The 139425-nt window shown below is 41.3% G+C and overlaps 15 protein-coding genes across 22 annotated transcripts in view; 4 read left to right on the top strand and 11 right to left on the bottom strand.

Annotated features, from left to right (window-relative positions):
* Positions 1–868, bottom strand: part of LOC115692134 (choline-phosphate cytidylyltransferase 1-like) — a 5542-nt gene extending 4674 nt beyond the window's left edge. For both annotated transcript variants that reach the window (XM_056303867.1, XM_030618897.2), the window contains exons 1-2: positions 727–868; positions 1–159 (exon numbers count right to left, since the gene is read on the bottom strand). The exon at positions 1–159 is cut by the window's left edge and continues 213 nt beyond it. The gene's annotated coding sequence lies outside the window, so the exon portion shown is untranslated. The remainder of the gene's footprint in view (positions 160–726) is intronic.
* On the bottom strand, positions 689–1778 carry LOC115692108 (glycine-rich RNA-binding protein 4, mitochondrial). Of its 2 annotated transcripts, XM_056303868.1 has the most exons (5): positions 1566–1778; positions 1379–1447; positions 1185–1291; positions 937–1107; positions 689–875 (listed from the first exon to the last, which is right to left on the bottom strand). In XM_056303868.1, the coding sequence occupies exons 1-4, from the start codon at positions 1720–1722 to the stop codon at positions 967–969; spliced, it is 474 nt and encodes a 157-aa protein (XP_056159843.1). In that variant the 5' UTR covers positions 1723–1778; the 3' UTR covers positions 689–875; positions 937–966. The 2 variants fall into 2 exon arrangements, with proteins under 2 accessions (XP_056159843.1, XP_030474725.2); XM_030618865.2 differs by having other exon boundaries at positions 689–1107.
* Positions 1779–3248: 1470 nt separating this feature from the next.
* On the bottom strand, positions 3249–4199 carry LOC115692122 (VQ motif-containing protein 22). The gene has a single exon (XM_030618887.2). The coding sequence runs from the start codon at positions 4107–4109 to the stop codon at positions 3498–3500; it is 612 nt and encodes a 203-aa protein (XP_030474747.1). The 5' UTR covers positions 4110–4199; the 3' UTR covers positions 3249–3497.
* A 2612-nt stretch (positions 4200–6811) lies between these two features.
* LOC115692110 (copper-transporting ATPase RAN1) lies at positions 6812–14739 on the bottom strand. The gene is made up of 9 exons (XM_030618868.2): positions 14286–14739; positions 12739–13353; positions 11977–12406; positions 11511–11836; positions 9938–9996; positions 9133–9475; positions 8239–8436; positions 7879–8136; positions 6812–7551 (listed from the first exon to the last, which is right to left on the bottom strand). The coding sequence occupies exons 1-9, from the start codon at positions 14607–14609 to the stop codon at positions 7075–7077; spliced, it is 3030 nt and encodes a 1009-aa protein (XP_030474728.2). The 5' UTR covers positions 14610–14739; the 3' UTR covers positions 6812–7074.
* Positions 14740–21282: 6543 nt separating this feature from the next.
* Positions 21283–39983, top strand: LOC130135186 (thioredoxin O1, mitochondrial-like). Of its 2 annotated transcripts, none has more exons than XM_056303720.1 (6): positions 21283–21538; positions 22150–22215; positions 22360–22410; positions 22544–22623; positions 22777–22821; positions 39750–39983. In XM_056303720.1, exons 1-6 carry the CDS (start codon positions 21334–21336, stop codon positions 39846–39848), a joined length of 546 nt encoding a protein of 181 aa, XP_056159695.1. In that variant the 5' UTR covers positions 21283–21333; the 3' UTR covers positions 39849–39983. The 2 variants fall into 2 exon arrangements, with proteins under 2 accessions (XP_056159695.1, XP_056159694.1); XM_056303719.1 differs by lacking the exon at positions 39750–39983 and adding an exon at positions 24127–24312 and having other exon boundaries at positions 21285–21538.
* On the bottom strand, positions 31184–33232 carry LOC115662266 (ankyrin repeat-containing protein BDA1-like). Its single transcript, XM_030584431.2, has 2 exons — positions 32576–33232; positions 31184–32054 (listed from the first exon to the last, which is right to left on the bottom strand). The coding sequence occupies exons 1-2, from the start codon at positions 33158–33160 to the stop codon at positions 31407–31409; spliced, it is 1233 nt and encodes a 410-aa protein (XP_030440291.2). The 5' UTR covers positions 33161–33232; the 3' UTR covers positions 31184–31406.
* A 20626-nt stretch (positions 39984–60609) lies between the features above and the next one.
* Positions 60610–62326, bottom strand: LOC115662265 (ankyrin repeat-containing protein BDA1-like). The gene is made up of 2 exons (XM_030584430.2): positions 61714–62326; positions 60610–61479 (listed from the first exon to the last, which is right to left on the bottom strand). The coding sequence occupies exons 1-2, from the start codon at positions 62296–62298 to the stop codon at positions 60715–60717; spliced, it is 1350 nt and encodes a 449-aa protein (XP_030440290.1). The 5' UTR covers positions 62299–62326; the 3' UTR covers positions 60610–60714.
* A 6773-nt stretch (positions 62327–69099) lies between these two features.
* On the bottom strand, positions 69100–72071 carry LOC115662267 (ankyrin repeat-containing protein BDA1-like). The gene is made up of 2 exons (XM_030584432.2): positions 71428–72071; positions 69100–69960 (listed from the first exon to the last, which is right to left on the bottom strand). Exons 1-2 carry the CDS (start codon positions 71851–71853, stop codon positions 69199–69201), a joined length of 1188 nt encoding a protein of 395 aa, XP_030440292.1. The 5' UTR covers positions 71854–72071; the 3' UTR covers positions 69100–69198.
* A 2788-nt stretch (positions 72072–74859) lies between these two features.
* Positions 74860–78078, top strand: LOC115662268 (thioredoxin O1, mitochondrial-like). The gene is made up of 6 exons (XM_030584435.2): positions 74860–75131; positions 75718–75811; positions 75956–76006; positions 76136–76215; positions 76370–76414; positions 77699–78078. Exons 1-6 carry the CDS (start codon positions 75033–75035, stop codon positions 77795–77797), a joined length of 468 nt encoding a protein of 155 aa, XP_030440295.1. The 5' UTR covers positions 74860–75032; the 3' UTR covers positions 77798–78078.
* A 10744-nt stretch (positions 78079–88822) lies between these two features.
* LOC115692117 (ankyrin repeat-containing protein BDA1-like) lies at positions 88823–91778 on the bottom strand. The gene is made up of 2 exons (XM_030618885.2): positions 90887–91778; positions 88823–89685 (listed from the first exon to the last, which is right to left on the bottom strand). Exons 1-2 carry the CDS (start codon positions 91469–91471, stop codon positions 88918–88920), a joined length of 1353 nt encoding a protein of 450 aa, XP_030474745.1. The 5' UTR covers positions 91472–91778; the 3' UTR covers positions 88823–88917.
* Positions 91779–104417: 12639 nt separating this feature from the next.
* Positions 104418–107251, bottom strand: LOC115692141 (protein RGF1 INDUCIBLE TRANSCRIPTION FACTOR 1-like). The gene is made up of 4 exons (XM_056303893.1): positions 106966–107251; positions 105908–105982; positions 105593–105733; positions 104418–105137 (listed from the first exon to the last, which is right to left on the bottom strand). The coding sequence occupies exons 1-4, from the start codon at positions 107131–107133 to the stop codon at positions 104736–104738; spliced, it is 786 nt and encodes a 261-aa protein (XP_056159868.1). The 5' UTR covers positions 107134–107251; the 3' UTR covers positions 104418–104735.
* Positions 107252–109499: 2248 nt separating this feature from the next.
* LOC115692115 (protein FAR-RED IMPAIRED RESPONSE 1) lies at positions 109500–114807 on the bottom strand. Its single transcript, XM_056303825.1, has 6 exons — positions 114605–114807; positions 110985–113305; positions 110483–110737; positions 110259–110386; positions 109964–110027; positions 109500–109887 (listed from the first exon to the last, which is right to left on the bottom strand). Exons 2-3 carry the CDS (start codon positions 113253–113255, stop codon positions 110657–110659), a joined length of 2352 nt encoding a protein of 783 aa, XP_056159800.1. The 5' UTR covers positions 113256–113305; positions 114605–114807; the 3' UTR covers positions 109500–109887; positions 109964–110027; positions 110259–110386; positions 110483–110656.
* A 2197-nt stretch (positions 114808–117004) lies between these two features.
* LOC115692112 (uncharacterized) lies at positions 117005–125727 on the top strand. Its single transcript, XM_030618871.2, has 9 exons — positions 117005–117152; positions 118217–121230; positions 121325–121405; positions 123185–123337; positions 123500–123663; positions 123762–123909; positions 123999–124121; positions 124863–124950; positions 125248–125727. The coding sequence occupies exons 2-9, from the start codon at positions 118270–118272 to the stop codon at positions 125436–125438; spliced, it is 3909 nt and encodes a 1302-aa protein (XP_030474731.2). The 5' UTR covers positions 117005–117152; positions 118217–118269; the 3' UTR covers positions 125439–125727.
* Positions 125728–126145: 418 nt separating this feature from the next.
* Positions 126146–132781, bottom strand: LOC115692113 (potassium transporter 11-like). Of its 5 annotated transcripts, none has more exons than XM_030618875.2 (8): positions 131719–132781; positions 131156–131381; positions 130614–130859; positions 129765–129815; positions 129414–129674; positions 129172–129339; positions 127731–127985; positions 126146–127230 (listed from the first exon to the last, which is right to left on the bottom strand). In XM_030618875.2, the coding sequence occupies exons 1-8, from the start codon at positions 131860–131862 to the stop codon at positions 126191–126193; spliced, it is 2391 nt and encodes a 796-aa protein (XP_030474735.1). In that variant the 5' UTR covers positions 131863–132781; the 3' UTR covers positions 126146–126190. The 5 variants fall into 5 exon arrangements, with proteins under 5 accessions (XP_030474735.1, XP_030474734.1, XP_030474733.1 ...); XM_030618874.2 differs by having other exon boundaries at positions 126146–127236; positions 131719–132778; XM_030618873.2 differs by having other exon boundaries at positions 126146–127236; positions 129414–129815; positions 131719–132780.
* A 4884-nt stretch (positions 132782–137665) lies between these two features.
* The window catches only part of LOC115692107 (peroxisomal 2,4-dienoyl-CoA reductase [(3E)-enoyl-CoA-producing]-like), a 2529-nt gene continuing 769 nt past the window's right edge, over positions 137666–139425 (top strand). The window contains exons 1-4 of the mRNA XM_030618864.2: positions 137666–138038; positions 138145–138304; positions 138535–138704; positions 138799–139018. Of these exons, the coding sequence (XP_030474724.1) occupies positions 137853–138038; positions 138145–138304; positions 138535–138704; positions 138799–139018 (736 nt within the window). The 5' untranslated portion in view covers positions 137666–137852. The remainder of the gene's footprint in view (positions 138039–138144; positions 138305–138534; positions 138705–138798; positions 139019–139425) is intronic.

Below are 139425 nucleotides of genomic sequence, written 5' to 3'. Positions count from 1 at the left end.
CTCGCTCGCTCTCCATCGACGCTAACATGGAATATTCCTCTGCATGTACGGTACTGCGTTGATTGACCGCTTGACTCAGCTCATGCTTTTACGTGATTGGCCGTCCGATTTAGAACCAAAAGATCTCGTCCGTCCAAGCAATCTTAAGACATTCCCTGACTGATAATTTAGTAACATCTAACATTTATTACTGATCCCAGAATTGTAAATGTTACAATGGATTGCAAAAAAAATTGCGGCAATCAAGGAAATTATTTTTAAAAAGGTTTGATTAATTTATGAACTTAAAAAATAATGTTACCATCATTTAACCAAATCTATTGAGAATAAGGAAAGATTTTACGATAAATTCGCGTTGCTTATTATTTCCCAAGTGAAGTAACGATCATTAAGACTTTATAGCTTGCGAGAACCTGAGGTAATTGATTATCGATAAAGGTACATTAGTAGCCGTCATTTACATGGACTTAAAAGGTAAATCACGACTATCGAGAGCCAATTACTGTTCTTTGGCTTACGATGATTCGAGATTGGCACTGCTACTGCATCGGTTAATTACTAAGGCGATGGCATTCTTACTTTACCAACTATATACCTAAGCTACTTCTCGAAAAGGAGAAAGTAGCAAGCTGTATGTTCAGTTGAGATTAGGACAACTTCAGACAAATTACTATCACGGAAGGTGGAATTGCAAAGAACATGAGCTATGAATTATCACCTCCTGACCTTGTTTTGCTCTTGCTTAGGCATAATTGCATAGAAACCACCTCTTTTTTCCTCAAAACAGTATTGGACAAGGTTGGTACAATCCGGACACTATGAACAGAACAGCAAAAGAATGTATTGTGAAGTCAAGAATGGAACTGGAGATACAGCACCATCTCGCATGAAGGGCGAAGCCGATGCTTTGCATTACATCACATAGCTCGATCACAGGCTGCTGGGCTCAAGAGGACCCCCGACCCGTTATTCAGCCGCCTGATCATTTGTGTGCGGCGGAGGCGGAGGCGGAGGCGGAGGCGGAGGCGGACCGCAAGTGCGAGGCCGGTCGTACGCTTCCTTCCCGGGCTTGGCGATCTCTACGTAAATCACCCTGCCCTCGAGTTTCTGCAAACGAAAGAGATGATGAAGATGATGATGGGGCAATGGATTGGAAGAGAGCGGAGGAGGGGATGGTGAGACACCTTGCGGTCCATGTTCTCCAGAGCAAGCACCGCATCGTCTTGGCAGGTGTACTGAATGAAGGCGTACCCTCTCGACTGTTTGGTCGCTTCGTCCTTGGGGACTTTGACTGTAACCAAGAACCAGATCAGACCCACCACAGACATTCGCATTCCAAGCTCGATAACGCAATCAAATTTGGAACAGAGGCTTTTACCTTCAGCGACGTGTCCGAAAGTGGAGAACTCCTTGAGCAACCTGCTTTCGTTCAGGGAATAGGGTATATCTGGCGAAAGAAACAGAACCCAAACAAAGCTTCTTCAATAAGTATGCGCGATCTTTGATCAATTCTATCCTCTGTAAATCTACCTCAAGAGAAGAGATGTGGGGGAACATTCACTTACTCCGGACCATGATTCGGCTGGCGAGAGGGTAGTCGAAGAAGGAGGCCCTCACTCTTAGGTCCTTCCTCTTTCTGCTGAATTTGTCCGAGCTGGTGGAGCCATAGGAGGCACAGGAGAGGGACGGAGGAGCGGGGATTCGGGTTGGTATTGCCCACATGACTCGTGAGAGAAAATGGAGGCCACCCAACTTTGGAGGGAGTTGCGCAGTTGCAGAGACAGAGGCAGAGACAGGAGAGATGGGGTTCTTTGTGGGTGAGCTCAGCTCCAAGTGTTACTGGGCTTAGGGGTTAAGCTGAGGCCCAAGTTACAAAAAGAAAAACAATCTTTCTTTCCACCAAAACATACAAGGAAAGATGGAACGATTTCAAACATGGCAAATATGAAAATTCATGAGGGAACACAATCCCATTTCACTCTAAGGGAATTAAACATCTCTGTTTAGGTTAGATTTTATGACTGGATCGCCAGTGATGTATAGAACAGGAAGAAGAGCACACGTGCTGCAATGGAGCTTTTATGTTTGTGCGTACGACCAAAGTGCCTCCACAACTTCACATACTCTTCTTCTTTGTTCTCTGGGTTTGCCATCTTCACATACTCTTAAGCTTCACTATACGATGATGCATCCATCCTCAAACTTCAAACATGGAAAATATGAAATTCATGATGGAACACAATCCCATTTCACTTCAAGGGAATTAAACATCTCTGTTCAGGTTAGATTTTATGACTGGATCGCCAGTGATGTATAGAACAGGAAGAAGAGCACTCATGCTGCAATGGAGCTTTATGTTTGTACGCAAGACCAAAGTGCCTCCACAACTTCACATGCTCTTCTTCTTTGTTCTCTGGGTTTGCCATCTTCACTTGCTCTTAAGCTTCACTATGCGATGATGCATCTCTCCTCAAACTTCTTGTAATCGCATGCAGTTTTAATAATAAGAGTATGAACCAATAGCAACAGCAAACTATTGTGATCCACAAATGCGCTAAGCGTCTCAAGAATGAAGGGAATACTTCAAGTGATGAGTTTCAAATCGATTAGTACTATTCATCCCTCCACAAAAGCTCTCAATTCTCACCTGTCGCACAACGCGGGACCGAGAGATGTTGCCGAGAGTGACTTTTGTTGATTGTTGTGAAATGACGCAAAAACTAACGGATTTTACGATTCGAGTCCAATGCGAGATAAGAAAAATTACTAGAGAAATCAATGATGAACGATAAAGACACTAAAAATTTAAGTGATTCGGTCCAAGTGCCGAAACCTACTTTTTGGGATCGCTAGCCGCCAAGTAATCCGTCATCCCTCAAGTGTTTCCCAATCCCCAATCACACCCAAATCAAACCACATATATTATTCCACAATCTCTCACCGAAAAGTCAATTAGAAACTCACAAAAAGAAACCCTAATACTCGTCTTGTTTGATCCGGTGTCTGTTCACCAAGTAAAATTTTATCTTATACATATACATAATAGTTGAATCCAAAATAAGAAATCTCTTTTAGTAAATATTTTCAAACTAGAAAACTACTCAAATTTGGAAATCTAATTGAACCAAATTTCTTTTACAAGCTCAAACTCGAGATATGTTCTCAATAATGACTAATCCTCACAAAGAGAGGCACATTGGCGTTTATGTTTGTTGATGTAGGAGCTGCGAGAAACTCAAACCACTCTCTCGTGAAATAATAATTTTACAATCGTATTTATCAAAGAAAAAGAACAAAAGACAAAGTAGTCATGCCATATGCAAATCCTACGGAAGCCAGAATTAGAGGCATATATAAGTAAACTACATCTTGAGTGCTGCAAAGAAAGACTGTGCAAAGACTAAAGATTCTGAAGAACCGGTGTAGGTTCAGTACATGCTAACCAAGTATGTTTTAGTTGGTTGACATCATTGTGGGTCAAGAATGAAGCTAGCTAGCTAAACTTGGAAAGGGAGATCGTCCATGGGATACCCACTGAGGATATCCTCCGTCGCGTCCATGAAGTTACCAGACAGCGGCATGGTCGAAACAAAAGCATCATTAGTGTTGGTTACCTCATTGAACGAGGAATTAATCATACTTGCATACTCTGATTGCTCCTGGTGCAATTGCTGTGATGGCCTAGCTTGTTGCTGGACTTGGACACCATAGGAATAATTGTTCCGAAGAGATGCCTCCGCAGAAGAGACTACCTGATGCTCATGCCCCAAACCCATGAAACTCAAGTTGAGCGGGCTGCTGCGATGGGTCGACCCGAAAGAGATGGAGGTGCTCGGGCAGCCAGTGAATTGCTGGACCAGGGATCTGAAGTTGGTGGTGTTGGCATTAAGGATGGTTGTGGGAGTCCTCCTTGATGCTCTTGATCTTCTTCTGGTTGGCTTTGATTGACTCTTGATGATGTTGTTGTTATTACCGGTGGGGTTGGTGCGATCTTGATCGATGTTGTTGCTTGAGCTCATGGGGGTGACAATGGTGGAGTCAACAAATTCAGCCTGTGGATCAACGCTCTGCTGGTAATACTGAACCCACTCATCACCTGTGTTGGTCATGACTCGATGATCTTGATGATCTCTTTCTTATTCAAAGTTTCACGCCACTTGTCTTGAAAGGATTAATTAAGAAAGAGCAAGGCCTGCCATCCAAGGCATTATATAGTGATTTAGAAAGGGACAAAGTTGTGTTCAAAGGTAAGACATGTAAACTCTTTGACCATTCCTATGAGACTGAGAGAGATTGATTTAATGGCAAAAGGGATATGGATAAATATGTGAGGCTTCCAGGAAGCAACATCTGCTAACATCAGTGAGGTCATCCCTCGTCTCTCCCTTCACTATCTTATGCTGTATGTTTTGGTATGTGTTTGGAATTTTTAAGGGTTTTAGTCAGAATAATCTTAATCAGAAATCAACGACTGATGAACGGTTTCAGGAACTTTTTCCATACAGAATTGAAACTTCGTTTCCGTAGTTGTTAAGAGTTGGCGGAAAATAGGAATCCCGCAGCTAGCTTTCAGAGTTCACGGGGAAACCTAAAAAATTTTGAGCCTGTCATTCACATATAGCTTGCTACTTGTCTATGCCTCGCCCTCTCTATCTTCTTCCTAATCCTTAAAGTGTAGATGTGATAAATTATGATCCTATGGTTCATTTCACATTTGCTGTTGTTCATGATATGTTGTAGCACATTCGTCTTGGCAACGTATCATCTGCAAATAGAATAACTAGAGCTGCGCGTACGATTTCTTAAAAGCACAAGCAACATCCCATGTAATAACTTGTTACATTTAATCAAACACCTTTGAAAAAACCAAAATTACATCTTTCATACGCTTGTAATTGCAGTGATTTCTAGATTATCGATGGCTCATGTGATTGCAATTATTAGGGTGAAGTTCATATGTTGATGTCCATAGTTATGCGTAAATAAGTTCTAGTTACTCAATCACATCACAAATACACAGCTTAACTTGTCATCCAATTGATGTACATAGGGTTATGTCGTCCCTTAATATACTAGTATAATTAAGCAAGGTCAAAGCATTATCTAGAAAGATGGAAATGGTCCAAAATGAGGCTGTGCAAAACACTAGGAGAGACTATAGCTTAGAAAGCAAGCATATTAGATATGTGATTTGACCAAAGGGCTACACGCCTTATCCCCTGCCAAATCACACCGAATCCTTTTAATTATAGACCTTTCACATCAAGTGAATTTCCCTCGTTTTTAACAAATCTCGGATTCTCTTTTCACATGTTTCACAATCCAAATTAATTAAATAAATCGATCCTTCTTAACAATAATTCTAGATTATATCAAGACTTGTACCGCATTAAGAGTTCTAATTACAGCTGAATGGGCTTTCTGTACTTGCATTATCAAGACAGGGTGGCAAGGATGGAATTGGATGCTCATAAAATTTCAAGCATGATGTGATGTATCATGTTATAACTGTGGCGACCGTGACATACAAAGCCCTTTTTTTTTCTATAAGATATACAAAACCATTTGGACCCAAGTTCAATTCTCTCTTGTATGCTAAGCTACACAATTTACTAATAAATTTTCCCTTGTTCTCTTTTAGGGCTTCAATATTCTTTGCACATGTCTTTGACCATTGGTTTTGACAAGAATGTGAACGCGATGACCTGAGAGCACAAGCTGACGCGGAGGATGATGCAATGAGGGCACTAAATATATTGTCTGGAATCATATGCCTTTATGACCAATCCTCGAGTCCGTCGACTTGGTCGCTTTCCTGTTACCTAAATGCGTTGATTATTAGGAAGTCAGTCTGCGCAGAGTTTGACGTTTATTGTGCCCTAATACACTATTTGTTTTCGTGTCACGTGTAATCAACACTCCGAAAATCAAGTGCTTGTAACCCGGTTGACAAGAACCTTACAAAAAAGAAAAATTCTTCGTATGACGCTTAATTGATATTTACATGAGTAAATGTCGTGAAATGGAATGATACAAGGGCGACAATTGCACATTATCACAGGCAAAGTTGATGTTGGTCTGCTCTGACGGAACAGTCAAACTTCAAGAAAAGAACGCCGAAAGTTGAAGACTTTGGAAGTTGGGATTTGACCACCAAGTGTGGTTCCCACCAGCTATTGGTGCGTGCTTTCTACACAACTATTCTCTGAATACGCTTCATTCGTTTGAATGTCCAGATACAATCTATTACATGGCGTAGTATGTTAATTTTGCAGACGGGTTCTGGCATACCTGTTGCTTTAAAGACCAAAAGGAGACCTGGGTCTTATTTTGGTCTTAGGCAGCGTTCATGTCCACCAACCTCATCAAGTTTTATGTGCATTGGAGTCTTCCTGGTTTAAACAACCTGATGTTAACAACTACGCCTAGGAAGCGATCGTGCAAACTCGTTATCGGCAGTGTACAAATCATAAGCAAACTTATGAGGGTGGAGTCGAGTCTACCTTAAGATTTCATAATTGTCTGCAGACCACGTAAAGATCTTGCGGCTCTTGGCGTTCTCGTTCAATATCTTAGTCAAAGGATGAGTTGAACTGAAAACAGATGCATGACGATAGATCTCAGGTTTGTTTCTGACTGATTAAACTTGAGCAGTTGCAGATTGCAATTGCAGCAAACTGACTCCTCCAGGTGCAGGCATGGTGGTAAGTTAGTGAAGAGAAGAGCACAGAAAGGGGTTTAAGCCAGATCTTTTCTTTCTTCTCATTCTCTGCAAATCAACCCAAGGGCAAGCAGAACAGAAACCCCAAAGGAGAGAAAAAAATTTACAGTATATTTTATGCATGTGACATTTACATTCAGTGGGGTGGAAAAATTACACCCCCATCATCATAAAGTGAAAAGAATATTTAAAAAGTGCACAAAATTGGGATACTCATTTCCATTCACACACATTGTATCCCATTTTGTGTCCTCACTCACTAAGCTGAAAGCTACAACAACATTCTTATCCCCGCAATTTCCTTTCTTTTTTTTTCCCCTCTGAAAAATCTCTCTATTATTCTCCTTTCTTGTCTACTCTACAGTTATTTCCAGAATAGTCGTGAGTCTGGGCTTTTTGTATCTTCTAAGGAGTAAAGAAGAGCACACAACACTCACAGACGAGAAAGCCATGCACGCACCAGCCACCCACGGCGGCAACACTATCCTCAACCAAGGGAAGAAAACACCGGCCGCAACCGGTATCGCAATCACGTTGTAGGCCATTGCGAAGACATAGTTCCAGCGGATTCGTGCAAAGGTCTTCCTAGATAGATCAATGGCTGTAATCACATCTTCTAGGTTGTTCCTCATAAGAACATAGTCGGCAGCTTCTATTGCTATGTCAGTCCCTGCCCCAATAGCCATGCCCACATCCGCAGCAGCTAGAGCAGGAGAGTCGTTGATTCCGTCACCAACCATAGCAACAATACTCCCATCCTTTTGGAATGAGCAAATAACTTCCGCTTTTCCTGCTGGCATTACCTCCGCCCTCACATCTTCTATGCTGACCTGCACATGGATGAGAAACATCAGACGTTGAGCATTAAGCACATAAGTAGGATATTTCCCATAGACAAGATGATTAGCCATCAAACACAAATATAAAGATTTGTTTCACTCAACGTGAAGTTATATATCAAATCTGTAAGAAAAATAGCACAAGGCCAAATTATCCATGTCAAATCTCTTGAATGCTTTTAAGAGGTTGAGCCAAAATATAGGCACATATTGAGTTGTGAGAGAAAAGTAAGAAGAATTCATATGTATTATCCACCAAGTCCGCAAACTCCTGCAAATGCATTTAAAACCCTGGATAGTAGAGTGATCTCTACGCACCTCCTTGGCAACAGCCCGAGCTGTCCTCCAGTTATCCCCTGTCACCATTACAGGCCTTATACCCATCTTCTTGAGACCTTCTATAACCACAGCAGCTTCCCTTTTCAGCGGATCTGCAACCCCCAGAACACCGATCAAGGCATCACCAGATGCAACAAGTATGCCTGTTTTTGCACTTTCTTCAAGGTCTACAACAAACTTTTCCACATGAGTTGGAATGGCAATTCCACTTTCAGCCAACAGCTTCCGATTGCCAACCTGTCAAAGTTATGTGTCCAACAAGTATATTAACATGCTATCAAAAGGCATATTATTGAGTTCAGCAGCAAAACTTTTAAATCTTCACTTCCGAAAACTCACCAGTACTCGCTTCCCTTCAATAAAGCACTGAATTCCCTTTCCTGGAAGAGCAGAAAACCCTGTGACATCCTGGAGCCATCCAGAAATCTTTGACTCCTTGGAGTTTGTAGCGTCATCAGTTTCAGAAGGATCATCAAAGAAATGGAAATGGCGAGCATACTCCACAATTGCTTTCCCCAGAGGATGTTCACTGCTAGCCTAGTTGAGATAAGTATAGAAAACAATTAAAAAGAAATGTCGAGAACAAAGTCCAGAATATCAGCATATAACAAATCATTTAAACCACAGCCTACATCACCAGATAAGCCAATGCAAGCAGAGTTCTGCAGTATGACCTTGGGCACTTGAAAGTCTACAGACCAACTTTAGGTCCACAACAATTGCAGACTAGGAAAGTTTCTATTTAAAGTCAGCTTTACCACGAGACTAAATGAGCATCTAAATTAGCTTAACTTACTGAAGCAGTTAGGTATCATGTTCCAGGGCAATGATATTGCAAATATAAAATGCATGCATAATTCTACAAATCCATTACCCAAATCATGATTTAAGTACCCGTTTTCGTTAAATTTCCGTAGGTGATAGTACTTTTTCAAATGTTTTCTTAAGGGTTGAGGATTAGTAGAATTTGTCCTAAAATAAGCCCTGTGCAAATCTAGATGGTTCAAGATATGATCCTCACAAAATCAGTTCAGACTCTCTATACAGTGATGACATTATAATAACAGATGTATATGGTCCTGTTCTATCTTGGCGTTGAGTTTTCTAAAATGTCTGCATCTGCAATTCCATTTGAACAAAGTACTGCCATGTGTGTGGATTTCTCTCTCTTTCTGTTCTTTCTCTCCAGGATAAAGGGAGAGCAGGGACTTGAATAAAAGAAAAAATACTTACCTCTGCAGAAGCCACCAAATTGAGGAACTGTCCGCGGTCCATCTCGTTGAAAACTTTTGCCGTTGTAACAGTGGCTTTCCCCTGTGTAAGGGTGCCTGTTTTATCGAATATTACATACTTAACCTTCTGGGCACTCTCCAAAGCCTCTCCACCTTTTATCAACACACCATTGTTAGCACCAACCCCTGTTGCCACCATCACAGCAGTAGGTGTTGCCAACCCAAGGGCACAAGGGCAAGAAATAACTACTACTGATATTGCGAACATCAGGGCAAGAACAAAGTAATTGCTCTTATCTGGCAGCCACTCTTCTGGATAAGCTCCAAAAGCGCCAGCAACATACCTGTAGACAAACAAAGAGGGCCTTGGTGATTATGCACACCTATCACATATTATCCAGTGAGAAAACTACATTAGCTTTTGCGGTTTGATCCCTGATTTTTAAAACCGAGATTTAACTCTCTGCTGTTCATTTTCGTGTAATTTTGATACTCTGACCTTATTTGCGTTGAGTTCGGGTTACCATTCTCGCGTGTTACAAAAATATGGGGTATTAACGGGTCATATCTTGACTGTCTATATAGTTTTGGTAACTATGTTGTGATTCAGCTAAGCCATGTGGAAGAATTATGAACCAAATTCAACACAAATAGTGGTGAAAGATCATAATAGCACAAAAATGAAGGCTTAAAGAATAGTTACCAAATTACAGAAAAGGCCAGCTAGGGACTATGAATGTTGTTTTCTCTTATCTAATCATATAGAAAGTGGACCAAAAGTAGAACAAGTCAGGTGTTGTACTCACCAACCCAAAAATGTAAAAAAGGACAAAGCAACAACAGTGGGGACAAAGATGCTAGCAATCTGCAAGTAGAAAGAACAAATTAATCCACAAACCAGAGAAACTGCAAGTCAACAACATAAAGCACTCTACATTATATGAAGCTGCAATTTGCAACCATAAAATTCTAAAGTTCATAGAGCAGATAGCTTTATTATCGACCAATGCCCCTTGATAGTCTGAAATTTGCTTTAAAAAGAAAATGCGCAATGCACATGAGTGCTGGAGTCAACAATTTAAAATAGTGACCCGAAAACCTCGAGTGCCATCACAGATAGTCATACTTTCTCTTTTCTATTTAAACTGCCATCAACTACCCTTCTTTACCCCCCTTCTCTCTTTCTTCTCAACATAGAAGACCACACAAGCAAAGATAGCCCCAAAAACACTAGAAATAAAGAACACCAAGTAATACTCATTCACCAAATGACCAAACTGGTTTTCCTGTCCACTCCAACATCCCAAACTTCGCCCTCCCATCAGCTCTCATTACTACTACTAAACCACCATCCACATGTCAAATAAAAACACCTAAATCTGGGTATTGATTATGCTTTTGATCCATACCACTAGCATCAGAAAAGGGGCTAACATCTCTAAGTCAACACTAAATGCCTTCAAAACCTCTATCAACTTCAAAGGAGCAACCCAAAAACAGCTGTCCTCATCGTTATTCATAATGCCAACATTATATCAAGCAAGGATACTGCCGAAAGATTAAGTCTTCAGATGTCTCCATTTCAGACCTTCTCAAAGTCCTAGACCAGAGAGATGCAGTTGAAAATAAATCCAGGGTCGATTGAATAGTTTGTTTCAGTTGAGATGATATTCATCTTCACATGCATTGGCACCTTGCAGATGTTATCTTCTAGTTTCCGTTGGATATGAGAGGGAGAAAGTGGAAAGTGACAGAAAGTGAGTGCATCAGCATTACTTTGTGTAGAATGTCTTCATCATTTATGTCAAGGCGAGGTTAACTGTTTCAAGCCATATGCCATTAACATGACACAACTATATCTGCTTCTTACATTAATTGTTGACATATGGAACCGATAACGAGAGATGATTCTAGCTGCAATTCGGAACTCTCAAATGACCCTGGACCTCATTATCTATCATTCCAGGAATACAAATGCTCAGCATATGACATTTAAAGACCGGAAAGCCAGAACCAAAAACCGACAGAATTTTAATAAACTGCACATAGAAGAAAGTTTCTCACTGTAAAAGAACTTGGTCCATTAGCACTACTATCTCCTCCAAAACCGATTATTAGTAACAGCATGAAGACATAATTCTCAAAATGCTCCTAATAATCAATACAACATATCCAGAACGCTCAAATCCTTCCAGCATTAATTTCACACGATGATTAGAATACTCCAGTACCGACTTCACACTACAAAAGGATTTGAAGAGTCACACAAAGGGCAAAAAAGTCATTTGCTATGAGTACTAAAGCTTTCATTTACCAAGATTTATCTAAACAAGGAAATTTATCAAATATGTCAGAACTTTGCCTTGTTAAAGTACTTACAAAATCAGCAAACTTCTGTATAGGAGCTTTGGACATCTGTGCTGTCTCAACCAAGCTAATGATCTGACTCAAGACCGCATCACTTCCTACTTTGGTAGCTCGAATGTGAAGGGCACCGTGTAAATTGATTGTGCCTCCAATGACTGACAAATTGACCTCCTTCAGAGCAGGGACAGATTCACCAGTTACCATACTCTCATTAACATAACTAGATCCCCATTCTACCGTGCCATCAGCAGGAACCTTTGTACCAGGCAGAACTTTCAATATGTCACCCGGCTGAATCAGCAAAGCATCTATTTCTCGTTCACCTATACACCTTCCTCCTGCGACATCAATAATTTACTCCAATTTACTATCAAAAGAATTCAATCTGCCACTCAGAAAAAAACGGTGCCATAATTATTAGGTTGAGCATCGAATATCTAAAGCTACTCTCAATTTAGTCACAAGGAAGTACAATAACCTTTGTCCTTGTCAAGCAGCAATGCTGTTGCAGGTGCAAGTTCCACAAGCTTTTTGATGGCATCAGATGTTTTCCCTTTTGCAAGAGACTCCAAGTATTTCCCCAAGAGTACAAAAGTTATCAGCATGGAGCTTGTCTCAAAGTACGTAGGAGACCAAAACCCAGTAAGTGCACCATAAAGAAGTGCACCAACAGAATAGAAGTAAGATGCCGAAGTTCCCAATGCAACCAAGACATCCATATTAGTTGAACCATTGCGCAGAGCTCTGCCGGCTGCAACATAGAAACGCCTGCCGATCACAAATTGCACGACGCTCACCAATGCCCACTTCAACCAATCACCCATTAAAAAAGGTCCACAACGCCATAGCAGTAGAGAGTAGACCATTGGTATTCGAGGACAAACTACCCGAATGAGAAAGACCGGAATCTACAGCCAATACATCAAGCACAAACCGTTAAGACTTAAATGAACAACAAAAAGGAAAACGTTGACAAGAAAGCAATGTCTAAAGTTTGGACCCTGAATTAATCCTTCACCCACATATTACTCTAAACATCCTTAGAATGAGTGATCCCGACATATATGTTAATGACCATTGATCGAGGAAGTAACAATTCCATCGAAGAAGAAAACATGCATCCAAAAGGAAGAGCCTCCTCTTCAAGGCGACCACACAACAGAAACAAGAAGGTGAGAACACATCTTTCTCTTAGTAGTGTGGAATGATAAGGCAAAGAGGAAATGGAAGAGATACTCACACTTAAAAATAAGCTAGATGTGAAAAGCCGAAACATGTTAGCTGTTTCTTCAACATCTTTAGAGGTCATCCTTGAATATGGGCTCATCACGTGTAACTTAAACTTGCCACTGCTCGCTTCCTCAATTGAGTCAACTAAGGAGCGGGAGGTCACAACTTCAGGATCAAAGAGAATATCGAGTTCTCCAGACGTCCCATCAAAGCGAAATTGTCTAACACCCTTTAAGCTGCTTAGTATGCCCTCTAGAAAATGCACATCCATCCCACTGAATACCCCAGTGACACCAAGAATGATCTTATCCTGTTGACTACTCTGCACCAGTGAAGCTTCAAAACCAGCATCTTCAATCGCTTCAACTATATCATCTTTACTTATTACGGCAGGATCGTACTCAACTTCACCTAATGATGTCGCCAATGCAACTACTGCTCCCTTGACACCAGGAAGACTTCTCAAGATACCTTCAACAGAATTAACACAGGCTGCGCAGGTCATTCCTCCGATAGTGAACTGACCCAAGAGAGTTTTTTGCTGCTTTGTTTTTGAAGAATTTGGTTCAGGCAGAATCTCTGCCTCAAAACCTGCATCTTCAATTGCATTCTTGATGTCTACTTCCTGAATCACGATGTAGTCACAAAAAACTGTCAAAAATAAGGAATAGACAACTCAGCACTTAATAAATAAGCTACAAAAGCAAAATTAGACAACAAATAGGCTAAGTAATGTCTTCTGCAGAGTTAAGTCACAATGAAGCATCTGCAGCCCACGTTGATTCAAAAAGAAGTGTTGGCCATGGCTCGATAAGTTAATCCCAATTGATTTGAAATCAGACCCATTATTAAAATTGCAATGAAACCCGGGCCATAATAGGAAAGTCCAAATTGGACTCTTGCCAACAGGACCATGGGCAATGCGAAAAGTTCACACTTTCCGCATTAGCAGTAAAGAGAAGGAAGTCATGTTGTTGCTCCAACACCACTGGAAGAGACATGAATTATGTCTCCCAATATCATACAGATGTAACTCGAATAGTTTAGTTTACCGGGAAAAGAAAATCCACAGAAACTTTTCCTTGTCAATGTTAATGAAGCCCATCGGCAGAATAGGTGAATAATCGCAGAATAAAAGTAAGGAATGATCCACGAAGGTTTCACCATTAATCTCTGTGACCCAGGCAAGATGCAATTGCAATGGAAATCTAGTATTTGAAACAAAGGGGTAATGCCAACTCAACCAAAAGAGAAGTACGAAGACTAGGACACTAACCAACAGCTGAAGTTGGAAAATTAACTTAAACAAAGCTGGAAGGAGGCGATCCTCCCGCGATTACCTGATCTAATTGCGAGGAATAGAAAGAGCAAGCAAAATTGGCTTTGATCAGAGGACTGAGCTCACGAGCTACTAAAAAAAAACCAACTTCCCAAGCTTCGAATGCACAAACCAACTAAGTCTACCAGCGATCCACGACCCATCTCCAAACTTCGCAAAAGACGCACAAAGCAAAAAGAGGAGGAGGAGGAGCAGAGAACCAAGGAGCATCAACCGACCTCGACCAAACCAGGATCGTAGACAACGTCCGCCTTGCTCTGCAGCAGGGCCACGGAGGCTCGCAAGACGCCGTCGACGCCCCGGAGAGCTTCCTCCACGGAATTCGAGCAAGCGGCGCAGGTCATCCCGGTCACCCTCACCTGAACCATCCTCATCCCTCCCTCCCCGGCGCTCCCCGGGGAGTTGTCCTCGTACGAGTCGAGGAGCCTCACGTCCTCGAGGTCGCCGCCGCCCCCCTCCAGGTCCTCCCCGCCGGCGTTGGCGGCGGCGGCGCCGCCGCCGTGGAGCCGCGACAGCTGGAGGTCCGCGAAGCTCGGCGCCATCGGTAGCCGGAACCGGTACCGGAGCTCGGGGATCTCCCGATCGGAACGCGAAGCGAAGGGGGAATCGACTGTTCGACGCTCACCGGAGTTTCAAAGGGGCGGGGGGAAAAGAGGAAGACGTTTCTTCCTATTTTCTGGCTCCGAGAGGGAAGGGGAGGGAGAGACAGCGGCCACGTTTTAACGGGGGCACGACCGGTGGATGCCGCAATTACGGTTGTGCCCCTCCGGGGGAGTTGTTTTTTCCTCCGCATTGACCATCTTGCCCTTCCAATGTGTGTCGTACTACCAGTGGTTCTGGTTCTGGTGGGGGAAGTTGTACTGCAAAGTTCGTGGGCGGTGACGATGGATACGTGTGATAGTTTTCGGGTTGAGATTTACGAAGAGTTTGGCGACAAATTAATTTCTTTTTTTTTTCCTTCTTGACAAAGAAGCCCAACCTTAAATATTTAAATTAGTCATAAAATGCAATCTAAATTTCAAGTTGAGATGCCTAGAATGATATATCATCTATACTTAATCGTGAAAAATCAAACTCATACAATAGCCACGGGAAGGGGAGAAAAAGAAAACGAACTTGATGGAAGGATCGCGGGCTTTTTGAATTCGATTTCGACGTCCATATATTATCTTTGTGATTGTATTAGCTACTTCCAAGGTTCTTAGCATGTTCATCGAAAAGATTTTTTTTAGGAAAAGGAATGCATTTTTCTTCTCAATAATTTAACGGTCTAAGCTTCTAGATAGCCAATGGGTAGCATTTATTATATTAAGAAAACGGAATTTCTCAAAGAATTTTTATTAAATGGCAAGCCTCTGTGATGTCGAAGGAGGAGTGGCGGTGTGCAACCAGTGCAGTCCGTTATGGGAAAGAAAAAACCGAAAAAAGGAACATCGACGTGGGGGATTAAAGTGAGAAAAAAGTGGGGACTTGCTATTCCGGTGAGGGGGCGAATTTAAGAATTAAGGAAGAATTTGGGTAGGGGGGAACAGGTGGAAATGGGAAGAGGGTTAGATGAGCAAATCCCACCCGACAAAGTCGCATTGTTTTCTTACCTTCTTTTTTATAATGAATTTGCAGAGATGGGTCCCTGTCGTCGGACCTAACTGATGTAGACTCTCTCTTCTCTTCTCTTCTCTTCTCGTGGTGGTGTAGCTGCTGCTGGTGGTGTTGTTGCTTTGATGCTGAGTCAACAACAGCAATTTCGTTCGATGAGAACCGTGGGAAAAAAGGTAACGAGGCTTTGGGTAATTTTCTTTCGATTGTGTTTTGAGGGAGATGCTCAGCCACGCTTGGGAGGAGAGAAGACGAGACAAGACATGGCTTTGCCTTCAAGAAATCGGGGACGTTCTTTCTCCAATCCCCATGTTTTTCTCCACCAAATGATGAGACACAAATTATTTTCGATAATGAAAATATTTTTTGTTAACTAATTATTTTAATCGATACAAATAATTATTTTTTTAGGAATATGTTTTACGAACCATTTATTTTCCGTGAAATAAATGAGCTCCTTAGGATGTTAGAATTGATAAAAGCGAATTATCTTTTTGTGCTTCTCAAAGCATATCGATAAAAAGTTGTCGGCTCGAATGAATCGGGTGCGGTTGAGAGAACTGCTTAAATAAGCTTTCGAAAGGACTTAATTGTTAGAAACGGGAAATTAGAAAATATAGCGAAAGTATCTATCGTCGCGGACACACTCGTATGATTTTATCGACAAATGTTGCGTATACTCATTTTAAATGTCTAAAATATTATAGGAACGGCGATTATCCGACGCTGTTTTTTCAAATTATAAAAACCTCGTGTCAAAAGAGGGAAGGTATATTTATTAGCGCATTAGTTTGTTTAGGCACAATTATCGGGGAATTTATTATAATAAATATAATGATTATAATAACTATGATAATAATAATTATTATTATGTGATTAACCACGCGCACACACACGTTTTTTTTATGGGTCACGTGCCGGCAATGTGGGTGGGCCCATGTCGGAACGAGATGCCTCCAAAGAGACCACGGCTGGCCACGTGACTCGCATGTCCTTTTTCTTCATTTGAATAATGCCAAAAAGAAAAGAAAAAATTACTGCATTTAATTAACGAAATTGAATTTTTTTTTTTGTAAAGTAATAGTAACGCGTAACTTGGTCTCAATAGATTTTTCAGCATCCCCCGTCTATTTGAATAATCACGAAAATTATATAACGTTAATTCGTAAATCGTTCATATTCATCTTGATTTTCCCATGGAAAATGCTCGCAATGGAGGGGATCGGACCGACGGACAAGGGTATTTTGGGTGTTACGGAAGATGCCTCGAGTGATTTTCTCCTCCTCTTCTTACCCTACGAGTTTCTTCGCCGGCATTGTCAAAAGGGCGTTTGACCGTTCTACCCTCCTAGCTAAAACATACGTCTTCGGTGTTGATCTCTTGACAAACTCATGCCCAAAGACATGTTCAAAATCACTTTCTCCATGTTTCTCTTTTCAAGACCACATACGCGTGTATTGGCGTATGTATAGCTGCGGGGTCCTCTTTTCAATCACAATTATTAAAAAAAAAATATGAAGGTGGTCGATTCAACGCATTCCCGCGTCTAATGAACAAAAATTCGACACATGACTTGCATATTCATGATCGACTTAAGATAGTTGATGAGGCTTATGATCGTGCGATATCAACTTCTTTTAGCTATGAAATGATCTAAGGGTGCATATGCGACGGCCTTGTGCTTTTTAGATAGTTTTAATGCATCAAGGAAGTTATTATTATCCTTATCTTGCATTCTATGATCCTACACTTCAATCTGCATTTATCAGATAGCCTGGATCCGACGTTGATTTCCGAGGTCCGTCGTGAATCCAACGGGCTAATAAAGTGTCGAAGGAGCAATTATTATAGTCAAAGGAACGGCACCTAACATCAAGCAAGTAGTTAGTACTGTCCCGCGAGGCAATGAACACACGCATTGCCTACAAAAATCATGTGGGCAAACTCATGCTTCTCAAGTGTGCAATAAGTTCGAAGGAAAGCTCTCTTACTTTCCTTTTCTACATCTCTGTGGGTTTGCAAAGCACTTCCACTTTCGCGACGGATCACAGAGCTGGTCAATGGACTTTGCTTTTTCGCGAGTGCTTCTTATCTGCAAAGAGAAAGACAGTAGGCCGAAGTGAATGTATATGGAGCGCCGTGTTCATCGTGATCGTCGTGATGATATGCAGAAAATGCGCTCCGAGGTGGCACCAAAGATCGTGCCGCTTTTTATCTTTAGCAAAGCTTGATCTGGTGGGAGGGAGAGAAAGTGGGTCAAGAGCAAATTAAGAGCGACGACACTGAAATTTAGGAGGAATCAAATCGCAAGTTCTCGGATCATGTGGACGTCCTTGCTTTTAGTGGAAGTTTTTTATGGCATGCAAAAGCTCTGAGATCTCATGGGCCAATAAGGGAGGTGGGTTGAAAAATGACATTGTTTCCACTTAGCAAAAAGCAGATAGAGAAAGCCCACAAAAAAAAATTTCGGAGAAAAGTGCATTGGGAGTCCTAAAACTCGTCACGAACATATAATTGGGTCCTAAATTTGTCAAAAAAATATAAGTCCTGAAATCGATTGCAATTTTTGAAAGTTTTAGAACTCGATTACACTTTCGTGACGAGTTTTAGGACTTCCAGTGTACTCATCTCTAAATTCTACGTAAGGGAGAGAGAGAGAGAGAGAGGAGGGAAGGGAGGGACCTAATTCGATGTCACGCAGCACGTCAATACAAAAGGCCATAAGAAAATGGAACTCCAAATCCTCCCACCAAATTCAGCTTCATCTTCTTCTTCTTTCTTGCGTGTTCCTTGGCTTTTCTAATGGCCCCCACCCACCACCACCACCCACCGATTCTTTTGCCTCGGCCCATGGTTTCCGAGCTGGACCGCACGTTCTGTCCCGTCCCTCTCTATTCTATGACACGGTCTTCGCATAACTTCCGACGATTTCAAAGCGCATAGGATCACCACCGCGGTCAAAATTTAATCCGACTTATAAGGTATTCTTTGAGAGTCTCCGGGTAGCCATGTACTCTACACTCGTTGCTCCTGAATTAAATAATAAGCAAAAACTCGCGATTTCTTTTGAGTGGTAGGAAGAGGTGGCGTGCAAATTTTCTAACTAAATCGATCTAGTAGTTGGGCAACGACTCAGTCCTATGTCTCCTATCCTTTTGTTAACGTCGTCTAGTACTTTCCAAACGGGAAACACAAAGACGCAAGGGTAATCTGGGCAGCTCGGATGCGTTTCGAACCTTAAACAAAAGTAAGGATGCGCTTTGTTTACTGGAAAATAATTTTCGGAAAACACTTTCCTCATTTTCCGTGCTTGGTTTGCTTAGGAAAATAAGTCAACGAAAAATGTTTTCTTACCAAAGCTTAAATTCAGGGAAAATGATTTCCCTTTAAAAGAATTGGAAAATGTTTTCCAAAGAATGACTAGCTATCGAACGCATGCCTTCCGACAGTTTCAAACTACGTTGGATCACGATCTCGGTGGAAACTTAATCGGTCCGTGAGACTTGTAATGTATTCTCGAGTCTCCCGATAGCCATGCACTCTACCCTCGTTACCTTTGAATTAAATAATAAGCAAAAACGATTTTTTTTATTTATTTTTAAAAAAATCATTTTTTATTTTAAAAATCGAATTATTTTTTTCTTTCTTTTTCTTCTTCCTCAGGCCGGTTGCCGGCCACGAGCGACAGGAAAAGGCGGCATGCAAATTTTCTAACTAAATCGATCTAGATCAGTCCTCTCTATCCTTTTGTTAACGTTGTCCAATACTTTGCCGGGTGGAGGAGGAGGAGGGAGGAGGAAAAAGAAAAGGAAAGAAAAGAAAAAAAAAAGAAAAGAAAAAAAATAAAATTAAAAATAATAATAAAATTTCAAATTTTTCAAAAAGAAAATAAAAAATAAAAAGAAAAGAGAAAAATAAAAATAAAAAATAAAAAGAGAAATAAAAAATAATTAAAATTTTGATTTTTTTAAAAAAATCTTTTTTCCTAAAATAAAATCATGAGATTTAAATCATTTTTAATGAAATTCAAACATTAGAAAATGATTTTCATTGCGGATTACCAAACAAAAAATAACTAAGCATATTCATGGAAAATGATTTTTTGAAAAATATTTTCCTTTATCATTGAGTTTTCTGTGAAATAAATGCACCCTAAGATTGATTTTGTGCATAATTTCTATACCAAAGCGCATACGCAATCAAATGAAGTCAAATCAGCCGGTTCTAATGATAGGTTTGTAATGACAAGAACAAAGACGAAGGATTAAACAAGGAAGAGTAAGTGGGGGGGTGTGGACCATACGGACGTCTAAATCAAAGCTTTTTCCAATGTGGAAAAAAGGGTTGCCGGAAAGACGGTTGGGCGACTTCCCCTTCCTTTGTAATTCACACCCCAAATCTCTCTGGCCAACCACTCTTGTTGGTGTATGGTCAACCACCAGCTCCAAATTCACCAGAAATTCCTTTCTTTGGTTGTAAATTTTCAATGTCTTTCATTTAATGCGCCAGTCGTTCAATAAAACGACAATGATCTTCCTCACCACACACGTCAAGTTAGGTTTCACCCGAGGTTGATTCTTCTCAACTTTTGGGATGGTACATGAACATCCAACCTCTCTCTCTCTCTCTCTGTGCTCCTTCCTCCCGGATTGAACCTTTTGTTTCCCATTCTCATGGCCGCACCTCGATTCCAATCACTCTTGTCTCTTGTCTTTTCCCACTGTTCCTATCGAACTTGATAGTAATGGCTGTCAACATTTGGAGGCATACTTTGATTTCTCTTCCTAAATCTTATCGAACCTGATGGAACGATAAGACCCTCGATGAAACGGTTGTTATGGGATAGACCTGTCGTTATGGGGTAGACCTGATTATTGAGCCCAGCCTAACGTGGGCTTGGGCTGCATCAGTCCTGTCCAATCCTGCCTAGCCCCAGGGCGGCGTGCCTTTTTTTGGAGCTCGGCCGGCCCACGGATGACCATGAGGCCTACGCCCACGCAATTATATGGGCTAAAATTCTCTTGATATGATTTGGAAGACATAATTAATCCATAAAATGACAAGGAGTGTTGAGAAGGGGAAAACAAGCAAGTGTCATGGGTTGCTGAGCAAAATCAAGTTGTCGATTGTGTGGATCGACGAGGGAGAGAGAGAGGCGTAAGATGACGGAGGGTGCCACGCAGGTTTGGGACAGCCATTGTAGTGAAGCCACGGCTTTGACCGCTTGGAACGGCGGAGGAAGGCGCGGCTTGGCCAGGCTCACCGAAACATACCTATTTCCTCGGCCAAGCCCGGCGATTTGGTGGGCGGGCCCGTTAGCTGCTAGGCCCTTGATGAGGTCTACTTGTAGGAGAAGGAGAGATACAAAACCAGTGTTCCAAGTTGCTAATCAATCCCAGATTCCCAGAGCGTGAAAATTTGGCAATTCCAGGCCCCAAAACTCATACAATTTACACAATCCCAATCCAAATTGTGTGATTGGGCACCTAAAATGCAGCCACACAAAAATTGAGCTGGGCCGACCGATATCCAAATGGGCCCAGGCCCAACAAGACACATCTCGCCCAAATTCTGGCCCAAATCATTTCCATCAGCTTTGCTTTCCTTCTGGTTTTCCTGCACGCCTTCTCTCTCTCGCTCCCTCTTTCTCTCTCTCATACATCGCTAGAATGAGGAGGTGTGCGGCGCTGTTGCGGCGGTCGTGGAGCTCAGGCGGCGGCGGCGGAGTCGTGGGCCTCCGCCGGCAACCCCAGTTCCTCCTTCGTCTCCCAAGTTATGCGGATGACGCACAAAGAGCCGTCCCTCCCATGGTCGCCTCTGCCTTCGCCGCTATCTCTCTTCCCCGGACCTTCTCCTCAGCTTCGTCTCCTTCAGGTGCGCTTCCTCACCTCTCCGTCCCAATTCATCAACACCCGTTTCGCTACATTTCCCTCTCTTCCTTCCCTTTTGATTGCTTTCTCAGTCTATTTCTTGACGTGCGCCCGAGTCTTGCATCAGCTATTTGAAGTTGGTGGGTCGGCACCATTTGTATTTGGGAATTCGTATACTCGCGCTTGAAGAAGAAAGATTGAACTTTTGATTGCGATTCGACCAGTTGGAGTTCAAGGCTCTTCCTGCTTTCCACGAACCAAACTTCCTATCCACACTACACGATGTGCATTTACCAACTGTGGTCTCTTGTCTACATTTCTCCCTCTTTTGGGGAAGGGAGTTACAACATGAGGAAGGGCGATAGTTGGAATCGGGGTCAATGCGTGAAATTCATGCTCGCCAATTGCCATCATAGATAGTCTTGCTCGTACTTTTTTGAAAAGGCTGACAATTCGTAGCATTTCTGTTGGTGGCTTATTTTCCCTCTTTGAAAATGTAAGCTCGTTTTAGCTCACCAAGGGATGTGTAGTGGATAGTTCCTGCCTCTTAGATGAACTGCATATTCTGAGTGGCTCAAATTTGGTGGTCCACTAAGGCCAATCTTGCAATCTCAGGTTCTACGAGCATGCACCTTGTCAAGTCAGAAGAACAGTTCGATGGTGTGCTTGCCAAGATCAGAGGTTTGTTCTTCTTCTGGTGTCGACTCCTTTTTGTTTTATGGCTAGACATGTATGACACAGAGGAGATGGGATCGCAGTTCTTACCTCTTCGAGGGCCCCCAAAATACGAAATATCTTATGCTTTTGTCTGATTGGTTTTGATAGATGAGTCTGCACCAGCAATTTTGTACTTCACTGCGGCATGGTGTGGTCCTTGTAAGTAATCTCAACCATCTAGGAATTTGGCAACGTCCTCCATTAACTGGCACTTGTTCCTCTTGATTATCCTCTGTTACTTGAATATAAAAGGTTACTTTAGCCTTAACATTAATCTGCCTGTGTCTTGCAGGCAGATTCATGTCCCCTGCCATTGAAGCATTGAATGAGAAGTACCCTCATGTGACTACGTATAAAATTGACATTGATCAGGTAATGCCTTTTGCTTTTTCTCTGGTTTCCACATTGTCCCTCTAGACCACTCTTAATCTTAGTGGAAGTTCTCTATGGTGATATTCACGGCTTTCTCTCTATGATAGAAATGCTTTCTACTCTTGGATGCTAATATTGTTAATTTGTCTGCAGGAGGGCATTCAAGACAAATTGATGGAGCTGAGGATCGACTCTGTGGTAAGACAATGTTATGCATGTTATTGGATGCTATTTTCAAGCAATGTATACGGTTTTTTTAATTTCACTAACAAAGATAATCTGAAGATTGCGTGTCTGATTGGTGCTGCAAATGGAGGAACGTTCTCAAAACTCAAGCTCGTCTTGGGAAGAATTTTGTGACTTGCAGCCTCCTCCTTATCTATGCAAGAAAATTCTCTATTGTGATCTAAAATGTCTTGCATACTGTGGTCATGGATGGTGGTTCCTTCTGATAGAATTTCTATCTTGGTACCGAGATAACAGCTCGTTTCCGTTATCAAACTGCCCATACACCAAAGCACCAAATCCTTTGCTCCAGTATGATTTCATGAGCCCACACCAGTTGTTGCTTCAATCCATACTGTCCACATCTAGTGCTTTTCAACTGCACAGCATTTGAACACGCTTATCAGACCTGATTGACTTTATGATTTCCTGGAATGTATCTTTACTAAAGCAATATGGAGTTGGTCATTCTTTCCTTGGCCATGAGGAAAAACTGTTTTATTGTTTTCTTTAATTGGAGCTATTACAACTTCACTACAGCTGTGCCATTTTTTTAGTTTTTCATTTGATTTTTATTTTGGTGCTTGGGGGTAGAAATGGGGCTGCCTGGGGGTAGAAATGGGGCTAGATACAAAATCCAAGATATAGAAAAAACTGACATGAACAGTGTTCCTGGAAGTGCATGACACCCTAAAGTTGCACAAAAAACCCAAAGGAATTGAAGACCTAGTTTAATTAACTGGAGTCCAACAGGAAATGTTCAGGTTTTTTCTAGTTCAGGTGGAAGTTCTTTTTCTTTTGGCTTTAATTTGTTCTTGCTATAGGTTGTTTCATTCCATAAGAAACAGAAATGGTCGGACTTGGAGTTGAACTGAATTGTTGCTGCTTCAAATTCTCAATTGTATGTAGATTCTTCGAATTTGTTTCAACTCTGTGATGTGTCAACTTTGGGCTGATGTGGTGCAGTTAGGGTCACAAAAGAGAATTCCAAAACTAAAAAGAAATTGGGTCAGTTTGGGTTTGCGCAGAAATTGATCTGGCCTCATTGACACCCATCAAGTAGAGTGAGAAGTACTATGAGTTAGGCATGATGAAAACTTGGGAAGCATCATCATCGTTTTCTGACATTTTATATCCTAAACTATGCATTCTGATGGATTTTTTTTGAGAAATGCCTGTGGGAACTGTGGGGGAGTTAATTTTCTTCTTCGGCTTCATTTAACTCTCATCTGTGTGGTTCTTTTTTGTATGGGAAACTGATTTTACATTTTGCTGCAGCCGAGACTTCATTTCTTCAGCAAGGGGCAGAAGGTAGATGAAATTGTGGGAGCTGATATTGAACGCTTGAAGCATACAATGGATAGGCTGTATAAGTGATTCTCTTATGGCCTCTTGCGCTATACGGATGTGTTTGTGCATATGGGCTGACATAACTGCTCCTACCCTATTGGGCCTTAGTGGCTGCTAGAGTTTGTGAGGCAACGACCATATCTGTCGTGTCGGTCCCGAGAGTTCTTGGACTTCTTTTTGTCATGTTTTTCATTGGTTAGGATTACCCAGTGTGAAATAACATATGATTTCCCGATGAAAGCCACTAATAAAACAGGGGGAACTTTCTCTTGGCTGCCTCTTTCATGCATATAACTAGTGATAACTTTACCTTAGCTGACCATCATGTCAAAGACGCCTAATATGTGGATGTGGATACGTTAGTTTGTAGGGGTTTACATAGTTTGGATTGGACCCAAAACTAACCTATTGGATTAGAACAGTTCCAACCCATATCGAAACCACATTTATCTTGCAAGTTCCGTGTGTAGGATTCAGGCCTCATTGCATTATGGGACTTCGAGAGAGTGCCCCGGCATAATGTCATCTCTTGTGCTATTCTCGATTATGCCCATTTTTCTTTGGGTCAAAAATTGGATTTCAAATAGTTGACGGGGGCTTGTAAGTCTTTGGATTTCCTTTTTCTTCTTTGAGAAGTATAGTAATCCCATCTTAGGTTGCAAATTGATGTAAGACGGAGATTACATTGGAATACACTAAGTGGGAGATCCTATGCAACAATGATATATGGTCATGAACCTTCAATCAGTTTTTTGTTAAGACCTTGGAAGATGGCGACCTTCTACAGTTGATCTCATTGGATGACAGATTATCCATTTAGAAATTAATAAGAGGTCCGTTTGTTTGATAAAAAATCATTTTCGAGAAAATATTTTCAGACTTCCTGACATTAACCGAAAGTGAATTGAACCATAAAGAGAATGCATAAAATCCCGTTAAGATGAGTCCGGTGACCTCAGTGGATCTCGGGAATTCAATTATAAGGCACGTAAAGTTGGCAAGGCGGAGAATGCATTAAAGAGAATTGAACCATGAAAGTGTCGGGCGCTAGTGTCGTAATGGTGGGCCAGATTGTGTCGACGGAGGCAGAAAAAACCATACTGTTGAGGAAGCTTCAAGCCGTTCAGGATCATGTTTCTACTCTGGAAATCGTCCAAGTGAATCCCAATGGAAGATGTTTTTTACTCGTCAAGGATGTCGAGAAGGAAGGTTTTTACTCTTACGCTCTCTCTATCACAATTTTTTAGCTTTCCTTCTTGACGTACGTCCTTGACGGTGTAAGCTATTCGCAACATCTTGATCACCACTGGGATGCACTTGGAACATTTCCAGAGCGGAAACATGATCACGGCTGGAAGCTTCCTCAACAGCATGGTTTTTTCCGCCTCCATCGGCACAATTCCGGGTCACCATCGTAACGCTAGTGCCCGACACTTTCATGGGTCTTTCCCTATATACACGTTCATGGGATATTCGTAAGCTCTACAATCTGCTCTCGCTCCAAAGGACACTAGATTTTGGAACTTGCCAACCAAGACCTCTAGATCATGCCATCCAAGCCTCTCACAGAATACAGAAACCATTGAGGCAAACCGATTACATTTTCTTGTAAAGCTTGAACCATTCCTCAGGCCACTTTATATGCTTCTCAAACTTCAGCCACAGGAGCTTCCTTCATCACCAGATTCAGATCGTCATCTAAAGCTTCGGAGTCTAAAGCTCCTACATAGTGATTTGCATATTACATGCAAAAAGCATGTAATGCGAGCTACTGAGTTCTTTTTCTTCCATGCAGCAAATGCATCTTTATCCCTTCTATGTTGTGCAGTATTTCAATCTTCAGGTTCTTCCATAACTTGATTAAGAGCTTCTAGTACTTCTTGCTCTTCTTCAATTTTCATATTCCAGATTTCATAATTTTCGCCCTTTCAATTTCTCTCCCTTATTGAGCTCAGCTACGATATTCTTAAATGCTAAAGCCATTGGTTCTGAACACATATATGCATAATTATTAATCTCTAACATTTATGCATCTATTTTACACAAACTAATTACATTAATGAATAATTTCATATAAGATTTCATATTCGAAAGGTTACTTTGTTTTCAATCATCATCTAAAAATCCTAATTTGAAATTATCATTAATATAATTCTTTATGCAAAATTAAGTTCTTTTAAGTTATTAAAACTTTCTAGAACTTCCCACTCATATATAACATGAACAAGACAATATCAATATAAAAACAACGCCATTGAATATTCAAAACTAAATATTCCATAAACAATGCATAAGTCTAAGAAGAAAGAAGATACTAACATAGAAAAGTTCACTAATGACAACATATTCTAAAGAAATAGCATCAATATTTCTTAATCTTCATAAAAACAGGGATAGACTCATAAAATTCCTCATGAAAATCAACAGTGGAGTTTGTTAACCAAGGGAAGACTTTTGCAAATCTCTTAGATATGTGCCAGGTCATATTCATCGCTAGTGTTGATGTCTTTGTTGCCCCAATCTTTATATACTTTTTCAGAGAAGCTTCCACAAGTATCTTATGTTGTGGACATTGGTCGGGTTTCCATAGTTCATCAACAATGGCTTGCCACACTTCAGGAAGGGTGTTTCTCAAGGCAACGACCCTGTTACGATCTCTCATAATAAAACCCTCCCAAATTATATTTTGGATCATTTCATTGACCTCAATAACATGCTCTAACATGTTAACATTACCATCTCATCGATAATTGGCCAATTCTTCTCTTAATCTTAGCAGATTCATTCTTTGTTCCCACTTCCTTGGTATTCTGGGACGGCGTACGATAGTTACCATTGTTTATGTAACGAAAACAGAATAAAAGGATTACTCATAATGCATGGAACAACAAAATATTGGGAACATCGAAGACATCAACATGCAAAAGTCTCGGGATCTACTCCCACCGAGGTTAATGAGATTAATAAATTATGTCACAATTTAGATAATTTCAATATAAACACAACGACATCAACCATGCCCCAACTGGAGCTCCTACGATTTTTTTAATAATTAAAAAAAATGGAGGGCAGAATCGTAATTTCGCGGAGAGGGGCAACAGGCGTATGCCATGCATGGGCATGTACCATCGTGCAAGTGCGTGCCACACGCGCGCCGACAACGAGACAGCCGCTTACGGCAGCGCATGGGGGAGCGTGCGGCCTCCCCTGGCGATGTGCCACCCCTCGTTTTTCTTGTCTCAATGAGAACTACCAACCTGTGTAATTAAAAATGATTTTTAGTGGACGAAACTCCGAGAAGTGGCCCCGAATAGTATGGTCGAGTGTTGATTTCCGTACCCGAGTGGCCGTCGGAACGGTTTGCAATTTTCGGCTGATCCTTGTTTGATGAACAAGCCAATTAACAGTCGAGAAATAGTTCTGATACCAATGATGGATACGTATTCCTAAATAAAACGAAACTCGAACAGTTGAGAAATAGTTCCTAAATACCGAAACTCGAACAATCGATAAACATGCCTAAGAAAATCTACAAATACTAATCGAATAGGTATATCATACAACGAACATGCCTTGTTTCCACAAATTAAAGGCTATCAATTGCAGGCGCGAGAGTTCCTCGTTGGATCGTATGTCAGGGAAGAGAACAGAACGCCGTTTTCTTATCTTTTTCTTAAATCACCCTATTCTCACTATTACGATCTTTTCCCTTTTGTTTTTGAACTGCTAAGGGCAGTTACACGATCCGCAAGTAACTGACATAGCAGTTACTTGAGATGGGCTCCCATGATGGGTCATGAGCTGGGTTAGCCCAACACGGATGGCCCGCACATCCATAAACCCATAATCCATCATAAACAAATGCATACTCGCGAAGCGGGGACAGAAGTCAGACATATGCCTCCGTATTAAATTAACTTAGATTATGGCTGGCTGGTCCTTGGAGCACATTGAATTTCAAGGTTCAAGAGTGCAGTACTAAGATTGATCATACAATAAGGCAGGACCACCGCATTAGCTGTTTTGTATCCTCATCTATGCTGCTATTACTGGCATTCCTTTGGAAGCTTCTAAGGACATACTCCTCATCTATTTACAAGTCCTCAAACGATAGTCATCACAGTGCTTTCTAGGAAAAGTATGAATCATACTGTCGAAACATATCATGACTCTTAGACAGGGAAAGCATAAGAACTGCACCTGCAAGGCTGCACCAATCTTGCCAAACTGAGGGCAACATTGCACGCACGAAATGCTTTCTCATCTGGAAGCACGTGGTCGTTTGAGATTCCGGACTGCTTTTGCAATTTACCATGCGATCCTTTTGGGTAATTGTCGAATCTTGTCTTGAGCACGTGCTCGACCACCTTCGGATTTGTGGTAATGACATTGCCAAGGACATGGATGTGAGAATGGTCGGGGATGGAGATTTTTTTAGGGAAAAGTACCAAAATAGTCATAACCTATTGGCAAAAAGTATTAAAGAAGTCCTAAATCTATTATATTGGTGCTAATTTAGTCCTTAATGTTTTGACCTAGTGCCAATTTAGTCCTTATGGTTAATTTTGACCGGTTGTTGACGTGGAAGCCGGCCAACCTACGTGACACAGCCGATACTAACGTGAACAATTTTTTAATAATATTTAATAATTTCAATTTTTTTTTCTTTTTTCTTTCTTTTTTTCCTTTCTTTTTTTCTCTTTTTCCCCCTGCCCAAGTGAGGGGAAAAAAAGAGAAAAAAAAAGAAAGAAAAAAATAAAAAAGAATTTTTTTTGAAATTTATTAAAATATTATTAAAAATGTCACTTCAGTGTCGGTCGTGCCACGTAAGCTAGCCGACATTTACGTCAGTAATATCCGGCCAAAATTAGCCGCAATGACCGAATTGGCACTAGGTCAAAATGTTTATGATCAAATTGACACAATCAAAAGGTTTAAGACTAAATGCGCCCTAATGCAATATGTTTAGGATTTTTCTGACACTTTTCCCAAACCTATTACATTGGTACAAATTCAGTCATAAACTTTTCAATTTGACGAATTTAGTCTTAAACCTTTTCACATTGGTACAAATTCAGTCCATCCGACCAATGTAGGCTGAAAATTATTGACATGGGCCCCAGTAGTACGTAGCCGGTGTCGACGTGGACATTTTTAATAATTTTTTTGAATTTTTTTCTTTTTCTTTTTTTTCTTTCCTTCTCTTTCCTCTGGTAGTCGGCACATGCCATGGTTGGTGAGGCCAATCCTTGCCAAAGCGACACCCGGCAAGGTCGCCTTGGCCTAGGCAAGGGTCGGCCAGCTAACCTCATTGGTGGTCGCCTTGTGCCGGCCACCAGCGAAAAGAAGGGAAAGAAAAAAAAAAGAAAAAAACTTCACAAAAAATTATTAAAAATGTCAAAGTTAGCACTGGCCATGTTAGGGTCACCGGCGTCCACATTAAAAATTTCTGACCTAAATTGGCCAGGTGGATTGCATTGGTACCAATGTGAAAAGGTTTATGAGTAAATTAGTTTAATTGAAAGGTTTAAGACTGAATTGGTACCAATGCAATAGGTTTATGATTTTTTTAGTACTTTTCCCAATTTTTTGAGGAGATGAGCATACCGGTCCGAAAGGTTGTTGAACTCATTCGCCCAACTAGACGGATGATATATATTGCAAAATGTGGCATTGGTACAAAAGTTTGTCTCAAATACAAGAGAAATACATAGAAGATCAGAGGTAAAGAGATGGTGAACAATAAACCTAAGAGGAAGAAACAAGAAGATGTCTGAAGCTTATGAAACAATGAGAACTAGATGGACTCCATAGACGATATTTCTTAAGAATGAAAAAGAAAGATTCACACTGGGAAGGAAAATTTAAGTGGGGTAGCTGCAATTTGGAGTGAAAGATCTCTTAATTATACGAGAATCCTAAAGTCATTGAGATAAATATTTTGCAATTTCTCGGTCGAAATATTATCAACAAATGCAAGAATGTTCTATGCTAACCAACAAGGAAGCGTCTTCGCGTAAGTGGCACTCCTATTACCTGCCTTATCGGATGACCAAATCTAATGCGATAAAGCATTTTGAGGACACTGCACTAAATCAGCTACTTGTGGGCACATATAGTACGAAAGTATGAGAAACATAGCCTAAAAGAGCATCCTCAATAAATTCTGATTACAAGTTAGGTGATGGCTCTTGGTAAGCTATATATAACCCACAAACGTGCCTGTGACGAGATGGAGGAAGAGTAGGAGTTTCCTTTTCTTTTTTTTTTTTGCCAAAAGGAGGAGTTTGATGTTGAATTAAAGTTCAATCATGTCCCCACAGACCCGAGGAAAATGAGCCATTAAGAGGTTGCGAGGAAGTCTCCTAACTGACTTCAAAGTCAACGAGACGGATTGTTTGGGCTTTTAGTTGACGCGGTCTTCGTGACAATCACCTACAAATATTACTAGAGTGATCATAAGCTTACACCGTCATTTAAAAAAAAAGACTTACACGAGCATCTCAGACACCATTAATATGAAAGAGTGGAGAGTTACAATCTTAAAGTCAAAGATGGATGGGATCATTTATGCGCAATAATTTATTTTACACCGGTGATGTATGCTTTAATTTTTTTTTGTTGAAATATTATCTCACGTCCCTTGACATCGGGTCCTAAATACTTTATATATTCATATAGCCTCCCTCCACCTATCAGCTTAAACTTTTGGGTTGGACTTTCTATCATGGTATTAGAGCTGGTGTCATGTTATCTCTTATAGAAAAAGTTGTAATTTTCTTAAAACAACCAATTCACCCCAACCCCTCTTAGTTGTTATGTTAGCTTTATCACTCTGGTCATTCGTGTTTTCAAGTTGAGATTCGGTACTTTTCCAGCGCGTTATTTTACGAAGTTGAATTAGGAAAAAAGCTATTCGAAGTCTTGACTTCAAGCAAGATAAAAGGTCTTTAGGGATTAGGGATATATATACCAGATGAGTCCATTACACGCAACAAATAAAAAGAGTCTAGTCTATTTCTTGCAAACCTCGAGACTAGCAGCATGGTTCATATACATTCGCGACAAGAATAATTAAAGTGAATAATACTAGTGAAGTTTCTGATACTTTGATTGTAGGAAGTTGCCGACAGGTCTCCTTGTGGCATCGATTCTATCTATATCTTGGATGTGCTTTGCCCCCACGTACAAGGGGATAAATAAAGCGGCTACTTGCGAGTACTGGTAATATTCCATAACGGCACTCCTCCGATCTCAATGGGCTCCGGGAATGTGGGAAAGGTTTTAGAGAAGGCCAAAATGCCATAGGCTAATACGCAGTAATCCTTGCGCGCATAGGGTAATAGTGTCATTATAAAGGCCAAGATTTTCTTCAGCAATGCGAAAATAGCCAAAATGATGAGGGCCACGAAAGTATATAGCAGCCAGCCCTCCGGTATCAGGTTTCCGGCATGATGTGGTTTTCCAGTAGCAGTACCACTGGAATTGGTGGCAACGACAGTGGAATTGGCCGTGGGATTCAAGGAGGAATTCTGCCAGTATCCTTCCAGAAGAGTGAGACCATATTGGAAACCGAAAATCACCATTAAGACAGACATTAGAAATATAATGTTGCGAGCGGATTCATATCGGATGCCAAAAGAACATGCCAACTTCTCAAAGCGATCTAGATCACTGCCAAAAAACTGTGACAGAGAGAGGGTAGGAGCAAAATATTTTGCACGACGTCCTTCCCAGCGTAACCTCTTTGCGACACTTTGATCGCCGCTAGGATTCACTAGGAAGATTTCCAGAGCCGTCTTATCTTGGAAGTTCTTTGCATCTATGCTCGTATACCCAATCAACAACTTGATGATCTGGAAGAAATGCAAAGAAAACAAAATGAAGTATACTTTGTCAGCGGCTTCTGATCAGACTAAGTCTTGCTGATTGTTTCAGGAAGAACTCGCCATCCGTCATCCCGTATTCTGGATGATAGATTGTCGCTCTCTTTTCCATGTCGATTGTTTATTTATTGTTCTCTCTGTCTCTCTGCCATATGTACTATGACTCAACTGAACCACAGAAGGAAAAATAATTTACTTTGACTCAGCTTCCTCTTCTCCTGATATTTTCTCTTGGAACAGTTACATGAGTTGGATTGGGCATGACTTAGGTCTGGACACTATCGGGTATGAGTCGTTAAAACTGTATTACCTAAAAATAGATCAATATAGCATAAATGGGTCAATTTGAAACTGAATTCATTTTTGACCCATCCAAATACAATCCGACCCGCCCGTTTGAAGATATATTCCTAGATTAAATTATGCAAGGATCGAACAATAGAAGCACGAACAACTACGAAATCGATGAATTGAATCAGCATGAACTATACCTCGGGTTGCTTTTCGGATATAGCAATATGTAAGACGGTGTTACCATCTTGATCTTTCCAGTCCAAGATTTTTGTCAAATAGACTCGCTTAAGCCATCCAAACAAAACCTTGAATGCCTTGAGGTTGTGATTCTTGACAGCAACGTGAACTGCAGTTTCGCATTGGCTCGTCAAGTCTTCGATGGACGATTTGCAGGCAGTTAGGAATTCGGCCAAGAGCTCCAACTCATTGTCTCCTTCTTTCTCGGTGAGATAATGTAAAGGGGTGATCCCGCGTCGTCCTCGGACTCGGATCAACTTGGGGTCGAATTTCATCAGTGCCCTTGCGGTTTGATAATGCTCATGCTGCAAAGCCAAGTGCATGGGGCTGTAACCCTCTGGATTCAGTATCCGAGCGAACGAAGGCTTCAAGATGGCCATCTCAATGGCCACTTGGGTTTTCCCGGCGGCTGCGGCGATGTGGAGAGGGGTATTTGGGAAGGGGCCCTTACATGCACGATCTAAGAGTTTTGGCTCCTCCACAATGAACCTGTGGAGCTCATCAACATCATCATGTTCTATCGCTTGTTGAAGCCGAGGGTCCATTGTTTTGGCCAGGGAAACGTAGGAGAAGAGGGGCTTTGCTCGTTGCTGGTCGATGGAAGTGCGAGTACCCAACTTGCAAAATCATAAATAGTGCTACAGTCAACGAGAATTTAATTCGGTGGGTCAAGGCTTATGACTTATGCCGCAGGAACAACTCATCCGATTGGAGGGTCTTTCTCCGTCAGAGAACTTCCATGCCAAGTTTCGCCATGAGTCGGCCAAGTCATGAAGATAATTTAAAATTAATCCAAGAGGTGCAATCAATCCTATGCCAATAATTTGCGGTCCGACAATCTTTTTCTTTCTTTTTTTATTTAATGTTGTTGGGTGTCATTTCTCCCCAATTGCATGAAGTTGGGGGGAGTAACAGCTGAGGCTGTCTTGATAAATCACCACTACACCCGCCCTGGTACTCAATGATGGGAACTACTTAAACCGTGCGGAGTATAAGAATTCCAATGCTTGAATTCAACTGACAGCGAACTCCACTTCTAATTAGAGTTTTTTTTTTTCACTAAATTTCATGAAGTCTTCAAGTGGCCAAAACAAAATCTTAAATCGTCAATCGACCATCTGCCCAATCTTTAAGCCCTATTTCTACACATATCCCTATTGCCGTCTAGAAGAGTAAATCGATGTCCATCAACTGGTTAGGCCTTAGAGGGTTCTTCATAATTTGTTCCTCTTTAATGTAATTGGCAATTGAGTTTTCCATTATGATAAGATCGGATGGCCGCTGTAATAGTTCACTTGCTTTTAATCTCAAAGCTTATATGTTAGAACATGATTCGGAATTTAGCTCGTTAACCCGACCTGACCCGAATTAAACTGCGTTCATGTCGGAGTAGCAATCAAGATTTGAATGTCCCTACTTGAACTTTGTATTGGGTCCAAGTTTGCTCGAAACACGGCAATTGCCTTTTCGAACTGGAGTTGGTTCTGTTATTTCCATGGTGGAGTTCGAATTGGACCTTGACCGCAAATAGAGACTTAGAGTGCGTTTGTTTGAGGAAAAGTATTTTTCGGGAATTCGTTTTCCAGACGTTCACCCGTTTGGTTCGCCAAAAATGGTAAGTCAACTGAAAACACTTTCTGGTTAAGAAAAATATTCATATATAAAATTAGAAAAGTGAATTCCTTAATTTAAGAAGGTGAAAACACTTTCCTGAATTGCTCATTTTGAATTTGTTTATATTTTTGCTTCTCTTTTCTTTCTTTTTTTTCTTTTTTTTTTCTAAGAAGGTAAACATTCATATATTTTCCGTTCTCAAAAAAATAATTTAAAAATAACAAATAATTTGAAATGATAATTTTTTTGATAATTTTCTCCATTAGATTTTCATCACCAAACAACTGAAAATACTTTCAAAGTCTTTTATAGGTTTTAGTCAAATACCGAAAAGTAAACTCATTTTCTTGAAAAATGACTTCCTGAAAAGTATTTTTCAGAAATGGTACATTCTCCGCGAAACAAACACATCCTTGGAAGGAAAGTCCATTGCTGCTAGAAACACGGCAATTGCCAACATTGGAGTCACTTGGGAAACTTCCTTGCAACATCACAACGGCTCATTTTCCTTGGGTCTTTGGGGACCAAAAAAGGAAATTCCTTTTCTTACGTCTCCATCCCGTCACACCAACCTCAAATCACGCCAAAGTTGAAAGGCATCAAACCGAAAGATGCACTTTTTGACATGTCTAAAGCTCCGGGAATTCTACGGTCCAATCTCACTTTCTAGCCAAACGGCACCTTTCACTATATTGGTCTTCAATTATTTTCATATACGCCATTGGTGATCACTAAGGAAGAAGGAAATGAAGCGGATGTATAAGGTGGTATTTGCACCATCGTCATCCTTATCTCTTAGGATGACAATGATTGATGAATATAGTTCACTGAATAAGGTGGTATTCGCGCCATCGTCATCCTTATCTCTTAGGATGACAATGATTGATGAATATAGTTCACTGATTCACAACGAAACATTGATTTTTGCCTCGTGTTTTTGGCCAAACATAGCTGGTGCAAGAGAAATTTTGAATGACTCTCAACTGGAGCTAATGCATTGATGAAATAATACTCATGCATTGGTTTGTGGACATTCAATTCAAACGCAAGCGAAACGAATGTCTACGCGCACGAAACTAAAGAGGAAGACTCACCACTCTCAAATATAAGAATGGTTATATAACCGCATTATATGGATGCAAATTCCATTATAGCAGATACAAAATTGGTGGATTGTGTATCCACCTAGCCACGGCGAGCAACAAAAATTGCACCCTGTTGTTACATTTCGATGGACAATAAAAAAAAAGGAGAATAATACTCGATATGATCGTTATCCGTATAGTGATTTGGTAATGGAATTATATTATATAGATAATAAATTATAATGGAACGTAGTAGGGTAGTGGATGAATTTATTCAAGACGGGGGGATTTCTAGGAAAGAGGAGCCCTATGTGGAATTCCTTTTCTCCTGCTGGTTAGAGACAAAACAATCCCAGGGATGACTTTATACCACTCCTTTCATTTTTCGTTTTTACCATCCGCGTCATATGATAAGAATTACGTCAAACTCTCGATGTATTGCTCATTGCCTCACTGCTGGTGCATGATGTCGAGTTATCGTCCTTGAACCGTTAATCACGATGAAGTATTAAGTGGTGATCTTCCAATCCAGGAGTGATGAGCTTGGTTTGACATGGCCGTGATCAATTGACATCTCGATGAGCTCTCCATTCTTAAGCCTTTTAAGTTTCATATGACTGTGAAATCCACCCCATCGAAATTGTATAGGATGCTTGACAGTTCTGTACCTCCATCCAACAAATGATCCGCGTACATACAAAGTTTTAATAAGTCATTTTGACTAAAAGATTAAGCAATTAATTAAAGGTGTGATTCGAAACATTTTCAACCTTGTAACAGTACAGAAAACGGTCATTGATCAATTTGTATTTCGTCTAGCAAGGTTGCCATCTTTAATCATTCATCTCATAATTTGGTGTTTTAGCATACCCACGATCGGGTGGACGATCCATTAAGTTTTTGTAGAAATATTTTGTTATCAATTATAACAAATGTAAATGATTTGACATACATTAAATTCGTAATGGTAAGGTCAATGGGAATACAATTTGGCCTCTTCTATATGTATAATTGTTTTCGAGTCCAAAAAGATAAAATAAAAATATACATAAAGCATTGTTCTTTTACTTTCCTTTCTACGTCTCTATGTGTTTGCAAGCACTTCTATTTTCGTGACAGATTACAAAACTAGTCAATGAACTTTGAAATTTTAGATATTGACTTTTCATCATCAACGCCTCCACGTGAAAATAATGTAATTTTCATTACCAATGCTACTTTATAGTGAGATACACATACGAATGGTATCTACATACGAAAGTTTTAATAAGTCATTTCGACTAAAAGATTAAGCAATTAATTAAAGGTGTGATTCGAAACATTTTCAACCTTGTAACAGTACAGAAAACGGCCATTGATCAATTTGTATTTCGTCTAGCAAGGTTGCCATCTTTAATCAGTCGATCTCATAATTTGGTGTTTTAGCATACCCACGATCGGGTGGACGATCCATTAAGTTTTTGTAGAAATATTATTTTGTTATCAATTATAACAAATGTAAATGATTTGACATACATTAAATTCGTAATGGTAAGGTCGATGGGAATACAATTTGGCCTCTTCTATATTTATAATTGTTTTCGAGTCCAAAAAGATACAATAAAAATATACATAAAGCATTGTTCTTTTACTTTCCTTTCTACGTCTCTATGTGTTTGCAAGCACTTCTATTTTCGTGACAGATTACAAAACTAGTCAATGAACTTTGAAATTTTAGATATTGACTTTTCATCATCAACGCCTCCACGTGAAAATAATGTAATTTTCATTACCAATGCTACTTTATAGTGAGATACACATACGAATGGTATCTACATACGAAAGTTTTAATAAGTCATTTCGACTAAAAGATTAAGCAATTAATTAAAGGTGTGATTCGAAACATTTTCAACCTTGTAACAGTACAGAAAACGGCCATTGATCAATTTGTATTTCGTCTAGCAAGGTTGCCATCTTTAATCAGTCGATCTCATAATTTGGTGTTTTAGCATACCCACGATCGGGTGGACGATCCATTAAGTTTTTGTAGAAATATTATTTTGTTATCAATTATAACAAATGTAAATGATTTGACATACATTAAATTCGTAATGGTAAGGTCGATGGGAATACAATTTGGCCTCTTCTATATTTATAATTGTTTTCGAGTCCAAAAAGATACAATAAAAATATACCTAAAGCATTGTTCTTTTACTTTCCTTTCTACGTCTCTATGTGTTTGCAAGCACTTTTATTTTCGTGACAGATTACAAAACTAGTCAATGAACTTTGAAATTTTAGATATCGACTTTTCATCATGTAAGCCTCCACGTGAAAATAATCTAATTTTCATTACCATTGCTACTTTATAGTGAGATACACATACGAATGGTATCTATGTACGAAATACTACGGTGACAATCTTAAAGATTTTGATATTTCTTATCGTTGATTCCTATAAAAAGAAAGATCCTACTTTTACTAAAGCAAGATACCGCATTTAGTTGAAGTTAAGGCGTGCAAAACCCTAGATTTTACGGGCCAAAGGAGGTGCATCGATAAATGACATTGTTTCCACTACCCCATGGCATGAAGGGCAAAGAAAGAAAAAGAGAGCAAGGCATCCAAAACTCCAAATCCTTCCACCAAATGCAGCTTTTTCTTGGCGTGTTCTTTGGCTTTCTAACTCACGAATGCGTAGGTAAGCGCCAGTGATGTGCTACAGAATGTAAAACTAAAAGATTTGGAGATATGGCCGACGTGTGAGTTGATATGGCCGCTCGGCAATTCGGCTGGCAGGCCCATGGGTTGCTAAACCCATGATCAGGTCAACTGTGGGAGAACGAGGGGTATAAAAACACTGTTTGAAAAAGGTAATTAATCAAGATTTTAGAGCATGAAAAAAGTGGTAATTGCAGGCCCAAAACTTATACAATTGTACTATCCTCATCCTCATTGTGTGGATGGGCAACTAAATGCAGCCACACAACAATTGAGCTGGACTGACCGATGTCCAAATGGGCCGGGCCCAACAAGACACATCGCACCCAACTTCTGGCCCAAATCATTTCTATCGGTTTTGCTTTCTTTCTTGTTTTTCATGCACACCTTGACTCTCTCTCTCTCTCTCTTTCTCATCGCTAGAATGAGGAGGTGTGCGACTCTGTTGCGGTGATCCTGGAGCTAACAAAGTTAATCTGAAGATTGATAGTCTAGCTGATGCTGCGTATCAAGGAATGTTCTCAAAACTCAAGCTCGTCTTGGGAAGAACTTTGTGTCTCGGAGCCTCTTTGTTATCCATGAAAGAAAATTCCGGATTGTGTTTTAAAGTTTCTTGCATACTGTGGTCATGGGGGTGGTCACTTCCGATAGAGTTCATATTTTGGTACAGAGATAACAGGTCTTTTCCTTTATTAAACCGCTCTCACACCAAAGCACCAAATCCCTTTGCTCCAGTATGATTTCATGAGCCAATGGCTGTTTTTGCTTCAATGCATACTGTCCACATCTATTGCTTTCCAACTGCACAGTATTTGAACACACTTATCAGAGATAATTGACTTCATCATTTTCTGAAAGGTACGTTCCTTGGAGCAATATGGAGTTGGTCATTCTTTCCTTGGCTAGCTAAGAAATCGTTGGCCATCAGGAAAATCCATTTTAGTATCTTGATTAATTTGAGCTATTACCAGCTTCACTTCAGCTGTGCCGTCCTTTGAGTTTTTCATTTGATTTCTCTTTTTATTTCTGTTTTATTTCTTTGGTACTTGGGGGAAGAAATTTGGCTAGATACAAAATTCAATATATGGAAAAATGGACATGATCAGTGTTCCTGGGAGTGCATGACACCCTAAAGTTGTACGAAAAAAACTGGAAGGAATTGAAGACGGAGTTTATGAACTGGAGTCGAACAGGAAAAGTTCAGGTTTGATCAAGTTCCGGGGGAAGTTCTTTCTCTTTTGGTTTTATTTGTTCTTGCTATAGGTTGATTCTGGCCATAAGTGGCAGAAATGGTCGGGACTCGGAGTTCAACCGAACTGTTGTTGCTTCAAATTCTCAATCATACTGAAGTTCTTCAAGTTCGGTTCCACTCTGTGATGTGTCGGCTTTGGGCTGGTGTGGTGCAGTCTTAATGTCACAAAAGAGAATTCCAAAACTCAAAATAAATTGGGTCAGTTTGGGTTTGCGCAAAAAATTGATCTGGCCTCGTCGACACCCATCAAGCAAAGTGGAAAGTGCTATGAGTTAGGCATAATGAAAAAGTTGCAAGCATCATCATTGTTTCCGGACATTTCATATCCTGAATTATGCATTCTGACGGATCTTTCTTGAGAAATGCCAGCGAGAACTGTGTGCGAGCCAATTTTCTGTCTTCGGCTTCATTAAACTCTCGTCTAACTTTTAACTTCTGTGGTACTACTTTTGTATGAGAAACTGATTTCGAATTTTGCTGCAGCCGAGACTTCATTTCTTCAGCAAGGGGCAAAAGGTAGATGAAATTGTGGGAGCTGATGTTGAACGCTTGAAGCATACAATGGATAGGCTATATACTTGATTCTCTCATCGCCTCTTGCGCTATACGGATGTGTTTGTGCATATGAGCTGACATAACTGCTCCTACCTATTGGGCCTTAGTGGCCGCCGGCCCTACATCGGAGGGCATCACATTGTGTAGAGTTTGTGAGGCGGTGACCGTATATTTCTGTCGTGTCGGTCCTGAGACTTCTTGGGCTTCTTTTTGTCATGTTTTGTGTTATTTAGGAGTACCTAGTGCGATATAACATAGGGTGAGCATGGTTCCAAGTTTTACCCTAGAACATGAGAACCTGACTAGTAGAAACATGTAAGTTCTAGGTTTCAAGGTATGCAGGATAGGTTACAGATTCCAAAAATTAGGAAACATATTTCGACGAGTAGGTTTCAGGTTCTAGGTAGGTGGAACCTGGAACCTGAAACCTAAACAAGTTTTTTGTGTTTTTTTTGTCTATATTTTCGCGTGATTCTGCTGTGTTTCATAGCAGTAGATGATGATAATATAATCTGGAACCACTAGTTTGAGCTTTCATTTTATAACTTAGTAATGTTTCATATTTTTTGTGTGTCTAAATATAAGTTGTGGTTAGTAGATTATAGAAGTAAGTGGTGGTCATTAAAAATGATGATTCACTACAATTGTTCAATTAATAATATAGGTGGAACCTGAGTAGACTGTGGAACCGACCCTTGAACCTGTAATAGGGTACGTTCCAAGTTCCAAGTTCCAAAAAATAAGGAACCTATTATCATGGGTGGAACCTATACAGAACATGGAACTGCTCACTCCTAGTATTGATTCACGCAATGGCTTCTCATATTAGTTATATTTATTTAAACCGTAATTTCAGGAAAGCTAGTATTTTGTATTCTTTTTAATTAATGACAAGTTTGTTCAATATTATTGCATTCATTTTCGTTTTGATGAAATAAATAAATAAAAAGAACCTATTAAATCCTAGAACCTACCCTGTCAGTTCCAACAGGTAAGTTTCAGGTTCCAAAAAATGAAGAACTTGTACCCAATGGTAGGTTTCAGGTTCCATGTGAAACCTGTAAAGAATGAACCGCTCACCCCTAATAGAACACATGTTTTTCTTGTTGAAAGCCTCCATATGAACGTTTGGAACTTTCTCTTGGCTGCCTCTTACATGCATAACTAGCGATAACTTTGCCTCAGCTGACCATAATGTTAGAGACGCCATCTATATAGATGTGGAAATGCTAGTTTGTAGGGGTTTACACAGTACGGATTGGACCCAAACCAAACTTATTGCTTTAGAATAGTTTCAAACCATATCGAAACCACACTTATCACGCAAGTTCGGGGTGTACGATTCAGGCCTCATTCAATTAAGGGACTTCGAGAGAGTGCCCCAGCCTAATGTCGTCTCTTGTGCTGTTCTCGATTTTGCCCATGTTTCTTTGGGTCAAAAATTGGATTTCAAATAGTTGACGGGCTTGTAAGTCTTTGGATTTCCTTTTTCTTCTTTGAGAAATATAGTATCCCATCTTAGGGTGCAAATTGATATAAGACTGAGATTACATTGAAATACGCCAAGTGGCAGATCCCACGCAACAATGATATATGGTCATGACCCTTCAATCAGTTCTTTGTTAAGACCTTGGAAGATGGCGACCTTCTTCAGTTGATCTCTTTGGATGAGAGATTATCCATTCATAAATTAACAAGACTTATGGTTCGTTTGGTTGATATAAAATCATTTTCGAGAAAATATTTTCAGCCTTCCCGACGTTCGGATAACTGGAGACCGGAAACTAATAGGTGGATAGAAATTGTAAGAATTATGAGGCTTGGAAATTACATGGTTCAACCGCAAAGCTCTGTCATCCACTTTTCTTGTCTTCTGCTATTTCTCATTAAATTGTCGCATTCATCAGCGCTATTTCTGTTTGATGAACACATCAAACAGGAGTGTACTTAATTTTTTTTGTATTAAACAGGAGGAAAGGGGAAAAGGATCTTTCTAATTATATTAAAGACAATTGAAGAGATAAAGGAATTGAAAGATAGTCCATTTCATACTACTAGTAAGAAGAGTCTTCTTCTTGCAAACCTCAAGACTGGAAATATAGATTATATGCACTCGCGACAATAAGAGTTAAAAGTATATAATATTGAACAAACACAACACCAGCACATGAAGTAGTTTTGAAGTGGTCAAATTTCAGTTTTACATGTCTTCAATAATGTAGTAGTGGAGTCCTAGTTTGTAGGGATTTGTTTCTACACGTTTTAGTTAGTGAGATATGTTAGTGGGTCTTTGTTATTGTTATCATGTTGTTATTTTCTTGCTGAGTTTTTTTTTCTCAATGTTATGCCTATTCAATAGGCTTGTGATCTGTTGAGTAAAAAGTACGAGAGTTTTTCAGCGGCAATTTTTTGTGTGTGTCCTCTTCTACTCTTTGCTCTCTTTAGAGGTTATTGAACCATACTTGCCGCTTGTTCTTTTTCAACAATTTGGTATCAGAGCCAGGTTCTGGGTATTTCTTGAGCATCTCTATTGCCAAGATGGGTGATCTTCAAGTCGTTGGCGGAATCAAGAAGCTCAGCAACCAAAACTACAATTCTTGGTCTACCTACATGATGTCTTATATGCAGGGCCAGGATTTGTGGGAGGTTGTCAATGGAAACAATGTGAGACAACCGGAGGCTGAAGATGCGAATGGGACATTGCGGAAGTGGAAGATTAAAGCGGGCAAAGCCATGTTCGTTTTGAAGACGATAGTTGAAGAGGATGTGCTGGAGCATATCCGAGATGCGGAAACTCCCAAAGAAGCTTGGGATACGTTCGCCAAGCTGTTCTCTAAGAAGAACGATACGAAGCTCCAACTCTTAGAAAGTGAGTTGTTGTCGATGGCGCAACGCGACATGATGATCACTCAGTACTTCCACAAAGTGAAGACGTTATGCCGAGAGATTACTGAATTGGATCCGGAGGCTCCGATTAGCGATACCAGGATGAAGCGCATCATCATCCATGGTTTGAAGCCATTCGGGAGTTTTGTTGCTGCCATACAAGGATGGCAAACTCAGCCGTCTCTTGTCGAATTCGAAAATTTGCTAGCTGGTCAAGAAGCATTAGCTAAGCAAATGGGAGGAGTCTCGTTGAAGAATGAAGAAGAGGCACTCTACGCCAATAAAGGCAAGTGGAATTCCAAGCGGCATGCCTACGGTGGATCCAAAAAGAACGATGACAAGGCGAGAAGTCATCAAGATGAAGGGAGCGTTCGTGCATGGAAAGGTTCTAAGAACCATGGCAATGGCCAAAAGTTTGAAGGGAAGTGCTACAACTGCAATAAGAAAGATCATATGGTGAAAGATTGCTGGTCAAAAAAGAAGGCCATCGAGATTAACGCTGCTACTTCAAAAAATGAAGACGAATGGGATGCTGAGGCTTTTTTGCTGTAGATAAGGAGGAGCTAGCCCTTACTGCAACAACATTCAATCAAATCGATTATGAGAATAATTGGATCGTTGACTCGGGCTGCTCAAACCATATGACCGGTGATAAAGAAAAGTTGCAGAACTTGTCAGAGTACAAGGGAAGTCGGGTGGTGGTGACGGCGAATAACTCAAAGTTACCGATAGCCCACATCGGTAATATGGCCGTCTCTCCCCAATGTAGCGATGCCGAGGTGCCACTCCAAAATGTCTATCATGTTCCAGGTATGAGAAAAAATCTTCTCTCGGTAGCACAATTAACATCTTCTGGCCATTTTGTTCTGTTTGGTCCACAAGATGTGAAGATATATCGAGACCTTGAGATTACGTGAAGAGCCGTAATGAAGGGACGAAGAACGGAGTCTCGTCTACATAATGTCTGCGGAAACCGCATATGTAGACAAGACGAGAAGGAATGAGACGGCAAACTTATGGCACATGCGACTAAGTCACGTTAGCTATTCCAAGCTAGATGTGATGATGAAGAAGTCGATGTTGAAGGGACTTCCGCAACTTGAAGTGAGAACAGACACTGTATGTGCAGGCTATCAGTATGGAAAAGCGCACCAGTTGCCATATGAAGAGTCCAAATTTAAAGCGAAGGAACCACTAGAGTTAATACACTCTGATGTGTTTGGACCAATTAAGCAAGCCTCCATTGGTGGGATGAAGTATATGGTGCCCTTCATTGACGACTTCTCGAGGTACGTGTGGGTTTACTTTATGAAGGAAAAATTTGAAACTCTTTCAAAATTCATAGAGTTCAAGAAGGTAGCGGAAGCGGAGGTTGGTAAAAGAGTCCGTTGTCTACGCACAAACAATGGGGGAGAGTACATCTCAAATGAGTTCACAGATTTCCTTCGGGAGTGCAGAATACGCCATCAGTTCACATGTGCTAGCACTCTGCAGCAAAACGGGGTGTCAGAAAGGAAAAACAGGCATCTGGCAGAAGTATGTCGAAGTATGCTTCATTCAAAGAATGTTCCGGGACGGTTTTGGGCGGAAGCGATGAAGACTGCGGCCTTCGTGACCAATAGGCTTCCTCAACAAAGGTTATGCTTTCGTTCACCTTTTGAAAAAATATGGAACATGAAGCCTGCTGTTGGTCATTTTCGAGTTTTTGGATGCGTGTGCTATGTATTTGTACCTGACCAGTTACGTAGCAAGATGGAGAAAAAGGCTGTTAGGTGTATCTTTGTAGGATACGACAGTCAAAGAAAAGGGTGGCGATGTTGCGATCCAACAACCGGGAAATGCTACACATCTCGGAATGTGGTGTTTGATGAAGCTTCCTCATGGTGGTCCTCGAACAAGGAAGTACTACCGGACTCTGATGTTTTTAGGGAAATGTTAGAAATTTCTCAATTCCAGTTGAGTTTAAGTGAAACAGAGGTTGCAGATGACGATGTAGATGTTGAAGAAGGCATAGCTCAAAATCCTTGGCAAACAGGTGTATACCAAAGGCCAAGCGAAGAAGATGAGCCAAGTGGAGCAAGTACACCAACTGCACTTAGAAGGTCAACAAGAGCCCGAAAGCCAAATCCTAAGTATGCTAATGCCGCCAAAGTAGAAGAGGCAGATGCAAAAGAGCCTGAGACATTTGAGGAAGCGTCTCAGAGTTCGGAATGGATTAAGGCTATGGAAGAGGAAATTGCTGCATTAGAGCGAAATCAGACTTGGGAGCTCATACCAAATGTGACATTCCGGATTTTGGCCCATTTTTTGGGTTTATAAAACGTGTAATTCGTCAGTGCGCTTATAATAGAATTTCGCCCGGGAACTGATCACTCTTGGGTTCTTGTTTTTAAAAATAGAAATTTTGCTAGAATCGCACTCGATCGGATTTGGCCGTTATTTAGACCCCGAACTTGGCAGTCAATTTCCGGGAGTTTCGGGACAAAATAAATTGGACGGTGTCAATATTATCGTAGCCAGCGTTGAGATTGTCAGGAACAATGGAAAAATAGGAGTTTTTGACCGGGTGCGAATTTGGACTAGTAGACCTCCCTCGCTATAGTTTGATTTAATTAATTCGGCCTTTGTCCCTTTTTATATGCGAGGCTTATTTTGGACCGGTAGATCGCTTTCGGTTTTGAATTTGGGTCATCGGATTGCATTTAATATTTGAATCGTGACCGTTAAATCGATATTTAGTTTGAACCGTGTCCGTTGATTCGCGCTCGAGGATAAATATTAACTTTTTCTCTCTTTCTCTCTCCTCTCTCCTCTGCCGCGCCGCCCGTCCCCTCCCCCGCGCACGTTTCTCTCTCTCTCTCTCTCTCTCTCTCTCTCTCTCTCCTTTCTTTTTCTTCTGGCCGCACGTCTCCTCTGCATGAGTCCCGTCCACGCCCACTCCCCAAGCAGACCAACCCCTTTCCCCCCTTCTGACACTCTCTCTCTCTCCTCTCTCCTCTTCCTTTCTCTTCTTCTTTCTCTTCTTCTTCTTCTTCTTCTTCCTTTTCGGCCCGACTGTCTCCGTCCGTCCCGGTTCTGCTCGCCGACCGCCGCTCGGAGCCCGCCGTCGCGTCGTGCCGCCACCTGCCACCGTCGCCCGCAAGCTCCGCCGCCGTCGCGCGCCGTTCGCGCCGCCGCGATCGCCCTCGCCCGGCTTGCCCGCGAGGTGCGCGCAGCAGCCGTTAGACGAGCTTGCCGCCGCTACTCGTCACCCCGGCGCTTTGCCTTGCTCGCCGGCGCGTCGCCCGGCCACCGCCTCCGCCCCGTCGACGCCGCGAGACCGGCCCGCCAACCCCTTGCTTCTCCCTCCCCCCGGTCTCCTCCCACATGCCTGGTTCTGCCCGAGCCGAGGCAGCTCGCCGCGCCGCTCCGCCGTGCAACTAGCCGACCGTCGCCGCCGCCGCCGGTCAGGCTTGCCTCCCCCTCGGCCTCTCTGTCTCCCTCTCCTCCTCTTCCTCTCCTTCCCTCTCGTTCTCACTGTCTCTCTTTCTCTCACCCGATCGGCCTCTCCTCCCAAAGCACGCCGCGCCACGCCCGTCGCCGCCGCGTCACCGCCGCGCCGGTCGCCGCCCCGACCCGGCCGGTAGCCCCGGCCGGCCAGCTCGGACCTTGACCAAGCCGCGTGCCCACACCCGCGCCCGTTGCCCACGCCCGTGCCCGTGCCCGCCGCCGCGCCCGTGCCCGTACCCGCCGCCGCGCCCGCTGCCCGCGCCCGTGCCCGTGCTCCGTCGCCGGCCGCGCTCGTGCCCGCGCCCGTTGCCGCGCCCGTGCCCGTGCCCGTGCCCGTGCCCGTGCCGCCGCGCGCCGTGCCCGTGCCCGCCGCCGTGCCGTGCCGTGCCCGTGCCGCGCCTTGTGCTCGTGGCCGGGGCCGTGCCCATGGCCGAGCGCCATGGCCGAGCCCCGCGCCCGTCGCGCCCTTGCCCGTGCCGAGTGAGACACTGTTCACCGGGCCATTTTAGGCCCGAGCCGATTTTCTCCGGGCCAAAACCAACTAAGTGACTTCCTAAACCCTACCTAGTACTTTGGGTATTTTTAGACTTGTTTAGGATGTGTTTAGTACCGGCTTAGGACTTTAATTATGCGTGGGCTAATTAGACTGATTGTGCTTAATTGGTGAATTATTGTGGCGATAATTGTGCGGCTAATTTAGTGATTGATCGAGATAAATATGCCCGACTGGAATTGTCGTGGCGCTTGTGGGTGAATTGGATTAATTGAATGTGCCGACATGAATGTCGGGTCGGTGGACCGATGTGGGGAGCATGAATTGAGTTGAGCGATGTGGCGTGCGAGATTGACATTAGTGAAAGGGTGGTGATTGAAATTGATTTATATGACTAAGAGCATGGTGAATTTTGTATTATGGTGCATGTGCATGAGAAAAGCCGGATCGATCGGAGGGCGCCAACCCGAGGGTGTTGACCGGGTTGTGAGAAAGGACACGTGGGGTGTTGACCCGGGTCGTGTGAAAGTTTGTTTTGAAAGGTCCCGTGGGGTGTTGACCGGGACGAGCCGGATTGATCGGAGGGCGACCATGTAGGGTGTTGACCCGGGTCGTGTGAAAGTAAGAAAGGTCCTGGGGTGTTGACCGGGACAGAGCCGGATTGATCGGAGGGCGACACGTGGGGTGTTGACCCGGTCATGTGAAAGCTTGTTTTTGAAAGGTCACGTAGGGGTGTTGACCGGGACGAGCCCGGATTGATCGGAGGGCGACACAGTGGGGTGTTGACCGGGTCGTGTGAAAGTTGGATGGATGCGCATGTGAAATGTGTTTGGGTTGAATTGGATGAACGTACGTGTGTATGGCGCTCAAATGATTTTGATGTGTCATTGACTATTATTGCATTATTACGATTTGACTAATGTGCAGTGTGGGCATGTGGTTGGATGGAGAGGTAAGTCCATTTATGTGAATTATATATATGTAATCGGGTAGATTGCATGTACGACTTGTCTGGGTACGCATTGGCCTATGTGGGGTATAGGGGGTTGCTTATTGAGACTCGTTCTCACGGTTATTATATAACCATTTTCAGATCTGCGACCGTGATTGATTGGAGACGACACCAGGGTATCTCGGGGATGGAGGACGGGTCAAGTTACCCCATATTTTGTGTGCCCCTCTTTTGTATAGCGAAGTAGGATACCCCACCACTATTCCCTTTTGATGTTGTGTATTTGGAATTATTGTTTTGTGCTATCCCTTTGTCATATTTTATTGTCTGGGTTGTTTTAATTTCGGCTTCCGCTTGCCTTTATCGTTGGGTGTTTCGTTTGGGTCGGCGACGCGTCCCGGGACGTCGCGTTCAATGATTGACCATCGAGGGGTGTCGCGAGCCCGTTGGGGTTCGGGCGTGACATCCCCGTTGATTTGGTATCGAGCAAGGTCGCCTTGATCCAAGTGGTCGAAGCCTGGAGTGATAAGGAGCGATGACTTTGGGGTAGCCAGTTAGGGAGACTCGTGTGCCATGCGTACCCCAGACCGTGTGATTATGATTGCTGAGCGATTATATGCAATGATATGTGAAATGCAGGTGCGTCAGGACTTGAGGTAAGTGCGTGAAACCTGTTGGTTGTGATTGAGTGATGTTGGTGACTTGCTGCCTGCTTTGTGAATTGTGGTTGTGATTTGGTGTCATGGATGATTGGCTGCCTGCTAAGTGAATTGTTGTTGTGATTCACTGCCTAGGGCTTAGACTAGTATAGTTGGCCTAGGTCTCTAATTCCTGGATGGAATTTAGCAGGTGAGCATTTGTGAGAATCGGTAAGATGAGCAGTCGAGGTCGAGGTAGAGGTCGAGGTAGAGGTCGAGGTCGAGGTCGAGGTCGCGTAGCCCCGTTAGCTGGAGTTATGGAGGATCCTAGGGTGGATGAAATCTGGAGGGCGCTCGAGGAAGCAGGAATACTATCGAATAGACAGACGAGGGAAAGAAGTGCTACTGTCGCCGCTGCAGCTGCCAGCGAGATTATTGGGAATAATGGAGGTCAGGGGAATAATGTGGTTGGTGGAAATCCTGATCCAGTGCGAGTAAATGCAATCAGGCCAATGTCCAAACTGGTCGAACAATTTCTGAGGTTGAAACCCCCAAAGTTTGATGGGAGAGGCGACCCCGAGGCTGCACCAAGATGGGTTGAAGAGCTACAGAAAGCTTTTGAGGTGCTGGGGTGTACTGAGGAAGAGAAGGTAACGCTAGCAGTCTACCAGCTTCAGAATAATGCAAGTGATTGGTGGAGGGCCACCAGAGGTCAAGTATTCCCCGCTGGTGCTGCCCCGAATTGGACTGTTTTTACCGAGACCTTCAATGGTAAGTATTTCTCGGAAAGTGCCCGAGAGCAGAAATTAGCAGAATTTATGGGGCTCCGCCAAGGTCAGAGATCGGTAGATCAGTATGAGGCCGAGTTCGCCAGACTGTCCAAATTTGCCCCAAGGATGGTGGAGGACCCGATGGACAAAGCGAGGAGGTTCCGGGATGGGCTGAAGCCGGACCTTCGCAGTCAGATGATTTCGTTGAACTTGAGAGGCTACAATGAGATATATGAAAGGGCTCGAGGCAATTGAGCGAGATCAAACGGATCGGGTGCCGCCGCCACGGATCACGGTATGCCCTGGCTAGGGGACGACCGTCAATTTGGGAAAAGACCCATGGCAGAAAATAGTCGCTTTGTCCCTCCCGTTCGGAGGAATATCGGAAAGCCAAACCGTTACCAGAACGCCCCGGGTAGGCTATGTGGAGGAAGACACGGGAATGGACCTTGTCCAAACAGGGGCGGATCGTGTTTCAGATGTGGCGGAATGGGCCATCAGTTTAGGAAATGCCCCAATAACAGACAGGCTGGGTCGCCTGCACTACCGCCGCCGCCGCCCCGGAATGGAAATCAATTTGGAGCTGTTCAGCCAATCAATCAGGTTAGGCCGCCGATACAACCGTGGCAACCACGAGTAGGACATCAAGCGGGAGCTGCTCCACCGAATAATTAAAATTGACTACGGGCGTAAGGAAAAGTGTAAGTTGTGGTTGGGAAGGAAGCGGAGGACCTGCCTTAGTGGTTTAAGTACGATGTGTAAGGATATTGGGTGTATTAGAAGTGCTTTTTGGAAATTTTAGATTCGAATGGTCATGGAAGATGTATAATTACTCATGGTAAATTGACGCAATCAGTTTTTGTATTTTGGAATTACTGATAATATCCTTCGACAAAAATTTGGATGAATGAGTTATCGCTTGGAAATTTCAGATTTTGTAAAGAACAGGAGCGATTGTTTTTGGGAGACCGTTGGATTGAAATTGGATGGATTGAGTTTTGTCATTGAGGCGTAGAAAGATAACTATATTATGATTAACTCGTTGGTTAAGGAGCCAAGACTAGAAGACATAGCCGTGGTGTGCAACTTTCTCGATGTTTTTCCTCAGGAATTGCCGGGACTGCCACCTGATCGAGAAGTGGAGTTCGCGATTGAGTTAGCCCCAGGGACGGAACCGATCTCGAAAGCACCCTGTAGGATGTCACTGTCGGAATTGAAGGAATTAAAAGTCCAAATGCAAGAGTTGTTGGACAAAGGCTTCATTCGCCTAGTGCGTCTCCATGGGGAGCGCCGGTGTTATTCGTGAGGAAAAAGGATGGATCCTTGAGGTTGTGCATTGACTACAGACAATTGAACCAGGTGACCATTAAGAATAAGTATCCGCTGCCAAGGATTGATGACCTATTTGATCAGTTGCAAGGGGCGTCGGTGTTTTCAAAAATCGATCTGAGGACTGGCTATCACCAATTGAGGATCAAGAAGGAGGACGTGCCGAAGTCGGCATTTAGGACGAGGTATGGACACTATGAGTTTACGGTAATGCCGTTTGGACTGACGAACGCCCCTGCAGCCTTTATGGATTTAATGAATCGGGTATTCAAGGAATTTTTAGATCAGTTTGTGATCGTGTTCATAGATGATATTCTGGTGTATTCAAAGAGTTCCGCCGAGCACGAGGTACATTTGGAAAAGGTTCTATGGACTTTAAGGGAACACGCACTCTATTCTAAGTTTAATAAGTGCGAATTCTGGCTTCATTGAGTGGCGTTCTTAGGACATGCGATACTGGGGAAGGGATTGTAGTGGATTCGACAAAGATTGAAGCCGTCACGAATTGGCCGAGGCCGACGTCAGTAACCGAGGTTCGGAGCTCTTGGGTCTAGCAGGCTATTATAGGCGCTTCATGGAAGGGTTTTCGGCACTAGCTACGTCGTTGGCATGGTTGTTAAAGAAGGAGACGAGGTTTGAATAGACGGATGAGTGCAAAAAGGTGCTTCCAAGAATTGAAACAGAGGTTGACGACCGTGCCAGTGTTAGCGATCTCGTCAAGTTCGGGAGGATTTGAGAATTACAGTGACGCGTCGTTAGGAGGATCGGGATGCGTGCTAATGCAACACGGGAAAGTGGTGGTATATGCATCGCGTCAATTGAGACCGTATGAGCTGAACTATCCGATGCATGACTTGGAATTGACCGTAATTATATTTGTCCTTAAGATTTGGAGGCATTACTCGTGTAGGGAGAAATTTTAGATTTATACAGATTATCAAGTTTAAAGGTATCGGTTTTCTCAAAAAGAACTTAGCCTGAGACAGCGTCCTTGGATGGAACTCTTTAAAGACTACGACTGCGATATTTTATATCACCCCGGAAAGGCTAATAAGGTAGCGGATGCACTGAGTTGGAAATCGAGCATTGCGCATATGATGGTCAAAGAATGAACCTTGTTGGAATGAGTCCGAGATTCAGAGTTTAAGTTTGAAGTGAGCCATGTTTTCAAGTCTACTTGTCGTATTGAGGATTGAACCGGAGATCCAAACTAAGATTAATGCTTTACAGTCGACGGACCCAGAGATTCAAAAGATTCTGAGTAAGGATGCCACAAAAAGGAAATTGGATTTTCAGGTATCCGAGGATGGAATACTGAAGTTCCGTAGACGGTTGAGTGTACCCTGTGATGCCGAGCTTAAGGAGGGGATTTTGTCAAAAGCTCACCATAGTAATTACAGTATTTACCCGGGTAGCGCGAAAATGTATCAGGACCTATGGTAGCATTATTGATGGAAGGCATGAAAGTAGATGTAGCCAAGCACGTGACCGAGTATCTAACATGCCAACAAGTGAAGTCACAACATTGCAAGCCGGGTGGAATGTTGCAGCCATTGGAAATTTCCGAGTGGAAATGGGAACACATCACGATGAACTTTGTATTGGGATTACCGAGAAGTCAAAGGGGTCATGATTCGATTTGAATAGTAGTCGATCAATCGACAAAGTTAGCGCATTTTCTGCCAGTACGAAAGAACTTCGCCTTGGAAAAGTATGCCGAGATTCACGTGCGACAAATAGTCCGTGCAGACGGAGTGCCAGCGACAATCACTTCAAACCGGGATCCTAAATTCATTGCCGCTTTTGGATAAGTCTTTGTATGGCATTAGGAACAAAGTTGCAAATTAGCTTGGCCTATCATCCTTAGACATATGGCCAGTCTGAAAGGACAATTCATACTTCGGAGGGCATGCTACGGGTATGCATATTGGATTTTAAAGGTAGCTGGGAGGAATAGTTGTTCTTGGTTGAGTTTGCCTATAACAATAGCTATCAGCAGAGTTTTAGAATGGCACCATTTAGGGCATTGTATGGCAGGGTTTGCAGAATACCGGTTTATTGGGATGAAGTGGGTAAGAGGAGTATCACGGGTCCCAAGTTGGTTCAGTAGTCGATTAAAACAGTCAAAGTGCGATGTGGGAAAGTGAAGAGTTGATGCGACACCAGTACCCCCCATTTGTTTGAATAGTTGGGTTGAATTGTAAATTTCGAGGACGAAATTTTTGTAAGGGGGGAAGAATTGTGACATTCCGGATTTTGGCCCATTTTTTGGGTTTATAAAACGTGTAATTCGTCAGTGCGCTTATAATAGAATTTCGCCCGGGAACTGATCACTCTTGGGTTCTTGTTTTTAAAAATAGAAATTTTGCTAGAATCGCACTCGATCGGATTTGGCCGTTATTTAGACCCCGAACTTGGCAGTCAATTTCCGGGAGTTTCGGGACAAAATAAATTGGACGGTGTCAATATTATCGTAGCCAGCGTTGAGATTGTCAGGAACAATGGAAAAATAGGAGTTTTTGACCGGGTGCGAATTTGGACTAGTAGACCTCCCTCGCTATAGTTTGATTTAATTAATTCGGCCTTTGTCCCTTTTTATATGCGAGGCTTATTTTGGACCGGTAGATCGCTTTCGGTTTTGAATTTGGGTCATCGGATTGCATTTAATATTTGAATCGTGACCGTTAAATCGATATTTAGTTTGAACCGTGTCCGTTGATTCGCGCTCGAGGATAAATATTAACTTTTTCTCTCTTTCTCTCTCCTCTCTCCTCTGCCGCGCCGCCCGTCCCCTCCCCCGCGCACGTTTCTCTCTCTCTCTCTCTCTCTCTCTCTCTCTCTCTCTCTCTCTCTCTCCTTTCTTTTTCTTCTGGCCGCACGTCTCCTCTGCATGAGTCCCGTCCACGCCCACTCCCCAAGCAGACCAACCCCTTTCCCCCCTTCTGACACACTCTCTCTCTCCTCTCTCCTCTTCCTTTCTCTTCTTCTTTCTCTTCTTCTTCTTCTTCTTCTTCCTTTTCGGCCCGATCGTCTCCGTCCGTCCCGGTTCACTCGCTCGCCGACCGCGCTCGAGCCCGCCGTCGCGTCGTGCCGCCTCGCCACCGTCGCCCGCAAGCTCGCTGCCGCCGCGCCGTTCGCCCGCCGCCCGATCGCCACCTCGCCGGCTTGCCCGCGAGGAGCGCGCAGCAGCCTTGACGAGCTTGCCGCCGCTACTCGTCACCCCGGCGCTCCGCCCGGCTCGCCGGCGCGTCGCGCCCGGCCACCGCCTCCGCCCGTCGACGCCGCGAGACCCGGCCGCCAACCCCCTTGCTTCTCCCCCCCCGCCTCCTCCTCGTGCCGGGTTCTCGCCCGAGCCGAGCCGGCTCGCCGCCCGCCGCTCCGCCGTGCAACTAGCCGACCGTCGCCGCCGCCGCGGTCCGCCGCTCCCCTCCCTCTATCTCCCTCTCCTCCTCTTCCTCTCCTTCCCTCTCGTTCTCTGTCTCTCTTTCTCTCACCCGACCGGCCTCTCTCCCGGCCAAGACGCGCCGCCACGCTGGCCGTGCCGCCGCGTCACCGCTGCTGCCGGGTCGCCGCCCGACCAGCCCGGCCTAGCCCCACGGCCAGCTCGGACCTTGACCAAGCCGCGTGCCCACACCCGCGCCCGTTGCCCACGCCCGTGCCCGTGCCCGCCGCCGCGCCCGTGCCCGCACTACCCCGCCGCGCGCGTTGCCGCGCCCGTGCCCGTGCCCGTTGCCCGCGCCCGTGCCCGTGCCCGTGCCCGTGCCCGTGCCCGCCGCCGCGCCCGTGCCCGTGCCCGCCGCCGTGCCCGTGCCGTGCCGCGCCTTGTGCTCGTGGCGAGGGCTGCCCATGGCCGAGCGCCATGGCCGAGCCCCCGCGCCCGTCGCGCCCTTGCCCGTGCCGAGTGAGACACTTTGTTCACCCGGCCATTTTAGGCCCGAGCCGATTTTCTCCGGGCCAAAACCAAGTAAGTGACTTCCTAAACCCTACCTAGTACTTTGGGTATTTTTAGACTTGTTTAGGATGTGTTTAGTACCGGCTTAGGACTTTAATTATGCGTGGGCTAATTAGGCGATTGTGCTTAATTGGTGAATTATTGTGGCGATAATTGTGCGGCTAATTTAGTGATTGATCGAGATAAATATGCCCGACCGAATTGTCGTGGCGCTTGTGGGTGAATTGGATTAATTGAATGTGCCGACATGAATGTCGGGTCGGTGGACCGATGTGGGGAGCATGAATTGAGTTGACTGATGTGGCGTGCGAGATTGACATTAGTGAAAGGGTGGTGATTGAAATTGATTTATATGACTAAGAGCATGGTGAATTTTGTATTATGGTGCATGTGCATGAGAAAAGCCCGGATCGATCGGAGGGCTGCCAACCTGAGGGGTGTTGACCCGGGTTGTGAGAAAGGACCTGTGGGGTGTTGACCCGGGTCGTGTGAAAGTTTGTTTTTGAAAGGTCCTGTGGGGTGTTGACCCGGGACAGAGCCCGGATTGATCGGAGGGCTGACCTGTGGGGTGTTGACCCGGGTCGTGTGAAAGTAAGAAAGGTCCTGGGGTGTTGACCGGGACGAGCCGGATTGATCGGAGGGCGACTGTGGGGTGTTGACCCGGGTCATGTGAAAGCTTGTTTTGAAAGGTCCTGTGGGGTGTTGACCGGGACGAGCCCGGATTGATCGGAGGGCGGCACTTGGGGTGTTGACCGGGTCGTGTGAAAGTTGGATGGATGCGCATGTGAAATGTGTTTGGGTTGAATTGGATGAACGTACGTGTGTATGGCGCTCAAATGATTTTGATGTGTCATTGACTATTATTGCATTATTACGATTTGACTAATGTGCAGTGTGGGCATGTGGTTGGATGGAGAGGTAAGTCCATTTATGTGAATTATATATATGTAATCGGGTAGATTGCATGTACGACTTGTCTGGGTACGCATTGGCCTATGTGGGGTATAGGGGGTTGCTTATTGAGACTCGTTCTCACGGTTATTATATAACCATTTTCGATCTGCTGACCAGTGATTGATTGGAGACGACACCGGGTATCTCGGGGATGGAGGACGGGTCAAGTTACCCCATATTTTGTGTGCCCCTCTTTTGTATAGCGAAGTAGGATACCCCACCACTATTCCCTTTTGATGTTGTGTATTTGGAATTATTGTTTTGTGCTATCCCTTTGTCATATTTTATTGTCTGGGTTGTTTTAATTTCGCTTCCGCTTGCCTTTATCGTTGGGTGTTTCGTTTGGGTCGGCGACGCGTCCTGGGACGTCGCGTTCAATGATTGACCATCGAGGGGTGTCGTGAGCCCGTTGGGGTTCGGGGCGTGACACCAAAGCCAAGAGATGTGAAGCCTATTTCTTGCAAATGGGTGTACAAGATAAAGCGCCGCGCAGATGGATCAATAGAGAGGCACAAAGCTCGTCTGGTAGCTCGAGGGTTCTCTCAACAATATGGACTAGACTATGATGAAACGTTTAGTCCAGTTGTGAAGTTTACAACTGTACGAGTCCTACTGGCACTTGCAAAACGAAAAAGTTGGAACTTGTGGCAAATGGACGTGAAAAATGCATTTTTGCATGGGGAGCTAGATCAGGAGATCTACATGAGCCAACCAATGGGCTTTCAGAATCAAGATCATCCTGAGTATGTGTGTAAGCTCCGGAAGGATCTCTATGGGCTAAAACAAGCACCGAGGGCTTGGTATGGTAAGATTGTTGAATTTCTTACTCATAGTGGTTATTCAGTGACATGTGCGGATTCTAGCTTGTTTGTCAAAGCTAAAGGAGGGAAGCTAGCTATTTTGCTGGTGTATGTGGATGATTTAATCATCACAGGGAGATTGGGAAGAAGAAATTCTCCAAACCAAGGAGAATTTGTCAGTTCGCTTTCAGATGAAAGAACTTGGACAGCTCAAACATTTTCTTGGTTTAGAGGTCGACTACACTCAGGAAGGAATATTTCTCCATCAGCAAAAGTATTCAAAAGATTTGTTGAAGAAATTTGCAATGCTTAGATGCAAGCCAATCTCGACACCGATGGAGGCAAATGCCAAAATGTGTGCTCATGAAGGGAAAGATTTAGAAGGTGCTACCATGTATCGGCAGTTGGTGGGTAGTCTTATCTACTTAACTTTAACAAGACCGGATGTTTCTTTTGCAGTTGGTGTGATGAGTGGCTACATGCAAAATCCAAAGAAGACTCATTTGGAATCAGTTCGTCGAATCTTGAGATATGTGAAGAGCATGCTTGGCTATGGTATTATGTACAAGAAAGGTGGAGATTGCAGACTAGTTGGCTACTGTGATGCCGACTATGCAGGTGACCATGATTCCCGGCGTTCAACTACTGGGTATGTCTTCATGCTTGGGTCCGGAGCAATTTCTTGGTGTAGTAAAAGACAACCAGCGGTGTCTTTGTCAACCACGGAAGCAGAATACCGAGCAGCAGCGATGGCAGCTCAAGAAAGCACTGGGCTTATGCAGTTATTGAAAGACTTGCATCAACCAACAGAGTATGGTGTCTCTTTGTACTGCGACAACTTGTCGGCAATACGTTTGGCGGAGAATCCAGTTTTTCACGCAAGAACTAAGCATGTGGAGGTGCATCATCATTTTATCAGAGAGAAAGTCTTGCAAGAAGAAATTGAGTTGGAGCATGTCAAAACAGAAAACCAAGTTGCAGATTTGTTTACAAAAAGCTTGAGTAGCAATAAGTTCGAAAGTTTCTATCATCAGCTCGGTATGGTGAAAAGAGTAGAAGCTGGTGTTGAGGGGGAGTATTGAACAAACACAACACCAGCACGTGAAGTAGTTTTGAAGTGGTCAAATTTCAGTTTTACATGTCTTCAATAATGTAGTAGTGGAGTCCTAGTTTGTAGGGGTTTGTTTCTACACGTTTTAGTTAGTGAGATATGTTAGTGGGTCTTTGTTATTGTTATCATGTTGTTATTTTCTTGCTGAGTTTTTTTTCTCAATGTTATGCCTATTCAATAGGCTTGTGATCTGTTGAGTAAAAAGTACGAGAGTTTTTCAGCATCAATTTTTTGTGTGTGTCCTCTTCTACTCCTTGCTCTCTTTAGAGGTTATTGAACCATACTTGCCGCTTGTTCTTTTTCAACATATAATACTTGCGAATTGTTCGATCCATAGATCCTAGAAAGTTGCCGACGCGTGTCCTTGTGGCATCGATTCCGTTACAACTCGGATACGGTGCACAGCAAGGAGGCAATCCCGTTGTGATGAGTCCGGCGACCTCAGTGGATCTCGGGAATTCAATTTTCAGGCAAGTAAAGTTGGCAAGGCGGAGAATGCATAAAGAGAATTGAACCATGAAAGTGTCGGGTGCTATTGTCGTAATGGTGGGCTAGATTGTACCGACGGAGGCGGTAAAAACCATACTGTTGAGGAAGCTTCAAGCTGAAGCCGTTCAGGATCATGTTTCCGCTCTGGAAATCTTCCAAGCGAATCCCAATGGCGATCAAGATGTTGTGAGGAGGTTACGTCGTCAAGGACGTCAAGAAGGAACGTTTTTACTCCTACCCTCTCACTATCACAGTTTTCTAGTTTTCCTTCTTGACGTCCTTGACGGTGTCAGCTATTCGCAACATCTTGATCACCACTGGGATGCACTTGGAAGATTTCTAGAGCAGAAACATGATCCTGAACAGGTCGAAGCTTCCTCAACAGCATGGTTTTTTCCACTTCCATCTGCACAATCTGGGTCACCGCTGTAACACTAGCGCCCGACACTTTCATGGTTCTTTCCCTATATACACTTTCACGGGATATTCGTAAGCTCTACAATCTCTGCTCTCACTCCAAAGGACACACGATTTTGGAACTTGCCAACCAAGCCCTCTAGATCACGCAATCCAAGCCTCTCACAGAATACAGAAACCATTAAAGCAAATCGATCTGCATTTTCTTGTAAAGCTTGAACCATTCCTCAGGCCACTTTATATGCTTCACAAACTTCAGCCACAGGAGCTTCCTTCATCACCAGATTCAGATCGTCGTCTAGAGCTTCGAAGTCTAAAGCTCCTACACAGTGAATTGCATATTACGAGCAAAAAGCAATCACACTATTGATGGAAAAGGCATCGGCTTATACACTGTCAACGACCTGTATTAAAAACAAAATAGTAACAGCTTCATCGTGTTTCGGGTGCTCCTGGTACTAGGAGCACAGTAAGCAACTGTAAAGAAAATAAATCATCTTTATTTGACAAATCACAGTCGTGACTATCTCCAGGATCATTATCTCAATCATGAGTGAGTACTGAAGTATGTCAGCATGTCATAAACAAATGCATACTAGTGAAGCAGGGACAGAAGTCGAACACATGCCTCCGTATCGAATTAACTTATATTATGGCTGGCTGGTCCTTGGAGAACATTGAATTTCAAGGTTCAAGAGTGCAGTACTAAGATTGATGATACAATAAGGCAGGACCACTGCATTAGCTGTTTTGTATCCTCAGCTATGCTGCTATTACTGGCATTCCTTTGGAAGCCTCTAAGGACACACTCCTCATCTATTTACAAGTCCTCAAACGATAGTTATCACAGTGCTTGCAAGGGAAAGTATGAATCATACTGTCGAAACATGTCATGACTCTTAGACAGGGAAAGCATAAGAACTGTACCTGCACCAATCTTGCCAAACTGAGAGCAACATTGCACACACGAAATGCTTTCTCATCTGGAAGCACATGGTCGTTTGAGATTACGGACTTCTTTTGCAAGTTACCCTGTGACCCTTTTGGGTAATTGTCCAGTCTTGTGTTGAGCACATGCTCGACCACCTTCGGATTCACAGTAATGACTTTTAGGCAATTGTCGAATCTTTTTGGGTAATTGTCGAATCTTGTGTTGAGCACATGCTCGGTGAATGGTTGGGGATGGAGAATTTCTGAGGAGGCGAGTCTACCAGTCAGAAAGGTTGTTGAAGTCATTCTCCCAACTAGACGTACGATAACTATTGCAAAATGTGACGTTGGCACAAAAGTTTGTCTAAGAAATAAGAGAAATACATCGAAGATCAGAGATAAAAGAGGTGGTGAACAACAAAACATAGATGAAGAAGAAGCAAGAAGAAGTTCGAAGCTTATGAAACAATGAGAACTCTATGGACTCCATAGATGATATTTCTTAAGAATAAGAAAGAAAAATTCACATTGGGAAGGAAAAGTTAAGTGGGGTAGCTGCAAATTGGAGTGAAAGATTTCTCATTTAAAGAACAACCCTAAAGTCATTGAGATAAATATTTTGTAATTCATCAATCGAAATGTTGTCATCAAATGTGAGGATGTGGCCAAATCTAATGCAATGAGATGAGCATTTTGATAACACTGCACTAAATTAGCTTCCGTTTATTACGAAAGTATGAGAAACATAGCCTAAAGGGAGCATCCTCAATTTAAATCTGACCTGGCTTTTTAAAGAAATATAAATTCAAGTTCAAAGTAGACAATGAACGAAACAACGTGGCAATTAGGACTCCAAAAGGAGTGAGCTGCTATGGAGCTGAAAGAGCATTGCGCTGTTTTTCTCCATTTGAAAGCCTTAGGTTCTTCATTTTCATCTCCTTCACCCCTACCAGCAAAAGCTTGTAGAATCAGGAACAATTGATTCATGGCTTGGAAAATACTCCTAAGACAATATCCCCCAGTTAAATAAGGAAAAAGCAAAAAAAGAAGAAGATGCACCTTATTCATGAGAGAGAGAGCGCGCGACTAAGTCTATGAACGACGTAAGGATTACGGGCTTGTCATGGATGCCCGGTTGATCCCACGTTATCCCTTCCAGAAGCTCTTCAAGAGTCCCAATTCTTGTTTAATGATGAATTGGGGTTATGGTCGGACGAATTAGGGTTAGGGTTTCAATTAAAGGTAATTTAGTCTCAATTTGCCAATTTGGGGCAAGGACAGAGGGCCGACAACGGTGTCTCTGCACCTTTTTTACTGATTTCATTTCTCAGGAGAGTCACGTCGGACAATTCAAATTGAATTTATTTCTCATTAAATTGTCACGATGATTAGTTGGCCTTTTCACGAAATTGGATGGATCTCGGCCTAAATGAAATTTTACTTTAGTGTCCTGATTGTAACATTCAAATAGTGAAATGTATCCACATTCTGAACACTTCATATAAACAGAAAGGTAAAAAGGATCATGATAGTTTTGACATAAGAAAGGCTAAAGATAATTGAACATGTTAAGAATTACATGCGACCAATGAAACGAGTCTAGTTCTTGCAAACCTCAAGACTAGAAACATAGATTATATGCGCTCGCGACAAGACATAATTAAAGTGAATAGAACTTGTGAATTATTTCCGATCCTTCGATCCTAGGAAGACGTGGACGTGTCTCCTTGTGGCATCGATTCGGTTAAGAACTCGGACGTGCATTGCCCACACGTACACGGGGAGAAACAGCGCGGCGGTCAGCAAGGAGCCATAAAATCCCTCCAGGATCTGTTTTGCGACCTCGTTCGAATTCGGGAATTCGATGAGATGGGAGATGAAGTAGGCAAGGCCCAGAATGGACATGGAGAAGTAAACCATGAAAGTCTTGGGAAATTGTGCAATAGCGATGGCCCAGATCGTGCCGATGGAGAAGAAGAAAGCCGTGCCGTTGAAGACTGTGAACACATACAGGCTTGAGCCGCTCAGGATCATGTTCCCGGCTTCATGTGGCTTTTCAATAGCAATGCTGCTGGAATTGGTGGCAACGACAGTGGCATTGGCGGGGGGATTTGAAGAGTTCTCCTGCCAGTATCCTCCCGGAGGACTGAGAGCCGCTTGGTAGGTGGCGGTCGCAATTAAGGTAGACACTAACAGAATCATGTCGCGAGCGGATTCATCTCTGAAGCCAAAAAAGTACGCGGACCTCTCGCCGGCAGTTAGTTCTGCGCTAAAAAACTGTGATAGAGAGAGGGTAGGAGTAAAAGGTCTTGCGAGACATATTTGACGTTGTAACCTCTTTGCAACATTATGATTGAATGAAGGATTCGCTTTGAAGATTTCCAGAGCCGTCTTTTCCTCGAAGTTCTTCTCGTTTATGTTCACATGCCCAATCAACAGCCTGATGATCTGGAAGTTCCAGAAATGCAAAGGGAACAATATGAAATATGGGTTGCTAAATTTGTATTACATAAAGACAGATCAATATGGGTTAACTGGTCAAATTTGGGTCGGACCTATTTTCAACCCACCTAAAGCTGACCAGATCCACATGTTCGACATGTTTATTGTTGGGTTAGATTATGTCGAATTCAAGGATCGAAAAATAAAAGTACGAGCAATCATGAAATTTATGAAATATACCTCGGGCTGATTTTCAAACGCAGCAATATGTAAGACGTTGTTACCATTTTCGTCTTTCCAATCCAATATTTTTGTCAGATGGAGTCGCTTGAGCCATCCAAACAAAACCTTGAACGCTTTGAGGCTGTGGCTCTTGACGGCAACGTGAACCGCAGTCTCGCAGCGGCTCGTCAAGTCTTCGATGGAGGATCCACAAGAGGATAAGAACTCGGCCAGGATCTCCATCTCATTATCTCCTTCTTTGCCGGCGACAAAATGCAGAGGGGTGAGTCCGCCTTGTCCTCGGACTCGGATCAACTTGGGGTCGAGGGTCATCAGTGCCCTTACGGTGCGATAATACTTGTGCTGCAGAGCCAAGTGCATGGGGCTGTAACCATTTGGATCGAGCTTCCGAGCAAAGGACGGCTTCAAGATGGCCATCTCCATGGCCAGGTGGGTTTTCCCAGCCGCCGCGGCGACGTGTAGCGGAGTGTTTGGGAAGGGGTCCTTAGATAGACGATCTAGGAGTTTTGGCTCCTCCACGAGTAAGCTGTGTAGCTCAGCAACATCATCATTTGCTATTGCGAGTTGAAGCCGAGGGTCCATTATGTGGCCGGGGAAATGTAGGAGTGGAGGGGGCTTTGCTCGTAGATGATCACAATAGCTTCACAATCAACAACATTTTAATAAGGTGAGGGAAGCTGATTCTGATATTCGTGGACCGTTCGTGCTTTTCACTTTCCTTATCCTATTTTTTAAGAGATAATGACACAAACAGTCCTTAAACTTTGGCATAATGTACAATGTGATCCCTAAACTTTAAATTTGTTCAATGTAGTTCCTGAACTTTAGCCTAATGTGCAATGTGGTCCATGAACTTCTAATTCGTTCAATATGGTTCATGAACTTTTGGTATATGTTCAATCTAATCCTCGAACTATATAAAAATATTTAATGTAGTCCTTAATTTTGTATAGTTTAGGGACTAAATTGAACATGTACCAAAAGTTCAGGGATCATATTGCACATTGGGTTAAAGTTCAGAGACCATATTGAATACATTAAAAGTTTAGGGACCACATTACATTTTATGCTAAAATTCAGGGACCATTTGTGTCATTTTCCCATTTTTTTAACTAAGCTCGGTACTTTTCTTTTTGTTGGGTAGGGTTGCTTTTTGCAGCCCAATTACGGCAGCTAAGGGAAATAGCGTACAGAAGGTGTTTCCTTTATCATCCTAGATAGAAGTGGGTTGAGTCTTTGAAAGTGAGTTTCACATTACATGCAAATTAAAAAAATAAGAAATGGAAAAGGCCATGCATTGGCCCTATCAAGGCCCCTTTAATCGGAGAAAGAAAAGACGCCTGGAGATGACAAAAAAGATGAGAATAGACATTAGTGTATCTACTTATGTTTATCTATAAGTGCATGGCGTGCGCTCAGGTAATTGAGAGCAGTTGTGCTTTTCGTCGAAATTATCATGTGTCTGCTCATGACCCGATGATTCGGATTATGGCAAATTCATGAACAACTTCTCAAGAGTAAGGTCAATGCAAGGAAACTCGGAGATGATTAGTAATGCTGAATCAAAGCGGAAAATACAGCAATAGACAATATCAGTTGTCACTAATGTGCTCATAACATTGAACTCTGGAAGTGCACTTGTTTTTTGTCCATCAATGTAAGATATATCATTGTAATGTGCCCATTTCCTCATTTTTGGAATAAGATAATTAGTGCTTGTGTGAGAAAAGGTAAGAAAAAGAAAGAATTAGCACAAAGAAAAAGGGTATGGTAAGAGGTATCCTGTATCATGGAACTTGTAGCTGCAATGAATAATTTTCTAATCATTCTGTCTACTTTTAAATACGTTGAATATTTCTTGATTGGACGCCTGCCAAATAAACCAAATACGTCAGAACTTCTGAAATGCAACGAATGAAATATCTCTTTTAAAGTACTCGTTTGTGACAATAATGGCATCACTTACACTCGAAGCTTGAAACTAAGATGAAGAAAGTGAAGTCGGCCTTCATGAATCACAATCGATTTAGGATTGATAGTACAAAAGACCAGAGTGACTTTCGCCAAATGGGTCAATTTACGCCTTTGATGCGTAAGCCTACAAGTATACACTAACAAAGTTCTCTAAAAGTAACCCTAATCATCTTTCCATCTCTCGCTCTCTTTTTGCTATGTTATAAATTTAAATAATAAATTACGTTTTTATTTAACAGCTTAAACTTTTTAAAAAGTTAGCAGTGATTTCACGAAATTTTACATGATATCAGAATATGAGATTCTGAGTTCAAATATTTCAGATCCTTATTTGCCTCTCTAATTCTTAAAGAAAAGTAGGGTCGTGGATAACGAGTTAGACAAATCAATTGTTTGTTTAGTCAAGAGAACGTTGAAGTTCTCAGTAAATTTTACGACCGATCAACGTTTCTTGGGTATAGTCGTGTATTGCAAGGCTTGGGGGGAGGGAATCAATGGATGAAGCTCGTGTCTCTCATGGCGAATCGACTAAGAATGGAATCTTGGGAATACCAATTTTGTGTGGGGGAGCATCGGAAAAGTGAAAACAAAAGGGCAAAAGTAAAGGGCAGATAAAGATGAGAGAGGGACAATAATGGCATCACTTACACTTGATTGGACGCCTGCCAAATAAACCAAATACGTCAGAACTTGTGAAATGCAACGAATGAAATATCTCTTTTACAGTACTCGTTTGTGACAATAACGGCATCACTTACACTCGAAGCTTGAAACTAAGATCAAGAAAGTGAAGTCGACCTTCATGAATCACAATCGATTTAGGATTGATAGTACAAAAGACCAGAGTGACTTTCGCCAAATGGGTCAATTTACGCCTTTGATGCGTAAGCCTACAAGTATACATTAACAAAGTTATCTAAAAGTAACCCTAATCATCCTCCCATCTCTCGCTCTCTTTTTGCTATGTTATAGTATTTAAATAATAAATTACGTTTTTATTTAACAGCTTAAGTTTTTTAAAAAGTTGACAGTGATCTCATGGAATCATTTTACGTGGTATCAGAACATGAGATCCTGAGTTCAAATCTTTCAGATTCTTATTTGCCACCCTAATTCTTAAAAAAAAGTAGGGTCGTGGATAACGAGTTAGACAAATCTATTGTTTGTTTAGCCAAGAGAACGTTGAAGTTCTCAGTAAATTTTATGACCTATCAACGTTTCTTGAGGGAATCAATGGAGGAAGCTCGTGTCTCACATGGCGAATCGACTAAGAATGGAATCTTGGGAATACTAATTTTGTGTGGGGGAGCATCGGAAAAGTGAAAGCAAAAGGGAAAAAATAAAGGGGAGATAAAGATGGGGGGGGGGGGGGGGGGTCACAGAAGAGAATGCATGGATGACAAAACAAAATGCTATTTAAATTTTAAGGAAATGCAATGAACTATAGTTCTATGTGTAGACGGGATGTAATGAATGCAGAATTATATAAATTAGCTATTTTTGATCGAGGATCGAGCTTCGCCATGATTAGGGAACTAGAACCTCAAAGTGATTTTCTTTAGAAATGCATGTTTTTTACTTGCCGGCGATATTCATCAGTTGTATCGTACTGCTAATATTTTCACTAAGTCACGTACACTCACGCGTTTTCAAGATTTCCGCTTAACCTCTTTCACCGACATAAATCGCTCCCACCTAGTAGTAGTAGGCCCTAAAGGCTGCCAACCCTGCATCAGAGGGCATCACATTCTGTAGAATTTGAGGCGATGACCATATACTTACTCTTTTGTGTTGGTCGTGAAACTCCTTGGACTTCTTCCAATCACGTTTTACGTTGATTAGGATTGCCTGGTGTGGTATAAGATATGTTTTATCGATGAAAGCCTCCAATTAAACATTGGGAGCTCTCTCGTGGCTGCATCTTACACACATAACTAGCGATAACTTTACCTCACCTGACCATCGTGTTAGAGACGCCTGATATGGATGTGGAAACGCTAGTTTGTAAGTTCCGTGTGTACGATTCACGCCTCGCTGCATACAATTCACGACTCGTGTGTTAAGGGATTTCAAGAGAGTGTGTACCGGCCCAACCTCATCTCTCGTGCTATTGTCGATCTTGCCCACGTATCTCTGGGTCAAAAAAATCGGATTTCGAGTTATTTTGATAGGGCTCGTAAGTCTTTGGATATCCTTTTCTTTCTCTGAGAAGTACAATAATCTCCATCTTAGGGTGCGAGTTGATATGAAATGGAGATTACATTGAAGTATGCTAAATGAGGAATCCAATGCGGCCATGTTATATGGTGAGACTGAGAGGTTGATGCTTGATATCATGTTGTGCTCTTCTTCTATGGATCTTTTTGGACGAGATATGATCCATTTAGGGATTAGTGAGACTTAGGGCCCGCCTATTGGTGTGACGGAAAATGTAAGAATTATGGGGCATGGAAATTACATGGCTCAACCATAAAGCTCTGTTATCCACCTTTCTTGTCTTTCGTTATTTCTCATCAAATTGTCACATTCATCAGCGTTACCGTTTTCGCAAAATTGACGGATCCCTGTCGAGTCCTGATCGTAACATTCGATTAGTGAAATTTACTCACTTAGTTCGAACACATCATAGGAGTGCACTTAATTGCTTATTTAAACGGGAGGGAAGGTAAAAAAGATCGTTCCAATTTTAGTTTTGATTTAAAAATGGTTAAAGATAATTGAACAGATTAAGGAATTAAAAGAGATGAGTCCATTACATGCATCTAATAATCAAAAGAGTCATAGTCCTTGCAAGTCTAAGGCTAGAAACATAAGATTATATGCACTTGCGACACGGATAGTTAAAGTAAATAGCACTTGCAAATTACTTCCGTCCCTTAAATCCTTCGAAGTTGCCGACGCATCTCCTTGCGGCATCAATTCGGCTTAGAACTTGGATGTGCTTAGGATAAGTCGTGCGACCTCAGCAAATATCTGGAATTCGATTATAAGGCAAGTAAAGTAGGCAAGGCTGAGCGCATGAAGAGAATGGAACCTAGACAGTCACGGGCGCTGGTGGCATAGCGGTGACACGGATTGTGCCGATGGAGGCCAAAAAAACCGTGCTGGTGACGATCAATCAAAGATTATAATTGATCGATTATACCAATCCAACATATTCCAAGATTAGATTTGATTTCATGTATCCATCGTTATTATTCCCTTAGTTGCCCGTTCATTGTATTACAAATAGGGGCTTATACATGTAAAGGAAATCAAGTTGAATCAATACAATAAAAAACATTCTCTCAACTTCCTCCTCTTTTTCACTTCGTGTTATGGTATCAGAGCCTATATTTCTTCCGTGACCTCCAACGATTGCCTCTGATTCTCTGTAACCTGCAAAACAAGATTAGCACTCCAACGTAGGAATCAGTATTTGAGCAAATAAACACAAAGTCAATTTACTTTCTTACGGTTACCATTCCAAATCATCAATCACCTTCTGAAGACAACCAAACTCCAGAAGTCACTGGTCAGGAAGAGACACCTTCGCACTTGTCACATCTTGTCGAAGGCGTACTGAACCAGAATTCCCGGGCCCAGACATAGCCTACTTCATGGGTTCCTGTTCAAGCCTAGCCAAACCAGTGGCAGGCCATTTCGAGCCAGCCCATCCAATGGCTGCCTGTGCAAGCACCACCCAATTCATGGATGTATGTATCGGCCCAAGCCAACCCATGATTCATTTGTCAAGGGCTAACGAATAAGGCCCACGATGAACATACCCAGCCCAAGGAAAGCCCACCAGCCACTGTGGGGGCAAGCCCAACTCTTGGGCCGGGATGGTTCCATTCGGGTCAACCATCCAAATCGGGCACACTAGGTCTGGGAACGAATCCCTACTTGGATTTGTTCCCTACCAGATCTGCGCCACAAGAAGTCGCCCAGAGCCCGGTGACCCATTGTACACCTCGACGGCCGACAGACCGGAGCTTCGCCTCATCAACCAACAACTCTCCGGTCCCGAGAACTATTCAACGTGGTCTCGAGAGTTCTGACGAGCCTTGATGATAAGGACAAGGACAGTTTCCTTGACGGAATCGTCCTGGTTCCGACCATGACCGCCTGGAGCTACATTGGAGAAAATGTAATCAACTCGTTTGGACATGGATAAGAAATTGCATTGTCCCAGAGGTCGCGGCCGGGCTTCCTCCGACGGAAGATTTGAAGATTATGCGGGAAAACATAAAGAAAATGTACAGAAAACTTGATCGGGGAAATTTTTTTAAGCATACCTTTTCTCTCCACTAAATTAACTGGAGGCAAGGTGATCCCTATATCACTCCTTTGTTTTCCTTCCTTTTCCTCTATATCATCCAACCAAAGAATTGGTAGGCCAAATAAAATGAACTCAAATTCAAAGCATCATGAGATTAAGATAGTTTTCCCACTAGCAGTTTTTAAATTGAAACTTTTGGCTTGTTTTGATTAAACTTAAAAATAAGCGCTAGTGATGATAATTTAAGCGCCGAATATGGAAATAAAATTGTTCAGTAATAATTAAAAAAATACCATGTTTACGTTTTAACAATATAATTGGGAGGATTCTAATTACTATCCATCATGCTGATTACTAGATTAAGTGAATTTTGATTAAATTGAGTCTTTTAAGTCAAATTCTGATTAGGATTATCATAAAAGTTTAATCTTCTAGTTCTAAAATTTTCATTTCCAGTACTTAATTGGATTTTCAAACAGCCCCATATGTATCGATTAAATTAATCGAAAACAATTAAAAGAAATCTACATACTCATATTATCACTATCTTATTATGAGTATTTGACTTTATTTTTTTTAAAGCACTACTTTTTTACCGAATTTTTACAACCCATCTGAATGGCATAAAAAGTCTATTATGCTGGAGAGAAATAATATGATTAGAGCCATCACTAAGGAAACAAACGAGGATAAAAGAATGGATCAACCAGTAAAAACTGTATATTAGGATATAGCCTCCACGGGAGCTTTGTGAAAAAGAGAATTGGAAGTAGGGGATTGGGAGGGACGGAGTAATATTCAAATTCATTCTTCCTAATTCCTTTACTTCTCTCCACGAAAAGAAACCAAATATGGCGATACCGTGCAAATCTCCTCACTCTAAATGTTTCTGAAACCACGTATATTCAACCATTATCATAACATTCCTTTCCTCCGAAAGACTATGTCGAAAGACTTCCCCCTTTGCATTTTGTGGGTGTATGCTTCCAGCGCTCGTGTTTGCGAGCTGCGACTCGGTGCCTTTCATTTCCACCGGGCCAATTATTAAGCTGAATTAGGAGGAAAAGCTGTTCGAAGTACCGAATTCAAGCAAGATTAAAGGTAACCAGGGGATTAAGGAAATAATAGAGGAGTCCATTACATGCAACTATAAAAAAAATAGCCCATTTCTTGCAAATCTCAAAGACTAGGAACATAGATTATATGTGTGCGCGACAAGTATAGTTGAAGTAAATAATACTAGCGAATTATTTCCGATGCTTCGTTCCTAGTAAGTTGCCTGGGTGCCTTCCTATGGCATCGATTCGGTTTACAACTCGCTTGTACATTGCCCACACGTACAAGGGGAGACACACCGCGGTCAACATCAAGAGATGATAAAATATCACTACCAAATCTCCCCCAGCCGGTTGGGATTTCGGGAATTCGACCCCAACGGTAACAACGAAGGCAATGCCGAAACTGCCTATAGACAAGTAAACCAGGGCACTGTCGGGCAACAGTGTAATAGCGGTGGCCCAGATTGTGCACATGGAGGCCCAAAAAACCATGCTGTTGAGGATCGTGAACGTATATAGCTGCAAACCCTTCATGGTCATGTTTCCGACGTGATGTGGTTTGCCAATAGCAATGCCGCTGGTATTGGCGCTAACGACGGTGCAATTGGCCGGGGTATTTGTAGAGTTATCTTGCCAGTATCCTCCTGGAGGGGTGAGCGCGGCTTGGTAACTAGCAGTTGCGATTAATGTAGACACTATAAGGATTATGTTGCGAGCGGATTCATTTCGGATGCCCAAAAACATTTTGTACTTCTCATAGACAGTTGGTTTCGTGCTAAAAAACTGTGATAGAGAGAGGGTGGGAGTAAAGCGTCTTGCTCGACGTTCTAGAAGGCATAACCTCTTCGCAAGATCTTGGTCGCCACTAGGATCTTGGAAGATTTCCAGAGCCGTCTTATCCTGGAAGTTCTTCGCATTCACATCCGTACACCCCATCAACAGCTTGAAGATCTGGAAGAAATGCAAAGAAAACAAAAATAAGTACGTATTCCTTCAATTTTGTCCACAAAGTGAGCTCATGCCCTATAGGCTTGAATAATGCTAGTGATGCAATGACGAATGTAAAAAAAAAAAAACCTTATTTATCAATTACCATCATTTCAACCAATGGAGTGAAGTACTAAACCTTTTCAATAGTGCGCTTTAATCCTTTCACCCGAATTTATTTATGTGATAGCTAGGTATTGCCCATGTGAGTTGTAACATAGGCAAATTCACATAATGGATCACCCGAATTAGTATGATTTTTCATAAAAGTTTACAAATTAATCATGTCAACTAAAAAAATTTAGGATTCAATTACATTTTATATATAAGTTTTTTTGGCTTTGAAGAGAAAGACTATCTTATTTTATGTGTAAGAATCAACTGATCGAGAAGTAATTTTTCCTTCCACAAAGTGATTATTTTATGTTTGTGCTGGCTATGTTCGGATGGACTAGTTTTAAAAGAAGGAAAGAGAATTTCCTAATCAATAGGAAAAACAAAAGAATAGAATAGAATGAATTAAGTTATTGCTGTGTTAGATAGGAGAGATTATGATGGAAAGAGTTGGAAGGAAATTATTTATCCAAAACCATCCAACCCAGAGAGATTTAGAGCTCACTAAAATTGAGTTTTATAAGGATTCGAAGAGAAACAATCTTAATCATACCTTTTCTCTCCACTAAATAAACTGCAAAAAAGGTTATCTCTGTTAGAGTAATTAAATATTAAACTACGCCTTCATCTAACAGCTTAAGCTTTTAGAACAGTTGGCAGTAATTCCACAAAACCACACATGATATCAAAGCCAGGAGATCCCGAGTTCAAATCTTTACGGGCCCCATTTGCCTCCCAATTAAATATATCCACACTTAGTACTAGTCAAAAAGACCAGACTAAGCGTGAGAGGGAGTGTTAGAGTAATTAAATATTAAACTACGCCTTCATCTAACAGCTTAAGCTTTTAGAACAGTTGGCAGTAGTCCCACAAATCCCTATATCCTCCAACCAAAGCATTGTTTGACCAGTTGAAATGAACTCAAATTAGAAGCAGCACGAGCTTAAGATAGTTTGGATTCTTTTTCATGTCGCTTTTTTATTAATTAGATCCTCTGCCATATTTACTTTGACTCAACTGACCAAATTTTTTTTGTTTTTTGTTTTGACTTAGCTTCCTCTTCTCCTGATATTTTCCCTTTAAACTGTTAAATGTGTTGGGTCTAGATTGGGTATGGATCGCCAAAATAGTTTTATATTAAATGTGTCCAATTGTGTTAAGTTGGTCAATTTAGGTCGAATCTACCCAAACCCAATCCGACCCACCTATTTGATAGATCCATGCCCTGATTAAATTATGTTGAATTCAATAATCGAACAATGAAAGCACAAACAGTCACGAAATCAGTGAATTGAACCGGCATGAATGAACTATACCTCGAGCTGCTCTTCGGACGCAGCAATATGTAAGACGGTGTTACCATCTTGATCTTTCCATCCCAAGATATTTGTCCGATAGACTCGTGTAAGCCATCCAAGCAAAACCTTGAATGCTTGAAGGTTGTGGGTCTTGACGGCAACATGAACCACAGTTTCGCATCGACTCGTCAAGTCATTGATGGACGAGTTGCAAGTGGCTAGGAATTCAGCCAAGAGCTCCACCTCCATGTCTCCTTCTTTTCCGGCCACATAATGCAAAGGGGTGATCCCGTATCGTCCTCGGACTCGGATCAACTTGGGGTCGAGGGTCATCAGTGCCCTCACGGTGGAATAATGCTCGTGTTGCAAAGCCAAGTGCATGGGGCTGTAACCTTCTGGATTCAGCTTCCGAGCGAAGGATGGCTTCAAGATGGCCATTTCCATGGCCACTTGAGTTTTTCCAGCGGCCGCGGCAATGTGTAGAGGAGTATTTGGGAAAGGGCCCTTACATGCACGATCTAAGAGTTTTGGCTCCTCCACAATGAACCTGTGGAGCTCATCAACATCATCATGTTCTATCGCTTGTTGAAGCCGAGGGTCCGTTGTTTTGGCCAGGGAAATGTAGGAGAAGAGGGGCTTTGCTCGTTGCTGGTCGATGGAAGTGCGAGTACCCAACTTGCAAAATCATAAATAGTGCTACAGTCAACGAGAATTTAATTCGATGGGTCAATGCTTATGACTTTTGCCGCAGGAACAACTCATCCGATTGGAGGGTCTTTCTCCGTCAGAGAACTTACATGCCAAGTTTCGCCATGAGTCGGCCAAGTCATGAAGATAATTTAAAATTAATCGAAGATGTGCAATCAATCCTATGCCAATAATTTGCGGTCCGACAATCTTTTTCTTTCTTTTTTTTATTTAATGTTGTTGGGTGTCATTTCTTCCCAGTTACAAGAAGTTGGGGGGAGTAACAGCTGAGGCTGTCTTGATAAATCACAACTACACCGCCCTGGTACTCAATGATGGGAACTACTTAAACCGTGCGGAGTATAAGAATTCCAATGCTTGAATTCAACTGACAGCGAACTCCACATCTAATTAGAGTTTTTTTGTTTTTCACTAAATTTCATGAAGTCTTCAAGTGGCCAAAACAAAATCTTAAATCCTCAATCGACCATCTGCCCAATCTTTAAGCCCTATTTCTACACATATCCCTATTACAGTCTAGAAGAGTAAATCGATGTCCATAAACTGGTTAGGCCTTAGAGGGTTCTTCATAATTTGTTCCTCTTTAATGTAATTGGCAATTGAGTTTTCCATTACGATAAGATCGGATGGCTGCTGTAATAGTTCACTTGCTTTTAATCTCAAAGCTTATATGTTAGAACATGATTCGGAATTTAGCTTGTTAACCCGACCTGACCCGAATTAAACTACGTTCATGTCAGAGTAGCAATCAAGATTTGAATGTCCCTACTTGAACTTTGTATTGGGTCCAAGTTTGCTCGAAACACGACAATTGCCTTTTCGAACTGGAGTTGGTTCTGTTATTTCCACGATGGAGTTCGAATTGGACCTTGACCGCAAATACAGGATTTAGAAGGAAAGTCCATTGTTGCTAGAAACACGGATATTGCCAACATTAAAGTCACTTGGGAAACTTCCTTGCAACATCTCAATGGCTCATTTTCCTTGGGTCTTTAGGAACAAAAAAGGGAAATTCCTTTTCTTACGTCTCCATCCCGTCACACCAACCTCAAATCACGCCAATTTTTTTTTTATCGAAAAGAAAAACATTCATTACTAACACGTTGCTGAAACGCAACTGAGTCCGAAGTTGGTATATAACAAAATCCATAGTGGGTGTGAGGGCTTAAACAGCCAACTACTAGTAAGATGGTTTTCCCGATGGGCTTTAGCAGTCTAATCCGCTACTTTATTGGCTTCATGGGGCACAAAAGAGACAGACACACTCTATTTAGCTGGTCCAACAAGGCCTTACATTCTTCAAAAATAACATTCACGGTCCACGAGCTCTGAGCTCGGCCTAATAAGCACTCAACAAAGTCTGTTTATCCTTTAGTTTCCACGCACAGATTAGGTGAACTGAAAGACTTAGGGCGCGAATGACAATCATTCTATTTTAGAAATTAATTTTTGGCTAAAATTGTTCCATGGATGAGTTTTTAAGCAAAAATACACATTTGATAACAACACAAAATTTCTTTTTTTGAAATAAAAATTTATTTGATAACAGCACAAAATTTTTCCCTTCCAGGCTGTCGGCGGCGGCGCAGCTAGTGCGAAGGACGGCAGCAGGAGGCGGCCGGCATTGGGCAGCGGCGGGAAGTGGGTGACGGTGGGAGGCGGCAAGCAGCGGCGGACGGCGGCAGGTGGTAGGCAGCGGCGGGAGGCGGGCGACGGGTGGGCGACGACGAGTGATGAAAATAATTTTTATTTCTCATTTTTGTTCCAGAAATAAAAAAGTAGAAAATTTTTACTTCTCATTTCTGTTCTAAATCTATTTCTGAGATCAAAATTTGTTCTAGGAATAGAAAAATGAAATTACGTTACCAAACGGATTTTTGTTTCAAATCTATTCCAGAAATAGAAAAATAGAAAAACGAAAAAATAGAATGGTTATCAAAACCAATCAGACAAAACCATGGGGTAGACCTGATTATTGAGCGGGCCTAACACACGCTTTGGCTGGGCCCAGCCCAACGTGGGCTTGGGCTGTATCAGTCCTGTCCAATCCTACCAACGCTCGGGCGGGCGTGCCTGTTTTTGGAGCCCAGTCAGCCCACAAACAACCATGAGGCCTACGCCCACGCAATTACATGGGCTAAAATTCTCTCGATATGATTTGAAAAACATAATTAATCCATAAAATGACAAGGAGTGTCGAGAAGGGGAAAAAGAGCAAGGGTCATGGGTTGCCGAGCAAAATCAAGTTGTCAATTGAGTGGATCAACGAGGGAGAGAGAGAGGCATAAGATGACGAAGAGTGCCGAGCAGGTTTGGGATAGCCATTGCAGTGAAGACACACGGCTTTGACCGCTTGGAACGACGGAGGAAGGCGCGGCTTGGCCAGGCTCACCGAAACGGGCCTATTTCCTCGGCCAAGCCCGCCGATTTGGTGGGTGGGCCCGTTAGCTGCTAGGCCCTTGATGAGGTCTACTTTTGGGGGAAGGAGAGGTACAAAACCAGCAGTGTTCCAAGCAGCTAATCAATCCCAGATTCCCAGAACGTGAAAATTTGGCAATTCCAGGCCCCGAAACTGATACAATTTACACAATCCCAATCCAAATCGTGTGGATGTGCACCTACAATGCAGCCACACAAAAATTGAGCTGGGCCAACCGATGTCCAAATGGGCCCAGGCCCAACAAGACATATCGTACCCAACTTCTGGCCCAAATCATTTCCATCAGCTTTGCTTTCCTTCTGGTTTTCCTGCACACCTTCTCGCGCTCTCTCTCTCTCTCTCTCTCTCTCTCTCTCATACATCGCTAGAATGAGGAGGTGTGCGGCGCTGTTGCGGCGGTCGTGGACCTCGAGCGGCGGCGGCGGAATCGTGGGCCTCCGCCGGCAACCCCAGTTCCTCCTTCCTCTCCCAAGTTATGCCGATGACGCACAAAGAGCCGTCCCTTCCATGGTCGCCTCTGCCTTCGCCGCTATCTCTCTTCCCCGGACCTTCTCCTCAGCTTCGTCTCCTTCAGGTACGCTTCCTGTCTTCTCTGTCCCAATTCATCAGTACCCATTTCGCTGCATTTCCCTCTCTTCCTTCCCTTTTGATTGCTTTCTCAGTCTTCTTTTATTGACGTGTGCCCGAGTCTTGCATCGGCTATTTCCTGTTCGTGTGTGGGCACCATTTGTATTTAGGAATTCGTATGCTCGCGCTTGAAGAAGAAAGATTGACCTTTTGGTTGCGACTCGACCAGCTGGAGTTCAGGGCTCTTCCTGCTTTCCACAAACCAAACTTCCTATCCACACTACACGATGTGCATTTACCAACTGTGGTCTCTTGTCTACATTTCTCCCGCTTTTGGGGAAGGGAGTTACAACATGAGGAAGGGTGATAGTTGGAATCGGGGTCAATGCGTGAAATTCATACTCGCCAATTGCCATCATAGATAGTCTTGCTCGTACTTTTTTGAAAAGCCTGACAATTCGTAGCATTTCTGTTGGTGGCTTATTTTCCTTCTTTGAAAATGTAAAGCTCGTTTTAGCTCACCAAGGGATGTGTAGTGGATAGTTCCTGCCTCTTGGATGAACTGCATATTCTGAATGGCTCAAATTTGGCAGTCCACTAAGGCCAATCTTGCAATCTCGGGTTCGTCAAGCATGCACCTTGTCAAGTCAGAAGAACAATTCGATGGTGTGCTTGCCAAGATCCGAGGTTTGTTCTTCTTCTTGTATCGACTCCTTATTGCTTTATGGATAGACATGTTAGACACGGAAGAGATGGGAATGCAATTCTTACCACTTCGAAGGTCCCCAAAATACGAAATATCTTATGCTTTTGTCTGATTGGTTTTGATAGATGAGTCTGCACCAGCAATTTTGTACTTCACTGCGGCATGGTGTGGTCCTTGTAAGTAATCTCAACCATCTAGGAATTTGGCAACGTCCTCCATTAACTGGCACTTCTTCCTCTTGATTATCCTCTGCTACTTGAAGAGAAAAGGTTACTTTAGCCTTAACATTAATCTGTGTCTTGCAGGCAGATTCATGTCCCCTGCCATTGAAGCATTGAATGAGAAGTACCCTCATGTGACTACGTATAAAATTGACATTGATCAGGTAATGCCTTTTGCTTCTTCTCTGGTTTCCACATTGTCCCTCTAGACCACTCTTAATCTTAGTGGAAGTTCTCTATGGTGATATTCACGGCTTTCTCTTCTATGATAGGAATGCTTTCTACTCTTGGAAGCTAATATTGTTAATTTGTCTGCAGGAGGGCATTCAAGACAAATTGATGGAGCTGAGGATCGACTCTGTGGTAAGACAATGTCATGCATGTTATTGGATGCTATTTTCAAGCAATGTACACAGTTTTTTTAATTTCACTAACAAAGATAATCTGAAGATTGCGTGTCTAATTGGTTCTGCAAATGGAGGGACTTTCTCAAAACTCAAGCTCGTCTTGGGAAGAATTTTGTGTCTTGCAGCCTCCTCCTTATCTATACAAGAAAATTCTCTTATGTCATCTAAACTGTCTTGCATACTGTGGTCATGGATGGTGGTTCCTTCTGATAGAATTTCTATCTTGGTACCGAGATAACAGCTCGTTTCCGTTATCAAACTTCCCATACATCAAAGCACCAAATCCTTTGCTCCAGTATGATTTCATGAGCCCACACCAGTTGTTGCTTCAATCCATACTGTCCACATCTAGTGCTTTTCAACTGCACAGCATTTGAACACACTTATCAGACCTGATTGACTTTATCATTTCCCGGAATGTATCTTTACTAAAGCACTATGGAGTTGGTCATTCTTTCCTTGGCCATGAGGAAGAACTGTTTTATTATTTTCTTTAATTGGAGCTATTGCAACTTCACTACAGCTGTGCCATTTTTTTAGTTTTTCATTTGATTTTTGTTTTGGTGCTTGGGGGTACAAATGGGGCTAGATACAAAATCCAAGATATAGAAAAAACAGACATGAACAGTGTTCCTGGAAGTGCATGACACCCTAAAGTTGCACAAAAAACCCAAAGGAATTGAAGACCTAGTTTAATTAACTGGAGTCCAACAGGAAATGTTCAGGTTTTATCTAGTTCAGGTGGAAGTTCTTTTTCTTTTGGCTTTTATTTGTTCTTGCCATAGGTTGTTTCCTGCCATAAGAAACAGAAATGGTCGGACTTGGAGTTGAACTGAATTGTTGCTGCTTCAAATTCTCAATTGTATGTAGATTCTTCGAATTTGTTTCAACTCTGTGATGTGTCGGCTTTGGGCTGATGTGGTGCAGTTAGGGTCACAAAAGAGAATTCCAAAACTAAAAAGAAATCGGGTCAGTTTGGGTTTGCGCAGAAATTGATCTAGCCTCATTGACACCCATCAAGTAGAGTGAGAAGTGCTGAGTTAGGCATAATGAAAACTTTGGAAGCATCATCATCGTTTTCTGACATTTTATATCCTAAAATATGCATTCTGATGGATTTTTTTTTTTGAGAAATGCCAGTGAGAACTGTGTGGGAGGTAATTTTCTTCTTTGGCTTCATTTAAGTCTCATCTGTGTGGTTCTTTTTTGTATGAGAAACTGATTTTACATTTTGCTGCAGCCGAGACTTCATTTCTTCAGCAAGGGGCAGAAGGTAGATGAAATTGTGGGAGCTGATATTGAACGCTTGAAGCATACAATGGATAGGCTATACAAGTGATTCTTTTATGGCCTCTTGCGCTATACAGATGTGTTTGTGCATATGAGCTGACATAACTGCTCCTACCCTATTGGGCCTTAGGGGCTGCTGGCCCTGCATAGGAGTGCATCGCCTTCTGTAGAGTTTGTGAGGCGACGACTGTATCTGTCGTGGCGGTCCTGAGACTTCTTGGACTTCTTTTTGTCATGTTTTTCATTGATTAGGATTACCCAGTGTGAAATAACTTATGATTTCCCGATGAAAGCCTCTAATAAAACATGGGGAACTTTCTCTTGGCTGCCTCTTACATGCATATAACTAGTGATAACTTTACCTCAGCTGACCATCATGTCAAAGACGCCTAATATGTGGATGCGGATATGCTAGTTTGTAGGGGTTTACATAGTTTGGATTGGACCCAAAACTAACCTATTGGATTAGAACAGTTCCAACCCATATCGAAACCATATTTATCTTGCAAGTTCCGTGTGTACGATTCAGGCCTCATTGCATTATGGGACTTCGAGTGAGTGCCCCGGCCTAATGTCATCTCTTGTGCTATTCTCGATTTTGCCCTTGTTTCTTTGGGTCAAAAATTGGATTTCAAATAGTTGACGGGGGCTTGTAAGTCTTTGGATTTCCTTTTTCTTCTTTGAGAAGTATAGTAATCCCATCTTAGGTTGCAAATTGATATAAGACAGAGATTACATTGAAATACACTAAGTGGGAGATCCTATGCAACAATGATATATGGTCATGAACCTTCAATCAGTTTTTTGTTAAGACCTTGAAGGATGGCGACCTTCAGTTGATCTCTTTGGATGAGAGTTTATCCATTTGGAAATTAATAAGAGGTCCGTTTGTTTGATAAAAAATCATTTTCGAGAAAATATTTTCGGACTTCCTGACATTCAGATGACCGGAAATTAATAAGAGTTTATCCATTTGGAAATTAATAAGAGGTCCGTTTGTTTGATAAAAAATCATTTTCGAGAAAATATTTTCGGACTTCCTGACATTCAGATGACCGGAAACCGAAAGTGAATTGAACCATAAAGAGAATGCATAAAATCCCGTTACGATGAGTCCGGTGACCTCAGTGGATCTCGGGAATTCAATCATAAGGCACGCAAAGTTGGCAAGGCGGAGAATGCATAAAGAGAATTGAACCATGAAAGTGTCGGGCGCTAGTGTCGTAATGGTGGGCCAGATTGTGTCGACGGAGGCAGAAAAAACCATACTGTTGAGGAAGCTTCAAGCCGTTCAGGATCATGTTTCTACTCTGGAAATCGTCCAAGTGAATCCCAATGGAAGATGTTTTTAACTTGTCAAGGATGTCGAGAAGGAAGGTTTTTACTCTTACGCTCTCTCTATCACAGTTTTTTAGCTTTCCTTCTTGACGGTGTAAGCTATTCGCAACATCTTGATCACCACTGGGATGCACTTGGAACATTTCCAGAGCGGAAACATGATCACGGTTCGAAGCTTCCTCAACAGCATGGTTTTTTCCGCCTCCATCGGCACAATTCCGGGTCACCACCGTGACGCTAGTGCCCGACACTTTCATGGGTCTTTCCCTATATACACTTTCATGGGATATTCGTAAGCTCTACAATCTGCTCTCGCTCCAAAGGACACTAGATTTTGGAATTTGCCAACCAAGACCTCTAGATCATGCCATCCAAGCCTCTCACAGAATACAGAAACCATTAAGGCAAACCGATTACATTTTCTTGTAAAGCTTGAACCATTCCTCAGGTCACTTTATATGCTTCACAAACTTCAGCCACAGGAGCTTCCTTCATCACCAGATTCAGATCGACATCTAAAGCTTCGAAGTCTAAAGCTCCTACACAGTGAATTGTATATTACATGCAAAAAGCATGTAATGCGAGCTACTGAGTTCTTTTTCTTCCACGCAGCAAATGCATCTTTATCCCTTCTATGTTATACAGTATTTCAATCTTCAGGTTCTTCCATAACTTGATTAAGAGCTTCTAGTGCTTCTTGCTCTTCTTGAATTTTCATATTTCAGATTTCATAATTTTCGCCGTTCAATTTCTCTCCTTTATTGAGCTCAGATACGATATTCTTAAATGCTGAAGCCATTGGTTCTGAACACATATATGCATAATTATTAATCTCTAACATTTATGCATCTATTTTACACAAACTAATTACATTAATGAATAATTTCATATAAGGTTTCATATTCGAAAGGTTACTTTGTTTTCGATCATCATCTAAAAATCCTAATTTGAAATTATCATTAATATAATTATTTATGCAAAATTAAGTTCTTTTAAGTTATTAAAACTTTCTAGAACTTCCCACTCATATATAACATGAATAAGACAATATCAATATAAAAACAACGCCATTGAATATTCAAAACTAAATATTCCATAAACAATGCATAAGTCTAAAAAGAAATAAAATATTAACATAGAAAAGTTCACTAATGACAACATATTCTAAAGAAATAACATCAATATTTCTTAATCTTCATAAAAACAGGGATAGACTCATAAAATTCCTTAGGAAGATCAACGGTGGAGTTTGGTAACCAAGGAAAGACTTTTGCAAATCTCTCAGATATGTGCCAGGTCATATTCATCGAATGTGTTGATGTCTTCGTTGCCCCAATCTTTATATACTTTTTCAGAAAAGCTTCCACAAGTATCTTATATTGTGGACATTGGTTGGGTTTCCATAGTTCATCAACAATGGCTTGCCACACTTCAAAAAGGTTTTCTCAAGGCAACGACCCTGTTAGGATCTCTCATAATAAAACCTTCCCAAATTATATTTTGGATCATTTCATTGACCTTGGTAACATGCTCTAACATGTTAACATTACCATCCCATCGATAATTGGCCAATTCTTCTATTAATCTTAGAAGATTCATTCTTTGTTCCCACGTCCTTGGTATTCTGGGACAACGTATGATAGTTACCATTGTTTCTGTAACGAATATAGAATAAAATGATTACTCATAATGCATGGAACAACAAAATATTGGGAACATCAAAGACATTGACATGCAAAAGTCTCGGGATCTACTCTCACCAAGGTCAATCAGATTAATAAATTATATCACAATTTAGATAATTTCAATATAAACACAACGACATCAACCATGCCCCAACTGGAGCTCCTACGTTTTTTTTTAATAAATAAAAAAAATGGAGGGCAGAATCGTAATTCCGCGGAGAGGGGCAGTAGGCGTGTGCTGTGCACGGGCCTATACCATCGTGCAAGTGCGTGCCGCGCACACTCCAACAACGAGACAACCGCTTATGGCCGCGCATGGGGGAGCGTGCGGCCTCCCCCAGCGATGTGCCACCCCTCGTTTTTCTTGTCTCAATGAGAACTACCAGCCCGTGTAGTTAAAAATCATTTTTCATGGACGAAACTCCGAGAAGCGGCCCCGAATAGTATGGTTGGGTGTCGATTTCCATACCTGAGCGGCCGTCGGAACGGTTCACAATTTTCGGCCGATCCTTGTTTGATGAACAAGCCAATTAACAGTATATAAACCACAGCTTTGATACTAATGATGGAAGCGGATTCCTAAATAAAACGAAACTCGAACAGTTGAGAAATAGTTCCTAAATGCCGAAACTCGAACAATCGAGAAACATGCCCAAGAAAACTCTACAGATGCTAATCGAATAGGTATATCACATAATGAGCATACCTTGTTTCCACAGATTAAATGCTGTCTATTGCAGGCGCGAGAGTTCCTCGTTGGATCGTATGTCAGGGAAGAGAATAGAACGTCGTTTTCTTATCTTTTTCTTAAATCACCCTATTCTCACTATTACGATCTTTTCCCTTTCGTTTTTTATCTGCTAAGGGCAGTTACACGATCTGCAGCAGTTACTTGAGATGGGCTCCCATGATGGGTCATGAGTTGGGTTAGCCCAACATGGGCGGCCCACACATCCATAAACCCATAATCCATCATAAACAAATGCATACTCGCGAAGCGGGGACAGAAGTCGAGCACATGCCTCTGTATTAAATTAACTTAGATTATGGCTGGCTGGTCCTTGCAGCACATTGAATTTCAAGGTTCAAGAGTGCAGTACTAAGATTGATGATACAATAGGGCAGGACCTCCGCATTAGCTATTTTGTATCCTCAGCTATGCTGCTATTACTGGCATTCCTTTGGAAGCTTCTAAGGACACACTCCTCATCTATTTACAAGTCCTCAAACGATAGTCATCACAGTGCTTTCTAGGAAAAGTATGAATCATACTGTCGAAACATGTCATGACTCTTAGACAGGGAAAGCATAAGAACTGCACCTGCAAGGCTGCACCAATCTTGCCAAACTGAGGGCAACATTGCACGCACAAAATGCTTTCTCATCTGGAAGCACGTGGTCGTTTGAGATTCCGGACTGCTTTTGCAATTTACCATGCGATCCTTTTGGGTAATTGTCGAATCTTGTCTTGAGCACGTGCTCGACCACCTTCGGATTTGTGGTAATGACATTGCCAAGGACATGGATGTGAGAATGGTCGGGGATGGAGATTTTTTTTAGGGAAAAGTACCAAAATAGTCATAAACCTAGCTATTAACGAAAAGTGTCAAAAAAGTTCTAAATCTATTGCATTTATGCCAATTTAGTCATAAATCTTTTGACCTAGTGCCAATTTAGTCCTTCTGGTTAATTTTGACCGGTTGTTGACGTGGAAGCCGGCCAACTTACGTGACACAGCCGACGCTAACGTAAACAATTTTTTAATAATATTTAATAATTTCAATTTTTTTTCTTTTTTCTTTCTTTTTTTCCTTTCTTTTTTTCTCTTTTTCCCCTCCTCGGGAAAAAAAGAGAAAGAAAAGAAAGAAAAAATAAAAAAAGATTTTTTTTTAAATTTATTAAAATATTATTAAAATGTCGCTTTAGTGTCGGTCGTGCCACGTAAGCCAGCCGGCAACTACGTTAGTAATATCTGGCCAAAATTAGCCGGAATGACTGAATTGGCACTAAGTCACAAGGTTTATGATCAAATTGACATAATTAAAAGGTTTAAGACTAAATGGGTCCTAATGCAATATGTTTAGGATTTTTCTGACACATTTCCCAAACCTATTGCATTAGTACCAATTCAGTCATAAACTTTTCAATTTGACGAATTTAGTCTTAAACCTTTTCACATTGGTACAAATTCAGTCCATCCGACCAATGTAGGCTGGAAATTATTGACATGGGCCCCAGTAGTATGTAGCTGGTGTCGATGTGGACATTTTTAATAATTTTTTTGAATTTTTTTCTTTTTCTTTTTTTTCTTTCCTTCTCTTTCCTTTGGTAGTCGGCACATGCCATGGTTGGTGAGGCTAATCCTTGCCAAAGCGACACCCGGCAAGGTCGCCTTGGCCTAGGCGAGGGTCGGCCAGCTAACCTCATTGGTGGTTGCCTTGTGCCGGCCACCAGCGAAAAGAAGGGAAAGAAAAAAAAAAGAAAAAAACTTCACAAAAAATTATTAAAAATGTCAAAGTCAGCACTGGCCATGTTAGGGTCACCGGCATCCACATTAAAAATTTCTGACCTAAATTGGCCAGGTGGATTGCATTGGTACCAATGTGAAAAGGTTTATGAGTAAATTAGTTTAATTGAAAGGTTTAAGACTGAATTGGTATCAATGCAACAGGTTTATGATTTTTTTAGTACTTTTCCCAATTTTTTGAGGAGATGAGCATACCGGTTAGAAAGGTTGTTGAACTCATTCGCCCAACTAGACAGACAATATATATTGCAAAATGTGGCATGGTACAAAAGTTTGTCTCAAATACAAGAGAAATACATAGAGGATCAGAGGTAAAGAGATGGTGAACAATAAAACTAAGAGGAAGAAACAAGAAGATGTCTGAAGCTTATGAAACAATGAGAACTCTATGGACTCCACAGATGATATTTCTTAAGAATGAAAAAGAAAGATTCACACTGGGAAGGAAAATTTAAGTGGGGTAGCTGCAATTTGGAGTGAAAGATCTCTTAATTATACGAGAATCCTAAAGTCATTGAGATAAATATTAATTTGCAATTTATCGGTCGAAATATTATCAACAAATGCAAGAATGTTCTATGCTAACCAACAAGGAAGCGTCTTCGCGAAAGTGCCACTCCCATTACCTGCCTTATCGGATGACCAAATCTAATGCGATAAAGCATTTTGAGGACACTGCACTAAATCAGCTACTTGTGGGCATATATAGTACGAAAGTATGAGAAACATAGCCTAAAGGAGCATCCTCAATAAATTCTGATTACAAGTTTGGTGATGGCTCTTGGTAAGCTATATATAACCCACAAACATGCCTGTGACCAGATGGAGGAAGAGTAGGAGTTTCCATTTTTAGCATGCCAAAAGGAGGAGTTTGATGTTAAATTAAAGTTCATTCATGTCCCCAAAGACCCGAGGAAAATGAGCCATTAAGAGGTTGCGAGGAAGTCTCCTAACTGACTTCAAAGTCAGCGAGATGGATTGTTTGGGCTTTTTAGTTGACGTGGTCTTCGTGACAATCACCTACAAATATTACTAGAGTGATCATAAGCTTACACCGTCATTTAAAAAAAAAAGACTTACACGAGCATCTCAGACACCATTAATATGAAAGAGTGGAGAGTTACAATCTTAAAGTCAAAGATGGATGGGATCATTTATGCGCAATAATTTCTTTTACACCGGTAATGTATTTTTTTTTTTTTTTTTTTTTTTTTTTTTTTTTTTTTTTTTCCTGTCTTTTTTTTTTTTTTTTTTTTTTTTTTTTTTTTTTCCTTTTTCTTTTTATTTTTTTTTTGTTTTTTTTTTTTTTTTATTTTAAAGGGTTTTTTTTTTTTTTTTTTTTTTTTTTTTTTTTTTTTTTTTTTTTTTGGTTTTTTGGTTTTTTGTTTTTTTTTTTTTTTTTATTTTTTTTTTTTTTTTTATAATTATTTTTTTTTTTTTTTTTTTTTTTATTTTTTTTTTTTTTTTTTTTTTAATAAAATTTTTTTTTTGTGAAGTTGAATTAGGAAAAAAGCTATTCGAAGTCTTGACTTCACTCAAGATGAAAGGTCTTCAGGGATTAAGGAAATACCAGATGAGTCCATTACACGCAACAAATAAAAAGAGTCTAGTCTATTTCTTGCAAACCTCGAGACTAGCAGCATGGTTCATATACATTCGCGACAAGAATAATCAAAGTGAATAATACTAGTGAAGTTTCTGATCCTTTGTTTGTAGGAAGTTGCCGACAGGTCTCCTTGTGGCATCGATTCTATCTATATCTTGGATGTGCTTTGCCTCCACGTACAAGGGGATAAACAAAGCGGCTACTTGCGAGTACTGGTAATATTCCATAACGGCACTCCTCCGATCTCAATGGGCTCCGGGAATGTGGGAAAGGTTTTAGAGAAGGCCAAAATGCCATAGGCTAATACGCAGTAATACTTGCGCGCATAGGGTAATAGTGTCATTATAAAGGCCAAGATTTTCTTCAGCAATGCGAAAATAGCCAAAATGATGAGGGCCACGAAAGTATATAGCAGCCAGCCCTCCGGTATCAGGTTTCCGGCATGATGTGGTTTTCCAGTAGCAGTACCACTGGAATTGGTGGCAACGACAGTGGAATTGGCCGTGGGATTCAAGGAGGAATTCTGCCAGTATCCTTCTAGAAGAGTGAGACCATATTGGAAACCGAAAATCACCATTAAGACAGACATTAGAAATATAATGTTGCGAGCGGATTCATATCGGATGCCAAAAGAACATGCCAACTTCTCAAAGCGATCTAGATCACTGCCAAAAAACTGTGATAGAGAGAGGGTAGGAGCAAAATATTTTGCACGACGTCCTTCCCAGAGTAACCTCTTCGCAACACTTTGATGGCCGCTAGGATTCACTTGGAAGATTTCCAGAGCCGTCTTATCCTGGAAGTTTTTTGCATCCATGCTCGTATACCCAATCAACAACTTGATGATCTGGAAGAAATTTTTATTTCCTACATCACGTTGTGATTTGATTTTTCTTTTCTATTAATTATCAAAATCCAAATCAAGAGAGATAAGTAAATTTCTTTTCCTAGAAAGGAGGCTAACTCGGGTTTTGGTGTGCAAATAAAAGAGATTGTGTCTTGTGCATCTTAATGAATAAAAAAACTTTGAAAAATTTGAAAGTCCAACTTATTTGTATTATTTTTATATTGGAGGTTTAATATTCTTTATTTATGGATTTTTAGGCTTCGTTCGTTTCACGGAAAATGTTTTCCAGGAAAATATTTTCTGGGTTTTCCGGTGTTCGGGGGCGGAAAATAAACCACCCACGGAAAACGTTTTTCCTCAATGATTGAAAACATGAACAAAAGTAAGGAAACTATTTTCCTCTTTTCAAAAGAGGAAAACATTTTCCCCCACCTTCTTGCTTCATTCATTATCTTTTTTTATTTTTTTTCTTTTTCTTTTTTCTTCTTCTTTCTCTTTTCTATCTTCTTCTCCGGCCGGCGATTGGCCACAGGCGAGCTCGAGCCTCGCCACAGGCCAGCGAGGCTCGAGCTCACCTGTGGTCGGCAACCTGCCGGAGAAGAAGAAGAAGGAAAAAGAAGAAAAAGAAAATTAAAAATATTTTTAAAAAATATTAAAAGTATTGTAAAGAGGAAAATCTTTTTTATACCGAACAATAAAAAATATTTTCTGAGACTTTTCTAGATTTCAGCCAAACACCGGAAAATTATGCCATTTTCTAGGAAAATGACTTCTAGAAAAATATTTTCCAGAAATGTTACATTTTCCGCCAAACAAACGGAGCCTTAAATAGCATTTGTTTTATTTCGGATCAATAGTCTACCATCTTAATTTTGCAGTTATGTTATTTTGGACCAATAGTCTACCGCTTACATGAAATGGCAAAGACTTGAAAGATTTCAAAGAGGAACACACATACAAAATCGATAAGCATATTTTCACTTACAACAACAAATTCAATGAATGAACGCATACATACGTGCGTGGAAAAATAGGAAAGCAAAAATGCAAATTGGAGAGAAGGAACAGTCAATGAAGAATGCGGGTTTCATCAAATTATTATAATTACCCTTTGTATCGAGTGAAACAGAATATTCATCAATGGTATTTTAATGCATTCCACGAGCAAATTAAATGTGATAGACAATAGTTGTTGCCTATTTTTTTTTTTAATGAGATTATGATCCATAAAGAGCGAGGATTTTCACTAATGTTCGAACGTTTCAAACAGTTGAAAATGTCTACTTCCAAAGGGTCCGTTCTCTCCATCATCTTCTTCAACCTTAAATTATTTACGTGATAGCTAGAAATTGTCTCATGTGGGTTGTGACATAGGCAAATACACAGAAACTGTATATTAGGTTATAGCCTCCACGGAAACTTCGTCAAAAAGAGAATTGGAAGTAGGAGATTGGCAGGGAAGGAGTAATATTCATTTTGTGGGTGTATGCTTCTGGCGCTCGTGTTTGCGAGCTGCGACTCGGTGCTTTTCATTCCCACCACTACAAAAAAAATTAGGTTTTAGAGACGAATTTTGCCATGAAAAATTTGGCAAAATTCGTCGCTAAATGAATTTGCGCCGAAAAAAATTTCGTCGCCAATTCGGTGTCGCAAAATTTAGCGACGAAATAATATATTCGTGGCAAAATTCATCGCTAATTTGCCAAGAATTTTTTTTTAGTCAATAATTTGTGACGAACTTATTTATGGCAAAATTCGACGCTAATTTGCCACTAAATTTTTTTTTTTGGTCAGTAATTTGCGACAAGCTTATTCGTGAAAAAAATTGTCGTGAATTTGCCACGAAATTTTTTTGACTTTTGCCATGAACATTGTTCCGAAACGAATTTAGCGACGAATTTTTATTAATTCTTTAGCGACGAACTTTGCGACGAATATTGTTTAGGGACGATTTCGATTTTAAATCTAATTAACAGCAAAATTAATTTTTAGAATTTATATTTGACATTGATTAAGCACTTAATAACATCAAAATATTACAATGACATGAAAATGTGTACATTTTCCATAAGGATGACATAAATATTTTCTTTATAGTACACATAATATTTCTGAACTGCCATGGAGGGAGGGTTTGAGCTTTTACCTGAAATTATTTACGTGATAGCTAGAAATTGTCTCATGTGGGTTGTGACATAGGCAAATACACAGAAATTATGACTCGAATGACTATGATTTACATAAAACTTTAAGACTTAACCACATCAACCGAAAGGTTTAGGATTCAATTTAATTTCTTTTATGAATTTTTTTTTTGCTATGAAGAGAAAGACCACCTTAGATCGGTGCTTTATATCCTTTATGCATAAGATTCAGCTAATTAGGGAGTAACTTTTCCGTCCACAAAGTGATTGTTTCATGATTGGGAAGATTGTAATTACTATCCATTATTCTGATTACTAGATTAAGTGAATTTTGACTAAATTGAGTCTTTTAAGTCAAATACTAATGAGGATTATCATAAAAGTTTAATTTTTCATTTCCAGCACTTAATTGGATTTTCAAACAGTCCCATATGTATCTATTAAAGTAATCAACAATAATTAAAAGTAATCTACATACTCTTATTATCACTATCTTATTATGAGTATTTGACTTTATTTTTTTTAAATCACTACTTTTTTTACCGAATTTTTACAACTCATCTGAATGGCATAAAAAGTCTATTATACTGGAGAGAAATATAATGAGTAGAGCAATCACTAAGGAAACAAACGAAGATAAAAGAATGGATCAACCAGTAAAAACTGTATATTAGGTTATAGCCTCCACGGAAACTTCGTCAAAAAGAGAATTGGAAGTTGGAGATTGGGAGGGAAGGAGTAATATTCATTTTGTGGGTGTATGCTTCTGGCGCTCGTGTTTGCGAGCTGCGACTCGGTGCTTTTCATTCCCACCAAGTCAATTATGAAGTTGAATTAGGAGAAAAGCCATTCGAAGTCCCGAATTCAAGCAAGATTAAAGGTACTTAGGGATTCAGGAATTAATAGAGGAGTCCATTACATGAAACTAAAAAAGAGAGCCCATTTCTTGCTAATCTCAAGACTAGAAACATAGATTATATGCGTACGCGATGAGAATAGTTGAAGTAAATAATACTAGCGAATTATTTCCAATCCTTCGTTCCTAGGAAGTTGCCTGGGTGCCTCCCTGTGGCATCGATTCGTTTTACAACTCCCACGTACGTTACCCGCACGTACAAGGGGAGACCCATCGCGGTCGTCATCAAGAGATCATAAAATATCGCTACCAAATATTCCCCAGCCTGTTGGGATTTCGGGAATTCGGCCTCAATGGTAGTAAGGAAGGCAATGCCGAAACTGGCTATAGACCATAAAACCAGGGCACTGTCGGGCAACAGTGTAATAGCGGTGGCCCAGATTGTGGACATGGAGGCCCAAAAAACCATGCTGTTGATGATCGTGAACATAGATAGCTGAGAACCGTGCATTATAATGTCACCGGCATGATGCGGTTTGCCAATAGCAATGCCGCTGGTATTGGCGCTAACGACGGTGGAATTGGCCGGGGTATTTGTAAAGTTATCTTGCCAGTATCCTCCTGGAGGAGTGAGCGCGGCTTGGTAACTGGCAGTCGCGATTAATGTAGACATAATAAGGATTATGTTGCGAGCGGATTCATTTCGGATGCCCAAAAACATTTTGCACTTCTCATAGACAGTTGGTTTCGTGCTAAAAAACTGTGATAGAGAGAGGGTGGGAGTAAAAAATCTTGCTTGACGTTCTCGACGGTATAACCTCTTCGCAAGATCTTGGTCGCCACTAGGATCTTGGAAGATTTCCAGAGCCGTCTTATCCTGGAAGTTCTTCGCATTTACATTCACATTCGCACACCCAATCAATAGCTTGAAGATCTGAAAGAAATGCAAAGGAAACAAAAAGATGTATTCCTTCAATTTTGTGCACAAAGTGAGCTCATGCCCTATAAGCTTGAATAATGCTAGTGATGCAATGACGGATGTAAAAAAAAAACTTATTTATCAATTACCATCATTTCAACCAATGGAGTGAAGTCCTAAACCTTTTCAAAAGTGCGCTTTAATCCTTTCACCCAAATTTATTTTTGTGATAGGGTATTGCCCATGTGAGTTGTAACATAGGCAAATTCACATAAGGGATCACCTGAATTGGTATGATTTTTCATAAAAGTTTACGAATTAATCATGTCAACTAAAAAAATTTAGGATTCAATTACATGTTATATATAAGTTTTTTTGGCTTTGAAGAGAAAGACTATCTTTTTTTATGTGTAAGGTTCAACTGATCGAGAAGTAATTTTTCCATCCACAAAGTGATTATTTTATGTTTGTGTTGGCTATGTTCGGATGGACTAGTTATAAAAGAAGGAAAGAGAATTTCCTAATCAATAGGAAAAACAAAAGAATAGAATAGAATGAATTAAGTTATTGCTGTGTTAGGTTATAGAGAGATTATGACGGAAAGAGTTGGAAGGAAATTATTTATCCAAAACCATCCAACTCAGAGAGATTTGGAGCTCACTAAAATTGAGTTTTATAAGAATTCGAAGAGAAACAATCTTAATCATAGCTTTTCTCTCCACTAAATAAACTGTAAAAAAGGTTATCTCTATATCCCTCCTTTGTTTTCCTTCCTTTCTCCCTATATCCTCCAACCAAAGCATTGTTTGACCAGTTGAAATGAACTCAAATTAGAAGCAGCACGAGCTTAAGATAGTTTGGATTCTTTTTCATGTCGCTTTTTTATTAATTGGATCCTCTGCCATATTTACTTTGACTCAACTGACCAAAACTCTTTTTTTGTTTTGACTCAGCTTCCTCTTCTCCTGATATTTTCCCTTTAAACTGTTCAATGTGTTGGGTCTAGATTGGGTATGGATCGCCGAAATAGTTTTATATTAAATGTGTCCAATTGGGTTAAGTTGGTCAATTTAGGTCGGATCTACCCGAACCCAATCCGGCCCACCTATTTGATAGATCCATGCCCTAATTAAATTATGTTGAATTCAATAATCGAACAATGAAAGCACAAACAATCATGAAATCGATGAATTGAACCAGCATGAATGAACTATACCTCGAGCTGCTCTTCGGATGCAGCAATATGTAAGACGGTGTTACCATCTTGATCTTTCCATCCCAAGATATTTGTCCGATAGACTCGCATAAGCCATCCAAGCAAAACCTTGAATGCTTGAAGGTTGTGGTTCTTGACAGCAACGTGAACCGCAGTTTCGCATCGACTCGTCAAGTCGTTGATGGACGAGTTGCAAGTGGCTAGGAATTCAGCCAAGAGCTCCACCTCCATGTCTCCTTCTTTCCCGGCCACATAATGCAAAGGGGTGATCCCACATCGTCCTCGGACTCGAATCAACTTGGGGTCAAGGGTCATCAGTGCCCTCACGGTGGAATAATGCTCGTGTTGCAAAGCCAAGTGCATGGGGCTGTAACCTTCTGGATTCAGCTTCCGAGTGAAGGACCGCTTCAAGATGGCCATTTCCATGGCCACTTGAGTTTTTCCAGCGGCCGCAACAACGTGTAAAGGAGTATTTGGGAAGGGGCCCTTACATGCACGATCTAAGAGTTTTGGCTCCTCCACAATAAAGCTATGGAGCTCATCAACATCATCATGTTCTATCGCTTGTTGAAGCCGGGGGTCCATTGTTTTGACCAGGGAAATGTAGGAGAAGAGGGGCTTTGCTCGTTGTTGGTCGATGTAAGTGCGAGGATCGAACTTGCAAGATCATAAATAGTGCCGCAGTCAACCAAAGTATAATTAGGCGAGTCTTTGTTTATGATTTATCCCGTAGGTACAACTCAATCGATTGGGGGGTCTTTCTCCGTCAGAGAACTTACATGCGAAGTTTCACAATGAGTCAGCTAGGTCACGAAGAAAATTTAAATTAATCGAACCGGTGCAATCAATCCTATGCCAATAACTTACGATCCGGCAATGCACTTTTTGTTTTATATAATGTTATTGGGGTCATTTATCCCCAATTACATGAAGTTAGGGGGAGTAGCAGCTGAGGCTGGCTTGATAAATCACAAATACACCCGCCCTGGCGCTCAATAGGGGTGTGCAACCGGATTGGTTCTACCTGGGAGCCCGATCAGAACACACTGAAAATTGGTCTGCTTGCATACTCTAATTTTCCGTTAAAATATTGTGGGGTCCGTCAATGGTGCTGGAAAAAAGAAATATATGGGATCAAACAAATATTTGTTCAATAATTATCTCCAGACAATAATTGTCTCAACCTGATAATTTAATGACCATAAACTCCCATTGTCGAGATAATGACTTAGTTCAACTTAATAGTATGGATGGCGAACCATTAAAGAACCTGATAATGTGGTTTCATTAAAACGATAATTTCCATACCTTATATTGTTTATCTGGTTTCGAAAATCAAGGCTACTTTAAGGTGCCATTAAAAGAAACCTTATATCGTGGTTCCATCAACCTAAGACTTTTCAAAATTTATATTATCGAGTTGCTAAAACTGATGACATATGCTATAATCACTCTAGTAAAATTTGTAGGGGATTGTCTCGAACACCGAAGACGGCGTCAATCAAGAAAATACTAGTAGGTGCTATTTTGTGGTAAAAAGTTTTCTTTCCTCTGTATATTCGGAGCAAGACGCGTCCTTGAACACTAACCAATTTGGCAAAAAAACACATGATAGTCACGTCGAAGTTTCTTGGGAATCTTACGTGACAAGGACGAAAGTGAAATTGAATATATAGGACGTGACAGAAAACAATTTGTAATGTTGACCGTGAAGAGAAAAGGACATAATTTAACGAAATCATCGGATGCTGATTTCTTCTCCCTTTTCTTTTATAAATTGTTTCCCGGTTTGTCTGCAATTGGACCAGCCCTACACCATCAACGGTGGGGAAGTGATACTCCTGAACCAAAGAACCCGATCCAGAAATTACAAGGGCACCTCAAAGTGTGTTTATCTCGTAAGTGCCGGTACATGTTCTTTGAATTCAAAGACGCAATCTAGCTAGACGAAATAAAAAAAAATTGATCAGCAACCATTTTTGGAACTGTTACGAGACTACAAATATATCGAATCACGCCTTCAATCGAAGGGCCCCTCAAAGCGTGTTTATCTCGTAAGTGCCGGTACATGTTCTTTGAATTCAAAGACGCAACCTAGCTAGATGAAATAAAAAAAATTGATCAATAACAATTTTTGGAACTATTACGAGACTACAAATATATCGAATCACACCTTCAATAATTGAAGGGCCCGTCAAAGCGTGTTTATATCGTAAGTGCCGGTACATGTTCTTTCAATTCAAAGACGCAACCTAGCTAGACGAAATAAAAAAAATTGATCAGTAACCATTTTTGGAACTGTTACAAGACTACAAATGTATTGAATCACGCCTTCAATCGATAGCTTAAGTTCTAAGGTTGAAAAAGACTGATTAAACTCTCCATATAGGCGGATCGTTTGCCAAGTCGAGCCGAAGATCCGTCGAGCATCCTATATAGTTTTAATGGAGCGGATTTGAAACTTTGAGGATTCAGGAATGGAAAGCTCAATAGAGGTGTTGATCGCTCACGACCAAGTCACGCCAAGCTCATCCCTCCGAGATGAAGATCGCAACTTAATGCATCGTCGTGATTGTCGATACAAGGACAATCACTCAACATCATGCGCTAGTAGGTAGGCCTTGATCAATACATCGAAAGTTTCATATGATGCCTCCTAGATAACGACAACGATGATAAGAAAGAAAAACCGAAAGGAGTAATAATTAACTCCTCTTTCTAGATGTCCCTCCTCCTGAATAAATCTACTAATCAAGATTATTTAGGTGGTATAAATGAAACAATATCTATGCCTCGCAGAAGCTAAATTACTTGCTCCTTCGTGGTTATATTGTTTGTTTCCATCGCTTTGTGTCTTTCTCCATGGCTTTATTCGTTTATTGTCTTCCTTAACGAACCGCATCATTTCGTAAATCAACTAAGTACGTCAATTTAATTATCGGTAACGTCACTTCAAAATTCATTCCAACATGCTCCGGTAAAAAAAATTACTCATCTTTTCCTTTTGTTTTCTTTTTTCTTGTCCAAAAGTTGAGTGTCATTCCTCGCATCCACTAAAGTGCACCGCAGAATTCAACGAGCAAAGACTTTTCGAAAGAGATATTGTTAAGTTATACAAAAGCGCATCATGTCCCTGAAGACCCAAAGAAAATGAGCCATTGAGAGGTTGCTAGGAGATTTCGTAAGTGACTCCAAAGTCCGCGAGACATGTTCGGTGGCTTTGTGATTGACGTGGTCTTTGCGACAATGACCTACACATATCGTTAGAGTAACTATAGCATACACTCTCGAACACCATTAATCTAAGAGAGTGGAGAGTTACAATCTTCAAATCAAAGAGGACGGGGTCATTTGTACGTAAAAATTTCTTCTACACTGATAATGCGTGCTTCTCCAATACTAGAAACAAAAATACAAGGTGAGAGAGAGTGAGAGAAAGAGAGTAAAAAAATAGTTCAAATTTCAATTTCATGCAACCAACATCTGACAGAGAAATAAATATTTCTCCCGGCAAATTATGTTCGAAATTATGAGAAAGTCTGTTTCATATTTTCATTTAAGGAATGCTGTACATATGGTCATATCAAGATCTGTCTAATTGGGTTACTGCAAATGTTGGTGATAAATGATAAATATCGCCATAGCAAGCACTTTTGACTAGGAGATCATTATAGTCAGTAGCATCCACAAACCTACTGCTATAATTTAGAGTGATTCAAAAAAAAAATCTCCAGCAAATTGATCGCGTTCTTTGGAGGGTTTGCCATTGGAAAGAGAAAGAGGGAGAGAGATAGAGAAATAGAGAGGAATTACTGAAATTACTCTAAAAATATGAGGAGATCGGCTCGATTGACAAAAAAAAAAAAGCCAAATTCTTTGCAAGTCGAACTTTAAGTAGGATTACTTTGTACTCTTTGCATATTCCCTTCGCCTTTTTGAGCCGCAAGAATAAGTTTATTCCTGGTATTAGAGGTGTACAAAAGAACTGAAAACTGCCCGTACAAGGCGGTTCCGGGCGGTTCTCACGGGGACCGGTCCGGTTCCCAGTTTCAGGTGTGGAACCGTCAACTCGGACCGTTCGAACCAGATCAAAACATACATATATTTTTAATTTTTATGTTAAATATTTCAAAAAATCCTAATTTGGTGAAGACATCAATTTTGCGTGTCCTCTCCCGCATTTGCTCCAAATCGCTGCCACCATGTCCTCCGTCTCCCTGCTTCGTCCTCTCGATCCACCATATCCATTATCACCCACGGAGAACTTTCCCGAGATACCCACAAGCCCCAACACTTTCCCGAGAAGAAGGAAAGATGTCGCACTCCCACAGCGACGCCATCCCTCTCCTCCACGCCTCCTCCCGGTCCGACGTCGACGAGAACGAGAACCTCTTCGCCTCATCATTATTAGCTATTGCTAGTTGAAGCCGAGAGTCCATTGTATGACCAGGAAATTTAGGAGCGGAGGGGCTTTGCTTGGGATAATCGATAGAAGTACGAGAGTCCAACACGCTCCGATCAAAAAAACCTTACTCATCTTTTCCTTTTGTTTTCTTTTGTCTTGTCCAAAAATTGCGTGTCATTCATCGCGTCCACTACAGTGAAACCGTAGAATTCGATGAGCAAAGACTTTTCGAAAGTGATATTGTTAAGTTATATGAAAGTGCATATGAGGTTGGCGTGACAAGCACATCCTCATTCTTCGGGCTTAGCTTTTGCATTGAACTTGGCGCGAGATGAGGTTGGTGTGCGAGGTGGAAGAGTAGGAGTTGCCTTTTTTTACCACAAAGTAGGAATTTGATGTGGAATTAAAGTTTAATCATGTCACTAAAGACCCAAAGAAAATGAGCCATTGAGAGGTTGCTAGGAGATTTCCTAAGTGACTTCAAAGTCTGCGAGACAGGTTGGGTTGGCTTTGTGATCGACGTGGTCCTCGCGACAATGACGGGGTCATTTAAAGAGGGGAGTTACACTCTCGAACACCATTAATCTAAGAGAGTGGGGGAGTTACAACCTTCAAGTTAAAGAGGACGGGGTCATTTGTATGTAAAAATTTCTTTTACACACATAATGTGTGCTTCTCCAATACTAAAAACAAAAATACAAGGGGAGAGAGAAAGAGTAAAAAAACAGTTCAAATTTCAATTTCATGCAACCACCATCTGCCATAGAAATAAATATTTTTCCCAGCAAATTATATTCGAAATTATGAGAATGTTGAACGTACAGTCATATCAAGATCTGTCTAATTGGTTACCGCAAGTGCAAATGTTAGTGATGAATGATAAATATCACGAATAGCAAGCACTTTTGACTAGGAGATGATTATAGTCAGTAGCATCCACGAACCTACTGCTATAATTAAGAGTGATTCAACAAAAGCTCTCCAGCAAATTGATTGCGTTCTTTGGAGGGTTTGCCATTGGAAAGAGAAAGAGGGAGAGAGACAGAGAAATAGAGAGGAATTACTGAAATTACTCCAACAATATGAGGGGAATCGGCTCGATTGACCAAAAAAAAAGAGCCAAATTCTTTGCAAGTCGATCTTTTAAGTAGGATTACCTTTTACTCTTCACATATTGCCTTCGCCTTTTTGAGCTGCAAGAAGAAGTCTATTTCTGTATTAGGGCTGTACAAAAGAATTGGAAATCTTCCGGACAAGTCGATTTTGGGCGGTTCTCATGGGGACCGGTTTAGTTCCCGATTTCAAGTGTGGAACCGCCCATTCGGACCATCCGAATTTGATCGGTACATACATATATTTTAATTTTTACGTTAAATATTTAAAAAATAAAAAACCTAATTCGGCGAACACGTCAATTTTGTGTGTCCTCTCTCGCATTTGCTCCAAGTCGCTGCCACCGTGTCCTCCGTCTCCCCGTTCTCTCCATCCACCATATCCATCATCACCCACTGAGAACTTTCCCGAGATACCCACAAGCCCCAGCACTTTCCCGAGAAGAAGGAAAGATGTCGCACTCCCACAGCGACACCATCCCTCTCCTCCACGCCTCCTCCCGGTCCGACGTCGACGAGAACGAGAACCTCATCAACGCCAGCGTCCAATCTGGCCCCGCCACCGTCCGCCTCGCGCGAGCCGAGATCCCAGTCTCCTCCTCCACCCGATAAAAGGCTCTAATAAAACAATGGGAAGTTTCTCTTGGCTGCCTCTTACATGCATGTAACTAGCGACGACTTTGCCTCGCCTGACCTTCACGTTAGAGAGGCTTAGTATATGGATGAGGAAATTGCTTGTTTGCAGAGGTTCATAGTTCGGATTGGACCCAAACCAAACTAATTGGTTTAGAAGAGATGCAACCCAACCCATATCCAAATCACACTCATCTCGCAAGTTCATTGTGTACGATTAAGCTCTCATTGCATTACGGGACTTTGAGAGAGTGCCGCAGCCTATTGTCAATCTCTTGTGCTCTTCTCGATTTTGCCGAAGCTACTTCCTTCTCTGAGAAGTATGATAATCCCATCTTAGATTACATTGAGATACGTTAAACAGGGATCCTATGCCACCGTATATATTGAAATACATTAAATAGGATTTCGATGCGGTGGCCCACGGAGAACACGGAGACAAATTGACATGGGCCTTATTCGATGGTAGTGCACCGCCGGTTGGTCCTAACCCGGCACCCGCATGGGAGGCGTTTGGTAATGATACGGTGAATTGGGAATCCTCACTTGTGCAATTGGCAAGCAGTTTGTCAAATCAAAGGACGACAAGAGCTGGCGGTTTGGATATGTGAGAATGTGGTTGTTCAACGGAATGTATTAGCAAGGGAGCAACAGCCGTCGCTAGGACTAGTGCAGCATATACAAGCAACAAAAGTGTGAGTAGTGTCATGTTCGGGTCAGCTGACGGTTGGCGATGCTTGCTTTGCCCACACCACCGGCTCCGGATGGTAGGGCGACCAATTAAGTTCAACGATCCATTTGCAGCATCTCTCCTCATTGCTAGTTATATGAATTAACCTTCAATTTGAATGTGTTTTATTGTTCTTAAATGTAGAGATTTTGGGTTACAACATTGTATTGTTTTCGTGATGGATCACCCAAACTAATCAATGAACTTAGAAATTCTAGATATTGAATTCTCTTCATTAACACCTCTACTTGAAAATAATCTAATTTTCATTACCATTGCTACCTTATGGTGAGATACCTATATGATCGGTATCTGTATCCCAAATACTATGGTAACAATCTGTAAAAATTTTATTCCATGTACATTTTGAGTAAAATTTTTCTTATGCTCAGGCCGATTCGAACGATATATGCAACATGTGATATATATTTTGGTAATTCCGATAATGGAATCACCCACTTACTATCTAGCTAGCAATTATCTAACCATAATCCTTCCTCCAAAATTGAATCGTTTGTTTCCCGGCTGCATCAAATCCCATCACTCTTGCCTCTAATCTTCCCAATTTTCCTATGAACCTTGATATTGATAACTGCAATCATTAGAAGGCGTGCCGTGATTTCTCTTCCTAAAACTTATCAAATTTAATGGAACAATAAAATCTCTCTATGAAACAAACTCTACGAGATAGATTTGATCATTGGATGGGCCGGACGTGGGCTTGCCCGGGCCAACCTAAGTGGTAACAGCCATTACCCTTGTCTAGCCTAAGGGAAACATGATTCAAATCACATTATTATTAATAAAAACATTAGCTTTGTCCAACCTAAGGGGTAACAGCCATTAGCCTTGTCATTTTAAAGATTAATTAGGCCACTCATCATCTATGATTGGGGAGTCTTTCTCCTGTAGAGAACTAACGAGCGAAGTTTCGCAATGCGTCAGCCAAGTAATGAAGATAATTTAAATTTATCGAAGAGGTGCGCTCAATCCTATGCCAATACTTTCCGGTCTGACAATCTTATTTTGTATTTTATTTATTGTTGTTGGGTGTCATTTCTCCCCAATTACAGGAAGTTGGGGGGAGTAGCAGCTGAGGCTGGCTTGATAAATCACAAATTAATACACCCACCCTGGTACTCAATGAAGTGAATTACTTAAAGCCGTTCGGAGAATAAGAATTCTAATGCCTGAATTCAACTGACAGCCAACACGACATCTGATTAGAGTTTAATTATTATTATTATTAGGAATAACGACACAAATAGTTCTTGAATTTTGGCTCAATGTGCAATATGGTTCTTGAATTTTTAATTTGTTCAATGTGGTCCCTGAATTTTAACATAATATTTAATGTGGTTCCTCAACTTTTGGTACATGTTCAATGTAGTACTTGATCTTGAATTAACGAAAGGATTACATTGAACATTTTCGTATAGTTTAAGGACTAAATTGAACATGTACCAAAAGTTTGTGGACTACATTGCACATTTGGTTAGAGTTTAGGGACTGCATTAAACAAATTAAAAGTTCATGGATCAGATTGCACATCGGGCCAAAGTTCATGGACTATTTGTGTCATTCTCGCTTATCGTTATTGAATTTTAAGTGTTCAAGTGGCCGAAACAAAATCTTGAGTCCTCAATTGACCAACTGTCCATACTCTTAAGTCTTGTTTCTACACAAATCTCTATTGCCATCTGAAAGAGTAAATCAATGTCCATAAACTAGTCAGTCATTGGTGGGTTCTTCGTCACTTGTTCCTCTTAATGTCATTGGCAATTGAGTTTTCCACAACGATAGATCAGACGGGTGCTGTAATAGTTCCCTTGCTTTTAACCCAAAGTTTCAGTAATACTCTCGTGACTTTTAACTACATATTGTGAGTACATTAAAATTCATTTACTTACTAGAAAGTGGAACTCCCAATCACTTGTTATACAGGATGTAAAATTGTGAATTATTCTGTTGTATGTGTGTTGCTTTTGTCCTTACCCTATAATCTTCCCGAGACTTATGCATGGATAATTTTGTTGACATTCACTTCAAACGCAAGTAAAATGAACATCTACGTGCACGAAGTTAGAAAGGAAGACTGACCACTCTTAAAACATAATTAAGAATGTACAGATAACCACATTATATAGGTGCAAATTCCATTACATCAGGTACAAAATTAGCGGATCCGTAAACCACCTAGCTACGGTGAGCAACAGAAATTGCACCTTGTTGTTACATCTAGATAGACAAAAAAAAAAGACACTATACTTGATATGAGGGCCGTCCGTACCATGATTTGGTCATGGGATTATATATGTGATAAATTAGAATGGAACGTAGTAAGGGTAGTACTTGGAGAAATTTATTATATATGGAGTAATAGTAATAAGTTGGAAGTGAATGAAATTATTCAGGAGGAGGGAATTTCTAGGAAAGAGGAGCCCTACGAGGAGCTCCTTTTGTTAGAGTTGTTACAGACAGAACAATCCTTGGGATGACTTTATTACCACTACTTTTGTTTTTGTTTTTAACAATGGTTATCGTCTGATAGGCAGCACGTGAAACTCCTAATGCGATGTATTGCTCATGGCCTCACTATCGGTGCAGGTTATTGAGTTATTGTCTCCGTACCGACAATTATGATGATGCATTAAGTGGCGATCATCATCCAGAAGTGATGAGATTGATGTGACTTGACCATGACCGATCAACACCTTTGACGAAACTCTTCATTCTTAACCCCTCAAAGTTCTGTACGATTGTGAAATCCGCTCCTCCGAAATTATATAGGATACTTGACGAATCTTCATTTTGATCCAATAAATAATCCAACTACATATAAAGTTTAAACAGCCATTTCGACCTAAAAGATTAAGCTGCCAATTGAATGCGAAATTCGATATATATTCTAATCTCATAACAGCTTCAAAAATGTCATTGATCAATTGCATGTATGTCTTCTAGCTAAGTTACTTCTTTGAGCTCGAAGAACAAGTACTAGGCACATATGGAGTCTAAACACGTCTCAAACGCATCAGATGAAGATCCTTTGCAGTTATCTTAACTAATTAGTCAAAATAAATTTTACATGGATGGAGTTAAATGACATGCTGAAAGTCAGTTCACAGATGCATGGGGTAATGAAGAGAAGAAACAAGCTGAGAAAGGACTCCTTGAAATGCCGGGACACAGAGGACTTTTGTTGGTCCACACTCCTACCAGAAATTCGGGGAAAAATATCAAAAAAGTCCTAAACTTTTTGCATTAGTGCCAATTTAGTCCTAAACCTTTTTTTGGTGCCAATTTAGTTCTAAACCTTTTACATTTATGCCAATTTAGTCCTAAACTTTTTTTGGTGCCAATTCAGTCCTAAACCTTTTGCATTGGTGCCAATTCAGTCCTAAACCTTTTGCATTAGTACTAATTGAGTCCTAAACCTTTTTTTGGTGCCAATTGAGTCTTAAACCTTTTGCATTGGTGCCAATTCAGTCCTAAACCCTTTGCATTTGTGCCAATTCAGTCCTAAATCTTTTTGAGCTAAATTAATCGGAAGGACTAAATTGGCACAAATACAAAAGGTTTAGGACTGAATTGGCACCAATGCAAAAGGTTTAGGACTTAATTGGCACCAAAAAAAGGTTTAGGACTCAATTGGCACAAATGCAAAAGGTTTAGGACTGAATTGGCACCAATACAAAAGGTTTAGGACTGAATTGGCACCAAAAAAAGGTTTAGGACTCAATTGGCACAAATGCAAAAGGTTTAAGACTAAATTGGCACCAAAAAAAGGTTTAGAACTAAATTGGCACCAATGCAAAAGTTTTAAAACTTTTTTGACACTTCTCCCCAGAAACTCGTGATGTAAATCAGCAGAATGAACATGGCCAATGAAAGTTGAGAGGGAGTGAGCAAATGAAACCTTGGCATTGAAGAGAGCAGAAGTGGAAGAAGAATTCTTGAAGGGTCCCGTCACAAAGAAAGCATATGTTCAAAGGGCCCTTGTAATTTCTGAACTTGGGGGGGGAACATCACTGTCCCACCGTTGATGGCGCAGTGCCGCTCCAATTGCAGACCAACCAGGAACAAAAAAAAAAAGGAGGAGAAATCAGCAGCATTTAATGATTTCGTTGATGTATGTCCTCTTCACAGTCATCCATACAAATGTGTTCGTAACAAAGGAATAGTCTAGTGAGCTTTTCGAGATCGTCCGGTCGATTGCATCGTGGAACACACGTCTTCTCACCTGTCACATGACCACAGATCCAAAACCATTGACTGGCTCAACTCCCGTAGTTACATTAACCTGGGGTTCGATGGCTAGTCATGGAAAGAGATCTCCAAGACAATAGTTAACCAGACGGTACTCTATATGGACTGTTGTTGCTATCTACCGTGATTAGTAAGGTTGTCCATCACAACTATACAGAAAAGAGCTATCTCTTTACAGTTAATCACCGTAGAATTTGATTTGCTGGGTCCAACAAGAAGTGAGAAAAAAGGCGACTGTTTGAGATATTTATGATATTTTTTATATATATTTAGGATATTTTTCTTGATTTCTAATATCTCCCGTGATAGTACAAATTTACAAGATTTTCCATATCTTTTTTTTAATTATGCATATCCTTGATTGGTACGTTCAACATCCTTGGTGACGTAACCTCTTTGCAACATCTTGATCACCATTAAAATTTACTTTGAAGATTTCCAGAGTTGTATTATCTAAGAAGTCCTTCGCATTTACATGGATATGGCCAATCAACGACTTGGTGATCTAGAAGAAATGCAAAGAAAACAAAATGAAGTATTGCTTACTAAAATTGTATTACATAAAAATAGATCAATGTAGGTTAATGAGTCAATTTAGGTCAGACTAATTTTCGACCCACCAAAACCCGATCCAACTCGACTCGCTCATTTGATTGGTCTATTCCTAGATTACATTATGTCGAATTCAAGGATTGAACAATCAAAGAGCGTACAATCATGAAATCGATGACTTATACCTAGGCTACTTTTTGAACGCAACAATATGTAAAACGTTGATACCATCTTAGATTTTCCAGTTCAAGATTTTTATCATGTGGACTCGCTTAAATCATCCAAACGAAACCTTGAATGTTTTGAGGTTGTGGTTTCTTATGGCAACATGAACCACGGTCTTGTATCGACTCGTCAAGTCTTCAATGGACAATCCGCAAGCAGAGAGGAATTCGGCCAACATCTTCATCTCATGTTCTTTCAATTATTTCTAATAACTTCCCGCTTATATTCACTTCCATATGTAACCATCCATTTTCTCCTACTTTTACAATAAATGGCACAAAAAGTAAAATCCCAATATCGTGCGAAGAGCGTGCATAGAGTATTAACCTTATTCTCTTATTATTTTTTTACCAATATAATTGAATAGATAGCTATATTTGTTCAATTAGAAATAAAACCTATGTTAAGTTACAAAGTTCAAATTAAAATAAGCATAATGATAACTAAGAACATGCGTAGTGTCTAGTCAAGTATTAAAAGACAAGTAGCTGATAATGTACTTCGAAATATGTCTAAGGGCACTCATTTACTAAACACACTAAAAATTCGGAATTCGTTCAACAAGTGGGTAAGTTCCACAAGTTAATCCCAAGGTTGACGTACTTGGTTGGGGCATTAGAGCATTTTAGCTCAAGAATCGAAGGTCATCCATTTGAATACCACTAACAGATTGCTAATTGCTCTATACAAATCGCTTTGGGTTAGGGCACCTATGCAATACCGGTCAAAGATGCTCGGACTTAATTGGTTTGTGGGGCTTGTAGAATGTTAATGAACCTTTAGATAGTCTAGTCTCCACACCCATACCTCTGGGCTATGGAATATTAAATTAGAAACATGATAATTAAACTCCAACATGTTATATATGTTAAAAAGTCTCTATATCGCATTAGTAATTCATAATTAATTGCCATTTATACTTAGGAATGCACGAACACAATGAAGAATTTGAATAATCTACCAGGCCTATACTGAAAGTCTGAAACTATTCATGCTTAATCAAATTCGAATCGTGGTAGGGGAGTCTTGAAGCGAGAGTTTTGGGGCACGTGGTATCTTCGGAAAGACCAAACATTCCCTCATGCATGACATGGAGAAGAATGTACGTCGTAGCCTGCAATTTCTCAAGCATTATTGAAGTGATGCAAAGAACAATAATAGAATACAAGGAGTGTTTGAGAATCTGACAGAACCATGTGATGCCATCTGACTCTTCCGTTGGGACGTATGGTCCTCATCACATGGCAAGAAGGGCAACACCCAGTTCGCCAAGTGGCATCACAGGAGGTAACTCCTGAACCTGCATCAAGCTCAACCACCCCCCATAATTTCCACCCATGTTCATCCACAGCAGAGAAAACTGTGGTATGAAGATCCAATTATTCGAGCACTGTTAGAATCATGGCCTTTATATTGCCTCCTGTTTGGACTCTGTGATTGGATTCCATCTTTACAAAACATGGATCTGCGCCTCGTGTATTTGGGCAGATAAAGCTGGTGACAGGGAAACCTTTGACTGACTGTTAACTGGCGACTTATGCAGTGATGAATCTGTCGACATTCACTTCAAACGTGCATGAACTTAAAAGGGAAGACTAATCACTCTTACATATAAGAATGGATACATAAACCGCGTTATACAGATGCAAATTCCATGACATCGGATACAAAATTTGTGGATCAGTATCCACCTGAGCTATGGCGAGCAACAGAAATTGCACCTTGTTGTTACATATAGATAGACAGAAAAAAAGGAGAATAACACTTGATACGAGCGCTGTCCGTACCATGATTTGGTCATGGGATTATATAGATAGTAACTTATAAAAGAACATAGTAGGGTAGTACTTGGAGGAATATATTATATGTGGGGTGATGGTACTAAGTTGGAAGTGAATGAATTGATTCAGGACGAGGGGATTTCTAGGAAAGAGGAGCCCTATGAGGAGCTCCTTTTCTCCTGTTGCTCAGAGACAAAACAATCCCAGGTATGAGTTTATTGCCGCTCCTTTTGTTTTTTGTTTTTACCATTGTCGTGGTCGGCTGATGGGCATCACATGAAACTCTTGATGTATTGCTCATGGCCTCGCAACTCGTGTATGACATTGAGTTATTGCCCTTGTACCGATAATCACGATGACGCATTAAGTGGTGATCTTCATCCAGAAGCGATGAGCTTGGTGTGGCTTGGCCATGATCGATCAACACGTCTGATGAGCTCTCCATTCCTAAACCCTCAAAGTTCTGAATGATTGTGAAATCCGCCTCATCGAAACTGTATAGGATGCTAGACAGATCGTCACCTCGCTCCAACTGATGATCCACCTATATATAGAGTTTAATCAGTCATTTTGACCTAAAAAACTAAGCCATTAATTGAATTTGTAATTCGATATATTCTAGTCCCGTAATAGCTTCGAAAATGGTCGTTGATCAATTTGTACGTGTGTTGTCTAACTAGGTTACTTCTATAAACTTGAAGAACATGTTTTGGCACTTATATAGTCGAAGAATGTCTCAATCGCATGAGATGAAGATCCTTTGCGGTTGTCTTAATTAATTAGTCAAAATGAATTTTATATGGATAAGATTTAAAAGACATGCTGAAGTCAGTTCACCGATGCGTGGGGTAGTGAAGAGAAGAAACAAGCTGAGAAAGGACTCTTTGAAATGACGAGGCATAGGACATTAGTTGGTCCACACTCTTACGAGAAACTTGTAATGAAAATCAGTGGAATGAACATGGCCAATTAAAGTTGAGAGGAAGAGAGCAAAAGAACCTTGCATTGAAGAGAGCAGAAGTGGAAGGGTTCTTGAAGGGTCCTGTCACAATGGAAGCATATATTTGAAGGGCCCTTGTAGTTTCTGGACTGGGGTCTTTGTTTCAGGAATATCACTTTCCCACCGTTGATGGTGTAGGGCTGCTCCAATTGCAGACAAACCAGGAAGCCAAAAATAAAAATAAAAATAAAGAAGAGGAAATCATTATCTAATCATATCATCAATGCATGTCCCTTTCTCTTCACAGTCATCCATACCAAGGGTTTCCTCATGTCCTCTATATTCGATTTTTGGAAGTCAAAGTTTTGTGTTACCTGAATAAAGGAACAGTCGATGAGCTTTTCGAGATCGCTCAGTCGAACCACATCATGGTATACATATCTTCTCACCTGTCACATGACCACCAACCCAAACCTTGATTGGGTCAATGCCCATACTTACATGACATGGGTTCAGTTAAACACTATAATAGCTTCACAAACTAGAACTAATTAAGGCCAGTCATGGAAAGAGATCTTGAAGACAATAATTTGATTGTTCAATTGCTGCATCAGGAGATCTTTTCAGGAGTTTTTATTTTCAATGTGACATATATCAGGAACAAAGAAAATTAGAAAATGATTCATAGTACATTTGTCATTAACCAGACAATAATATATCTGTGCTGTTTTGCTAATGATGCTGTCCATCATAGGTATGCAGAAAAATGTCCCATTATAATAAATCACTGTAAAATTTGATGGTAAGTTTTCTGGTTTTGCGGGCACGAAGAAGAGATGAAAAAGGCAGGCAACCAAATTTCCAATGAAGCCGGTAGGAGATGAATTAATGATATATTAATGAACCCTTTGTGCTTATTTTTATATAATTAGTGAGAACAAATTCTTTGAGAAATAAAAAGAAGAGGGACGGATAATGAATTTGGATAGGATAAGTTGTGGGAAATTAAAAGGGGAGGGGGGGTGTGGGGTGTTCAAACTTTTGAGTTTCTTTTGAAAGCAACAGCTCAGGGGGAGCTTTTGCAGGGAAAGAGGAGGGTAGAAGATGCGCCCTTCCATAAATGGTAAACAGACCAACTCAGAAGAGGGTGAAGCCAAAGAAGAAATGGACCTATGGCTGTTTGTGTGACTTTACTGGTTCAAAAGGTAAAATTTGAGATTTGACCAATGATTCATGGAAACGGGTCTTAAAAACAAATTCAGAATGATCAAGTATGAAGGAGGACTGATCAGCTCTAGTTATAGCAGATGGAGAAGTAAAAGTAGTTTGCTATGATGAACAAGTAAAACTAGGATCTGTGGGGAAGCAAAGAATGAAAAATGGCAAAACGCATGGCATGGCAAGGATGCAAGAGAGAGGAAAAGAGAGGAACCTGAAGGAAAGGGTGAGAAGGGTGGGAGGGGAGGCAGTGAGTGCAGAGGCTGAAGCAGCAGAGCAAGCAGAAGACATTCTTCTCGCTCTTCCTCCGATCCTGGTGGACTCCGCAGCTCCCAAAGAACCTCTCTCCCATCAGCCCCTCCAGCCACCCCGGCCTCTCCATCGTTCCACCACCACCTCCTCTTCTATGTTCCTCAATTTTGATTAACAAGATCGATGGCGGCGGCGGCAAAGACGACAAGGAGTTCCAACACTTCCACGGACAGAGAGATTGATTTTGGTGTGCAGTAGTTTGACTATGTACTATGTGTTTTTATGGCGGGAAGAGAGCCCAAGCCCACCACTCTCATGCCTGCTTCCTGGTCTCACCAACATGTGACTCGATCCATATGTCTTTCGGGTAAATTATTCTTTGGCCAGAAGAAACCAATCGTACAATTTCCTTAGACATGAGTTGAAGAAGGCATCTTAATCCTTTACATCTCATAATTTGGTGTTCTAGATTACCACACTGCCACAGTTGTGTGAACGATCAATCAAGTTTTCGTAGCACTATTTTTCTCATCAGTTCTAATTATTTATCAAGAGATACGTTATTATCTCAATGGATCAAGTAATACATGAGAAAAACCTAGAGTGGCCTCTCATAATATGAAATTGCTTACATTTAGTTGTGTGGTGAATCAAATTCATTTTGAGCATCTAGTCCATAGTTTGACGAATAAATTTGTATGTTAACTGCTAAGTCAATCTTACCATATTGATGTGTTTATAATTTGCCGTTTATTATGTGAAAACCATTTTTTTTTTCTTTTGGGGAAGTAACTGAACTTTTAGGGTTAATACCACGAAAAATCCCCAACTGGTACACCTATGATAATTTTATCCCGAACTAATTTTTTGATCACCAAAAACCCCAAACTGGTATACCTGTGATAAATTTACCCCGAACTAATTTTTTGATAACCAAAAATCCCAAACTGGTATACCTATGACAAATTTACCCTGAACTAATTTTTTGACTACCAAAAACCCCAAACTGATACACTTATAATAAATTTACCCCGAACTAATATTTTGATCACCAAAAACCCCAAACTGGTATACTTGTGACAAATTTACCCTTCGTTAAATTGAATTAATATCACGAAAAATCACAAATTTGTAAACTTGTGACAAATAGAGGGGTAAAACCCAAAACTTGTATACCCGTCAACTGCCACGTGTCATCAAACTCAGTAATTTGACAGTAAAATTTAATAGAAACTAACATAGGGTAAATTTGTTACAAGTATACTGGTTTGGAGTTTTTGGTGGTCAAAAAATTATTTTGGGGTAAAATTATCACAGGTATACCAATTTGACGTTTTTCGCGGTCAAAAAATTAGTTGGAGGTAAATTTGTCACAAGTATACCAGTTTAGGATTTTTCGTGATATTAACCCTAACTTTTATTGCTCCACCAAAAAGAATATGTGGTCTGGCAGCTCAGCTCACAAAAAGATATTTGAAATCTTGATGACAAGAGTAACAAGGCCATTACAAGGATGTCGGCAATAAGACTGACCAGATATCAGAGAACGATGACAATAGAGAGACTAGTGGTTCACGAGATAGCTAATCTTAATTGAAACAGATCTGAGAGGATGAAGCTTGATGGACGAATAAGAAAAGGCCTCGGAACGACAAAAGGTGATGGTCTCAACATCAGAGTAGTTTCAACCAAAAAAAGAAAAAAAAGCAAAGTAGAAACAATGATGCAAAAGCGGGGGTTCTTTTTTTTTTTTATAAGACGAACGGCGAGAAAAAAGATAAAGTTAGGATTTTAACCTGGATCTCTTTCTTGATGACTCTTACACTACATAAATTTTTGGGGGACAAATACTAACCATTTCATAAAACTTAAGCTTATAAGTGAAAGCATAATTTAATATTTAAACATTCTACAATTTAAAGCCTCAGTTCTCATTCTACTTGACTTGAGGACACATCCACACCACAAACCTCGAATTCCGAGAACCTGTAAGCTGTAACATGCCTGAAATGTCCGGTTCCTTCGGAAATTTCTCTGGTATACTTCCCAAGTTTCCTTTTCCTTTTGTTTTCTAGTCAGGATTTGTATTCATACTTTAATTCCTCGAATTCCTAGGCGAGGTGTTGTAGTGTATTGGATGACTCGAACCACCAGACTCTAGCATTTCGTTGTCCATTGCTCTTGACAAGTGTGCTTTGTTTTATTCATTCTCAAAGCAACTTGCTGATGGATTTTTATCCTAGGTGTTTCCCAAGGATGATCAAGTGTTTCATGCTGAGATTAGCTATTCCTGTCCTTCATAAAATGAGGAAATCCTAGAAGAAGAACTGGAACTATTACCAACTACCAAAGAAATATTCCATTCTCAAAAGCTTCTGGCCAGAGGAAGTGTGAAAAAGCCAGTAACTGCAATCGACTTCCATGATCCTTCTACAAGGACCCAGATATTATAAGGTAAAATTGTGCCAAATATAGATCCGCAAAAGGGCTTCAAAGTTGGTAATAATCGTTAAATGTTCATCTGCGATTAAAGTCCGAGAAGATCATATAATGAAACTGCACAAAACTTGGGAACTACCGAATCTTCGTCTCAATCATCAATCTCGTTGTCTAAAGTGCACGCCCAAGATAAGCAAAGAGGGCAGCGCTAACGACGACTTCAGCCACCTGAAATTTGCTTCCTCACTAATGGTTGATTGTAACTTCATTTACACAGTTGCTAGCGGCAACACCTACAAAGAAAAGCACTATAACCTAAATGGATCAGCATATACAATCATGGAAGATTACCCCATGATTACTACACTCCCTTTGCTAAACAAGTACTAACAAGCAGCTCATGATAGGGGTACTTCTCACTCTCAGGATCTACATTACATTGGTCCTGCAAAAACAGTGTTATATTACAGTAAGCAACCTCATAACCTTAAAAAATTTAGACAATGACTTGATTTACATACCTCATAAACCATCTTGAGCATCAAAACAACCAGGAAGAGTTTGCGACCTGACACGTAGATGGCTCTGCAAGCACAACGTGACCATCGTTAGCCAACCACAGACATAACTGGGAATTCATCAATTGGTATCTAAAAGAATTACTACTTTCCATTGATTGAAGTTGTGCAATTGATAAGTAGAATACACAGCAACAACAGTGCTTTTGCTGCTAAAACTGAAATTCTCACCATCGGAACACCCTACCAATAAGAAGTCGCTAAGCATGAAATAAGATAACTAGGCTCGACTACTCACTTTACCAAAGCACTTGAGAGTAAGGTTGAAAACACCATCAACTAAACAATGCTCCATACCAGTCCTTCCAAGGTTTGTTCATTGCTGCGGTAATCGACACGATTTATGACTACCATTTTTTACTGTCCCTGCGAACAAAATAAGAAATAAAACACTATAAATTGCAGGTTACAATGTGGATTCAATATACTCAACAAAAGGATAACGACGGAGACGTGATTTACCATTCCCTGCCCAACGTGCTGAGGACCAAAATAGCCATCAAGAGCTGGAGCTCTTGAATTCAGTTTTTTCCTATAAAGATATGAGTTAACACCCACACTGCAAAAACGGCAAAGATTTCCATGAAATGAGTTGTACTAGGTCAGACCATCCCATCAGAACATTATTGTTGCTATTCAGTTACTCCATATGATCCCTCGCATGCTTTCTTGAGCATCGTAGCATTCAAGTGCTGGTGCTTCTAAACTTGATGGTCCCTAAAAAGAGCACAAAACACATATTGTCAAGCCTCATGTATATCACTGACCCAGTCAAAATTATAGCTATGCCACAGCTAACTATTTGATGCCAGCTATTATTTGTCCCAGTAGCAAAGAACTCTGTTTCTCTTTGTTCCTAGAAGTTACATAATTAGGCCCTTTCAGAAGCATATTTCCCTTAAAAGTATCAACAAACAAAAGAAAGGTTACATAAAACAACATTACAGCCATGTAATTATCAAACCTCTCCCTCTTTTGATGAGCTATTCTTCGTATCTTTCTTGGATGTTCTGATGCCTTTGTTCCCATCTTCAAGGTACTGAAGACCATGTCGTGGAGAATTGGAATCCGTTGACTGAGTTGAATTATTTATACTCTCACATTTTCTTAAAGCTTCTTCAAGTACGGCAGATGCAATAGCATAACTCTCTTGAGATAAAGATCCTTCATCACCTAACTTAAATGCCTGCTGACACAAATCATTGTAGCGGTCAATCCTGGACTGAATAATAGATGAGCCCCGTCTCAACAAAGCTATACTCTTTGCATCCTTTGTCCAACGTCGCAGTATGTATTGGGATGGGATATTATGCACACCAGATATTTGCAGAACAATCATCGCATGTCTACAAAGAAAACCGTTCAATTCAAATGAGCGGCACGAGCAAGAAATGTCCAATGTTCTTTCACTTTGAACCACAATAAGGTCTCGGCTCTCCTCGAAATCTTGAACCTTGAAGCTTTTGATGTCTCCATCTTCACTTTCTTTCCTGGGATGACAAGCGACAACTCCTAAGACCTCAACCTGAAACTTTTTGAATACTGCATGTGTATATGTAGCTGCCATTTGCTTCCCAAAAGGCGACGGGGACTTCAATCCTGGCTGCTTATGCCAAGTTTCGAAGTCTGCTTTTGCTTCCTCTTCATACTTCTCTTGTAAAATAGTTTTGTATTGCTCCACGAACTCTTTGAATGTAGTTTTCCGTTGCAAGTGCTTGTCAAGGAAAGAAATTGTACTGTCTGACCGTTGCACTGTAGACATTCCTGCCAAAAAGATGTCTTTCATGTACGTCGGGGCCCACTGGTGACGATCTTCATATGCTGAAAGGAACCATGAATTATCTCCTAGATTGAATCTATCAACCATTTTTCTCCATCTCTTCTCAAACTGTTCAGCTGTACTTGACTCGTAGATGCATTTGTGGAATTTCTTCGTGAAATTTCGATCTTGCTTAATCATGCAACCGATCTTCTCTGGGACCTTACTTAAAATCTGCCATAAACAGAAACAATGTCGAGATTCTGGTAAGACCTCAGCAATAGCTTCTTTCAGGGCTTTCTCTTGGTCAGTGAGTATGACTTGTGGAGCATGTCCACCCATTGCTCTAAGCCATGCCTGCATCAGCCAAACATATGTTGATTTGGTCTCGTCTGCCAGAAGCGCACACCCAAGCAAGAAGGACTGACAGTGATGGTTCACACCGATAAAAGGAGCAAATGGTAACCTGAATTCGCTTTTTATGTATGTAGTGTCAAAGAAGACCACATCGCCAAAATTTCCATAGTCAATCCTGCCTTTGGCATCAACCCAGAAAACATTTCTCAGACGCTGTTCTGGATTCAAGTCTACGGCGTAAAAGAAGTTTGGATTCTGGTCTTGCATGAACATTAAATGATCGAGCATAAGCTGAGTATCTCCTTCATCTAAGCGCAAATGCTGATCATTCTTTGGTTGATTCGTAAGGCCAACTTTCTGGCTTTGAAGTTTCTTATCCCCACAGGACTGTCTAGTCATTGAAACAAACATCTTCTTAGTTCTTGCACGGATAGCATGCAGAGTATCCCCCTGGCTGTCATCCTGATTTGAGTTTCTATGATGCCTGAAATAATATGCTTCGTCTGGAAATATTTCATGATTATGCTCCTTTATTAAACTATGAATCACCCATCTTCCATCTTTCCTTCGTTTCACATGCATGCCAGCCTTACAATCTGTCTTTGACCCAGATTGATTAGTTCTACCTCGCTTTTTCTTGATAGGAATTGCTATGATATCTGTAGTTGAAATTGGTTCTGCCATTGCATCCGCTGCAGGCTCCCGCTTGTTACCATATCTAGTACATGCAAATTTTGCATCAATAAATTTGCCAGATATTCTTGAGCGTCGGCTGGCCTTTATTATGGCGGCAAAGCCCACTGACTTTGCATACTCTCTATAGAAGGAGAAAGCCTCCTCCTTGGATTCAAACTCCATGCCGTCATGGGGCTCTGTATTTTTTGAAGAATTTCCATTGACATCTTCTGTGGCATGATTTTTTTCCCTATTGTCTGATGACCACTTGCCCAAATTTGGGCCATCTTTCTCCCTCTCGACTTCAGTAACCATTGGAGGATTTATTACATGGCCATCTCCAACAAGCCCTTCATCACCGCAGTGAATGGTATCTCCATTTGCGTTTAACAAAGTAGCTTCCTTGTAGCGTCCTCCTAAAGGCTGTTCCAGATCTATCCTCATGGAGAAGCTACTGTTCTCTTGAAGAACTCTTTTCGAGGATACAACTGAAACTGTTAAAGGAAGAAGGAACTATGAACTTTTGACATAAAGACTACTTCGAAACTACCATATTGTCCAGAGACTATCAGGTTGAATTTACATCAGCATTTGACTAAAGTAATCCTAATTGATTCATCCAGAAGAGTAGCTACATATTAGAGAAAAAAAAATGAGTACATATCATTACATCAGATTCACAAACAAATGTGAACAAATCTTATATACCACAAACTATGGCAGATAGACAATTGACAATTTAGGGGAAGTATCTAATTAGATTAAAAATTTCATAAACGTTACAAAAAGGTTTTTTTTTTTTTTTTTTGCATAAAGTTGCACCAATATTGAGTGAGGGAGGGGGTGGGAATCACCGATAACTAACCCCTCTTCCCACCCAATCCACCAATGTCATGTCATGAGTTTCTTTCTTGACATCAATGGGTGTCCGGGGCTCTTCGAGCACCCGAATAATCTGCAAAGGGTGTATTAGTCCACCATTCCACACACACCTGGTAATAACTGGAAGCACATGGGTCCGTGCTCCTAGGAGCTAGGAGTAACCCCAAGAGAATGCTCGAGCATAGTAATCCAAACCCAGGCCTTGAGTGAGGAGGACGAGCGTGCCTACTACTCAAAGGTCGTGTCATGTCATAAGTTGAAAAGCTTGTACAGAGAAGAAATTAACCCAACACATTATGATTCCAAGCCCCACCCACGTGACTTTTTCATCACGCTTAGAGCCGGTCCAATTTATTTTGTTTTTAGGTAACATTCTACTTATAATGCTGCGCAGCATGTCATAATGAGTCGTTTATACAGACAAAACATATCGAAACGAGCATTTTTCGATCTACTTGAATCCAACAAAAGAAGGCACAAAAAGTCAATTGAGCACGTATCGACGTGGCACTGGAGCAATCTTCAGAAAATGCAAGGAATGTCCCGTCCCCAATTCAGCAAAAACTCAACTTTGTAAAGCATTGATTGTGAACGCATTCGCCAGTGACAGAGGCAATAGGAACTGAATTTTTTTATAAAGTAACTGAACAACACAGCTCGTACTTCCAGCACGATCAATACTTCGCTCCACTCTCTCGTCTCCCTACCTTTCGCCAAATTCAGAGAACTTCTGCTCCGACAAAGAGGCTCGGATGACCAGAGCAAACAAGCACGTAGCGATCGCAAATTCGATTACTGAAGAGCAATTAGCTACTCGCAAGGACTCAAAAACACAACTCGGCGGAGAGATTCAAAGAGCAGATTCAACCACGGAAACAGAAAGAAAGCGGAGACTACGGCAAGAGACGTACAGGTTCGCGCAGATTGAGCCGCCGTCCGGGGAGGGAACCGATCGCCCGCCGGAGCTTCTCCCGGCCGAACGCCCAAACGGGAGCGGAGCTGCGCGCCTCCGATTCTCACCGGAACTTCCCCCTCGAACCGGCGGGCAAGAATTTGGCCGAGATTGCGATGTATAACGTTCGGAAAATCCGAACGTCGTCGAAACAAAAGCGGCAGAACTCAGAGAGAAAGAGAGAGGAGTGGAGTTGCAGTGACGTCGCCATTTGGGCTTCGCTTGGGCTTTGGAGGCCCAGCGAGAAAGCAGTCGGCCCATTATTGAATTTCGTGAAAAGTGGAGTTGTTGAGAAAGAGACATTTTCATATGTACTTCTTCTTCTCCTTTTTTTTCTCTCTAATTTGACTATTAACAGAGCAATTATCGGATAAGCTGTCGGTGCGAAAAAATGTTTTACATGGGTGATTTGACTCGCTAAATTACAAAAAGATGTCATAAATATGTTGCACTCGTGCGGATTCGGTCTTAAACCTTTTTAATTTGGCCAATTTAAGCCTAAACCTTTTGACAATTTGCCAATTAAGTCTTTCTAGCAATTTTGGGCGGAAAATCGCTGACCCGAACGCCAGTCGTCTTACGTGGCACGGGGCGGTGCTAACATGGATAATTTTTTTTATGAATTTTTATTTTATTTTGTGGCTGATAAGGCCCTTGCCGATCGTGAAGGCCTCACCCAAATTTGGGCGAGGGTCACCTTGGCCACAACCATTGGGGCCGCAGTGGCCTTGGGCAGGGGCCTTCGCGAGCGGCTCGCCGACACAATATAAAAGAGCAAATAAAAAAAAAAGAAGAATAAAAAATTACAATAATTGTCGATGTCAGTAATTTCCAATCAAAATTGATTGGGAAAAACTCAATTCGCAAATTGTTAAATTGTTTATGACTAAATTGACAAAATCGAAAAATTTTAGGACTGAATTGATACGAGTGCAATAAGTTTAGGACTTTTTTTTTTTTGGGTAATTTTCTCTTAAATTGGGGAGAGTGATAATTACAATTCTCAAATTTTAAGGGCGAAGCAAGACCGCTCGCGTAAAGCCTTCTCTCCACCGACGTCGTACGTTAGGTCATGCCTTAAATATAACGTGAAAACGTGACGGCACGTCGCTCATCAGCGACTAACTTGGGGGGGTCTTTTGTCCGCTCCTTCGTGCGAGTGCGACCTAGCTAAGGTACAACCTGCCTTGGTCGTGCATTTGAAAACATGTGGTGCGATCTTGTCTTTTCGGTTGGGTAGGGAAGGAGGATTCTCTCGAGCTTTCCTGGCATTTCCTTCTGCCTTGCTCCTCAGCCGAAAGATAACCAAAATTGTCGGCGATCCGACACCGCCCGCTCCGACGGCAGGCGGGCTTAAGAAGCCGCTGCCTGCGAGGGCTCGGTGATCCCGGCATTGATTGGAACACCGTCATCATTCGAGGGGAAACCAGAAGATGTTTCGACCGATCATCGTCGTGCTTTAACGATGAATTTTTTTTTACATAACCAACATGGCTAAAATGACCCGACACTAATTCGTTAGTGCTTGGACACAAGTGGATGGTTTTAATGAAGGTATATAAAATAATGTTCGGGAAAACGATACAAATAATTTTTGAACTTTGCCCTAACGTGTAATGTGGTCATCGAACTTTTAATTTGTTCAATGTGGTCCCTGAACTTTAACCGAATATGCAATATGATCCATGAACTTTTGGTACATGTTCAATATAGTCCTTAGATGGACTAAATTGAATCCATGGATATAATATCTCAGGGACTAGATTGAACGTTTACCAAAAGTTCAGGAATTATATTAAACAAGTTAAAAAGTTCATGAACCATATTGCACACTGAGGGGCAAAATTCAGGGACCATTTATGTTATTATCCCACGAAGTAATCCGGGGTATTGTTTTGTCAAGCTTGCTATCCATGTCCAGGCCCGGCCCGGCCCGTGACGCGAGTGGTCCAGCCCGGGTCAACGGCCCCCCCACCCCTTTGGACACGCGCGACGTCAGCGCGTCCCCATCCAGAAGAGCCTGCTAATCCAGTAGTAATCCTAAATACCGCCGGCTTTTTTTTACGGCAAAAAAAAAATATATATATCCCTAACCCCAAAAAAATAAAATCCCGATTTCAGCGCCGCCCAAAAAACACGCAACTTTCAATTACCTATTTCTTTCTTATTTATATTAACCCGGTTAAAAACCGATTTATCTCTACTCAAAACACAAATTAATGAATAAATAAATAACGAGAAATAAAAAAGGGGGGAAAAAATTACGGAGCACTACCCTGTCGCGAACAGCGGCAGATAAAAATCAAAAAGTGCCTGCTCAAAAAAATTTTTTTTTTAAAAAATAGAAAGAAAAAAGGGGGAGAAATTCCGGAAGAGGAAGACTGCCAAGAGAGAATTTTCTTCCATTACCAGTCTCTTCACTGAAACAACACCACCACCACCACCACCGCCTTCCCTCTTCCTCGAATCGGGAGCTCCGATGACGGGATCAATCCGGGCGATGGCAGGTAAAAATCTCGGTTTTCCCCCTCGATCCGATTCTTCCGCCGCCCTCCCGTTGACCAAGTTCGAATCTTTCCGGCTCCTCCGCGCTCGATCTGCGTGTGCCTCTGCTGCTGGGTCTTGGCCAGTTTGTGCATGCGTGCGTGTGTGCGCGTCGCGGGATTCCGGGGTTGTCGTGGGGCGGCCTGCTTGCGAATTGGGCGTGTGTGGATTTTTGAGGGCTCTAGAGCTCCGGCTTAGGGGGGAGTTGTCGCGCCCCGCCCCCCGATTGCTCGTTTCTCGATGTTGGGTGTGCTGTGATGGGTTGGTGTCCGAGTCAAAATCCTCTTTGATTTGGAGGATCGTCTCGCGGGGTCGATGTTTTCGGTTTGCGGTTCGTTTTTGTTTGGTGGCGATCGACGTCGGGTGATGAGCTGCTTGGACTTTTAACTGAGACTTTTAGTGGGGCATCAGTCGTGAGATTTTCCCCCTTTTTTCCTGTGTTTGGAATTGTTGTTGTCATTTCTTGTTTCGACCCATGTCAGATGATTCGTGGATCCACGATCTTTGGCTTGATGTTATGGTTCTTGTTTGAAACTTGGTCAGTAAGATTTTAGATGAATAGGGTGTCTTGTTGTTTTGGTTTGATCTGACACTTCATGATCTCGTGCCTTGGAAAATGATAATTGGAATTGAAGGCTCACCTGTGGCTCTTCCCCGAATCGATTATAGAAGATGTACGCTACGGAGGATGAGTTTGTGATTTTCAATTATAGAATATTTGGATGTAAGCCCGTTCTTATCTTTTACAACTTCCTTTGGAGTAGGAGCTGTTTTGTTCATGTTGCACCCTCATTTTAAGATTCGTTCGATAAACCACTTGAGGAGCTCTTTGTTCTTTACGGGATTAGTAAACACTTTGCTTTTCTCGAGTTGATTTTCTTTATCTTGTCTTCTTCTTTTTTTTCGAGCTAAAAACTAAGACGGTTCTTCTCCATTTGATCTCAAGATTTAGTGCAAGCTTCAGTACCTTGTGAAATTCCATTGGCAGTTAGCTGGATCTGAAATTCTTCTTTGTGTGTGCTAATAGAGATGAATGTCAGCAGTCTGCCTTTGGATGCTCCCCGGGTAAAGCTGAGTTGAATGGAGAGAAATTTCGAGAGAGGGACGATGAACCAACAGAAGGGCCACGAGCAGTTTCGATATCCTAATATCGATCCTCGAAATCCAGGGCTCGGTTCTACTAACCAGAGTTTCTTCCATGATCCATCGAGTACTATCAACACCAATATGCGACCTCCAGATTACAACATGTCTGCTGTAGCCAGACCGGTTCTGAACTATTCAATTCAGACTGGTGAGGAGTTTGCACTTGAATTTATGCTCAACCCCAGGCAACAGCTCATTCCACCGGCTCAAAGGGATCCTAGCAGCACATCGGGCTATATGGATCTAAAGGGCATCCTTGGTATTTCTCATACAGGTTCAGAAAGTGGATCAGACATTTCCATGATCAATTCGGTAGAAAAAGGCTTTGTGCCCGAATTTGAAAGGAAGAGCTCTCTGGCTAATGAAGAGAGAAATTACCACGAGTCCTTGCGGTCCGTACCAAGATCCACCTCGCGAGGTAGTAGCAGTAGACTCATTGATAGTTCCCTTTCGGGATCTGGCGATTGTACATCCGCGCGAGTGAAGTTCCTCTGCAGCTTTGGTGGTACAATTTTGCCCCGCCCGAGCGATGGAAAGCTTAGGTATGTCGGCGGCGAGACTCGTATTGTTCGGATAAGCAAGGATATTACTTGGCAGGAACTCACGCAGAAAACTTTGGCAATTTATAACCAACCTCACACTATTAAGTATCAACTTCCAGGTGAGGAACTTGATGCGCTGGTTTCTGTATCTTGCGACGAGGATCTTCAGAACATGATGGAGGAATGTAATGTGTTGGAGGATAGAGGGACTCAGAAACCCAGGATGTTCCTTTTCTCCGATACTGATCTAGAGGATGCTCAGTTTGGCATCGGAAGTATTGATCGGGATTCTGAGGTCCAATACGTGGTTGCGGTGAATGGCATGGATTCAGGTTCAAGAAGGAATTCAATTGCTCTAGGAAGTGCCTCTGGCAATAACTTGGATGAGTTAGTAAATCTGAATCTTGAAAGAGAAGACAGTAGAGTAGCTGGGACTACGGCCGATCCTTTCAGAGTAGATGCACCTACATCCAGTGCTCAGTCTTCTCAAGTGGTGCCAACAAGCTCAGCTAGCAATTATGAGTCTAATTTACACTCTTACCAGCGACAGAGAGTTAATCATGGAGAAGCTAGCCAACATGCTTTATCCGCTCCTCACCATGCGGAGAGTTTCTCGGATTTGGAGGGAAAGGGAACTATTTCCTCATCTGTCCAATTCTTACATGGCCAAGGATCTACTTCTAATTTCGTGCCACATGTAGATAATGTAAATGCGATTCCTCCCACTGTAAATCCAGTAGCAACGGGAGCTTTGAATGAAGAGCATTTAGTCAGTGGCCAGCGCGCACAGGATATAGAAGCACCTATAAGGGATATCAAACTGAAAAGAGACAGCTCAGCGAAGAAAACAAATGGACCTGATAAAGTTCAGCCCCTAGAGAAGGAAAATAAATTTGAGGAGCTGAAAATGAAGAGAGAGGGCTCTATGCAGAAGATAGACGAGACTCAGAATGATAACATTTTTTCTTCTAAATCGAATGAAGGCCCCGTCACAAGCTACACCCACCGGGAAGACGCGTCTGGTGCTAAACTGGCCCCTGAGCTAAAGAGTCCTTTGCCCAAGGCTGTAGGTAAGAGGCCTCAGGAAACTGTGCAGAGCTCTATGGACCCAGAAGATGCGAGGGACGGGAAGAAGAATCATGAGGATGACCCCTTCTATGCATCAGGTGGTGCGTTCATGGGTAATGGTGGATCTGAGGCTGATCCAACAGAGTTGGGCTACGTAGAGCCACCTTCGATGCCGCAGCGAGTATTTCATTCTGAACGAATCCCAAGGGAGCAGGCAGAGTTGAACCGTTTGTCAAAATCCGATGATTCCTTTGGATCACAGTTTCTGATTACTCAAGCGCGGTCGGATTACTCTCAGTCAACCCCAGAGACAACTGAGAAGCTGCATGATGGAGACATGGCTTCTCAGACTGAGCACTTTGTCTCATATGATAAAGTAGCATATAAAAATCCACAGAACATCCATGATGGAGCTAAGCAACTTCCAAGGCATGTAGAATCTGCTTCTTCAGACAATTTCACTTTGGACAGGCGTATTGCTGAAGAGGTGCTTGAACCAGTGCCCCGGAAAACTGAATCAAGACCTCTAAATTCTGCGGATGACCACGGAATGACCCAGGATAAAGAGAAGTACAAGGAAATGATTGTCGGGGCTAAAGATGCAGCTGGTCCTCACCACCAAACATCAGGTCGAGTAGCTCCTGGTATGCACGCTGACAATTCTTCCTTGAGGTCATCAGAATATCTCTGGGATGAAGTAACACCAAGCAAGACCAGTGGAAAAACAACGGGTCATGCACCGCCTTTAGCGCAGACTGTTGAGCCTTCAGTTAGCGTTAGCAACCCAGAGCATGGAGACATATTAATTGATATTAATGACCGTTTTCCTCGAGATTTTCTGTCTGATTTATTCTCAGTGGCAAGGCGCTCTGAGAATCTCTCTGATGTTAATCCTCTGCATTGTGATGGAGCAGGATTGAGTTTGAACATGGAAAATCATGAGCCGAAGCATTGGTCTTACTTCCGAATCTTGGCTCAAGACGAGTTCGTTAGGAAGGATGTTTCTCTTATGGACCAGGATCACCTTGGCTTCTCGGCTCCGCTAGCAGAAATCGAAGGTAGAGCTCCTATTGACTACAGCTATCCACCTGTAAAAGCTGATGAAGTCCATGTGGGTTGTATGGAGCCCAGGCTTAACTATGAGGAGGATATTGCCCAAGTGTCATCTGGCATCATCAGTCCAAGTGTGAGGGATGTGCATCAAGACTACAGCACTTCCCATCCCAAGGGTACTGAAAGTATATTAGATGTAGTTCACCCTACAATACCAGAAATGGAATATGAGGTATACACAATTTAATATCCATGAACTTAGCCACCTGAGGGCAGCTTGTGAATGTCTTACCTTCATGCTATGATACTCTTTTGTGAATTTTCAGGATGAAAAATCAGAAGCTCCTAATATTGTTCAATCTATTGCCGATCTTTCTCTGGGTGATTTGGATATCAGTAGCCTGCAGGTATGATGCTTTTCTTTCGTTCTTCAATGAGACGCAGTGCGGGAAATATCTCATTTCTCCACTTATGGTTTAACGGTAATGGTTCTCTTATAAAATAGCTTAGGGAATTTTTCTCAAGTTGGACTTACTGGTTCCACCTGTTGCACTGGGAATTAGCTCCAGTATTGCTGTTTCTTTGTTAAATTAACCTTTGCAGGTCCACAACTAGATTCCATCAGGTTGGGTCCAGTCGATCTGGTCAGTTCCTCGTAGCCAATCATAATAATTGACTGGATGATTGATAGAAGTAATATCCAAATTCCAAATCTGCCCTCTATAGAATCTTTGTGAAGTAGAATAAGTTATCGGGAAGATCAAAGAAGAACAACTTCTTCCTCTGTAGGGCTCGCGCATTAGTGGATTTTTTTCATCCTTTACTTGGTCTGTAGTTGTGTTTCCAAAGTCAACACTTAACCAGTTACCTTTGGAATCACGCTAACATAGACCTACAGGTTTGCTTTTGTTATATAAGATGAGTCTGTCTAGAGTTTGATAGAAGTATATATAATTAAGCCAGTTCAATCGGATCCCGGCTTGAAATGTTAAGGTAGAGAAATTACCTATTTATGGCAAAAGACAAAGGAAAGGGGAAAGAATGGCACACGCGATGGAGCAGGGATTCAACTCCTGCGTTCTTGGGAAGTTGAGGGGATCTTTACCTCTTACACAGCACATCCTCATCAAATAAGCACAAGTTAATTTGTTTTGTGGAAACAACTGATCTCTCTAACTGATTTGTCAAACGAGGGAGCTCAGCATGCTTGCCTCACGCGACGTGCTGTATAAACTTTTGTTTCAGCTGCCTGATATTCTAAAAATATAGATATGTAAGTATCTGATGATGTCTTAAAAACTGAACCCACAGTTCAAACGAATTTTCATCGGTTGAACTGATTGGATGAACTAAAAAACACCTCCTTGATTGATTTTACTTCTGGTCTTTTTGCCGAGAGACATCTTTGCAGTTCAGACCGTGATTACGGTTTTTTTTTTTTTTGGCCAGAGGATATGAAACTATGGCTGCTTTTGTAATTAAAGGGAAAACAGAGATTGCTTTTTCTGAAAATTCATTTCAGTCGGAAGTATTATGAATGTTCAGTTTCATCTGTTGTATTTATTCTAAAGCAAGCTAATCTGTTATTTGATATGTTGTTTGCTAATCCTGCTATGATAACGTGATAGAATCCAATTCTGCAGAATACTGTGCTAGGAAACTGGCTGTTTTACATGCAAGCCAGGCTAACCTTTTCTTGCTATTGTGAACGTTCATCTTTTGAAGGATCAGTTTATTTTTTCTTCTCCACACAAATGGATATGTTCCTGAAGGCGTGAAAGTTGAATGCTGGTGGGGAAGTATTTAGGTGCTGGAATAGAGTATCCACATATCTTGAAGTTCAATGAGATGACTAGGAATTGAGTAGACATTAAATTCAGTTCTGGTGCCGATGTAATCTATCCCATTTCAGTTTTCTAGTTTATTTTATTAGCAACACTATGGTATAGTCTGTTATATTAGTGCAACAGCACATCATTATTGTTAAGCAAATTAATAACTGGCAGTTTAGACATCTATAATGCATATTCCTGTGTGAGCATCACTAATTTGATAGATGGTCAGAGACAAAAGTCTGTGAATGATTAACAATTTTTGCTATCCGAGAACATTTTCTTTCTTCAAACAGAAAGAAAACCCTAGCGTTTGTCAATGTTTATTGATATTCTTATTTCACGGTGTATCAGATTATTAAGAACGAAGATCTGGAAGAACTGAAAGAATTGGGTTCTGGTACATTTGGGACTGTCTACCATGGAAAATGGCGTGGAACGGATGTTGCGATAAAGCGCATAAAAAAAAGCTGTTTCACAGGTCGTTCATCAGAGCAGGAGAGATTGGTGAGCAGTCTCTTGCTTACTAGTCTGTTCTTTATCTTTATTTTTGGTCGAATACTATTAATTTCTTAATGGGTACATTTCTTGTCTGTCTTAATAGCGGAGAACGGGACATCTTGTTTGCATTTGTAGATACAAAATAGTGATGTCTTATTATTTTTCCAGACAGTGGAGTTCTGGAGGGAAGCTGACATTCTCTCAAAGCTTCATCATCCCAATGTGGTGGCGTTTTACGGCGTTGTTCAGGATGGTCCAGGAGGAACACTGGCTACAGTGACGGAATACATGGTTAATGGTTCTCTAAGACATGTTTTGCTTTGTAAGGACAGGTAATCCACATAAAAATTGATAAGGTTTTCTGCACCATCGCACTAATCAGAGGGAGATATTGTTCTTTACCATTCTTCTCAATGTTTTGTCAATGCAGGCATCTTGATCGTCGCAAGAGGATTATCATTGCTATGGATGCAGCGTTTGGAATGGAATATTTGCACTCAAAGAATATTGTGCATTTTGATCTCAAATGCGATAACCTGCTTGTCAACCTGAAAGATTCAGCGCGTCCCATTTGCAAGGTGATTGAATAAGTTAAGCTCAAAATTCACAAGGTTCTTTTAGTTTGAGGAAAGAGGCTTATATCAGTCATTTGCCTCAACTTGTGCAGGTTGGTGATTTTGGCTTGTCAAAAATCAAAAGGAATACCTTGGTTACTGGTGGCGTCCGGGGAACCCTGCCATGGATGGCACCTGAGTTGTTAAACGGTAGCAGCAACAAGGTCTCTGAGAAGGTATGGGTGCAAATTTTTCCGTAGTTCATCAATCTGACTTTGTCCAGCAAATTGTCTACTTCACCTAATAAAAAGAATATCTGGGCTACGCGTACTGTGCTTTCACTATGTATGGTTACGAGGACCTTGATGTAGGATGACTAGTTCCACAGTAGTGGATACATCTTTAGGCTTCACACCGAAGGCTTCCTAAGCATCACACCTAGTTTTCTTAAGCATCACACCAATGAGAAGAATTGCATCATCCAATCCCAAAGCAAATACTTACAAAATGCAATAATTCATCAACTCTATTGTAGAATAAAAGAATTACAATCCTAGATATAGACTCTCTAAAAGTTCTACTTCTAGTTGAAACAGGAAACCTCTAAACAAGAAACTTCTTGAATATGAAACATAATATCCTACTTTAACTAAGAAAAACGAAACTTGTTAAAATCCTATAATGCTCAAATCCTAGTCGACAACTTCACATATTAAATTTGAAAACGAATCTTGATCCTTTTAGGACTCTTATTTGAGTTGTAAAGTCCATCTTCACCAAAACTTGGTAGAAATGTCAATGTTTCAACAAATATCATCTTGCACGATTTTGTTGGCTGCATCAGACCTTCTGTGTCGAATGAACTTGAATAAGTTTCCTACTGTTTATTTGCTTTAGAAGTCTCACGGCAGAGACAAGCCACTCTTGTTCCTGATGTTTATCTTTCTTTGTTTTTTTTGTTCTTTTATCATGGACAGGTTGATGTCTTCTCCTTTGGCATTGTCCTTTGGGAGATTCTCACTGGCGAGGAGCCTTATGCCAACATGCATTATGGAGCCATTATAGGTGTGTGGAAGTGGAATATGTGTGTCTTGCATATGATTTTTATAGATAGTGTACTGGCCAACGTATATTGGCTTAGCTCTGAAGATCACTGCTAAGTTGATTTAGGAGTGCCTTGCATGGGTTGAGAGTGGTGGTACAGTGTGTAACTTTATGTTGGTGTAGGAGATTCCCATCATATATAATTTTCACTTTCTGTAGGCTTTTGTTGCGGAGAATGCTTAATTCTTCGGGACGAGACATTGAGAAACCAATATGACATCATATTTTGTAGTTTGATGAGCTCTGTGGTATTTGCAGGCGGAATAGTAAATAACACGCTGAGGCCCCCAGTGCCACACTCTTGCGATCCCGAATGGAAATTGCTTATGGAGCAGTGTTGGGCCCCAGATCCCGTGGCCCGTCCGTCCTTCACAGAAATCGCCCGACGCCTGCGTGTTCTGTCCACAGCATCCCAAGCCAAACCACCTACAAACCAGGTCTCCAGGTGATGGATCTCGAAGATTGAAAACTCGGCCTTTTTTTCTTTTTTGTTACATTATTAATCACCATTTGTAATGCCACGAGCTGTTTATAGTGGGGGGGGAACCCTACAGAAAAGTGTGTATTGTACGGGAAGCAGAGATTGCCCTTGTTCAAAATGCCAGACTGTTAGGTATTAAAGATGTGTGCATGGTGTGAATGTGTAATTAGACGTTGGAGAAACCATTCTCTGTACAACTATTATTTGTGTTTATAGTAAGTACAGTTGCCAATAAAATTATACCGATTTTGCTTTTACCCCTCTCGGTCGCGGTCCATGTTACTACAACTGTGATGTATCACTTCCATTGCAAATCAACATGGAGAATGCATTTCCAAAATGCATTCATGAGTTTTTGTTTTGCACGTCTGTGACCCACCCAACTCAAGAAAGTCTTTCGAGAAGCTGTGATGGATGTAATCTTCAATTGCATTAGACAAATTGATGTGAGTTTTATCATACAGTGAGGCAAACTTGTGATCTGTGTGACCTAACTCTGGATGGCAAATTATATCGTTTGGTGAGCCCTTGACTGTGAAAAATCATTATACAGTTGAGCATATCTAATGAAACTGAGGGTAATTGGTCCAAACAACATGGATTTATCTTATTGAATTCTTGAGTTCTCAAGGATTTTCGAAATGCCTATGTTCGAAATGCTTGTCACATGAAGGGTTGGTGCTGAGAGTGTTATTTACCCATCACATTGCAAAAGAATTATCATACATAAAATATCTGGCCAACATTCAAGAGACTCTCATGAGGAATATTAAAAATGGCACTATGTTCCCTGCATATCTTCCTGAGGAATGCATATATATAATCAACAACAATCTTCTTGTAGAATCTTGATTCCCTGCTCGCCCTCACAACTGTATTGCCCAATATGTGCACCACCCCTGCATCTCTACACCTATTCAAAAACTCCAATTCATCCATTTCAGTTCGGTTGCCCGCCTGTCCGGACGATATCGTCATACTATTCGGACGTGACGATGTAGATTTTGCTGGCATAGTGGAGTCCATTGATGAGATCGTGAGGTCCACATCAGAAATAGTAGCTTTGCCGTTCTTAGACAAAAGGGCATCTCCTGATTTCTCAGTTTGCTGACCATATATGCTATAATCATCCGAGTCCGAACACCCTTCCATCATGGACTCAAGCCGAACGAAGAGAAAAAGATTATCAAAGAGCTTCCTCTCAAAATCATCATCTTTCTTATGAAGGTCTTTGTATCCGTACCTCGCAACGCAGCGGAACATGTGAAAATTCTTGGGTCCGATCCGCTTCACGAGGAACCTCTCTTCTTCAGGAACCATGTACACTGGGAGATACTTAACACAGACAAAAACAACAACAGAATGCATGGCCGGAAGGTTAGTGATGAAGTGGGAAAAGATGCGAGGCACCCCACTAGCCAGTTCTGTGTATACAAGCCCAATGCCTGGGACTCGGACCAGTCCTAAGCTGGGGCCCAGCCCAAGAATCCAGGCCATCGAAACCCGACTATGCATCTCGAATTCATATCGCTTCACCGTGCCGTAGTGCCAAACATACATGATCAGAAGAAATGCTGCCGCAATAACTAGTGGAACCCACCCGCCCTGATCTACTTTGAAGAGCATGGCAGAGAAGTAAGTACACTCCACTATTAGTGACAGGCCAGCAAAAAGTAGGACAAGAAGCCAATGGCAGTGCCACACTAAAATCATAATCAGAACCATGAGGGCCGTGGTTGCCAGCATAACTATTACAACGGCTGTCCCTGTCATGGAATGTGAAATAGAAATTAGGAGATACAAGGTTGATACAGGCAATTAATATCTATAACATTAAATTCAAAGAGAGTCACGGAGTTCCTCCCACGGAAATTGCTGCACTAGGATCACTTGACCATCACTACTGCCATACACCCAAGCAAGGTTAGAGTTAATAATAAGGATGGGACAGAAATGGGCTATGAGACCAGGCTCCGGATATCGTTTTTCAGTAGCTTGCGGGCCCAATTTATAGCTTTAGCATGCTAAGGAACACTTGAAAGGGTGACCAGTCTTCTCTTCCAGTTACATGACTGACTCGACTATCTTATACCCAGACGATGCTCCTAGCTCTCTCTTTCTGGTTTACTTCCGGGGCAGCATTATTAAATTCTACAGGACAAAACACCTAAATAGGAGATAATTGAGGTTTTGTTATGCAGATCAATAACACATCTGGGTATTTCACAAAAGAAACTATCTGGTTGAGGGTAAGACTTACCATATGCATTCCCAATTTGACTTTGGTTTTCAAAGCCAGCAGTGACGGCGATGCAGAGGATCATCAAAATCCAGTTTATATCAGGAATGTATATCTGTCCGAGAAAATTCTTTGATGTATGTATGACTTTGACCCTAGGAAAGCAGCCAAGTGCGAGTGCCTGCTTGATTATCGAAAACGTAGCAGAAATCGTGGCCTGGCTGGCAACTATAGCAGCTAAAGTTGCGATAATGAATACTGGCCAGTATATGCTATCTGCAAGATAAGAAGTAATCAACCTACATGGGGATAGTTTTGCTTCCCTAGAATATATTATAAATAAGAATATTTGCAAGTGCAAATTCTTCACATGAAAAAATATACTATTTGCCAAGGAAAAGAAATTCTGAAAATCTTGAGATGCATAAAAGAGGAGTGCAGTTTTGTTGACTGATAAGCTTCCACTCGAACGTGATTTAAACAATACACAAACAAAGAGGACCTTAGGTATTACAGCTGCAACGTGATCCAAACAATACATAAACTCTCTAGATGCATAAAAGTGGAGTGCAGTTTTGTAGACCGGTAAGCTTCCACTAGAACGTGATTTTAACAATCCACAAACAAAAAGGACCTTAGGCATTACAGCTGCAACATGATCCAAACGTTACAAAAATTCTCTTTCAGTCGGCCATAAATGTGTAGAAAAATGACTTTTGCGGATATGCACATTTCCATGCCTTGTGTCTCATTTCTATGCTTCGGGGAATTAGCTAAGTAAATGTTTTTGTATCTTAACCTACAGAAAATGCCTCCACTGTTCATGCAATTGTCACAACTTCCTTGTTAGAAAAAAAAAAAGGTCCACTTGAAAAAATATCAATAGAAAGAAAGCTATCAGTTCAGTTCAGGAACTGAATTATGTGGAAGACACACTAACCAACTCCTATGTGGTGCTTAAGGCCATTTATGTATAACTTTTCCTCCGCAGCCAGTGGTTCAAACAATAGTAAAAAAGTAACACCTTAGTAAGTACACACATTTGAGAGGAGAGAAATTAAATCAAAGAATCATGTGCAACTTTTTGTTTAATCTTTAATTTTTCCCCATCCTCCGATGTAGTAATCTCGATTGCTAATACAAAATACGCTACCGATACTGATGGGACCAGCATTATCCTTGTTCAGAGGTGTCATTTCTTAATTGCTGATAAATCCGTAGAGATTATGCATAAGTACCTTGGTAGCAAGATAGTGCAATTAAATCATTTTTGACCAGCTATCAAATTAAGCTTTAGTTGACGCGGAACAGAGGCACCCAAAAGGAGGACTCTCTGACTGACAGTCCTCTTTTGCCCGACATTCTTAAGCCAGAGAAAATTTTGATAAGATAATCATGTTAAATCAGCAAATAGCTCAACTGGTGTTTGATCAGCCATCCCCTGCTAAAACTGAAGAAGTACCTGGGATAGATCGATAAAATGCATCAACCACATGATCCTTGTTCATCATTAGATAGGCCGCTTGCCCAGAATAGGCTAAAAGAAGGGAAGGAAAGACAACTATTGTAAAAGCAATCTGCACGGCCAAAACTGGAAAATGGCCAAGATCAGCAAAAAGGGCCTCAGTCCCTGCAACGATAATTACAAAAGGGATTAGCACGATTCCACTAAAAGCTTTTTATTGAGAAAGGGGTGAATCCAACCTGTGATACAGAGCATGATGCCTCCGAGTGAGGTCCAACCATCTTTTCCTCCGCGTTTGAGGTATCGATATGTGTAAACAGGAGAAAAGGCCCGAAGAACACCCTTATCATATTTCCAAATGTTATAGAGACCGATTCCTCCAATTAAGAGGAACCAAAGAAGCACAATGGGTGCGAAGAGCCAACTAACTCTATCCGTTCCATAGTGTTGCATGCTAAACAAACCTACTAACACTACCACAGCGACAACCACAACTACTTCTGCACCAGAGGAAAAGAACTCAGTGAGTACGTAGAAATAATTGAGGTTCTTATCTGTCAAAAAGGTTAGATTCTCGGGGAAATACTCACTGCTGCTAACATCGGGATGGTTTACCTTGATTCCTCCAGCCGCAGAAAGAACTATTCCATATTGCATTGTTAGAAATATCTCAAGCAAATAAAAGAAGATAAAGAGAAAACAAATGATGCCTGAAAACATTGCTGCTTACCAAAAAAAGTTGTTTATGGAAAAACAAAAGCATCTATGACACATCTCAGGCAGGGAAAAAAGAAATTAAAGATGGAAGATGCTTAGTGACAACTGTCCCATCTGGCCATCCCTTAGCAAGCAATTTGCAGCTTCCTCCATTTGAAGGTCATCTCATCAAAAGCGTGAGAATTTAAGCATCCAGATTGATTTCGTTTTTCGCTTGAAAGAGCATATGGGATTTCAGTCACTCACATAGAGCATCACTACTCAAATCTCCACCAAAGATTTGCGTATGACAACAACAGTTACCTGATTGACAATTTTGATGGACTGAGCATGGACAGTGCATCATCAAGAAAGATTGACATTGGTATTCTACAGATTCTGAGGATTTTACAGATCTCTTAGATTAATTAACTCCATTTGAAATGTTCTTGCAAAATAAAACGTGAAAGCTACAACCTAAAAGGCTTCATACAAGAATCTAGTTGCTGCACTGACTCTTCAGGTCACAACTTCTTGTTATGCCGCAAAACCAAACAACATGCACATCAGTTTCTCATCCAGGGGTCACCTATTATCGTTGCTATTGACTAAACAAACATAATATGCTACTCCTAATGATTTGGTCGATAACCGACATTGACGGGAAGAGACATTTATTAAGTATGAAAATCAAATGCACAATGTATAGCTGACATCTAAATAAAGATATGAGTAACTGGTACCTGATATAGCTGGAGTAAGAATTCCATCCCCAATCACCATGCATGTGCCGACAAGGACGAGAATAAGTAGCGCATTTTTCCTTGAAGGACGTCTTTCCAACCACTTCTTGGTCTTTGCCGCAAATGACTGTTCATGGAATGTGGACCGACTGTAAGTCGTCAGCTCCTCATCAGTTCGATGTTGGTTGGGAATAGTTTTTATTTTCGCATGTCGACAAAGCAAGGAGTAAAGAGCAAATGTTCCACCTATGCCATTAGGACGAAAGTTACGCTTGACAAATCCTATGAGTAAAACCTACATCACAAGCACAGGCATTTACAGTTTTGGCTGGTGAAGGTCAACATGAAAATTTTGGCTGAGACTCTCAATGTTGCTAGAAGAATTTGATTATGCAAATAAAATAAAAAAGTTACTGATTTATGGACTGAGACGCTTTCATCAATGTAATGTGTAGATTAACATTTTATGCATATGAGAGATCCCAAAAAGTTACATAAGAAAAAAAATTGAAGGGGTAAGTACAGAAGGGAGATAAGTTTACCTTGACCATTGTCATTAGCTCTACAGACAATAAATACATATTTGAGAAGTGGGATAAGCGTCAGAGAGTATATAATTAGAGAAAGAGCTCCAATAACATCCTCCGGATCCTTAACTCCCTGCGGGAATGTATTATAGAAGACGTACAAAGGAGATGTGCCCAAGTCTCCATAAACAACCCCAAGACTCTGGAATGAAAGCCGAAGAAGCAACAGAGCAGAAAATTTCTGAAAAAAGTAGAAAGTATTGACCACACAATTAGATTTGAATGATTATCAGCCCCTAACCTTTTTCAGGTCACCAAATATACCAGGTCATTAGTAGTACCTACCGTATGTAATGTAAAAGCGCAATTACAAAGTACTAGAGCTACAACACGTTGCAAATATCGACATAGACCCAAAACAAATTGAACAGAGGACACAAAGTTCATGATCTGAAACCTTAAATGAAGTTGCAGTAACTTAAACTTTACCGGAAGGAAATCACTGCCTCATAAAGAAGTATTGAATGCTCAAACTCGGCTTATGCGAGATAGAAAAAAGAAGAAGTGAGAATCAATACCTTCTCTCTATACATGTTGCTCAGCCTACCAGCCTCCTCATCCATGGGCTGATCAAGCTTCTGATCCAAAACCCACATACTTCCCTTGTTGTCACTCTCTTCATCAATTTCAGCTCCTGAACTCATGTCTGACACCGATTTCATACAATGAATTTTGCCTCTTTCCACTCCAATCACTTCTTCAAATACACGGACAATTGATAGCAACCGACCAAACCCAAGTATCTAAAATTAAAATCCAGGCCAGCTGGAACTCTAGAAGCTCGATTAATCACTTGAGTTCAATGCTAGAAATGAATCAGCAAATGCACGCAAATTCACCCAGAAAAATTGACCCAGAAATCAAGAGGCTGAATCACAACACGCAATGTGGTAACCTTGGCTTGAACTGTGCACCAGTTCCACATCTAATTTAGAAAATAGCAGGACACCCCGTGTGAACAATTGGAGAGCTAATAAAAGTGGAAGATTCAAGTTATATCGGAGACCCACCAAAGAAACCAAGATAGGAGCAAGCTCAAAAGGGCCAAACAGACTGATCAAGAACAGATAAAGCGGGCATGCAGAACCTCAAACCCCGAAATAATAAACCAAGAACGGCAAGAAAAAGATCTGAAACAGAGATTGCTCCTTGGTATCAAACAGAACTACCAGGCCGTCGGCTCGACCGGGGGCTGGACCTCAGTCACTGGATCCAAAAAAGAAAAAAACGAACCAACTTCACGACATTTCAAACATACCCAAAGAGAGACTCGGCTTCCAGGAAAGAGAAAAAAAAAATCAAGAAAAGACAGACAGACAGCGAAAGCAAGCTCCGACCCTTCACTTGCAAAAAAACCCGTAAAAAGAATTTTTCCCCAGAAAGAGTTGGCACAACTTGGCAGACAAACACTGAATCAGGCAGACGAAGAAGCTGGAGAGAGAGAGAGACACAGAGACAGAGAGAAGTGCAGAAGAAGAGAGATATATTGTTTCTTTATCATTCTCCCCCAGGAACAGCTTCCTTAGTCTTGGTGACACACTGTTAGATATATGTGCAACCTTAATATAATAATGAAAAGATTATGGTTTATCTAAATATGTATGAATTATAAACAATGCATACACCTTTTTGTTGCTATTAGCTGTGGAATTCACTGGGGGGTTGCTGTCATCGTCATCATCACCATCTGGGGAAGGTGATATACTGTTACTTTTCCTGCTTTTTTTTCCGAGTAATACGTCGCTTCAGTGATGGAAACAATTAGTGCTTGATTTTGAATTTTCGTCTGTTTTCTCTTCCCCACCCCAAGAAAATCAAAACCAGTCAATTTTCTTGCAGCCGCACAAAGCCAAACGAAGATAAAGAAAAGAAAAACCAAGGTAAAGAAGTCCTATTTGGAATGTGCCTAATTAAGTGAATGTCAAATATCAGCATATGAGATGTTTTCACCAATTAAAAATATGAGACATTTTTTTTCCCTTTCTCTTCCAAAAACTTTGAAAGAAATCCCCTCTATATATTTCGATCAAGGATTCATATCGTGTGTGCGACCTCTGGAAGAAAAAAAACAAAAAGAAGAAGAACTATAGAATGCGCAATTTAGGGGAATATTTTGAGACGTGCGCATATGTATTTAATAATCGCTTAGCAATCACCTAATGAAAATATCCATATTCTATCACACGCGTGCTTCCACCGCTTTACAAACTTTCATATCACTTGCGAGGGTCATATTATAACCTTTCGAGTTCTAGTCAGAACTTTATGTCATTCAATTGGGTGCGAGATCAAAAGAAGTGTTGGCTTGATTATAGGGTTTTTGTCACCATGAGTTCCATGAGGGCCTTATTAAGTCTCCAAAAATATTTAAATTATTCTTACGGCGACATTTTGGAAATTGGAGAAGAGCGCGTTTCTAAAATACTTACTCTGCTTCAGACAGATAGCAATTACGTGCCATTTGTAAAACAAGTTTGACAAGCAATAGCGAGTGCCCGCCGCCGCCCCAACTCACTTTGGTTTTTTGGGGTAAAGAGTGCTCCGAGGGCGCTTAGAAAGTACTATGAAGAAAGAAATATTGCAAATGTCGTTATAGTGACTTCCTTGTATGATGAGCACGTAATTGGAGGCGATAAAGGAGATTACCACTCAATAGGTTTATTGATTTCCAACATGACTTTCAACGGAAAGATTACCCAAAAAGTCTTAAGCTCATTGCATTTTTTTGCCAATTCAGTTCTAAACATTCCGTGATTTTGCCAATTAAATCCATCTGATAAATTTTGGCAAGAAATCGCTGACGTGGACGCCAGCCGTTCTACGCGGCACGGGTAGCGTTGACGTGAACAATTTTTAATCTTATTTAAAAAAAATTGAATTTATTTATTTTCTTTTTCGTTTCTTCTCTTTTCCTTCCTTCCTTCTTTTCTTTTGTTTTTTCCCACTTTGACCAGTGAGGGTTGCCGAAGCTCGCCACTAAGCGAGGCCAACCTCGCCATGGCCTCACCAATTGCGGGCGAAGGCGCGGCCTGGCGAGGCAGCTTCGCCCTCGGTCGCACCTCGCGAAGGGTCCTGGCAACGTGGAGGAGGGCGAGCTCGGCCTCGAGGTCCTTTAACTGGTTCAGTAGGTCGACCCTTGCACTTCTTCCTTAGCTTGTGTGCCTTAATCCTCACTGTCACGATCCAATTTCAAGAACGAAAGGCGAGTTCAAGCCGCAAAAATCAAGATAGCATGCAAGATACCCATGAAATTGACAAACAGAGGGGTGGAATGAGCGTCCTCTCTCACCCATGGTCCGGCCGAAGCCCGTGCAGCCGCCGTGGCAAAGGTGGGCATGGGCTTGCCCAGTTGCCGGCAAGCTCTGGCGACCCTCGCCAACCACATCGGGAAAAAAAAAGAAGAAGGAAGGAAAAGAGAAGAAAAGAAAAAAGAAAAAAATTAATAAAAAAATTTGAAAAAAATATTATTAAAAATTATCAATGTCAGTGCCGGCCTTGTCACGCAAGATCGCCGGCATCCACGTCAGCAATTTCTGACCAAAATTGGCCGGATGAACTGAATTGGCAAAACATGAAAATGCTTAAGACTCAATCAGCACAATAACAAGGTTTAGGACTGAATTGGCAAAAGTGCAATAGGCTTATGACTTTTTAAATAATTTTCCCGGACTTCAGCTATCTATTAGACCTATCAACTGTGAATATCACTTCTTTTCTTGATTATGCTTTCTAATTATTTATCTAACTTAGCGAATTTGATCGAAAGCGGAATTCATTTTTTTATCCGAAAATGATATAATAAAAAGCAAGCCCTAGTCGATAACTAGGTAAATGAGGTGCTGCTACCTGCGTTCAATTTCATCTCGAATGAGGTAAAGATCAAAGGTTTACAAATATCCCAAGCAGCAAGCACAGGTTGCACAAAGCTATCTTAATCCCACACCAAAATTTAAGATCCTGTGCCCCAAAATTTCCATCCGAAAGTCAACCGCACGTGAAAAATAGTCGACCGGGCTTATGGTTATGACCGTGCAACCCGCGTGCACGTGCTCATTGTCTGATTTCTAGGGCTCCCATGGTGTTGGAACGGATGAACTTTTTTGGCTTAAGCACTTTGATATATCCCTACCACGACGAACAGGGGACGTTCCCGCGACGGGGGAGTCTTCGTCATACGTGCGGTGCAGCTGCGCCTCTTCTTTGGTTCCACTTTTCAGCGACTTTTGGGGTGACATGAAAGGTCGATGTCGGATCGAGTGATGGTTGTCGTTGCGACCCCTCTCCCCACACAATCTCCATCCTACTGTTTGGTTGTCACTGTAGATAAACCCAACCTCTCAGACAATCGGATCCGATACGAATAATTGTCCAGAAAGTCTTAAATCTATTGTATAGCAATCAATTTAGTCTTCAACCTTTCAATCGCGCTAATTCAATTCTCGCTTTCGACAATCAGATCGATTTAATCATAAACCTTTTGAAAATTTGTCAATTTAATTCCTAAACCAATCATTTCGATATTTGGCAGGAAGAACTGCGTTAGCAAATTGTCAAGAGGTTTATGACTAAATTGTCAAATCATCAAAATGTTGAAGACTAAATTGGCACGATTGAACGGTTTAGGACTGGATTGTCAAATCGTCAAAAGGTTTGTGACTGAATTGGCACAAAGATATATGACTGAATTGATATCCGTACAATATGTTTATGACTTTTTGGATAATTTTCCTTGTACGAAGTAGATGGTCGACATGAGTAGTGTTACGCGGGCTTTTCCCGAAAACAATGTTACCCTCCGTGTCAAGAACTATATCGATCTCGTGCGGTAGACATGCTACATAACAGAGCTACTTCTTCTGATTGAAGTGAAACCATTTCAACAGCTAAATAAGTTCTTCTTTTTAATCAATTTCAGATGTCCATGCTTTCCATTAATGCACAACATATGTTGACCCACCAGCTCTCCTCTTTTTTTTTTCTGTCGAAAAGTAATAATTATTACCTATAATTCCCAAAAAGGAACATGTGCTAGGTTAATAATTTGTGTCGCTGAAGTTCAATCACCGAATTTGTGGGAGCACAATTCTCCCTACTTTACGAAGATGGCCTTTTGCTTATATGTCAAGATTAGATCCATGGTGGTTGATAGAAAACAAAAAAAAGTACGACCTATATCCACTAGAGCCTGGATTTTATCCCGGATCATCGTAAAAATGGTTAATACCACGAAAAATCTAAAATTGATACATATATGATAAATTTATCTCGAACTAATTTTTTGATCATAAAAAATCTCAAACTGGTACACCCCAAACTAATTTTTTTATCATAAAAAATCTCAAACTTGTACATTTATGACAAATTTAGCTTCTATTAGTTTCCGTTAAATTAGATTAATACCACGAAAAATCACAAACCGGTAAATCTGTGACAAATGGAGGGTAAAACCCCAAACCCGTCAACTGCCACGTGTCGTCAACTCAGCAATTTGACCGTAAAATTTAACGGAAACTAATAGAGAGTAAATTTGTTACAGGTGTACCAGTTTGGGGTATATTGGTCACATGCGTATTAGTTTGGGGTTTTTTGTGGTATTAACTCTCGTGAAATGAAATATTTCGCACATAATACATCTAAAGATTAAACTATAGTATTCTTACCAAAATTATCTAAAGCCGTACGAAATCAACTGTGTGTATTCGTATTATAATTTATCAGTTTTTTTTTTTTCCAAAACTACACGTGAAAATGGAAGCTCAAGGAGAAGAATATAAAGAGTAACATGGGAAAATAGCCTTTTGCCTGGCTAATCTGATTAAAGTAAACTTTTCCTACTTTTAGTCAATGTACGTGGCTGCTGCTGATTCGTCTCTTGCAAAGACTAGGAATGAGAAAGTCAGGAATAGGCTCCCAAATATTTGGTGGATGGCGGCATCCCACTCGTTGCTGGATGCAACTTAAAGTCCACTTTGGTGGTTGGTGACTGTAGCAGCGCGGTCACGAATTGAATTCAGCAGTTTGATCTGCCTAACAAAGTGAGAGGTCATCCTTCCAAATCTCTGTCGGAAGAAAGAGAACGCATTTAGAATTTCAGATGGAGCATGAATACGAATGGAATCTAAGAATGAAGAAGGGAAGCCGGTCGGCTCGGAATCGATTTTTTGGCGTGCCTACGCTTACCTATTCTTGGTTATAAGAATGTTTTCGATAAATTCCGCGCGGACATTTATGCCAGAAGGATCCCTTTCGACCCTTTTCAAAAGTAGGAAAACCGATTCGGAAATGATCTTTTCGGGATGGAGATGGGTTCCGAAATTGAACCGGGTTGCCTGGAAACCGATTCAGGAACCGCTCCTCGAACAGGACAATCTAGACAGCTTCCGAATTGACCGGAACAGCATATACCATCTTAGATTTTGGAGCCAAACAAGTGGGAAAGTCAACAAACAGGACGGCCGGACGTCTCTCCAATCCTGTCTTGTCCTGTAGTAAAAACGAGAATCGACGCATCCAGATTTTCTCGGCCAAACCACGTTTCTTGCCGGATCCGGCAACGGACAAACACCAACTTCCTCCTGGAATCGTTCTTCTTTCTTTCCTATTTATCTTCTTCTCCGAGCGTGAGCGTAATAGTAGAAAAGGGTTGTTCCATATGGAGTCTCCGTTCAAGCCGGACGTGCTGAAGGGCAAAGTGGCGCTGCTGACAGGAGGCGGGTCGGGCATCGGGCTCGAGATATCGCGCCAGCTGGGCTTACATGGAGCTTCCGTCGCCATCATGGGCCGCCGCAAGCACGTCCTCGACTCCGCCGTCGCTTCTCTCCACCACCACGGCATTCCCGTAAGTAAAATTTTCGCCTCTCTTTGTTCAAACAATTCAAACACTTTTCTTTCTTTTGCTGCTTGGTGATCGAATCTCCGGTGTGGTGTCGTCCCTGTTGCTGCAGGCAATCGGAGTGGAAGGAGATGTTCGCAAGCGAGACGACGTCGTTAGAGCTCTGGAATCGACCATCAAGAGCTTTGGGAGGCTCGACATTCTGGTGAATGCTGCGGCTGGCAATTTCCTAGTCCCAGCCGAGGATTTGTCTCCGAACGGGTTTCGTACAGGTCTTGTTCTTACTCTTGTCCCGGTTGTTGCCAATAACCATGTAGTGAAAGTGAATCAGAATGGGATTTGGTCAAAGTTTCTATTCTTTTCCTCTTTCTTTTTGTGATTATGCTAGTCTATTGCTATGCTATGTTTTCCAGTGGTTGTGCAGACGAGGATTGAGATTTATAAGGTGGGAATTATTGAATTAGATTAGATGATCTGTTTTCCCTATGATTGGTTTCTGCAGTTATTGACATAGACTCGGTCGGCACTTTCACGGTGTGCCATGAAGCGCTCAAGTATCTCAAGAAAGGCGGTCCCGGAAAGGAGCCGTCTTGCGGGGGCACGATCATAAATATCAGCGCGACCTTGCACTACACGGCGACTTGGTACCAGATCCATGTATCTGCTGCAAAGGTTTGTCTGTGTTCGATTCGGTACAATTTCTCGTTATTCGTGAAGTTCTGACTCAAATTGTATTGGATTTGCTTACTGATTGAGCTCTTCACAGGCGGCTGTCGACAGCATTACAAGAAGCTTGGCACTGGAATGGGGGACGGATTACGATATAAGAGTCAATGGGATTGCACCGGGACCTATTGATGACACGCCAGGAGTGAGCAAACTCGCGCCTGGTGATGTTCTGAGCAGTAGAGAGCAAATGCCGCTCTTTAAGCTCGGGGAGAAATGGGACATTGCCATGGCTGCTATTTATCTGGCATCTGATGCAGGTTTGTAATCTTTTTTTAGCTGCTCGAACATGTCTCAGATTCGCCCTTTTGGTTCGGTTTTCCTTGTCAAAATCACTGCCATAGTGTCTTCTTTCAGCTTTGTTTTGCTGGAACACTTTGTTTTATGCGATGTAGAAAAATATTATGTTAAAATTTCATCCCTGAAAATCTTATTGCATCTGAAATCTCTTTCGAGATACTTGCGATGTTCATATTATGTTCCTGCTATACTGACATAAGTTAAATAGAAGGATCTCATTAATGTCCGTGAATGATAAACCACAGATCGAACTGCCAAATCAGGAAAGAAAGCTGAATATTAATCTGGTCCCCAGAAAAGAAAATTGGCCTTTGAACTGGTTCTGTCTGCCATCTGTTTATAAGGGACACGTTGGTTGGCATTTCGG

The sequence above is a fragment of the Syzygium oleosum genome, unplaced genomic scaffold (genome assembly GCF_021117445.2).
Source record: "Syzygium oleosum isolate NSW1041296 unplaced genomic scaffold, Sole_v2.1 Sole_v2.29, whole genome shotgun sequence".
NCBI lineage: Eukaryota > Viridiplantae > Streptophyta > Magnoliopsida > Myrtales > Myrtaceae > Syzygium > Syzygium oleosum.
Note: the sequence above shows the minus strand (reverse complement) of the source record. Positions and strands in the feature narration are given on the sequence as shown.

Excerpts from the sequence above, each read along its gene's own strand:
- LOC115692141 (XM_056303893.1), bottom strand. The coding sequence starts at position 107,133 with ATGGAGAGGCCGGGGTGGCTGGAGGGGCTGATGGGAGAGAGGTTCTTT. Across the intron at positions 105,983-106,965 it reads CTTCTCACCCTTTCCTTCAG|GTGAGAAGATATGTATACCA; the intron begins GTTCCTCTCTTT and ends GTCATGTGACAG. Across the intron at positions 105,734-105,907 it reads TCGACTGTTCCTTTATTCAG|CCCTACACCATCAACGGTGG; the intron begins GTAACACAAAAC and ends CAATTGGAGCAG.
- LOC115692112 (XM_030618871.2), top strand. The coding sequence starts at position 118,270 with ATGGAGAGAAATTTCGAGAGAGGGACGATGAACCAACAGAAGGGCCAC. Across the intron at positions 121,231-121,324 it reads TACCAGAAATGGAATATGAG|GATGAAAAATCAGAAGCTCC; the intron begins GTATACACAATT and ends GTGAATTTTCAG. Across the intron at positions 124,122-124,862 it reads GCAACAAGGTCTCTGAGAAG|GTTGATGTCTTCTCCTTTGG; the intron begins GTATGGGTGCAA and ends TATCATGGACAG.
- LOC115692110 (XM_030618868.2), bottom strand. The coding sequence starts at position 14,609 with ATGGCGCCGAGCTTCGCGGACCTCCAGCTGTCGCGGCTCCACGGCGGC. Across the intron at positions 9,476-9,937 it reads TTTTTTACATTTTTGGGTTG|GTATGTTGCTGGCGCTTTTG; the intron begins GTGAGTACAACA and ends GTTTGTCTACAG. Across the intron at positions 8,137-8,238 it reads TTGAAGGGAAGCGAGTACTG|GTTGGCAATCGGAAGCTGTT; the intron begins GTGAGTTTTCGG and ends TAACTTTGACAG.
- LOC115662267 (XM_030584432.2), bottom strand. The coding sequence starts at position 71,853 with ATGGAAATGGCCATCTTGAAGCCATCCTTCGCTCGGAAGCTGAATCCA. Across the intron at positions 69,961-71,427 it reads CGTCCGAAGAGCAGCTCGAG|ATCTTCAAGCTGTTGATGGG; the intron begins GTATAGTTCATT and ends CATTTCTTCCAG.
- LOC115692115 (XM_056303825.1), bottom strand. The coding sequence starts at position 113,255 with ATGAGGATAGATCTGGAACAGCCTTTAGGAGGACGCTACAAGGAAGCT. Across the intron at positions 110,738-110,984 it reads GCTCATCAAAAGAGGGAGAG|GGACCATCAAGTTTAGAAGC; the intron begins GTTTGATAATTA and ends TGCTCTTTTTAG.
- LOC115662265 (XM_030584430.2), bottom strand. The coding sequence starts at position 62,298 with ATGGACCCTCGGCTTCAACTCGCAATAGCAAATGATGATGTTGCTGAG. Across the intron at positions 61,480-61,713 it reads CGTTTGAAAATCAGCCCGAG|ATCATCAGGCTGTTGATTGG; the intron begins GTATATTTCATA and ends TGGAACTTCCAG.
- LOC115662268 (XM_030584435.2), top strand. The coding sequence starts at position 75,033 with ATGCCGATGACGCACAAAGAGCCGTCCCTTCCATGGTCGCCTCTGCCT. Across the intron at positions 76,216-76,369 it reads ATAAAATTGACATTGATCAG|GAGGGCATTCAAGACAAATT; the intron begins GTAATGCCTTTT and ends ATTTGTCTGCAG. Across the intron at positions 76,415-77,698 it reads AGCTGAGGATCGACTCTGTG|CCGAGACTTCATTTCTTCAG; the intron begins GTAAGACAATGT and ends ATTTTGCTGCAG.
- LOC115662266 (XM_030584431.2), bottom strand. The coding sequence starts at position 33,160 with ATGGACCCTCGGCTTCAACAAGCGATAGAACATGATGATGTTGATGAG. Across the intron at positions 32,055-32,575 it reads TATCCGAAAAGCAACCCGAG|ATCATCAAGTTGTTGATTGG; the intron begins GTATAGTTCATG and ends CATTTCTTCCAG.
- LOC115692108 (XM_030618865.2), bottom strand. The coding sequence starts at position 1,722 with ATGTGGGCAATACCAACCCGAATCCCCGCTCCTCCGTCCCTCTCCTGT. Across the intron at positions 1,292-1,378 it reads TTTCGGACACGTCGCTGAAG|TCAAAGTCCCCAAGGACGAA; the intron begins GTAAAAGCCTCT and ends TCTTGGTTACAG. Across the intron at positions 1,108-1,184 it reads TGGAGAACATGGACCGCAAG|AAACTCGAGGGCAGGGTGAT; the intron begins GTGTCTCACCAT and ends TTTCGTTTGCAG.
- LOC130135186 (XM_056303720.1), top strand. The coding sequence starts at position 21,334 with ATGAGGAGGTGTGCGGCGCTGTTGCGGCGGTCGTGGAGCTCAGGCGGC. Across the intron at positions 21,539-22,149 it reads CTCAGCTTCGTCTCCTTCAG|GTTCTACGAGCATGCACCTT; the intron begins GTGCGCTTCCTC and ends TTGCAATCTCAG. Across the intron at positions 22,411-22,543 it reads TGCGGCATGGTGTGGTCCTT|GCAGATTCATGTCCCCTGCC; the intron begins GTAAGTAATCTC and ends TGTGTCTTGCAG.
- LOC115692122 (XM_030618887.2), bottom strand. The coding sequence starts at position 4,109 with ATGACCAACACAGGTGATGAGTGGGTTCAGTATTACCAGCAGAGCGTT.
- LOC115692117 (XM_030618885.2), bottom strand. The coding sequence starts at position 91,471 with ATGGACCCCCGGCTTCAACAAGCGATAGAACATGATGATGTTGATGAG. Across the intron at positions 89,686-90,886 it reads CATCCGAAGAGCAGCTCGAG|ATCTTCAAGCTATTGATTGG; the intron begins GTATAGTTCATT and ends CATTTCTTTCAG.
- LOC115692113 (XM_030618873.2), bottom strand. The coding sequence starts at position 131,862 with ATGAAATCGGTGTCAGACATGAGTTCAGGAGCTGAAATTGATGAAGAG. Across the intron at positions 129,340-129,413 it reads CATCATGCTCTGTATCACAG|GGACTGAGGCCCTTTTTGCT; the intron begins GTTGGATTCACC and ends TTATCGTTGCAG. Across the intron at positions 127,986-129,171 it reads ATTTTATCGATCTATCCCAG|ATAGCATATACTGGCCAGTA; the intron begins GTACTTCTTCAG and ends CTTATCTTGCAG.